Source organism: Gavia stellata, chromosome 17 (genome assembly GCF_030936135.1).
Source record: "Gavia stellata isolate bGavSte3 chromosome 17, bGavSte3.hap2, whole genome shotgun sequence".
Lineage (NCBI taxonomy): Eukaryota > Metazoa > Chordata > Aves > Gaviiformes > Gaviidae > Gavia > Gavia stellata.
The window spans coordinates 11,482,783-11,626,961 of record NC_082610.1 but is presented as its reverse complement, the minus strand read 5'-3'; the positions used below and the strand labels follow the sequence as shown (position 1 = coordinate 11,626,961).

Genomic DNA, 144,179 nt, shown 5'->3' with positions numbered 1-144,179 from the left:
TTCCTAGACCCACTAAAATTAGTAGGAGTTTTGACATTAATACAGTTAGGGCTTAGTGAGGAGTATTTCAGGAAGGAATACAGCATAGCAAAACCTGCAGTACATTCAGTCCTAAAGAAAATATAGTACTCATGTAATGGTCACCCAATTAATGCTTTCTTACTTGTCTTTCTAGAAAGGATTAGTGGCTGAAATAGTGTAATAGTTATTTAAGGATGGTTGAATAACGTAATGGCATCTAACTAATCAGATGCCTATTGCTGATATTTGTAATCAAGGCTTCAGATTCTCCAGCATCCCATCCAGGCTAGGAATTTCTGTCTTAAATCCAGGCTGCAGCACATTCTGGGGTTTTAGGTAGAAGGTGAGAAGGGTTTCTGAGAGGAACTATGCAGCACCTCAGGTGACTGGGATTGGTAAAAGCCCTCATTTCTCTTGTCACACTTTTTAATGCTTATCCTATTATCAACACATACAGAACATACATAGTTTTACACACACACACATGCACGTATATATATTCCTAAGAATAGATAAGATCCTTTCTCTATGAACACATTTATAGATATGTATTACTTTCTTATTCAGCTGGCTTTTTATATGTATGCATGTTTTTTCTTCTCAGCAAAATTTCCCTCAAAATAGTTTACATTACAATCTACAAGTTATTGTTTTAAAATGTAGGTTTGAATACCAGAGTTATGAAACCAGGAGATTAACGTCATTAGCTCAAGACAGGCACTGTGGAGACAGGTGCCGTGCATGTTTCTCCGTGTAGCTCTGCCAGTGCACATTAATCTTGATCTGCAACATTCCTGCTATTCCAGTCCTGGGCCCCTCTTGTGCCAAATTTTAGTTTATTTGTTTATAGGTATAGCAATGTTTCCATTGAAGCAGAAGTTATTATGAATACCTTTTACTCATTTTCAACTTTTGCTTTTTACTCTGCTGGTATGATCTGTCTTGTCCATGGTGTCTGTTAAGAAGGGAAGGGCCCAGACATGGAGCTGATTGGCACTGAAGTAATCCCATGATTTTACATTATCTGAATGTCAAAAGCAAAGAACCCTGAAGTTAATCATTGCTTACTATGACTGACTCAGCCTCTCTAATCCTCTTCCATCCTCAGTCCTTGTCACTGTGCCACTTGACCTGCTTCCTCAGGGCTAGACTATGTACCTCTACCATGCATTGCACAGGAATCCAGTCTGGGAAGGGGAAACTATTCTTGCAAAGCTTTAGGGGCCAACTCTGCTTAGACTAAAAGTTGTTGTGGAGAGGTATGATGCCTTTGAGCTCACTGGACATAAAACTTCATATCTCAGGCAGTTACTCACCTTTCCCTTCCTGTGCTTGCAACACAACTACTTTGTCTTTTAAGTAGAGAGGAGTATCCAGTTTCAGATAAAATGGACGTTTGTACGCAGGAGTTCTGCCTCCAGGACTGGGAGTAGAGATACAATCTCCTGCCACCACCACACCTATTCTGAATCTACAGGAGGTCATTTTTATTTGCTTTCATGCCATTCATCACCCCTGGCAAAGGGATAAGGACAGCAGAACCCTGCCGAGCCATTAATACGTTTGTGCTGCTCTGTATTAAGAAGTAATGTTTTTGCATCACTTAGGTTACACACTTCTAGTATATTCTGTTACCCACAACTTAATCCTTTCAGGATTTTTCTGCCAGCAGATAAAATGGAATGATATGTTTTGTTCCTACTTAACTCACATTGTGTACTCCTCCTAAGGAGTGATGCATGCCAAGTACTTATGACGGTAACAAAGTGCAAGTTTGTCATAGACTCCAACTGCACTGGGATGGGCTTTGCAAAAATAATCCTGTGAGGTGATACCTAGAGTTTTAAAACTTTTTCCCTTTCTTCCCCTTTGTCACTGTTAGCACCCTCTACTAGCTCAGATGCAAGAAACAGCCCTGCAGGAAATGACAACGTGCTACAGCAGTCTGCCCAAGTGAAATGTTCTCAGCACTGGAGCATCTGCCCTGACATACGCTGCTCGACCGCTTGCCCAGAACATACTGCTGGTATGGCTGGAAGTAATGAGACCAAACTCCTTCTGCACTAATGCTTGCATCCACAGGGAAGAGGAGACAGGTGAGACGGACAATCTCTTTTGATGTGGGACCCTGGTATGTATTGTATCCACTGGCATGAGATCTCACCAGGGGCACAAAACATACAGATGGGCATCCTTCGGTATTACCAAGATTTCACTTGACTGCTGCTCAACACAACCCAGAAGGTACTGGGTATTGATATTTACAACTGACACTTTACCAGCAAGACAAAATAGTGTACAGGACCATAAGCCACAAGATCACTTTTCCAGTATTTCCATTTTAAGCAGTAAAAATCTGTATCTTAGTTCCTTAGACCATCCAGCTGGTGGTGCCAAATAGTAAGTGCAAAGGACATTTTTTCTGTATTTTGAATGCTTGGAATATAAATTGTTTGGATAAAGGCATCTTTACAGTTGTTTCTTAGACTCTTTTTTAACAATTGTCCTTCTCTCTTTTCAGTGAACTTGGCAGGTCAGCTTCTAAAAGTCAACTGTTGTGTGTTTATGCCTCACACAAAGGGATATAACCCCCTTCCGCTCTGATTTATTTGAAAACTCACTCTGTGCATGGGTTGTAGAAGATGTATATAGATGTACATGGATGATAAGCAGTGGAGGATCAGGCCCAGGACATTTTGGCCTGGAGTAATATGTTTATTACTTCATAAATCATAGTAAACCTTAAGAACACATACACCTGTTTTCTTGCGTGGTGAGTATCTCTGTACCTGGCATTTATATAACTTACACGATCTGATGTCCTGTCCAGGATCTTTAACACGTTTATTATGGCTGTTGATGAGTCAGCTTGTGACCTTCTTTTTCTGTGAAGTTCAGTAGTTAAAAGTATTTAGCTTGGAAGAAGATACCTGTTTTCAAATTTAAAAAGGGGGGGGCATGGGGGAGGTGGTAAAGGAACACCGTGTTATGTTTCATTGGCCTAACAGTGACCTATAAAATGTGCTGGTGAGAACAGAAAATGTAATGCACCAATGACTGCAGCCACAGTTTGTTTTAATTCTTTTTGATATTTGATTATAAAGGTTAAAGCAAGGGAAAGGGAGTGCTAACCTGAAGGGCTAGCTTTCCTATGGCTCCCTGCCACACAAGTCGGTGCTGATTTGAAAGGGTAAGGTTCTTTGCTGGCAGGCAGGCAGCAATGAGGAATAAACCCCAGGAAAGCCAGTTTTTACAATGGGGTCATAGATATGGTTATTTTAGGAAGTGTTTTGCCCTGTTCAGAAGGGTGCCCTCTGTCCCCATGGGCCTTCTGCTTCCCACAGACTGCTGCTTGCACAAGACATGGGTTTTGCTGAGATAGGCTGAGCAGATGGCAGAGTGCTAGTATGACCAGTCGGGGCAGGGAAAGTATCAGAAAGGTGAGTCAGGCAGAGAGAAGCACGTGGAGAATGGCACGACTAAATCATGCTTCCTTCGCTTGGACTCCAGAACTGGTGGACTCGTGACTAATGCAATTCATCTAGGCAGTGTGACAGTTGTTTTCCAGAGCAAAATATTCATATCTTTGGTCACTAAAAGAAAGCAAGTAAATGTTTTATGCTGAGTGAACACTGAGAAGGACCTGGCTCCAAAGGCACCTGCTTAAGATTTCCACTTTTCCACATTTCCACTTACCAAAATAATTCCTTAATTTGGTTTCAGGGATGAAGGCACTTCAATGTGCATATTTATGGTAAAATCATGATACGAGAAGGAATATTAATTATATTGTCAAGAAAAATGTTATGTATAGTCTCTGGTACAGTAAAATCAATCAGTGTGATTGGTTTGTTCAGTATTTTAAAAATACACTGTGCAGTAGAAGTATTAGAGGGACAGCTCACTCTGTTCTGAGATCTTGTGTCCAACAAGCATGTCTGTGTTGTTTTGCTCTGCTAAAGTATACCTCATGAAATCTCCTGAAGTATTCCCCATGCAACTGCGGAGGCTAATGATTTACTCAGACTCATTAAGAAAATTAAATCCTCTTCAAAGAATTATATCCAAACATTCTGCAAATGTTTTGAAACACAATGGCTGCGCTCTGCCCCCAGTTGCTCTTGTGAAATCCTGCTGTAGTGAATGGAGGCTACGTGTGAAGATGGGGCTGGACTACAGCCTCTTCGTACTGGCTGAGCAGTTACGGCTTACGTTTACAGCATTTCTTCAGGGAAGCAGGGGACACATTTAAAATCCCCACAGTATCAGCTGTTCTTGTCTCCACAGTACCTTGCATCTGTCTTACAAGAATGGCTTGAAATGCAGTGATGGAAGAAATATGGGACAAATACTGCTGTCTTTTACATCCACATAAACAATGAACATGTTTGAACACAGAAAGGTAAAAAAGCAATCACTGGTTAAGCTCTAGTTGCTCATGCCTGGGTTGCGTGACTACAACTAAGAACGGAATGTAGCTGATTGTCCTTATGTGTATGTACAGTCATTTACCATTTGATGAAATCAAGAGGATAAATTGTACCATTGATGGAATTTCTCCAGCTATATAAATGCTGCCTTTTTCTCCTGGGTGTTTAGTTAAATGAAGTTTTCCCCTTCCTGCAGGCAAGCAAATTGTTTTCTTTTTCCTTTTGATCTCTCAGGCCTCTGTTTTTTAGCCTGCCTGTCTTACCTTAATACCTTTTGATAAAAGACCCCTTTTATCATGCAAGCTAAAATTGTTAGACAGGTCTATTTGACATGCCATGACGAAACTAAATAAGGAGCTTTTTAAATGTCATATATCACTTCATTTTTCCATATGTCTTGTCACTAGATTTCACAGTATCATGGGTGTCATGATTTTTGGTGGTTTTTGTTGAGCTACAGCTTCTGGGTTTTTCTGCTTAAAATAAACATGAAAATAGCTTACATATCAAGCTCTTGTGGTTGCAGAAAAGCACTTAATAACCTGCTTGGTTGCATGTGAAAAGCAAATTAAATGCGTATTTATTGTGAAAAAACTTCTGATTGGGAGGCCTGAGCCATGATTTTAGAATGCTTGGGATTGGTGATATTTCATACACATAAGCACCAGAATTTCAGATTAGGAATTTAATGACTATTTAGTCACACTTACTGACTTTGCTGTCTTAGGCACATGGTAGTTTTCAATACGTCTAGAAATGTGACTAATAATTTAGCCAATTACTATAAAATTGAAATCTGTTTTCATGGGCTGGTCAGATGATCTCCTGCTTATGAGTTTTTCTAAACCAGGAATATCTGAGCTACTTAATGGATGTGGCCTTTAGTTCCTGGGAAACCCCTACACTGAACATTGTCTTTTAAGGAATTACTAGAAAAAATAGGATTTGTAAAACTTTTTTACGGTAAAATTTGTTATTAGCTACAGAATTGTTAAAAAACCCCAACTTTCAGGGTTTTGTTTGGATGGGGGTTTTTTCTTACCAGGCTGTTGTGTGGCTTGGAAGCAGCAATCTATTATTGTACCCTGTCACTTTTATTTTAAACAAATAAATTAGCATTCAAATTTCCTGTCCTAATCTAATTAACACACTGTTTTCTGTAGTAAATAATGGTAGCATCTCCTCTGACTCTTCAGACAGTATAGAAAGATAGTTTAATTAGTATGTTGATTTTTTTTTGTCTGAAGTAAATTTTAGAAACTTGTTTAAAATATTGGAAAAAGACTACTATAGGCCTTCAATCTGCAAGGATTGCAGATGGGATCTTGATGAACTCTAACAATGTCATTTAGAATGACAATTCTTTTATTATATTATGACTTATTTTCTACATTTAGCCACTGCTACTGTATTTCTGGCTTACGTAGCTTTTCAAGACCTTAAGATTAAAGCTTTTAATAAACTACTTTCAAGCAAAGTTTTGTTCAAAACCTTGAATTTTGCAGCAGGCATCCTGTAATGATAAAGGGGGACTTTAATTTGTTTATCAGGAGTGAAATCAATATACAAGCACAGAAAACATATTTAGCTGTGAATTTGCTGTGGAAGCTACTCTCTGATAGCAGGGACATGCTGTTGTAAAATAGTTTGCATTTCATAACCTCAGTTTTACAGGCATCATATCACTGCAGCCTATAAAAAAAGAGTTGACCTATTATGCAACTGTTAGAAATGAACTATCTATAAAGGATAATAGGAAGTTACAACTTCCAAAGAAACATTCATACCAAATGTTTCTATTACCAATGAAAGTATTTTTTACGTGTGATTTATAAAATAGATGGATTTATTTTATAAACAAAGGACCGATTTTGCACAAAATTAGGTTCTTGGTAACATGCTAAAGATTGTTCCTTTATACATGTAATACTTGCGCTGTTCACTATTTGAATACTTATACATAGTTTTCAGATAGACAGGAATTTCTGAATTTACCTTTCATACTCTGGTCTTGCCCAGTTTTTCTTCCAATAGTGTCTGAATCTTAACTGTACATTGATCTATAAAACCAGCAGTAATCACTGTTGTTTTCTCCTGGTCTTATTTGCTTTATAATGAAAAAGTAAAAAATATATGCAATAACTGGCATTCATTCTTCACATATAAATTGAGTAAACTAAATGCTAGGTCCAAGTAGTTGTTCTCCTTCTCTTTTATTTCCAGACCACTTTTCATTTTTCTGAGGTGTTTATTCCTAAAACACTATATGATTTTATCTCTGTGAGAGAAGATCTGTAAGCAACAGGGCAGAAGCTTTCTAATCATGAACATCAAACTAAAAACAGCAGGGCTGTAGAAAATCCCCAGGTAGAAACACTCATGGAGAATTAGATAATCTTTTTTAATTATCTGATATCAAACCTAGCAGTGGCCAAGAAAATACTTCTCACCTGACACATCTATAGTCTGCCTGGTGGTTTAGAATATATTTTGTTTGGACACCTCTTTTTCTTCTCAGTTTCTTCTCCCTCCTGCAAAACCATACAAAACTTGTTCAAGAAATGCAACTATTTTCCCTCAAATTAAACTTCCAGTACTTTACACAGAAAGTAAGAAGCCAAATACACAGCCAAAATTTTTGAGGTGGCAAGGGCAGGGTAGCTTAGCTCAGCTGAGGGCTATAAACACTCATTGCTTAGCTTTTAAATTAAAAGAGTAGCTTCTCTCTTTCAACTCTCCTATTTCTGACCTTATCTTGGTGGTTGTTATTACAGGTAAAAGCCTCACAGCATTTGCACACTGAGGTATCCAGGTAGGTACCCTTGTTGATGGTTTGGAGGATGAAGGTTAAAAAAAAAAAAAGGAGGCTTAGAAATGGGAGGGGGGCAACATTAAAATAGGCATTGGGTTACAGTGGAGTGCAGAATATTTGTGGTAGAAAAGAGACTGCTACAGCCCATGTCCCTATCTTTTGCAGGTGTACTTAGCTTTGAATGCTGATTAAAATCCTTTGAAGCTGATAGGACTGAATAGTTGTGAGTGAATTTAAGCTGAATTTAAGTCCTCAAATGCTGCATATTCCTAAGAATGAAGTTCTATCAGAAGCCACCCTAATTTTTTTCTTGTTTCTCTTGTATCCCTGATAGATATAACCAAAGCTGGAATTTGTTGAATGTTCCAGTTCTGACCCTGATCCCATTTAACTACTCACATGATAACATTATTTGTAAATGTTAAATCTTTGCAGGATTATGATCTAAAGGAGTATTAGAGCCTGATCCAACTACTTCAGAGGCCTGCCCTAGATTTTGGTGATCAGTGTATCACAGCCATACTAAAGGGATTAAGATGCTGCCAGTGCTTACTGAAGATACAGTCTTCCCAAAAGCACAGTTCAGTATTCTAGTATTGACACGTCTAGAGCATGTGATATAATAGTGCATGTTATATAGTGAGATACACTATATAACTTAGGCTAGCATAACTCCGATGGTTTACAGTGGCTCCAGAAGCCTTCACTTTATTTATGTTTTCATAATCCAAATGCTTAGCAGTGTAAATATTTCCTCTATGTGACTATACACAGAGAGATGTATTTACTTATATAATGCACAAGGCTATGTCATAGAGAAACATAAAGTTTTTGCTAGTATTTGAGATAAGTGGGTCACCTGCTGCAGTGACATGGAGGTGTTAGGCAGGCTGCCATGGCCCTGTCCCAGTGACTCTGCCATGTGTAGAGCTCTGCAGGAGCCTAAGCCTTTCTGTAGAGAGGGCAGCATTGCAGAAGTACAATTACACTTTATAGCACTTCAGCAGCTTGTATATATTAGGCTTTTGTGAAAAATAAAGGAAGAAAACATTAGAACTCTCTTACCACTGCTGGTACAGAAATATTCTGGAGTCTTTTCTTTTCCTCTATCCATTTGTATCCTTTCATTTTGCTTCTCTGCCTTCCCTGTTTCAGGAGACACTTCCCTTTATTTCACAGGTGTGGCAAGCAAGACTGGGGAAATGATACAGGGAGAGATTTGGCACTTTTTTCTTTCACCAGCTGGCAGGAGATATAGGATGACCTACAACGGGAGGCGGGTGCCCTGAATGTCTGTGGAGTACTGCTGAAATGTGAACTAGGTGATTGAAGACTAGGCAAAAGAAGTAATTTCTGTGGTGAGTCCTTTTTCTGTATGTGAGAAATCTGCTAATGAATCACAAAGGCTGGAGGCCCAGAAAAAGCAGTCAACATGCTAGACTGGAAGACTTTATGTTAAAAAAAAAAAAAAAGGCATTACTTTTTTTCCCCCATGTGGTTTGCAGTTTATCTCAGGACTACAGAAATTATGTTGTCTTGTTTGGTATGAAGATAGTCCTCTTATATGGCTATTCCATCCAAGCAGCTTTGCATCCATCACAAACACGCATTAATTTTGCTTAAGAACGCTAGTGCAAAAAAAAGAAAAAGGTATTATCACTTCTGTTTTGTGGTGAAGAAGGTCGAGGTCTGTGGTGTAGCTATGCCACATGAACATGGAAAATTTGTTGCAGCCAGGATACAAGTTTCCTTACCAGATCTGAGTGTCTAGCTTAAGAATACTTCCTTTCTCATTATGTGACATCACCGTGAACAAACTGATATTAAATGGTATAAAATCATCATTCTTACATAATACCTTTCATCTCAGGATTTCAAAGCACTTTACAATCATTAATCTGTACCTCTTAATGCAGTAATCACATGAGTAAAGTCTTCCTCACACAGAAGAAACATTTCTAAATACTTTCACATCCTGTTGAAGATGAGAGAGAAGCAGCCAAGTTTACGCAGACAGGAACTGAGATTAAAACTCAGTACATCTGCTCTCCATAAGCATCTTTCTTCCTTTCAAATGCATCTACAGATCCAAAAGTCCCAATAAATATTGAGATATAGGTGGTTTTGGTGCATATGTGAAACCTGATGCTGCTCGGTTTAAATTTAGGCTCTCCAGCTGACACAGGTCTGGTCTGTTGCTTCGTAGAGAAAGAATTCTGTCACGTCATGCATGTAATCACAGCTGGTTTTTTTGTTCATTTTACAAATGGCTTTCTTCACAAGCTGGATTTTGTTCAATACGTGTTACCAATTCTGGCATCTTGGTCATCAGTGTTTGGGACAGGAAGAGTACTTACCCAGATGAATACTATTCTCCCGTGTGAATAACTGTAGTGACTTCTAATCCACTCAATCACTCTTTATAGAGAAAGTATAGAAACAAAATCTATCAGTGGGACAAGAACACACTGTAACTTGAAAAAGCTTTCAGAATATTAACTGCAAGTTACTGGAAGATTTAAATTCTTCATGAAAGACAAAATATTGCTGTGACTTTTCGAAGTCAAATGTTATTTGTCATACTTTGTGTTCCAGTTTTGTCCTGATTTTGTTTTAGGGTCATATTTGTTTGTTCTAGGGTGAATGGGCTTAGGGCCAGCATAGACCTGGACTTACTGTCTGAGGGTCAAGGGTGTAAACTCTGTGAATTAAGTTGTTTCTTCCGATTGATCTAGTTCTGCCATAGAAATCCACAATACCAGGTTTTGATCCCTTGCATAGCTACTATGTATGATCCAGTGCAGCATTTCACTGTCTTTTTCTGCTAAGTCTTGGCCATCTTTGTGCTTGTTTCTCATGACCAAAAAGCTGCCTGTTTGATATTATTTATCTTTAGGAGGAGGAGGGTTGGCAACAATTCATTACCAGAAAAAAAGTGGCACTAAGGCCTAAATATAACCACTTACTGAATTTACTGATTTTATTTTTTTCTTTATATGGAATTACTTTTCAGCTACTGTATCCTTTTGGATTCAGGCTGTTGTGTTATTTCTGAGTCTTTCTATTCACGAACAGTATTTCAAGCATTTGAACATTTTCTTTTCACCATTTGTCGAAGAGCGCTAGGCTTTGACCCTGTCACCACCCGAAATGTTTTGAAACTTGCCCACACCTTTATTTACTGCGGACTGGATTACTGTGACTCCTGCCAAACTTCCTGCCCAGACACTGCTATTAAAAGGTTTTGTTAGAGTCAATATATCAAGAGCAGACCTTTTTAAACTTTCAAGTCACGTTATTTTATATTGATGTTTTGCATTGTGTGATGACATGTGTCCCTCTTGATTCCTACTTTTAATTTGTTGTATATACGAAGATATGTTTACAGCTTTGATTGTAGTCCAATAATTCACAGGATATAACTGGGATGGTTAAAGAGTTTTTTTATCAAGTAGCATTTTTACTAAATTGTAAGATATGATTGACTAAAAATAGGTCATGTACCAGTATTTAAACTGGGAAAAGGTATGGATCATGAACTTTAGAGCAGTTAGTCTAAGACTGCTAGAGGCAAAATCAGACAAAATCTGAGATGGGTTGCAATAAGAAAACAAATAACTGATGGTAACATAATTAATACCAGTTAACATAGTTTTATGGGTGATAGAGCTTGACAATGGACATGTAATGTGCATTTGTAAGTGTTGCTAATAAACGTACCTATGTTTATCTAATGTATGATTCAATCATCCTAAGTACATTGGACATTCTGATTTAAAAAAAAAAAAGAGAGAAATGTAATATTAAATAGCTAGTTAACTGATAGGCTGAAAAAGTGGTTATAATAGAAGATTGGTTAGTTTGAATTATTTCTGTTACTCCCAAGAATTTGTTCTTGCTCTGGTGAAATGACATGTTTTTATTAGAGTCAACATGGAAAATACTGATGACTCCAAGTCACTTGTAAAACCTGACCTGAATAATTTGCTAAGGCATGATCACTTGAGTAATATGTGTTAATATAATATTAACAACATTATAAATATAATATTAACAACCAGTGCTTATGGAGCAAGAGTCTAATTTATTTGTTTAATCCAAGATTTAGCATTTATCACAGCCCACAAGTAAAGGAAAGGTGACTGTCAGTTCTATAATCAAGCAGAAGAAACATCCTAAATTTGGAAGCAGAAACTAGATAAATTCAACCCACAAATAACCTGCAGCAGCACGTTTTTTATTCTGAGGCAAGCTCATTCTTGGTGCAATCTTCTTTGGTATGCAGAAGCTTCATTAATACTTAAGCCTTTTTAATAAAGACTAAAATATTTCTAAAATGGGTACTCTAATGCAAGCATAAAGTATATGGTTGAAAATCAACAGCCCATGTTAGATAGGAAATCAAGTTAAATGATGATTAAGTTCCTCAGGTCTTAATCTATGTATATATCTGTCTTTGAATGCTATTTTCCTTCTGATTATTAACAACCTCTGCTATCAAGGGTATATTGAACATGCGTTGAAACAGTAGAAGACATGGCTCCATTCCTGTTATTTTCTATTTCCACATACAACAATTTACAAAGAAGTTTATCAGAACCAGCAGAAGTAGTGATTGGTTTTAAAATAACACAATACTCTGAGTGCTTTAATGTTCAGTTTCAGTAAAAAGCATGACTTAAGATTATCCATTTACTTTGCATGACAATGGCATTATTGTCAGATGAGGTGCTACATCTGGGGGAGTAGTAACTTCTAGCCAACAGGAAGTAACTGAGTTTAGAAATCACTTAACCTATGCTATCTACAGCCTTACCTTTTTGTCATATGTGAGCACTTCCTGAAAAAGCATTGAAGAATATAATTTGTTGTAAGAAATTAAGTTCTTTTCTCATCACCCAGATGCAGATCTGATCCTGCACCACTGGAGTCAGTGGAAGTGGGATGAAGCTAAATTAGTCTTGTGAACTTTTTGTATGTGCAAAAATGTGCTCATGCTGCATCCCTTCAGGTTTGGAGACAGAGTTCCCTCTGGGATTAGCGAGACTTTCAGGGCCAGGTTAGGCAAGGAGCTTTAATCTGACTCATCATTTTGGGATGTCTTCTATCCCTCCTGAGTAAATCAGCAGCCTATGGTGACAAGTTTCCCAATTTACTACCTAAGTAAGAGCCTCTGAGTCTGTGGTGTTGGTGCTTCTTTTGGAACTACTTCTGGTCTGCTTTTGTGACCTCCCTGGAAAGGTACACTGAATTACCTATGGATGGGATGTGACCAAGCTGAACTCTAGCTGGTTTGCTCTTTGCATCCACTTTTGAACTTACCATATCAGAGTAGAGGGGAAGATGGAAAGGAGAAACTAAGCAAGTTACCCTCCACAGAACAGGGTGAAGGAGTTGTTTCAGAACACAATACAAACAGGGGCCTTGGAAGTAATACTGGTGCCTGGTATTAGTTTACTTTTTGTTCTGTACTGTATACATCTCATTTTGCTCCATCTAACCTAAAAAATGTATTTGCATAATGACTTTTTGTTAAATAAAAGGTACACTGTTGAACTGTTTAATTATACTTTGGCTGACTTGCATGTATTTTCAAATCCTTATTCCTAATAACTTTAAAGGAGATGGAGTTTGCCAAGGTCTCTGTTTAATTATTTCACCTATGTTTACTTGAGGAGTTTTCTTTTTAATCCAGTTTCCTCCCTCTTTCCCTCTTCTTTCCCTCTTTCCCCTCTGTTGCAGAACACAGCCCCAGGCATTCAGACTTAGGCAGTTGTCCAAATCTATTTTAAAACAAAATTTTAAATCAAAACTTCTTGCAGCTATAGGGCAAGGGTCACATGTACTTTCCCTGGGTCAGCAGGACAACTTGCAATGACATTGCAGACCCATCTCTCTTTCCTCTCCCAGTGAATATAGGCATAATGTAGAGCCAGAAAATGTTTATTTTGCAGGAGGAGTCGAGGTTACCTTGTCCCATATAGGACGAGCTGAAAGAACTTTGGCACAAGAAAAATAGGGAAGGTAGGCATATCTTACCTAAGAAACTTAATTTTTTTTCCTGATTAACAGCAAAGACTTAGCAAAGCATGTCTAGATTTTGCAGTGTTGACAAGCAGTTTCGTTATTACCATGATAATATCACTTGATATAAGAGGCAGAGAAATGTGGAAGCTGAAATGCTATTTGGAGATAGAAGAAATCATGGTATTTTGCAGATACTGAGATATACAAAGCTTTTGTAAGCGCTAGTTCATTGTTCACTCCTTCTGTCAGTTTTCCATACTGAACCCACAGTAAGCCTGTAGTGACGTAGAAAGGTAGATGCTTTGAACAAAACTTGGAGTAGAAATAGATGTTAACACATTTGAAGCTGCATTTGTTGCTGAAAAGATTCTAGTATTTTGGTTTTTTTCCCTGATGTTTCTATGGTAGTTATCCTTGTATGTTTTTCAGCTGCCTTTGAGTCACTTTGCTGTACTGCTGGTTATGAAAGTGAGAGAACAGCTTCTGCAGATGAAAGGCCAGCAATGATAGCATTGGAATGTGACCTCGGACGTTTATCAGAATGACATTGGCTGTCAGATGATACGGCATTCTTATTTTTCCGACCACTTTTGGCATGGAATCAGGTCAGTTCAGGATGGGGGCATATATTGGCATGCCATGTATATACCCATAAATGGCATACTAAGACTCTCAATATGAAGTTAGCTTAGTTACTATCAAATAAGTTTAATTTCAAAAGGCCTCTCTCATGTGTAGATATTGAACATGCTCCTCTGTCACTTCCAACCTGTTTTAAAAGTCTGCTTGAAAGAAACCACTGGGATTAGAGAAAGACTGGTTATTCCCTCTGAAAAAAAAATTGAAATAAATATCAAATGAGGATAATTTTCTTGCTGTGGATCATGGGTATTCTTCTGCTTAATACACCAAGGAATAATCACATACTGTTTATGAGACCTTCCTGCCTCAGATTTGCAAAGTACCTGAAACAATAAGAAGCTGTTATCGAAAAGATATATTTTGAGTAAATTATGTTACTTGGGTGTAATCGCCATAGCTTCCTTCTCCCTACTTGCCATTGAAAATAATGGAGGTAAGTGTTTGGTGGATAGACTATGAGGGTGAAAGCTGGGACTGTATGTCAATTCTGTTCTCAGCCTGGAGGTTGGCTTGCCCTGTGGGCAAGTTATTTCCTTAAGCCACAAGATCCACAGCTGCAAAACAGGGTGAGACTCGAGTCCTCAAAATAAAAAACTGTCCTTTGTAATGCCAATTCTTTTATTTCTACGGTACTACTTCTAAGGTGTTACAGATCTGAGATTTATTTGTAAATTGTGTCCCTCAGGAGATTCCAAAGGGTCAGGAATACTTAGGGGTTTTGTTGGTGCGTGCAGATTAGGACAACGCATGCAGGTGGGGCTGTCTTTAAGCTAAATGGTTGAAATGCCAGAAATCTGGTGCTTTTACATCTGGACAAAAGGAAATACTTCTGCTCTTCTTTTACTGTGGAGTGTGGAAGAATGGTTGTTTCCATGATGAATCACGCAGATAGTAGTTACGCATCAGTTAATGTTTTAGGATGAAACTCCATCCTTAGTTTTTGATAATGCTTCTGCTCTTGAAAGGAGAATTGAGATTGCTTGTGCTCTGTATTCCAGTTCTGTCTCTTTTTTTTTTTTTTCAGATGAATATGTTGGATGATGTTTATGGATTAATATTTAAACAGCATTAATTTTTGTGCATAGAAAATGTAACAAGATATCTGATATTGTAGAGCTGAAAAATTAGCAGTGAGTTAGTAAACAAGTAAGTTGAAAATGACAATTTTAGCCAGATATGTCTTTGTGTTTCCAAGATATTTTTTTTTTTTATGCAAGCTAAAAAGATCAAGCATTTCTTCATAACAATGCCCACCACAGACCAAAGAAGAGCAGCAGGAGAGTTATACATCTTACAGATCTCAGTCATAAGCCTGTTTGTTTGCTTTTGAAATGTAATATTGTGGTAGAGTAATTACAGAAATAGAAAGCATTTGAGAGTGAATGAATGAGCAAAGTATTCTTATTCTTGCTGAACAAGTGCCTAACTGCTTCCAATGACAAGGTGAACAATTTCTAACATATTCCTGATCTAGAAAAAAGAATCAGTTTAAACAGTATTTTGCCTGGTAAGTCAAGTTTTGAGCATGCTCATAATTTTGTCACTGGTTTTGAATCCTGTGTTTGGGAAATGCCTGGACTGATCGTCTGAGTCATTTTCTGATGATTAAATGGTATGTCTGAACAGGCAACATACTGCAAAAGGCTTAAGGGGGTTTATAAATAGAAAATGTTCCGAGGGTAAATTGTTACTCAGAAAGCAAATTCTATTGATGCATGACTGCGTAGATGTTGTCTGTTGTACAAGACCGGTATTTTTAATGGAAAACTTTATTTCTTCTTTAAAAAACCTTTACTTAATACTATTTCTTTACATCTTTATCTTACTCAGATGAATGTGTAGGGACAGTAATCACTTCTAAACTTCAAAATAAGCTGCCTTGATAGCTGTCCTTTTGTTTTCAAGGCCTATGCTTTTGATTCCAAGAACACATATTTCTTTAAACTTACCCTTGTTAAACTGACAAAATCCTGATGTACTGTGCACTTCCTATGTTCTTTCTTCTGTGATACAGTATGTATATATCGTATGTCGTACATACAGAGGGCGCAAGGAATGGGACGCAGAAGCTAGGAATTCCTGCGTTAATACTGCTTCTGCCATAGTTAAATTAGTGAGTCACCTTACACTATGTTTTCCTATAATTTCCTAGTTTTTCCTAGGACTGTGATTTGTCTTCACTTTGTTCTTCTGGAAAGGTAGGATAACAGCTACTCCCCCATTTCAGAATAGTATTTTACCACATGCTGAATACAAAGCATAATAGGATACTGTACGATTCCCTTGAAGTCAATGACTTTGTCCACAAAACCAGAAAGGGTGTCTTTTTTTCCCCTTTCCAGTTAGCAGTAATCTTAGGATCCCTATCTGGTCATATTACAGTGTAACTTACTGACAAACTGATCATTTGACTGAAAAGAGCATTTCTGTCATTGTTTAAAGAGGAGCTATATTGTTAACATAGAAAAAAAAAATATTGCGGAGAAGTAATGGAACTAGAATCAAACTTTCCTAATTTATAGCCAGATCCAAAGCTAACCAAAGCCAGTGGGAGTCTTTCCACTGACTTCATTAAAATTTGCATATTTGTCCACAGAAGTGCTAGTAATACAGCCCAGCCAGGCCCTGGGAGATGCTCCAACCCCTTGTTCTCAGCTGACTTTTGGCCAGCGTACAGAGCTGCTAGGGTGAAAATGGTACTATGTACAGTACCAAAGGCAGGCCGAACTAAAACCTGAAACAAAAAAAAATGCTGCAGGAAAACCCTCACTAAAAAAGAAAAAGCTGATTATAAATAACAGTAAATGGTAGTAGTATTACGGGGTTTTTTGCCTCCAGGCAAGCACCTACACATTTATAAATAATGACATGCAGACATTACTTTAGTTTAAGATGCATATTGATGCTTTGTAGACTAATGTTTTAAGCAAAACAGAAGGCAAGAGTGGGCAAGTTTCCAACATCTGGGTATACTGTGAAATAAAAAAGTACATATAAGCTTTCGCTCCATGAGTGAACAGTGAAATGTACATGTCAGCTAAAAATCCTACTGCTGTACAAAAAAAAAAAATAAATCCTACTCTATTACTGCCTGGAGTAAATGATAAGAGAAGTGGCAGGGCTCATGAAGGAAACCAGCCATTTAATGCAATTAATTAAAGACAAAAGTCCTCTTGAAATGTAGAACTTTTTTTAATAAGGAAGTTTCACCTGTAAAGTTTGACAGTAAACCATTCTCCAAAACAGTCTGTTAGATAGTGACTGTATTTTATTGAAATTTAATAGGAGCTATCCATGTATATCTAAACTTTTGTTTACTGTCTGATGACAAATATTTGGCTGTGTGGGTGACAGTGAAAGGCCAGACAGTGATGTCTGATGACAGAGAAAACATTTGAATCCTGTGAAGTTATTTCAAATTGACTTTTTTTAATAGAGAAAATAATTTTCAGTCTTTAGCTTATATATTGTTAAACAGTATGTTGGTGAATGGGTGATGCCAGATGAATATCTTGAAAGAGCAGCGTAATTCCTGCTCATTAAGAAATTGCAAAGATGCAATACAGCCAAGAGAAGCACTTCACATGCAGAAAGAAGTGCTTTCAAATCAGGAGGGTTGAATGGCAAAAGAGGACTTTTCAGTTGTACTGAGTTTCACAGGTCAATCTCATGTATGAATTTTAAATAACCTATGATGGGCACTTGAAAGAAATGCCAGTTCTGTGAACATGGGGCAACCATACAACAAGCTGATGGACTAAGTTTCTGCTCAGGATTTCCTCTGGGAATGTGGCAGTTGTTAGATGTCTTTATTTCAGCTGTTGTGAAAACGCACTTGTGCCCAGGCTTTGTTTTCTCCCCAAGTGCTGCTGTTACCATTCCGGAGAGTTCAAAGTGGTTTTGCTCTGTGTGTTCAGGCTCCTCCTTCACCAGCTGAAATCTGGTATTTCAAACTCCGGGTATGCATGAGCAGAAAGGGTGGAAGGATGCCAACTGCCCTGTTGACAAATTTGCAGATGCACAGGACCTTTATTTTTTTTTTTTTTTAATTAAAGGATACCTTTTTTTAATGCTGGCAGTGAGACTGGAAAGCTATTGACAGATGGTGCACCACCCTGGGAGCTGGTGGCAATATATGAGGTGGCACCTCTCTGTCAAGAGCTAAGCCATTTGCCAAGTGGTGGTAGGAATTGTGGTGCTGCAGAGCTTGCCATCTTGGGGGGAGGCAGCAGTAGGGGCTGAATTACCTGCAACATCTTTGAAATCTCCAAAGCTTATGGCAGGGAGGAGAATGGCCACGGCCTTATTCCACATGTGGTCTCAGCATGTCAAATGCTTGCTGTAAAACTTCTTTTGCTCTGCCAGGTGGGCTATAGCACTTGTCTTCCTGCTCATAAGTAGTGTTGAAGAGGGTTGTGTCCTTCTGAGCCTCTTTGAATTTGGCAGATGGGTTTCGGTAGCACTGATGTCTGTGCATGGCCTGCATCCGTACGGCTACGCTGAGCTCCTCTGGGAGCGGAGGCATTATGTAAGGCTGAGCTCTTCCCTATAGGTTTATGGGAAACTGACAATGCTGGAAGGGGGCCAGTTCAACTGGGAAAACTGAAGTTGACTAAACTTGAACACGTAATTATCACGTAATTATCACATAACGTTAAAGAGGTAAATGGCTTTAGGCCCCATTTAAGAAACCAGGGATGAAAGGGTGGAAACAGGAATAAGCTGCTTTTTTTTCTGTGATCAGATAAGAAAGAGAAATCTTCAGTGCTGCTGTAGCTGGATATAAAATAAAAAACCTGAAGTTGCAGTGGGTAGTTAAAAAGCAATTAAACTTTAAAGACCATATTCCTTGAGTAGCAGTTTGAGAATACTGTTGTAATTTTCACCCAGAAAGAAGTCCAATCTTTTGAGGATAATTTTCCTAAGGTTAAGGTAGTGATTAGAGACCTATAACTCACAACTTCATAGCACCAGGTTTAGGAAAAAGTCTCTTTTGTGTCTGTACTGTGGGTAGCCTATCAATGCCATGAATATCTTTAGCTTTAGCAGTTGTGTTGCTGTGCTGCTATTTGGCCTCCAGTGAGGACTGCAGAATCCTTGCTTTTAACAGATGTCTCAGTCTTTGTTTTGTTTTTGCAGTTGAGTGAGGTCAGAAGAAAAGTTGGTTATTGGTTTAAATGAGCATAGGATTGACTCCAGTGAAAGGTAGGAGGCTGGATGAAATTTTCTTTCTTACCAATAAGCATAGTAGTGAAAAATGTCAATATGCAATTTCATTCAGCATAACCACTTACCTCCTGAACCATGACAACTGGGTGTTTCTGAACAAAGTTTACATATGCAAATGTTTGTAATACATATAAATCAGATTGAAATGCAAACCTACAGGTAAACCAAATTTTTATATGCATCAACACTTTTCTTGCGGAACTATATATAACCATAATAAGCACAATTTCTGTGGAACCTATAGGTCCTTAGTTATTCCACTCTTATTGACAATATCCTTTGGAAATCCATATCAACATTATCTTGAAGAAAGACTAAATATGAGACTAAAAATGTCAGTGATATTAACTGACATTTCCTACAGAATCCAGAACAAGGAAAGGAACTTTAGAAGTTGTAATTATACATTGGCCAGAGTCCTAATTATGACATGACAGTAAAATTCACATTTCATCTTCTTTGCCCAGACCATGAGTTTGTATTTTAGTTGCACTGTAATAGTCTCCAAGTGCATCATGGCTACGTTTCATGTTTTTATATAAATGCTGATTGTAAATGGCATTAAACATGCATAACTCTTGTTTCTTAGCAACCTTATTTTTTAAACAAAGGGGGGTTGAATACATATAACTTATTTATTTTATGCTGTCAAGACAGACAATAATGTATAACAGACAAAGCTGCTACCCAGCAGTTGCTGATTGTTTTCTATTATCTCCATAGAGCGAGTTAGAAACATTTGTGTTAGATAATTTTTAAAAAAGACTACATCTTCTTCCTAGCCATTCCTTTCTGGCTAAGCATGGGAAGCAAGGTCATCTCTTCTCTAATACAGCATAACACAGCACAGTAAATGATCGGTCACTAGAATCTCCCGAAGTAAACTCTGGAATTGCCAAAGTACCTTCTTCCCCGAGAATGAAAAACAAGAGATTTAGCATTAAAATTCTAACATGGATTTGCTCATGCATATGGAGTCATATTTATTAAACAATTACAATAGCACCGACTAACTAGAAGTGTTTAGCTTAAAAATGAAGAATAAGAATCTGTGAAACTGGAAGCATGGCAATTAGAAGTGTTGTGGTTTCATCCTTGAGCTAGGCAAGTATGTCTGAGTGTTCAGCAATCTGAGAAACAGTACTTTCCCTAAAATATCACCAGAGACTATCTCTGCACTCAGACTTATCATGATGGTCCTCACTGGTTCAAACTCTGTCATTCTTCCATTAATGACACTCAGGGAAGACTTTGTTCAGTAACACCCACAAAACACAAATAACATTTAATTAAATAAAGTCTCTGCTAAGATTTAATATGCTAACATCAAAGCATCTGGTAAGTGATCTTTGTCTCTGACAGAAGGTTTCCCACAGACAAGAAATAATCTCAGGTTTTTGCTGACAACACATACAGAATGGTTAACTTGTATTAAGCATGTATTTACAGAAGATTCCCTTTATTCACTGAGAGTTGCATTCTAGGAAATATTTTCTTGCAGGTGTGTCCTAAATACACTTCTTCTGTGGTGTTGTTGGGGTTTTTTTGTGGGTTTGGTTTTTTTTGATTTTTATTTACAAAACTTCCCCAACATCTCTATCACAGATCACTTTATTTTTCTCCTGATACAATCTGAAGCAACCTAGTCGGCTATTTTGCAATGTGACATCCTTTAAGCAACTGGCAGTTACCGGCTCATGGAGATGTCTTAGCACCCTAACAAGGCAGATCCTATTTAACAGCTGTATGCAGCCTGGAATCATTTGGCTTGAAAGACTGTGTGTTAAATTTCTTTATTGCTTTAGCTGACATTTAAGTTTCACTTTGCTCTGCAAAGTCTTAATCTGAAATCAAGTATGACCAAACTCAGAGTACATTTTCAGGGAAGGTGTTAGCACAGCAGTGCAGGAAGGAAATCTTATCAGCTTTGTTGAGCTTGGTCGGTTAATTTTACAGAGTCGTTTGTCAGCGGAATCCAAAGCAGCAAAGCTGCAAGTACTAGCTAGGAAAATGAGGCCTGATCCAAAGCCTGTTGGAATCCATGCAAAACAAAGTTTAATTACCTGATCTTTTCTCTCTGAAGTCAGTGAGATGTTGACATTTATTTCAACAGGAGAAGAAGCTCTATGCCTTTGATATTCTCTCATGTATTTCTCAGAGTAGTGACTTCTGCATATCAAAGCAGAATCAAAACTGTATCTGAGCACACAAACCCAAATGTCAGAAATGAAAATACAAAATATCTGTGGAATAAAACCCTTAGGGCACTGAGGACTCAGCATTAATAAAATGAAGACTTTTAGTGATACTCCTTAGGGAAAAAATCCAAATATATCCCTATGGAACACTAAATCTTTTAACAGCTGACTAAAAGACGGGCTACAACAAGGATGGAAAAAGAAGAAAATGCAACTTCTTATAATAATGATTTATTTTACCTTTCATAATGTCCACCTTATTTGATTATTTGTCAAATTGTCTCAAAATTCAAATATCCTTTACAACATGATATGTGCCCCAAGAGAAGTTTCAGACTTCTTAAGGTTCTGGTTGTTGCTTTTCAGAACTCAAAAAATGTTTCCATGATTTGTAATTACAACATCACCAAAGCTGACATTATCCCTTACATGTAATGAAATTACACTGAGATATGGCTCTGTTGTAGGAATAAGTACAGGATTATAATTTTATGCCTTACTAAAATGAGAGTTATCCTAGAGAGTGTGAAGCTTATTTCTTCTGCCTTCAAAGAAGGAATTTTTTGATTCATGAACTGAAGATTTTGAAGAGGCTGGTGCTGGCTAGCTGGTTACTCTCTATATGAGACTGCAGTTATCAAAGTGTCTTAGGAAATGAATCAGTTAATATTGAATGATAGTGGGAGCAAGAGATCATCCTGTGCTCAGATTTGGTATATTATTAGGAATCTTACATCAGTAAAATCCTTTTTAGCTTCAGGGAGATTTAACCAGCAAAGACATGTGATCCAAAGAGTAAAATTTCCTAGATTTGTGTCAGTAACCTGCATCAGACAAGCTCTATCTCCTTTCTCTCAAAATATCAGAGAAAATATTCACATACGGAGGAAAAAAACCAATTAACCCCCACCCCCACCCTCCCCCAACCCCTGAACAACAGAGTATTTGCATTGAAGAGTGGAGGACTAATGTTACCAACCTGGGGATGTGTTAGTGGCCAGGTGTGCTGTAGGATAGTTTGTTAGAGCTTTCCCTCGTAAAGGATAGAGGCAACACAGGGCAAATACAAATCCTGGCAGTTCTGTGCCAATGTGGGAGTGTCCTACAACTGTTACTGCAGCAGCAGCAGCAAGTGTATGAGAAGTTGCTAATATGAGGAAGGTAAGGTGATGAAGGACCCATCCCCAAACTTCCCTAACAAATGAACTTGTAGTCATCTGTGGGAAGAGGGCTACAAAATTAGCTAGGTGTGTTTTGTTGGTACTTCTGTCTCATTTTTTAATTAAGAAACAAGGATCCTGTAAAATAGTTTAAATATTCATTATTTACCATTGAACCAAAGTGTTTTAAACTGTTCCTCAATAGTCACGTATAAATCTGTTAATGTGTTTAGAAACTTGAACAGAAATGTTGCTTAGAAGGTGTCTCAGACTAGAGTAGTTCCATTATATGCTAAGGGTATTATCTGATATATTCAGGACTGGGTAGGAAGGGCTATTTCCTGCCCATGTGGTAAGAAAATACAGCTATTCCAGGCTCCAGAAAATTGTACACTCCCACATAAAGAAATCAGCTTCCTTTCCTTAGATCTATTTTCTTTTCCTCTATCTATAAAGCAGAATTCCTCTAAAAGAACCACTCTAGTGGCTTTATATGTTCATTTAAAACAAAAAGCATTACTGAAGGAAAAGAATATGAAAATGTGTATTTAACTACTGATTCTCTCCAGAGATTAATATGATTACAAACTTCAAACCAAGTGCAGGAAAATACCTATGCTACCCATAATGGCCTTTCATGTGATGTAGTAGAATGTCAACGTTTTACCTTCATATAAGGGTTTCACCCTCAGCGCCGGATTGTTTTTCATGTGAGAGTTTCACCCTCATAAGTCCCCAAAAGGTAAGGAAGTCTTATTACCTTCACCCTATAGATCACGAACTGATACGCACCACGTATGCATGAATTCTCAAAGTCATAAAGGAGATGGGTGGTGGAGGAGGGAGTTCAGCATGGTCTCCTGAGACCCAGGCTGCGACATAACAATCAGACTGTCTCTTTTGTATAAAAAAAGTTCAGTTAACTTTGAAGAAATCCACCATCAATCAGAAAAGATCAGACAGGTTGTTTAAATACCACAAGAAGGGCTTTTATTGTGTTGGATATGTAGATAGTGTTACATTTACAAGGATTTTAATATATAGGCTTGCACACGTCAGGAACAGGAATGCTTTACATAATCAGTCACAGTGAGGGGATGAACATCCTACAGGGAGTTAGCAGGCATGGCTTTATACTAGTTGATAAGGCTGGATTGCTTTTCATAAGGGCTATTCCTTTTTCCTATCCTTTCAATGGGGGAGAACAGGCTAGGACTGAACAGAAAAAAATTACAAAGCAGCTGCACTGTTAAAAATAATGGGTTAAAAACTTGGTCTCACTGGAAGGGGAGGCTGTGCAGCACCCAGGGAAGTTGCTATTTCCCTTTATGGTTGTGTGTCCCACGCTTCACGTAAGGGAGGGTGGGCTAGGGTAGCCAACAGAACCACATGTAATGCCAAATTCATGGTTCTTGATTAGTGTTTATTAATCTAATCTTGACTGAAGTGTGTTCATCTTCGCCCAGAGTGATTAGACTATCTTAGATATGTTTTTCTTTGGAGAGAAGTAGGTGTGACTGTGAATAAAGAATTTCTTAATTCTGGTTAAGTAACATCTAATGAAACATAATTTTAAAAGGTGGTTATGATAATAGTTCAGATTAGTGAGTGTGAACTGTCCATTCATCTTTTGGCCATCTTTTCAAAGCTCAGATATTTAAGGACAGTCAGTAAATATACTAATTATAGTTATTAGAATAGCAAGGTCCCTGGTGGTCTTCATGCAGCCCCTGACATGTTTCCTGAAGGAGCACACAAAAATTTTGGAAGGACTTGGCAGGAGAGGGTTATCTTTTTATGGACTTACTAACTTTTTCTAGGAGGAGTGGAGGGAAAAGGACAGCTGGTAAAGGTGAAGAGATCTATGGGAGGCCAGTGCTGTAAGCATCTTTCCTAAAGAAGGAAGCTTTGGAATATTTCCCAGGAGGGGTTAAATTCTTTTTGACTTTCTATTTTCTGGGTTCTATGTGGAGGAATCTTGCTTTCACATGGCTCTCAGTGTTGGACTGAAACTAGTAAGACTTTGAACAAGTCATATATATATATTTTTTAATATGTATTTATATATATTTTTATATATATTATATATATTTTTACATTATTATATATTATAATATATAATATATTATAATATTTTATATTATTAATATATATATTTTTATAATATATATATAATTTCTTTCATACACACATCTCCCTTTGCTAAGTACAGATCACTTTTGCTGGAAGATTGCCAAGAGTGCTTTCTCATTCCTTGTTCTTGCCTTCCTCAAGGCAAGGCTAAAGAAGATAGTCGTTTAGATAACAGGGAAACGGTATGCACCATTATTTCAATATTCTAGCTTTTATCACTTTGAGGAGAAAGTACATTTAATCTCCCAAAGTTAAATAAGCAGATAAATGTACTGCAATTCAAAAGTTAAAGATTGAGTAAAACTTGGGTTCAGCCAAGCATGATGCAAGAATCTAGAAGACAAATTTCAACCCAAATGAGAGGTATTTTCCACAACAAAATGCTTATCTTGGGGTCAACAAATTATTTTAGAGAGTTGCTTAAATGCTTGGCTCATTAGAGATTGTGTTACGTTCAGCTGTGCGTGGATAAATAGGGCCACATTCACATGTGTTTTGTCTCCATGTTTTCCAAAGCAACTTTAAATTTGGCTCAGAGGAGGCAAGTGTGGAAAAGGTCAGGTAGCTCATGTCGTGGCAGACTAGGGTCCTGCCACAGCCTTCTTCAAGGTCACCTAAGGTATAGTGTCCGTGTGGCACATGTCAAAATATGTAGGAGTGTTTTAAGTTACCTAAATGTAGGCCTGCTGAGGATTTTATCAAACCTTTAGGTTAGTAGATACGAGCTTTAGTTGCGGAACGCTTTACCTTCCCTGTTGGAGCAGTTCAAGTGAATCCTAATTGTTTTTCTTTGTTCTTTCTTTTTTCATAAAACTTCACTTCTGCCGTTGGCAAGGTGGCGGTGGTGTTGATGAGAGTCAAGGAGTTGTAGTGTAAGTGCTGTTAGTTACATTAGCTGTCAATCTTGAACTTTCTTTCCAGTAGTTTTCCATTTGCTTGCTGACCTAAATCTTTCAACATCTCCTGAATATATGACAACCTTTAAGTTTCCTCAAATACAGAGCCTAAACAGACACGAGAAATCATTTCCGAGTTCCCTCTTTCACGCTCTGCCGGATGTGCTGACACACACCCCGCTTCCCCAATTTACAGGTGCCATCTTCTCCACCGCCCCGTCGGTGCCTCCGTGGGCAGCGGCAGCAGCAGCAGCGGGGGACGCCGCTCAGGGCCGGACCCGCGCCAGCAGGTGAGCCCCTGCCTCCCGCCGGGGCTGCGGGCGGAGCGGGGTGCGGGCCCCACGCGGCGCCGGGCACGGCCGGCCACGAAAAGCCACGAGGGGGCGTGGGGAAAAAGCCAACGACGATTAGGGGCGGCGGGGGAAATGCACCTTGCTCCAGGCACAAGGGCGCCCGGCCGCGGCTCGCGTGGGACTGGGGCGGCCGGCCCGCCTCGGCCCGCCCCGGTCCGCCGGCCCCGCCCCGAGCCGCGCCGAGCCGAGCCGCGGGCAGCATGCGGAGCGGCGCCGCCGCCACCGGTAGGTCCGTGGGTTGGGGGGGCGCGTTGCCGCGGGCGGAGCAGGTGCGGTGGGAGCGGGACTCCCCGCGGGCGGCGGCGCCCGGGGCCGGAGCGTCCCTCCGCGGGTGAGGGCACCCAGAGCCGGGCTCTCCCTCCGCGGGTGGCGGCGCTCGGGGCCGCGCCGCCCCTTGGCAGGGCGCGGGCGGCTGGCGCCCGGCTGAGCGCGGAGGGCCGCGCGGCCGGTGCCCGGCGGGGCGTGCGGCGGCTGGCTGCGCCCGGCGGGCTGGGCTCCGCTCTGCGGCTTTGGGTTTTCGCCCGCCGCGGCGCTTTCACAGCTGCGGGCTGAGCTGCCCCTGCGCGCTTGCGGCAGCGCGGGGTAACTTCGTGGGCGCGCTCTCGCGCTGTGTCGGAGGGCGACGCAGGAAAAGCAAAAACAATCTTTAGCTTCGTAAGTACCCTGGGATTAAGGCGGCAAAATGCTTTCCAAATGTGTTACGACACTGAAGTGGGCTATTAGTTTGGACGCGTCTTAATGAGTGTGTTAATCAGCGTAACATCATTCTCTGCTCACCTTTTGGGCTAATTGAATGTGGCATCTGTTGGGTTTTTCTTTGTGCTTTGAAGTATGTCCTAACCTATGATAGTAATTGTCTTGTCATGCTCACTGCGTTTTTAATGTGTAAATTCAGCATGTGACTTGAATTCAGATAGTTGGCTGTGGGTTGGCTTGAGGATTGATGACTGTAGATTTATTTGCCCCTAGGCTTATAGGGTTGAACCAGTATCAAAAAGTTTTAAGTTCTCTCTCAAACTTATCGGAAAAGATCTGGAGGTCTCTGTCGACTTTAAAAACTGTTTACAACTGGCAACCTTGCTGGTATTTTCAGCCAAAATGTGATCTGAGCGTGGAAACCAAACTGCATTCTTGTATCTAAAGATGGTCCCTGCAGGTCAAAACAGAGGCGTGTTGGCATGGCCAGGAAACTTCATTGGAGTGTGGACTTCTTTTCTTCTTTTTTTTTTTTTTTTTTTTTTTTTTTTTTGGCCTCAGATACTCTAAACCTTCTAATAAGGTGGTGCAGTCTTGTGCCGCCAGGCCCGGCTGGGGTGTAGTTGCCCCCTCTCTGACTCTGCTGTTAGTTTTGAGGAAGTTCTTAATCTCTCTGTGACTCAGTGTCCTAATCTTTAAAATGGCTTAATAAGACTTGTCACACTTGCCTCCCAGGGATATTAACATCTAATTGATGTTCATGAAGTGCCTTGATCTGGGAGAAAAGAGGGTATCTTGCTTCCCTCATTTCGCCACTCTATATTGGTTGCTAATTATATTACATGGGTGGAAAACAGATAATCCAACAAACAAACTGGAATTCATGTCTGTTATTGTTTAAACAAGCACTCTAAATAAGTGTATGTCCATGTACATTTAGTTTGAAGTTATCTGGGTATTTATGTAAATACAGTCGGTTTTGTCCTTTCTGTAGGATGCATATGAAAAATGCACTTCTAAAATACTGTAGTGAAGATCAGCAAACTTTTGCTCCTAACTCTAGAGATACTATACAGTTTTTCTCTGTGTATTATGAGGTCAGTAAAGTTTTAAGAATGAAAATTGTGTTGCTCACTTAACATTCAACACATCCTTGATCTTAGTCTTACTCAGACTGAATCTTAAGTTCAGTTTTAGTTTTTGTCATGTTTCACTTCTTTACAAACTTGAAAAATGTACAACAATTTTACAATTCTCTGCTTGAAAAATGCAAGTTTTCTTCAAAATACAAGTGCTGTATTTATCTGTGTAACCATTTTACTTGCTGTCCAAAGCAGTAATTAGCCACTTTACTCCCCTGACTTAAATCTCACCCAGCCTCCTCCTTATCACTGCTGCCTTCTGCCTTGGGCAGATAGCAGAGCTCACAGTGGCAATAGCACAAGACTGGGATGATGGGGGTCACCAGCAAGGTATGCCAGAAGACATCAGTATTCCGAAAATCAGCTAGTATGAATGGACACACCTACTTTCAGCACAGGCATAATGGTCTTTTTCAGCTAAAGCCTTGGGTTGAGAAATTCTCAGTCCTTTTCCAACGTCTTGGATTCTCCATACCGCCAGGCTGTGTGCTGGGAGGCTGCTTTATGATGAGGGTGACTAGCCAGGTACCAGTGCATTCAACTCATGCATTTTATTCAGTTCTCCTTTTCAAGATTGTTGCTGCAAAACATATATTATCCCTCATGTTAAACAGACCTGTCAAGTTGATACCTGACAAATAAAGGTTATAAAATGCTGCTTGATATGGTTTAGTGCTGTTCTCTTCATAGTGCTAGAAAAAGAGATTGGAGATGCAGCTTATACTGTGTGGTGGAGAAATGAAGTTCCAATGGGAAACTGCAGGTTGCTGCATCCAAATTCCTCTTGCCATGTGGCCTGCAGCAAGTGACGTGACTTTTCCTGCTCTATCCGTAAAACTAGGTGAATTCTTAGCAAACCAGCAGAGTATACAGAGGTGAGATGTCGCCTCTGTTTGAAACTCTGAATTTCTTTTTTCTTTTTTTTTTTTTCTTACTTGCCTTAATGCCGCCCTAAAGATGCACAGCAGTAAAATATCCCCGATACCAGGGTGGTGGTTGCACTGCTGTTTGTGAGGAATTCAGGTTTCCTTCAGTTTTGTCTAGAATCTAGAAGTAAGTATGATCTGAAGAGGTTTTGTTTTTCCGAAGATACTCTGAAGCAGAGTTTTCTTCTTTGGTGTCCATGTCCCATTCCTTGTGGAGATGAGAGAGCCTGTTTTTTTGTCTAGAGATGTTCTTTAAGTGTAAAAAACCATAAAACAAGAGAGATGATTGCTATCTGGTTTCTCCGTGAGTATGCTTTAAGCCTTTCACCTCTTTTAGCACGTACCTTGTATCTGCTCCAGCTGTCTCACTGCTCTGGTATTTTATAATTAGTATCTTGAAAACTCAAGGGAAAACTTTCAAATGCTATATATTTCCCATTGGGACTCTTCCACGTGGCTGTAACATTTGTTGTGAGTCCTTGGTAACATGTATCTGTTCCTCAGAAGTCCTTTGTCTCACTCAGTTTGATTCTCTTGGTGTCAGGAGAAAAACTCCGTTTTCTAGTGGAAGAGGCTTTGCTTCTTAGGGGCATGGTCTGTTTTGATTCTCTTAAAATGAAGAGAATTTCAGATGACTGAAATTGAGTTCTGCCTCCCTGTAAGGTCCTTCTGTTTTCTCAGCTTGCTTGCGTGTTGTGTTCAGAGTCAACGAGCTACAGGAAGGCTGAGGGGTTGCTTTCTATGCCTGTACAGGCAGCCCGGCATGCATGTATCTGTATAATACATGTGTACGGGTATAATATACATTTAGCATGTGCATTTTGTGTGTGAGTGAATTTGTTTCTTTGATGCACCTTTTCTTTTCAAGCTCTTTCAGTGTGAGGAGTCTATTAATTTGAAAAACGCAGCCTCTGCTCTGTCTGGCACCCTGACTGCAAAGGGATGGCATGCTGTTTGCTTTGCTCATCATTAGGACCAGTTTTAGAGGTGTTTACGCTGCAGATTGACTCCTTCAGAAGTGGTATTAGTAGTTCAGGGTATTCCAGCACGGTACGTTAGACTGTTCCCAGAAAATATAGATATTCTAAATTCGGGCTATTAAGTGTCCGCTGATTCAGTGACCGTGCAGATACATAGTTAATATTGTATTGTGACACATTCTGGAAATTGCTGGGTTTATTTTTGACATGGAGAAGATGACTAAGAATAACTCTTTCATCTATGCATAGTTACATTTACAAGCAAGTAAAAACTTACACAAAATGATCTTTAGTCATATTTAGACTCTTAGTTCCATGAAAGGAAAAAAATCCAGACTTGTGCTTAAATCTGAGCTGTGTGTGCTATCAGCCCCTCTTCCTGCTCTGGACTGTTGTTCAGTGAGGGGTTTTAGTTTTGAGTTTTTTGTTTTGTTTTATTATCTCCTGTAAATTTTTCTGGGCAATGTACTGCACAGGGAAGGGGGGAAGAGAAGCCCAGTTCCTTGTTGGGAAAGGTAGACCCTACCTCAACAGAAATTATAGTAGACACTACTGCTCTAGCTTATATTAAGTTGGAGTTCGGCTTATTTTTATTTCAGTGTCCCAGTAACACTGATGTAACTAGGAGGAAAGTCTGAACTTGGGTTCATTTCTTCTTGCTTTTTTCCTTCTAGAGCTGTTATGGTAAGACCTAGTGAGGAGGGAAAAATTCTGAAGACAACCCATGGGTTCAGAGATCACCTGCCTGTTTCTGGATACTTTGCTACATTTTGTTAACCGGTCTCCAAAAGCTTTGTATTTGGGGCCTGACTCCTTCAGGCAGATGGTTTATTGAATTGTGTGATGGGAATACGTGGATTAGATTTAAACTTTTGTTCTTGTCACTGGCATCTCTTCTGCATTGGTCTGGACAAATAATGCCAGCAGTTTCTCCACTTGCTGCATTCAGCCAAGTGGGTCTTACCAATTCAGTTTTCAAAGTGACTGTGCCTGGCATTGTAAGTGTGTGTTGTGGAGTTTTGGCTTCTTAAAGAGTAGGTTCTTTGGATCCGTTAGTTCATGACAAATCCTTCTTAGACCTTTTAAGCTTGCAGCTTATTGCCTGTGTAGACTGCAATAATGCCGAAGGGGGTGTTACAGTTTATCCTTCTGTGTAACTGCCATAGCAATGCATCAAAGTAGAATTTCCAAAGCCATGTGAAATTTTTGTTGGGAATACGTGGGGATGTTTTATAATCAACTTCAAATAGTCTTTGGTAATTCAAGTGCTTATCTTAACTCTTCTGCATATTTTATGTTTTGGGGTTTTTTTTTATATAGTGTTACTTTTGAAAGGCTGAGTACATCAAAACACTGCTTGATTCAGATAACATGTTTTGCCATTTTCTTACCTGAATAGGCAACTCCAAAAGCCAATTTGAAGGCTTTTAAATCTTCCAAGACATTTTTTCCTAGTCTGTCATGTGCAAATCATGTATGATCGAGTCCAGCAAAAAATTATAAACAGTTTTTAAAAAAAGGCAAAGCAGAAAGTGGAGCAGAAGATGCATTTTCCCTTCTCCTCCAGAAGACTTGGGTTTTGCAGATAGTGGAATTCTTTTTTGCATGTAATCAGATGAGAGTATATCGCAATAACTATAATCTGTGTTATTGGCTGAGGTGAGTCCCATCTGTTAGTGGTGTTAGGGAGGTGCAGTACCCTTGGCCTCTAAACTTGTGCACGCAGGGAGCATCCGCACAGAAGGATTTAGAGAAACAACTGCAGTCTCTGAAGGCAATTGCTAAAAGCAAGGGAGAAATTCGTAATGCTATACAATGTTCTCTGCTGACACCCTTTCCATCTGAAAAAACCCTCTTGTTAAACATTACCATTGATGAACTTTAGAAGGCAGTGGGTAGTTTTTGGTTTTTGCTTGCTCATGAGATCAGCTGCTTTTCGTACAGGATCATCTGTTGTATATGCTTGCTGTCAGGCTGTTTATTATGGGTTTTCTTTATGCTATGTCACCTCGTGCTGAGCTGGGGAATAATTTTAAGTAGTAATCTGAACTGAATAGGAGAAAATTCTGGGCTTGTATTGCAGGAAGTACTTGGGCTTGACTACATGGTAGTAAGTGTATAGTCAGCGGTGATTTTATTTATTTATTTATTTAATATATTCTTGTCCCCGTCATTCACCCCAGCTGTGGATCTGGCACAGTATGTACCTGTACACTTGAATCTCCATTGCTTTTCTTCTGTTAGAGATCGTAAAGGAGTGAGCATCCTGACAAGAGAACTTACTTCTCCAGGTCTCATTTCCATCCTAGCTGGACTGAAGGAGCTGCTGATGAAATGTGATATTTGGGTTTGGATAATTTATGTGAATGAGTTCTCTTTCAGATCCAAACTCCTAGCCTTCTGCCCAGTGTTTGGTTTTCCCCTTTCACTGAGTGCTAAGGATTCTTGTGGTTGCCACCTGTGCAACCAACTGTTTCTATCAGTTCAGAAAATTGTTTCAGTCATTGCAGAGCTCTAGGGACAGAAGAATATTGAGAGCCATTTTTCAGATTTCAGAGTTTTGCTTCATAAGATGAATGCAGATTGTAGATTCCTTCCATTTCTGTCTATGGATTTTTAAAAGTAACAGCTGACACTCCTCTGTACAGTATTTGTGTTCAGAACATTAGTGTGGTTGAATATCAGAAATGTGCACATGTTTAAGGCTTGGAAACAAGCTCCATAAATATGAACTCTTGGTACATATTCAAAACTGAATTCAATGGATGTAACCAAATTCCTCTTGCTGTAATTACACGCTGAAACGCTGCCCTTGCACCAAGTCAACATTAGGTGTCCTAGCAAATGCATTAGGAAGAGTAAGGCTTGCACAAAGAACTAAATACATCCATCAGGGAACCTGTTAAGATAGAAGAAACGGTCTTTCTCTTGTTCTGATTCGGGGTGTATGCAAGAGGGGAGAAGGATTAGGGTGGTTGACTTTATTTCCTGGAAATGAATAGCATACATTTTTCAGTTCGTAAAACGGATATTACTCAGTTTGTGACCTGCTTCCTAGTAAAAGTGTCTTGAAGTGGGGATTGGTTTAAATCGGTTGCCTGCATTCCTGACATACAGTATTGTGTGATGCTATCTTGTTGCAGAGGCATGCAGCGTGCCATGATGTATAAATAACGCTGTGTGTCAAAGGTAATTTGAGACAATGTGCCAAATACTTAATGAAGCGCTGGGTCTTGTCCTGGGTACCTGGTATATATTTGGGAGTAGGTATCCGAGCTGAAACTGCAGCAGAGGGGTGATGGGTAATGTAATACTCCCCAGGATATACTCCAGAGCTACTCTCTATGGTACAGTAAGACATAACCAGCGCTACAGGTCAGCCGCATCTTATTTGTAACTTTGATGCTTAGATAAGCGGACAGGAAAATGCGTTAGTGTGCTCTAGGCCAACCTGCTTTGTGCATGTTGTGGGGAAAAAATTGCCTTTATTATCCTCAGTGGAGTAATTTTGATGAATACTTCACATATCAATTTTCAAGATAGATAAATATAGAATAGCATACAGCGGGGAATGGCTTGATTCCTTCGGGAGCACCACTTCTCCCCTGGAGGTGGACTCAGCAGGATGCCGACCTCAGGCAGTTCAGCACACTTTATTCCTCGACGCAGAGTTAAGGTGTCCTGGGGCTGATGGCAGCCCTGCGAGGGAGATGGCTTTGGGAGATGTGAAGCAGCAGGTGCTGGCATGGGAAGGAGGAGCTGTGCTGTGCACCGGGACCTTGGCAAGAGCCCTGGGGGGATGCTGGCCCCTTGCTCAGGGAGAAGGTTTCTGTCTGAGTTTCCTTCTGAGCTGGGAATGAAACTCCACAATGGGGGAGTTTTCCTCTGTGTATTTGTGTGGGAAAGGAGATGCACAAGGCCTTTATCTTACACTTGCCTATGCAAAAATGCAAAGGGCAGGGTTACTTTCTTTCTCTCCACTTTCTTTTTTACTGAGGAAGGAGTTGTGATTGTTTCCCAGATGCATGCACGTAGAGGGCTCCAGCAATGTTTCTAACGCTTTTTCATGACAAATGCAGAAGCTTGATAGTATCTTAAGGCCTTCTTTAAGCATGCATCTAAATATATACCACTGAACCTGTATGTAGCTACTACCTGACTTAATAAATGGATTGGTGTTATTAGTAACTTGCATGTAGAAGCACCTTCAAGCTCAGTTACGGAGTCAAAACGTTTGTCTCCCATTTATTTTATGCTTACCATGCATTAATACAGAACAAAAGGAATTACGTAGCTATTTCAGAGCAAGGTGAGACATTTTTGTGTGTTGTTCACAACACATTCCTCTTACAAAGGTAATTCCAAGGTTCAACCTGACATTCCATAAAATACACAAATGACCTAACACTGTGTTTGACAGAGTTTCTTGCCTCAGCTTTTTCTAACAGAGTATTTGTATGTATCCCTTGTGTGGTCAGGGAAAGCAGGTAGTTCTGCAAAGCAATGTCAATATGAAACCTTTTGCCCTTTGAGGTAAAGCTTTGTGGGTTCTTTGACGAGTAGAACATTCAACAGGACATAACTGACCCAGAACTTAATAGGATACATGTTCCTAAGGTGATCTGGCTTGTTTGAAATCTCAAACTAATGTAACTACAAACACTGGCTTCTGGAAAATAGCTGTGTAATTATTTAAGTGTCACTTTTAGTTTACTGATTTCAAAGATAAATAAAGGAATGGCATATATAGTGTAGCAGGTGTGCATTTGCATACAGGATTTAATTTGAAAGTAGTATTGATGTGGATATATCACAGGTTTTTCACTCTAATAGTTGTCGTGTGCAAAGAGACTCTGAACCACTACTTTTCAGTTTTATTTGCTCTACTGACGTAACATACAGACAAGAAAAGAATAGCAAAGCTTTCCTTGTCTGCCTGCCTAATCGGCTGTAGTGTAGCCAATATGCTAATCCGTGTGCAAAGTTTATTGGAAATGTCTGTGTGAGAGAGAATTATTGGTACTTCTACAAAGTAGAAAGCAAACTTATTTCATTAGTTTGTTGATACCTGGTGGGAAAGTCAGACAGACTTTGTAAGGTTGTGAACAGTGCTTCTGGTGAGTTCCTGGAAGCCTTTGTTACATTTATTTTTAATGACTGTTTCTCTAATGAGAAAAATACACCCCTGTCATACTGAGAAGCAGCTCATGTTTTGAATCCAAATTTTCTACTTTCCTTATGGATTTCATCTGCTGTCTAATATTTTGCTGGGATATTATGCCAGATGCAGGGCTGAAATTAATGTGGTTTTTAATTTTGGAGGAGGAAGTGAAGCCAAACAGTGTTTTCTTTTGGCTGATGATTCCATTATGATTTCAATGATTATTCTGCTTTCTTGGGGGAAGATATCCAGAAGAGAGAGAGCTTTTTTCTTTTCTACCAGGTCTGGGGAATTTAAAATAAAAACTAATTGATTGTTGTGGACCCAATCATTAGAAACTAGTATTGACAACATAAGTATTACCCCTCACAATTAGAATTAAGCAGAAAAGGCAATGTTTACATTATTTATTTACCTTACAGGCCTATATTAAAATGAGTAGTCTCTGTCAAGTGTATCTGCAGTCACCGTACTATTTTTAGAAATAGGATTCTAATTTCTAATATTTTTTACCTGATACATTTTAATCTTAAATAGAATATTAACAGTCATTGTCGTGTGCGAATAATTGTTTCATATCTTGTGGTGTGTTGTTTTTTTCTTGTTAAGGCTTCTTAAACTTCATTTGCAATGTTCTATCTTTCCCATATTTACAAATTGGTGGGAGCGGGGAGATAAGAAGAAATTACCTTTATTTTCATATTGGTGGTTGAGTATTGACGTATCCAAATACATGCTTAGTCATGTGCTATGATGCTGATGAGTTTTGCTTGGCACACCCTGGCAGATGCAGTCCCTCCCGTTTTCAGCAGAGCCATCTTCTCTGTGGTGCAATTGTAGATGACTGGATTTGTTTTACAGCAGTGACACAGTGCAATGATAATCTCGCCAATGCTACACGGAGGTGGAAACAGCTGAACCTTTTGCTTGTATAGCATGTTTAAAAATTTCACTCAAGATTTCATGACTTGAAAGTTTTAGTCAGTGTCACTTAAAAAGTAATGAATTTCGTTAAGAAAGTGTCAAAGTGGCAGTGAGACTTGGGCCAAAGGTTCTTTTTCCTTCCACCAAAATCGTATTTTAGTTGCTCATTCAGTTTTTTGCCTTTACCTGGTTTTTCTCTCCTCTAAGCCTATATTATGTTCCTATCACTTTTGATTAAAATTCCAGCAGTAAAATTTTCAGCTTTAAGCTGTGAGATGCACTGGTGTGCAACCTCGTAGGAATCAGAAAAATAGGATGTAGGCAAGAATGTAGAGAAATCCATTTGGGAACTCCTGTGGTAATTGTGTTGGTAACTGTTGCTAATAATCTGGGTTTTCTGTGTGGGAAATATAAGCATGTTGGATTTATTGTGCTTCTTAACACATGAAGGATCTGTGCCTATAAGTTTACAGCAGTCTGTCAGAGCCTGGATGGACGCTTCACTCTGTGAAGGTAGCGCCTGCCAGCACAGTGCGCTTCCCCTGCCTGCTCGGGCATTTTGTAGGTCCAGAGAAGTGGAGTCAGGTTAGCAGTGGCTGTGCTGAACGTCCTTGGTTGAGATCCTTGCCCCTGCCTGTTGGGCATATGCCTTACGCAGATTTGCTAATCCTACCTTTTAACCCACTGATGATTAGTAGACCTCTGCCAGTGCACTATGAGACATGGTTGCTCTGGAGTGGCCCTGCCAGTAAAGGTCTGCCATGAGGTAAAAAGAGTAATCCAGTAAGTGCAGCTGCCCCAGCTGCAAGAAGATGAGCTGTGAGGGGCCTGTGCAAAGCTGTCCGCTGCTGTTTTTAAAAAGGAAGGGTGCTTCCTGCCTGATGTTGCACTGACCCATTTAGGATCTAGTCTGACCTGAAAATACTAAGGTGAACTGTTCACGTGTTGCTGTACACTGCCTGCCAAGATGCCTTGGAGAAGTATGCTCTGTAAAAGTGGATTCATAATTAGTTGCTGCACTGGATATTAGGAATCCAATGAAGTGCTGTCTTCTGCACTTTTTTCTGGTAATCTCAATGAAGTCAAGCTCAGTCTAGCTTTGATAGAAACATGAGGTTTGACAGCCTCTCATCCTGCCTAGCTGCACCAGAAACACCACCAAAGAGACATTGATGTTCAAAGCCTTTGCTATAATAATCTGTGCTACATACAGGGGAGGTTCTGGAGTATTTGAACTTCATGTATTTCATAGCGATCTGCGCTTGGCAGGAATGAAGGCAGGGGTAAAAACTCCCATGTTGTACCTTGAAGAAATGGACTGATTCTGAGACTGTTGCAGTCACTTCCCGGCTCCCTTTCACAAGGATTTCTGATCTAGAAATGCATTATGGAAATCTCTTGACTGGCATACAAGCTTTTTTTGTGCTGCTGTGCTTTTTAATCTTTTTTTCTTTTTTTCCTTTAGCTATTGGTTTGAGAGTTTTCTTTTAAGTAGTATCTGGCTGTACTGTGACTTGCATGCAAAAGGAAGTACTGTTCCTTGAAAATTTTCCTTCCAGAGCTGATATAAACTCCCTTTAAACTTGCTCCATACTTCTTCCTCTCCAGATTATTTCATTTGAGGTTTCGTTTGTATGTTGACTCACTTTTTTCTTTTTTTGAGGGGGGTGAGCTCATAACTATGCAAATTGTATCCATTTGGACCTGGTGTGCCAACTGTCCAAAACTTCTGGTGAATGCCTTTTTTTTTCTTCTTTTCTTCTCTCCATGCAATAACTGCACAATACCTGAAACTCAATTGTGACCACATGCCTGTGGGTGCAGCATGGACTGAAGAACTTTCAGTTTTGAACTGAAGTTAAAAAACAAAGGGGAAATACTGCATCATAGTTCAGCTTTTACTTCAGGAAATATCATTGCTTTTCTTTGCTTTATGCAGTTTATCACTTACTCATTCTCTTTGGCAATCCAAGTAGCAGTTCCAAGCAACTGTGTGGGGGGGGAGAAAAAATAAAAATATTCACGTATCTTTAAAAAAAGTAGTACAAGTCCCAGCTGGGAAGAAACGCTGAGGAGCAAAAAGCATTCAACAGTACCTCCAAAGTTCTTTTTTTCTTTTCTCTCTCCCCCGCTCCCAATGCTTTACAAAGCTGAAAGGTACTACATGATCTTTAGGGGTGTTTCTGCCAATTTGGGTTTTCTTTGCAGCAGAGTGGTGAGTGATGCTGCGTGGGGGTCCTTCAGCTGGTCGTCCCTAACCAGCATCTATCACTGTGCTGCAATAGAGGCAGTGTCAGAATTTGGTCTGGTCCAAACACAGATCTGCCCTCCTCTGCCTGTCCAACACCAGCCACCTCTGTGCTGATGCCTAGGCCAAAAGTCAGGCTCAGTATGGCAATGGCAGAGCGAGATGCCAAATGCAGGTTGCTACAGTCTGTAATTAAATGGCTAGGAAAGTGCAATGCAAGTAAAGGCTAGTTCTGTGCTGTTTTCGTGGGTTTATGAACACTCGGAGCCCTGTGTAGTGAGCTCCAAGGATGTCTTACTTTTGAAAGATGCTGCAACAAAGCCTATGCTGTTTTGTGTTTACAGCTCTTGGGGCACTGGTTGTGTTAGTACTTAATCACAATAGTAATACATCCACTGTATTTGGGCATTAGCTAACTCTCTATTCCTGGTAAACTAAAGCTTGATAACGGGAGTGTAGATAAAGATCTGGTTGCACATTTCAGTGAAATAAAAGTATTGCTTTTTACCTGTATGCAGAAGAGAGGGAGAAGTCTGTGCTTATGTAAAACTGTAGAGAAGTCTGAGCCAATGTAAGGTCTTGGGCTCAGTAATGAAACTTTTTTTTAAATCATATTTGTAAAGTGTAGAACTTAACAATATTTCCTTTGTGAATAGCTTACATCCAGAAATTTTTCTCTCCATCCTTTTTCTGATGGTCAATTCTCTGTTTTCCTTCGTGGTTTCTGTAAGCTGGGGGATATTAAAATTGTTTGAACTGTGTATGAAGGAACTGTAATAACGAAATACATCTTCATGTGTTCAGTTGGTTTGCTTTAGGTAAGCACATTTGATGAATGGAATTTGGGTTTTCTTCTGATTGGAAGTTGAGTAAAAACTTTCAGTATTCTGACAGTTCCCGTTCCCCAGCTCCCGCTCTTCCCAGAGCAGGCACAGTGAGGGAGGAGCACGGCGCTCGGGGGGCTCAGGCTGTGCGGACTCAAGCCTCGGGGACCACGCAGGGGCGTGGGCAGCCCACGGCAACTGGGGCAAGGGAACAGCCGCCCCACGCCCTCCCTAGTGTGGCCCTGGTGGGCCGACAGCACTGAGGCACAGGCCAGCAGGCATCCAGCTGGCTGGCAGAGGCTGGGCTGCTGTAAAGCAAAACCAAATTGACCCGAGATGTTTCTGTAAACCGCTTTCCTTCCTAAACTGTTGTTTTCTCTAACAAAGTCAGCTCTAATCAGGACCTTGCATACCAGGCGCTCTGCAAACCCAGAACCAGTTAATCCCTTCTCTCTCTAAAAATTACAAACGGAGAGTTGGGGCACCAAAGCAGCTTTAGCTCTGTTCCTGTAGCTGTAGGAAGGGAAAGAAATGTGATGCCTTTAATCTACTCTGGTACTGCAAACATTCTCAAATAAGCAACACGTAATCACCACATGGCATCATTTCAGGATCCCCAACCACCTGTAGCTGTTACATGTAACCTCATGTTAATATATGGGAATGGAACAGTAACGCTGTCTTAAAACTTCCTGGCTATGTCTAACACACCTGCAATGGTTTTGTACTTGCACATGCTCAGTTCTTTTAAAAACACTATTAATGTTGACTTTCAGATATGTATGTGTTGATGTTGGCCATAGCTTCTTACAGATGTGTTCTTTTATTAAGAAATTTTGGATCTTCTATACAGTAAAGTGAATGTTAGGACTAGATGACAGTGAGCAAAGTAACTTTTTAGAAAAAATTGACATTGTTCTTTGGCTTGGCACCTTAGAAGTGCCTGTGTTCCTACAGTGTCTGCCCACTTACATGCAGTAAAGTACAGGTATATGGAAAAATAAATTTTCCAAATGAAAGAATGACTAATGAAGAGCCTGATGATAACATCTTTTATGTATTTAAGTGTAGGTCATTCTGCTTGGTAGGTGATCAGAAGCAAATGGCCAGTGTTGCATAAAGACTTTAATATGAGAAGGTGCATCTACCTCTGACCTTCAGTATTGACAGGACTGACACAGAGGATTGAAACTTCAGGCTTTTGGAACCAGGCTCTGTGAGGAACAATTACTATTAAGAAGTGCTTTTTTGGTGTTTCACATTTTCTAGTAAACTTTTCTGTGTTGGAGAAGATGAATCATAATTTAATTCTGACTATATCTCAGCTTGCCTTGTGAAAACAGTGATGCATTTGTCATGTCTCCTATTTCTGGTTAATGATGTTCTGCACTCAGAGGTTGTTTTTTTTAAAGGGGCTGCTTCCTAACATTTTATTCCCACTGTTATTTTCTTTCTGATGGGTTTCCCAAAAATAATGTTTCAAGATGTATTTTGTTGTTTGACTGAGAGGATTTTTCTGCAGCAGAAATGGATGATGTTTTTGTAACTCTCTTGGAATCTTTATTTGGGTATTTTATACTTTGTTTTTCTTCATTTTTTTTGGAAGTCAAGGCTGAGAGAGAGGGTAGAAATTGTCTTGCACATTTTCTTCCAAAAATACTGTTTCTACTTTCAGAAGCAATGTCTCTTCTGGTAACTATGGGTCCAGTTTACAAGGACAAAAAAAGAAAACAGATATAAAGCAATCCCGGTAGCTTGCTTTCTTTCTTGTCTTCTCATGTAAATGTTCCGTGGAGCAGAGTTTAACCTAAATTCTCTGGTTTTCCACCACCATCTGGCTGACTTGTCTGGGTGCGGCTTCACAGTTCTCCGCAGTCGTTCAGTGGCTGATATTCAGTGGTGACTTGACATTACTCTAACCAAGGAACCTATCATGCACAACTCAAAACTGCTTTTGGGGTTTTTTGATTCTTTTTCTCTTTCTTTAACTTATTTGTGGTTCTCGTGGATTTTAGTGTGACTGATAACATTAATACACCAATAAGGCGCAGGAAGTATTGTGTGCTAGCTTGCATTAAAAAAACTATAACAATGGAATGTGTTGATTCCTAAAAGCATGTGTGTATACATGTGAAAATATTGCCCAGAATGTTTTACTTCTTTGATGATTGGCAGTGCAATACTGTCTGTGTTTTCAGTGGATTGATCCTAGTTACTGATCTGGAAGTCTGATGTCTACAGATGAGGGCAACTCTGCCAAATGAATTATCATGGCCTGGAGCCCTCGGGGACTTGCAGCCCTCGTGCTGACTGTTTCTTCTTGCTGTTCAGCTCTTGGGTGATTGCTGCAGCCCCAGTAATGAGAGGGAAACGTACTGGAGAGAAGACATAACCAGAGATCCGCATTTGGAAGGACAATCTGAAATACACTCCAGAGAGATTTTGGCATGTATTCTGTGAAAGCTAACATTGGTGCTGATCTTTTTCTTCACCCAAGACATATCCTGGGCAATTTGCTTCAGCCTAGCCACCATTTCATATTTTTGCTTAAAAAAGCCCACATAAACATTCATTTGCTTTCTCACAGAAATCCTGAGGGGAAACAAAAGACAGTCTTATTTTAGTATCCACTGTTCTCTGGTCCCTCACTGCAAGGCACTTTGTGGTGTCTCCAGCTGTCTTTGGGCAGTTCTCAGTTTGAATAGCAGCAGTGCTGGTCACCTTTCTCTGCTCTGTAGCCCCTCTGGGTCAAGAGTGGCCACAGTAAGGGGACAGGCTGTATCTGGGCATAGGGTGGCTCCCAGCTGGAGAGAGCAGGAGGGCACCCAGACTGATGGCCTCCTTTGCCCTGTGCTCCCTGCTGGGGACTGCCAGCTGCCTAAGAAATGTGGTGGCACCTCCTCGGGCACTGCCAGAGGCTGTGGCAGTCTCAGGTTGCTGTGTCAGTTCATAGCCTATCTCACTGCCCCATCCTTCTGGATTATCCCTATTCTCAAAGTGTCACGAACCAACATGATTTCCATGATTGCTGACTAAGAGAGTCTGCTTTTTCCTGGTTCATGCATTTGTTCTTTTTTCATGGTGTATTTACCTCCGTAATTATGTCGCCATGCATACAAAAGGAAAGCTCTACTAGGGGAACTGCTGCTGCCAAATGTGGCTCAGTTTTGTTGGTATAGCTGCATGTGTACCAGGGGTTTTGCTGATATAGCTTTGTCAGCTAGTGGGTATGCATTTTTTCGTGCTCCTCACAGACACAGTTGTGCTATCTAAGTTTTCCCTGTGACCTGGGCCTGAGGAGCAGAGAGGAGGACACAGGGCTGTGAGAGGGAGTGGGATCTCAAAGCTCCCATGAGCAGCTGGGCAGAGGTGGTGCTGAAGCTCCTTCTCCATCATCACCTCACGTCATCCACCCCTCCTCGATGCGCCTGGCCCTGCTGCCTCCCTGCTGGATGTGATTTTGGTAATGGTAAATAGGATATTGCTTGCTCTCTGAATTAGTCTGGCCCAATGTCGTAACATCCTATTGAAAATAGAAATCTTGTGCTGATGAAAAAGCAACCAACCCACTGCCTGTTCTGTGAATAACATTTATATCTCAGCTGTTCCAGTTTGTAAGCTTGAAATTAGAAGTGTAACTATAGGAAAAGAAAGACAGGATTTTCAAAGAGCTTAAAGTTTGTCCTTTTAATTGTTTTCACTGACAGTATTTTCACAACGTTTTTCTAATTTAATTAACAACATCTTTCTAATTTAATTAACAGCTACCTTTTCTTAAGAGGTATGCTTACTTGCTGGCTGATGTTATCCTTATGGTATACTTTTTTTCCTTTGCTCTTGTGATCCTAGCCTAGGAAAACATCAGCATAAACTTTCTACTGTTGTTTATATTGTGTTTCTAATCTACTACAACAGAGCTGAAAAATGTTCTTTCTTGTAACCAGTCTAAACAAGAGTCAGGTTTTAAAATCTTGTTTATGCAGAACATTAATCCCTAATGACTGTGGCTTAATCATCTATACTTAGTTTTGAAGATGTAGACTATATGGATACTTGGGACCTTGTAATAAAGCTTTTAGCACCCCTCTTAGAAATAAAAGTTTTTAAATACTCACTGTAACCTGCACGGAATAGTAATTGGGCTAGAGACATTTTTCCTCAAAACCATTGGACTTAAAAGTTTAGAGTTAAAATTTCCAGTGATATAGGTACCACACCATTACATTAAAAAAAGAAAAAATTTTTATTTTAGAACTCACTGTTCATAAATGCATCAGTATTTCTGATGAGTAGTTGAAGTATATGCTGCATACAGATGCCTGGAAAACTATGTATTGTCATTCATTTGAAATACTTGTGCCTGTGCTTTGCAAAATGAGCATCTGGGGGGTTTAGTGATGCTCACAGCACAGTACTACTTGTGCAGGCGGCAGAATGGAGTGAACCCTGTGATTGCTAGCTTTCTATTCTGTCTTATCCGAAATCTGAGTTGCAGGAGTGGCTGTATGGCAAAGCTAGTGCAGTGTGGCTTGGGCCCCACCAGCAACTGTGGCAGGGGCAGCTGTTTAGCCTTCTTCTCTGGGATTATGCATGTGGACCCTTGGGCAGCAGGCCATGCCAACACGGTATGTTTGCATGAACGGAGACATATGCAAGCTGCTGGCTTGTGTGGTTGATCTCATTTTACTTGTCAGTGTCTTAGTGTATTCCCACAGTAAAACTGGAAAGCTTACACCAGTAACATCAAGAAACAAACTGGACTATTTTTAAAGCTTTCAACTTTAAAATGTGTGGAATGTGACTTAGTCTGTGTGGCAGATAAAATCCTACAGATAGGTCATTTTATTTTATGCTTCCTGTGAACATATCTAAAATACTCTCTGCAAAGTGTTAGTGTACTTGTGCAGATGCTGCCAGCTATATTTTATTGTGGGATGATTCCAGATGTAGCAGGTTAAATCGGCACAGCAGCACTTGTTGGAAGGCTTATGTTTGAAATGTCTCATATAACGTTGGCGAAACAAGCTGATAGCATGTACGGTAACCTTGTAAGTTCATAGGCACAGAGTGTCTCAGTAGGAGCTGTTTTGAATTCCATACTTGGCCTGAAAAGTTATTTTGCAGGAGTTCTGTGGAAGTCAGCTTTTTATAAAAATACAGAAAAGTAATCTGGTTGTTTATAAAAAGAGACTGTTTGCAAGGCTTTGTTCAGAAGCAATTTCTGTTCATTGATGTTTCTGTTAGGATTGTGCATCTTAAGAAATGTGTTTTTTATTTGTCACCAATAGAAAACAAGTATTTTAGGCAATTGGACTTTTGTGTTTTTTAACTAGTTTTATAAGCAAAGCAAGGGAGAGCTTCAGTTGTTACCAGAATCACATTAAACAGTTTTTTTTTCTTTTTATGTCAGTTCTAGGAAGACATGCAAAGAAACCAAACCACCAAGAAGCTGTGTTTCCTCCAGATAGAAATATTTATATTTAAAATGGTCACCATGAAAACAAAGTGCCTAATGTGAGAAGAAACTAAGTTGAAAAGCCTAGAAGGTCCTGCAAAACAGTCAGTCTTGCTTGCATATTTCCCTTATTGTAATGGTATTGAGGCAGTTATGTCAGGGAAGAGACAGCAGCAGTACTTCAGTTTTTACTGATGATGAGGAAGGGCCAAAGTAAATTATTACTACAGATGCTGCAGAAACCAGTCCTTCATTTCTGTTGATGTTTCTGACTTTAAGCAAACAATAAATGTATTGTATCCTGCATGCCAAACTCAAGTCTTAATAAAATAATTTATTCTTGGTAAACATGGCAGAATTAGGGCTGCATTGAAAATGGAATCGGGATTAGTGGTATTGAAATGTGAGGAATTTAATTCTTTTCCAATCTCCCTGAGGAACATGTTCTCAAATATTAGAAACAGAGCATTAAAGGACTAAGAAAGGACTTAAGTGCTGCAAGTTTGAATTAAAATTAGGGGTTTTTCTCTCCAGTAGGGCAACTAAGCCAAAAAAAGTTTTTAATTTTTGAGTATACTACCTCAAAACACTGCTGACAAGCAATAAACATGGCACTGCTGTCAAAAAAAAAAAAGTTATTTTAATTTAAGGACTCCTATATGTCAACTTTATTGGTTGCTGTATTATGCTGAAAGGCTTCATGTGCAGACATGAACCAGCTCCATATATCCATTTAACTAGTGATAATTAGTGGAATTACCCTGACAGTGGAGGCATTTTTTCACTATTCTCAAAATCACCTGTAGTGACAGAGCTTGTTTCACTGACAGGAAATATCAGCCAGGACTGCAGGCATTTGCTTTCATATGTATACATCTGTACATGCACAATCACAATTGCTTTGATTTCTACTTTCTCTCTGCCCTGTTTGTACTGCTTTAAGTTGTAATAAGATCTTCACTTTCTCCTTGGGTAGCCACCAGGCATGAACAGTACTTTTCAGATTTTCTCATCTGATGTTCCTGTTTGCCCCCGACTGGAAGCAGAAAGGAGGTTGGGCTAACTTATTATAGTAGAAGGGATCAACTCTTCTTCTTCCCAGTGTTTGCACTTTGTGTCTGGGAGCCCTCCAGAGACTCCTGTAACACCACGGGAAGCCACATGGAAATCCAAATTCTTGTATGTGCTTAATACATCATGTGTGGGACCTAAAATGACAGTTCCTGTTATCTGTGAATCTAACCCATAGATGCTTCAGTTCTGACTGAAAAGAACTGTTTGCCCAGACTATTTCCTGCTCTGTAATTCTCTTGCTCTCTGTGGCCCAAATTTTTATTGGGCTCTGTAGCACTTCAGTAAAGTTTCAAATAAACTTAACGCTATTTTTGGATTATGCTCAACTCAAGTATTTCCCCAAACACTGGGTTTTTTCCACTACAGGTAAGTAGTATATGCATTGCCTTGTAAGTCTTTGAGACAGTCATAGAACAGGAAACTTTAATTATAGTTAAGAATTACTCCATTCAACTTCTTGTCCTTATTGCATTGTTTCTAGTGACTTATGTACAATACTGCAGTGAAATACTGGTGACTCTTCAGAAAAAAACGTATACTTTTCCATGAACTGCATATGCTTAGAGCCCCATCATCTTCTCTGTCATCTGTCAACACAGTGTTCATGCCAAAAAAAAAAAAAAAAAAAGATAAAAAAGTGATGTTTCCAGCAAGCCAGAAACCCCAGTAACCAGAGTCTCCTGTCTCGTCCTGTCTTTCTGACCACAAAATGTGGCTTTTTTGGAGAACATGACCTCTGACACAGCAAGAAGAAATGCTTCGCTGGTGAGCAAATGTCTCTGCTGAGATGCTACTCCACAGCTTTTCATTGTGGACAGGAGTGATTTGGAAGTTCATGAGGAGAAAATTTTGTGCCTCAGAAGAATAGCCTCAGTCCTGTCTTTGCGGTAATGGAGGAGGGAAGTTTTAAGGCTGGGGAAGGTGTCCTGGCGGCTGTCCTTCGCAGCTGCCCTCTTCCCCAGGGGAAAGGCAGAGGAAGCCCAAGCCTGCTGTGTGTGTGCATGTGTGTGCAACACCTACTTGCACTGTTTTGCATCATGCTAAAAATGTTTTCCTCCCCTTCCCTTTGCCTGCAGTGGCTCCTGCTGACCATCTCTTCTGTCTTTTCCTTACCGTTATCAGCCCTGGCACATGCTGCTTCTCTTCTTTGGTTGGTTCAGATATGGCTCTACTCTTTCAGCTTTTCTTCCCCCCCCTTCCTTGCTGGATGGAAACAGCTGAGGCTATAAAAATCCCCTCTCTGTGAGCAGAAAAGATACTAAATTAAGGAGCTTGTGATCAGACTCACTTATCAATTATGCCAGAGTTAACTTTTAAAGATATTTGTGTTACACAAATATGATAACAGTCTTGTGGTGAGCTAATGAAAACAATGGAAAGAAAGTATTGTTTTATAGCTGTTAAGTCAGTCAAAGTCTTTGGTAGCCCTGAGACAGTAGTGATGTGAGTTTATAGCAATTAAGAAAACCTAATCTGGCTGCCACTCCCTTAGCTGAAATGTCCAAAGTGGAATGTTTCACTGACACTTCCCCACTCCTCAGAAGCTAGTCATAATTATTTTGAGAGAAAAGAAAAATACTTTGGCTTTTCTATTATAAAAAGTATCTCAGGCAGGTATGGAAGTCGGGTAAAGTGACTGCTTATCCTTGATTTTAATTCTTTTTTTCAATGGGTCTTGAATCCTGGGGTGCCTGTATATCAAGCTGTTTAAGCCGAGTTGCAGCATCTTACACTGTGCTGTTGCTATCTTTTAGTTGCCCTGCGTTGCTTTCCCCTTGTGATAGCACTCGTGTGTAAAGCTTAAGCCCAGACATACATCAGCCTTTCTGCATGGCAGTCCCCTACCTTTCCCCTTCCCCTCGGAACTTCTGGATCTATTGGCTGGTTTTGGACCGATGCAAAAACTGCTGTGTAGCTCTGCATTCCCAAAGCTGGGGCTGGTGAGGGTCATGCTGGGCCCCCCTCGCACCCGTACCGGGGCAGCCAAGGTGGCTGGGCTCCCTCCTGCCGGCATGCAATTGTTGGAGAGGTTTGCTCATTAATCATTGAGGACTTGAAACTGGAAAGGTGCTGGATGTCCTCAACCCCTTTTGAGTCAATGGGAGTTCACGGCACTCAGATTCTTGAAAAATTAGACCTTCTGGAAGTCAGGGCATATAAAATGTTTGTGCTTTTACCTCACAAAGCCACAAAGCTCTTCAGAAAAGGGCATGGAGCATACTATAAATGAAGTATTCAGAGGGGAAAACAAAAATTTCCTGACTTATTCTTGGCACCAAATATTTAATCATGACATTTGGTCTAAGAAAATGTACATACTCTCAACATTGCCAATTTATTTTACCCACAAACCAACAACAGACTGATGATGTGCACACAAAGGTTATTTATTTTGAGTGCAGCCAGGGAATGTGAGTATTCCAAATGCTTCCTTATATCTCCCCATGGGATCTCTTTAATAAGTTGCGTAATATTTTTCTGTATTAGAGGATGGTAAGATAGACATGGTAGGTCTCTTTACTTAAATACACTGGTCATGTTTTCTCTTTTCTACTTTGAAGGAAATGCAAGCGGAGAATGAATAGTTTGTGAACAGTGTTAAATTAAAAAGCATAACTTCAAAGGCCTTTCTAACAATTTATTCTAAAATTATCAGCCAACAGATGATGTTCCAAGCAAAATAACTAATTATGTAGGAGGTTAGGCAAGCATTGATTTAGTTTTTGATTTCTTGGACTGGTAGATAATTCTTTAATAGCAAGAAAAAGAAGACATGACTTAAATCTCTGTACTTAAGTCCAGGTATACCCTCTTCCGAGGACAAGTATATACATAACCTGTAACAATTTTCTTGGGAAATGTGAAAGCCACTTGGATATTTTCTATGGACTTTGGCTGACTCTAAGACACTCCTCATAAGAGATTGAGAGCAAGGTTAAAGAAGGATAAGGGAGTGCTGCAATGAAAGTATTTTAGTTCTTGCAAACTTATGTTAATTTAGAATAGCATTGCTCTTGCAGAATGTGAGGGTATTTATCTGGAATATCAGGCACAGTTTGACAGTGATCATGTTACTAGGAAAAGCCAATGGGGCTTAGTGTGCCAAACATCATTACTTTATATCATCAGCACGTGACAAGGTAAGACTCCAAACACATAACTTCAGCATTTAACATGTGGAGACGTGGAGATAAAATTCCTTTCTAAGCACTAGAGCGCTGAACCCTTCGTCATTTTGGCAAGAGAGTTAGAAAAAGGGGAGCTCTCTGTGGTTACTTGTTTTCTGTTTCTTCAGTTCTGGTGTAACTTGTGATAATGTTTCTGCTTAGCCTGCTTTGTACATTTGCTCGTGGCAAGTGATTGTGCCAATTCTAAATTGCTCTGGCTGAGCTGCGCTCTTGGCCCTAGCTTGTGCAACGGGAGAAAATTCCCTCAAATAGTGTTGACTTTTGGCTGCAGGTTTCTAAGAATTCTTAAGACCAAAACGTTACCAGGGATGTACTTGCTGTGGCATAAATTCTGCTTGGGAAAAGCATCTGGACATTTGGTTTTTCTTCATCTGTTATCTAGCACTTACCGCTGAACAAAAATTAAAGAAATCCTCAGGCTCTCAGTGAAGCTGGTTGGTTTTGAAGCAGTAGACTTGAATTTGTAGGATTTTTTTAACAGTCTTTGTGAAGTACATGTCATGACAGCACAGGTATGTTACGTTTGTTTGTAACACTTATCTTGGATGCCACTACTAGCTTTTTGTATCTGGCTGTCCAGTCACCATACTCTGTGTTTTTATGTTCATATTGGATATGTAGTTTGTGGGTTTAATTTTGTTAGGCAGAACCTGTTTTAACATAACCTGTGTTTGTCTTTTGTAGGAATAACATGCTTGGAAGTACTTGGTAGTGTTGATTACTTGTACCCCTGCATGAAAGCTCCAGCTTAATCCTTTTCAAACACTTCTCTCGGACCATGGGGGAAACCGATGATGAAAAATACAGTCAAGCTGGCCAGATATTTGAAAACTTTGTACAAGCGACGACGTGCAAAGGTACCATTCAGGCCTTTAATATTCTCACTCGCCAACTTGAATTAGATCCTTTGGACAATAGAAACTTTTACACCAAACTGAAGTCAAGAGTGACCACGTGGAAGGCCAAAGCTTTGTGGAACAAGCTTGATAAAAGAGCAAGTCACAAAGAGTATAAACGTGGAAAATCTTGCATGAACACTAAGGTAAGTGGAGTCCACTTTTTGATTTCATAGCTCAGACTCTTTTAAACTTGTTTTTCTGCAGAAGCAAGGTTTCTACTATCATGTGCAATGAATCCATTCATGTAACCCTCCTTTTAATATACTTCTTGAAACTATGGCTTATATCACCTGATTTTGACAAATTTTCAGGTATTTTTGTTCTGCAAGTTTTGTGGAAACATACAGCATGTGAGAGTGAACCTAAAAGCACCCTGCTTTACAGTCTGCCTCAGTCATGGCAGAAAAGTTTTCTGCCCTCTTTAGATATCAGCATCAATCAGGCATAAGATGTAAACTCATGAGGCAGTAGGCTTCATTAATTCCAGGCTCACAAGAAGTACTTGCTTTATTAAACAGGGTTTTGCAAGGTGCAAATCACAGCATAGTCAGCAGACTCCTCAGTTTGCTGCTTGGTGCATGCTGTAAGAGACCAGGGCTGGCCAAACGTGTTTCAATAGCAGTTCCTGAACTGTTCTCTGCAAAGTGCTTCTTGGAGGTCTGGGCGTCTGTCTTTGTCACCTAGCATTGGCTCTAGTTGCTAAACAACAGCAAAAGAAAATCCTGCACTATTTATGGATTTCAATACTTCCCTGTAACTGCTTTTTCACAAGCAGAATGTGGATAATTGCTATGTGGTAGTTCCTGAAGGAGACGGTCTGCTTGGTTGTGGAAAGGACAGGAAATGATCTTGTCTTCAGCAGAGCATGCAATACCATATTTGGATGGAGAGAACCACTGAACGTTGGTATAAATCTTGTCAAAACTGTACAAAATACTCTAGTTCATGCCACTTGTTTCATCTAGCTATCACAGAATATTTTTAATAGCTTTGTCTTAGACCAATTTGCTTATTTACTGCCAAGTGATGGCTGAAAGTTGCCTCAAGAAGGGTAAGTTTTAAGAAGCTACTTGACTGTATAGAGGTAGAGCAGAGAGGAAGGACACACTGGGGGGTAACTAGACACCAAACTGTGGAGGAGTTTTTAATTAAAACTATCACTGAAGTGTGTTATTTTATGGACTCAGTAGACAGGCAGTGTTGAAATAGTCTTGTTTGCATCATTGCACTGAAACGTCTCAAAAGGACCAAGGAGAAGGACACCATGTTACCTTCAGTACATATAGAGGCCTTTGTTTTTATTTATTCATTTTTAATAAGCTCCCAATGATTATTAACTTTTTCTAAGGTAATAAATGTCCTTACTACACTTTTCTTTAGAAAGTAAAGAGTGCCATTGGTAATCTGCACTGTTTTCCTGATAGCCTCTGTTTTTCTCCTTTCCTTTTTCCCTTCGTTTCCCTTTGTGACCTGTGCTTCCTTCCTCCCTTTTGTTCTTTTGAAAAGGCCTTGAACATATGTCACTGAGCATCTTTGTGATGAAAACAGACAGGAAAGGGAAGGAATGAGAAAGTGTCTGATGATTAACAAATTATAGGAGATATTCCACATACACCTCACCTACACATACAGCTCCAGGTCCAAATTTCCATGGTTAGTTTGAGGAAGTATTTGCAACACAAAAAACCAGTTTTTAAGACCCATGTGAAATGTAAAAATGAAGTCCTTCTCTCTCAAGTGTGACATTACAAAGCTAAGGCCTGGTTCTGCAAAGTTCTTAAGCAAAGTGATTAATTTTTATATATTATGAGAAGACTCACAGAAATTGGTTAGTACATAAAATACAGCCTGTGTAATGCTCTACAAGGTTGCCAAGCAGGAGGCTCATCAGCACCTTATGCAGTGTTGAAAGTATGGTATTACTGCTCTTTGAGAGTAAAGATTTATTTTTAGTGGCATGGTGTAAGTATTTACAGAAATTAATGGACATATCTATGATGCACGTATGATCAAATTGCAAATGAATATAGAATGTCTGTATATGAGCAGTGTGTGCATAGATATTCTGTGAAATACTTGTAGATGTTCATTATGAACCTGGACCGTGCCCAGACCTGCACTTCACTGTGTCATCACTGATTTAACCAGAGAAACATGACTCTTCAGATTGCTGCAAATGAAAGCAGTGACCACAGTCTGTGGGCTCTGTGGGGATATCTACCAAACATTCCTCACACGTGAATCACAGCCTGCTGTGAAAGCCTATCTGTGCAACATGCATGAGAGGAGACACGTTGCGAGAGGACTGCGGACTCCCTGATCATTGTGGTGGTATACTCTGACAGCCCCGCTTACAGATAAGGAATTCTCAGAAACGCTGGCAGTCCAACAAAAATGCCAGAGCAGAGAGATTAGGCTACAGTATACATACCACGATTTTCCTTCAGTGCAACTAGTAATTTTAAGTTTCTGTCTTTCTTGCATGTTATGCCAGCTACCATTTTTAGTAGTGAAGCAGGCAAACAGGAGTTAACAGGCTAAATCCTGACAGCAGTGCCCAGCGCTCACCTCTGCGGAGTTGCCTGGGGACTATTTGAAGTATATCAGCCCGGAGTAAAAATCTTACTTGTTAAAGCAGGATCACAAAATGAGCTAAGTGGATTTTTGCAATTGCACTTCTGTAAACAGAGCCAAGGTTGCTAGTAGGCATCATTTAAAAAAAAAAAATATATGACTTGAAGGCTTTATATGAGGTTGTGGCCATGAGCTCTGTAGCTGAGTCTGCAGCTCTCAGTTCTTCTCAGATACGGCTTTGCAATCTGTCTGGCTTCTTGCAATCTTCCCAGTCTTTGAAGGTGATAAAACACAATTGGGATCTAAACTACTCGTGGTCTCTCTCTTTTTTTTTTTTAACAATTTTTTTTTTAACAAATCAAGAACCTGCTGCCTCACCCTAAAACTGTTCATTTTTTGCACAGTATTTAACAGCTGAAAGCGTACTTGTTGATTTTTTTTTTGTGCTTACAAACTCTTCAGCCACACTTAAGTTGCTCATTACAATATACACAACTTTTATACACACAGAATGTTCCATTCCAACTAAATAACAATAATCCTGTGTCTTAACTGCTCTTGAAGAACATTGCCAAATATGGTTTTTAAAGTTTCTACAATGGTACGATTTTAAGCTGGATGAATAAAACCAGTTGAACAATTTTCAAAAAGTTCAAACCCACTGCTATTTCAGAATTGCATTACTGTGGACTTTATTTTCCCTTTAATTCTTTGTAGAAGATTAAAAACCCAAAAAGTGCTGCAGAAAGACATGTACAAAATTGGGGCAGAAACAAAGTTTTTTTTGAAACTGTAGGTGTCCATCTGTGTGTATGTTAAATCTGTATCAGACATACACTTCCTTCCATCACAAAGTTGTAAAATGGGAATGAGTACTGTTCAGAATACTATTTCTGGAGCTGGCATTTGCACAGTTTACCAGTATTAGAGAGAAACAGAAGTCTGTCCTAAGTAGCCAAAACTCTAGAAATCATACTGTGATTTTTGCAAGTATGTCTACAAAAAGAGCACAACTTTATTATCCTGGCAAAGTTTCTCTCTCATTTTCATCTTTTACTTATCAATGCAGAGTAGCCTGCTTGGAATCTGTAATAATTATTTGTTTCTTCATGGAATGAAACATAGCTAGATGATTAAAGAAGATTAAACGTTTAACATATGTTGTTCACCATGCTAGCAGCTTGACTATCTCTCTAAATTTTTGAACATGCAAAAAATAGTATGATGATGGACAAGAATTTATCCAGCTAGTTGCAGAGTGTATTCAATAGTCTTTTTAAGACACATGTGAGTGTTTAAACATTTATTTGAACCTCTCTGTATGGAGTAGATTCTTTATTTGATTTACTGGCAATTTACTGTGTAAATGATACAGATATGTGCATGCACATGTAAATGAGGCTCCCACTGGTGTTTGAGATATGTATGCATATGTATCAGAGGGCAGGCCCTGGCTCATGCTGTGCACCTGAAATTCTGGCTGTCCCATGACTGTAGATTCATGCTTCCGGAGAGCAGAGATCACTGCCCATGAAAACATTCCAGACTTAGTCTGAAGAGAGGTGTTGATTCTCTAAAGCATGCAAATGTGGTGTTGTCTTCCCCCTCAAACATGTATGCTGTTTTTTCAAAACACATGCTTACACTTGAGGAGAACTAAGGAAACTTTGTTTAAAGTGCTAATGCCTTGGTAGACTCCAGCATTTCTCTCTGGATATACCCAGTTTTGGAGGATGGTGGTGTACATTGTGAGGAGGGCACTGGCAAATTCCTATGCATGGCTTTGGTCTTCTGAGCATTGTCTCTGTTGTAGACCCTACCTTGGGCACAGTTCCTGGGCAGAGGACTTGCACAGTCTGAGCAGTGGTTTCAAGGCCTAACTGGACAACATTAGCATAAAGCAAGTATATAAAATTGAGTTAAAAAGTCTTGAGTGCTATGTATATAAATACATACATATGTGCATTTGTAGGTATATGTGTATATGTATCTCATATAGATTCCTGAGAAACAAATGAAATGATCTTGAACTCAGTCACTGTTGGCTTCTCTTGTTTTCCTTGTTCCTGGACTTGGCCTTTCAAAGCTTGTTTTATAGTAGATTAGGTTCCCTTCCAAAAACTCCTGTTGGGAGACTTATTGCAAGAGAATGACTCTAAAATTATTTATGACGACATTTCCAGGGCTTGCATAAAAACGTAGTGGCTCTTTTCAGTAGCGTCACATGCTGTCAGTCCTACCTGGACTCGGTGGCATTGGTGTCTCTGCTGTAGGGAGGGCTCCATGGGCTCCTCTGGTGGGGTGCTGCTTTAGCTGAGGCAATATTACAGAGAGCATGTGGCTTGAGGGGGGACGGGAGCCAAGGGACGTTGGGGGCCAGGGTGTGAGTCAGCTGAAGAGGAGCCCTGGTCAGAAATGGGGATGGAGGTTTTGCGACTGACTCAGCACTGGCTCTGAGCCTCGTCTCCCTGTGCTAACCACACTGGTGTACCCGTAAATGATAAAACGGGATGGTCTTTATCTGCCAAACCTTTCCGCTGCTTTTCATATTGTCTCTATTTCCAAAGACTGTCAAATGAATGCTTTGGGAGTTAATAAAACTTACTTCGTCTGGTGCTCTCCTTCCCACAGAGTTGAGAAAGGGAGAGGTGCTGCCACGTTACGTAGCCGTAGGGTAATCAGCAGGATGAGGAGTGGATACCAGGTCTCTCTCCTTGTTATTAGGTAGAAATTGGCTTCCTACCAGTCCTCAGTTGTTTACAAACATCTGAATCTGCAGTCTTGCCCCTCATAGTGAATGAGGCAGGTTGGCTTCTAGATGTCTTCCTCTCCCCTCTCTCCACCTTCCTCTGTAGTGCTAAACAAATAGTTGTCTCTTAATTAAGCAAATCATCCAGCATGTATAAACCTGCTGGTATTGCGGCTAAATTTCCTCCTGAAGCGCTGGCATTTGTTGATCTTTCAAAGGCAACTCAAGTTTTCAGCCAGGTTTCTCCTGTGCTGTATATACTGGTACAGAAGCCAGTGAGCTTGTGTGTTCAAGCATTGTGGATTGATTGTGTCCCTCGAGACAAATATTTGGTTTTTTAAGAGGGTAATTGAATTGTAAGATGAAAGAAGGGAATGCCAGTTGTGCTCCAACTCAAAAATATCCTTACTATAATGAAAACTTTAACCTGTTTATTCTACAAAGAGCGACTATCCAGATGGCACATCCTTTTTGCTGGACATACTAATCTCTTCAAAATAATAATTGAAATGGGGAGATTTCCAAACCTGATAATCTAGGTTTATAACAAACACACCAAACTTACCTTAGATGTATTAGATAGTATTGCTAATTCTTTTATTATAATAAAAATGCATTCCTGTGAAGGTCATAAAGCTTGAAACTAGAAGTTGAGTACCATATTTAGAGGAAGTTTAGTGAATGAAAGGTTCTGACTTTTCACAAGAAGACATTCAGCTGCGCTTTTTTTTTTTTTAAATCTAGACACACAGTGCTTGGATAGCAGAATCCAGAACCTATTGAGGTGTTGGGGGTATTAAGGGCCACATATTCTACTGAACTTTTTGGTGGCATCTAGGTGTGTTTGGTACCCTTGAAAGACAAGCTGTTTATTTTGATATCTATGCTTCTTTGCTTTTGCCTTTTAGGACAGGGCACCTAAAGCCTTGCACTGGATTTCCATTGTAAACTTATTTTTAAGAATTTTAATAAGTAACTTTTACAGAGTTACTTCAAAGTAGTAGACGATATGGGAGTAATAGGAATGAGTGATAAGGAAGATTTGTTTGAGACGAGGGGAGAAGCAGCAAATCACCTATGAACATGCAGTGAAACCACAGTTGTTGAACATTGTCTCTGCATTCATTTCTCTAAGGATTTTTAGAGAGGGTACGGGGAGAAGCTCAGGTGATGACAGGACACACAGCAGACAGGGTTCTTTGAAAACAAAACAAAGCATTTGACTCTTTGAGCTGTGTTTTAAACTGATATTGGGCCAAATTACATCAGCAAAAGCAAATGTTTGGCATGTGATTTGGTAATGAAATCACTTTATTTTTATTATCCTACAGACGTTTCCACAAACACACCATTTTTCAGCTTTATCAGTCATGAAAAGCAATAAAGCCCAGCCAAGGTAACATAATCAGACAGCCTAAATAAGACTTCTTCAGGCATTTGGGAATTGTAAAATTTTTGGCTTGCAAGATAACGGTAGCTTTACATTAGTACTTCAACAGCACTGTGCTGTTTCTCTGTCCCTTGCTTAATGGCTTTGCAAGTAATCGACAGAAGGGAACTGTCCCACCCTGACCTGGTTTCCTAGATATTTCATAAAGATTCCCACAGGGAGTGACACCCAGTTACTTTCACACAAAGCACTACTATTGTCACCACAAGTGGCTTAATTAAGTTTGAGTGAAACAAAAGGTTACGACAGGGCGTGTTCCCGTAACTGTGGCTTTGTAGTGCTTTTGGGTTTGACTGTGAAGCAGCAGGGCTGTGTGTCCGTCCGCTGGGTCGGGTGGGGTGTGTGCGTGGGGCGAGGGGGCTCCTGCGTGGCCCCCGGCGCGCAGCCCCTGCTGCCGCTGTGCGCGGGTCAGGCCTGTCTCCTGGCTTCGGAGAGGCCCCCACAGTGCCAGATGTGGTTGTTACGGGTTTGTTGTTAGCTACGTTTCCAGCTTCGCTTTGGTGATATTTGTGTACTGATAAGTGAGGAAATACATAAGTTTTGCTACCAAGAAGTGATTAAACACTTGGCTGCTAAAACCCAGATTTCAGACAATAAGGCAATTTCCTGTCTCTTACAGTTCAGGTCCTTCCTGAGGTTCTTATGTCTGTCCTGAGAACTCGAGTTTTGGAGATGTGGTTGCTCTCTTTTCTCTTCTGCTGACAAATCTAATTCTACATTATTTGCTGTTTTAGGCATTTGTGCAGATTGCTTTTATTACACTTTTGGTGGAATGTAAAATACCACAGTTCTAAGAGATGATGTATAAGAAGTGAAAATGGAAAACATTTTAGTAGAAGCTGATTGTCTTAAGCAAATAACAGAATTTCTATTTATATTTTCTCTCTAAAAAGCCTTAACAGTGATGGAGTTGTGGTCAAAAAAAGTTTAACTGGGATCTGTTGTCATGACAAAGTAGAAATTCCCCTTTAATGCCCTTGAAATTGGGTTAATTTGCCTTACTTTCTCTGCTACAGTGTTTCAAGGTGGATTATTTTGTGTCAGTCAGTTCTCAAAATTCCCACATTCCCTAATATGTCTACATTTATGCACAAAATCTGTTTGTGTATGCAAGCAGCCAGGTTTCTGCAAACTAACATAGACACCTGTTTGCAGTTTCAGGTCTCTAGGATATTTGTGTCTGTCTTAACCTCTGTATCTGATGAAAACTGCTTCTTGAAAAATAACCCGAGTTTATACCATCATATGACATTATTATCATTTTCTAATTCTTCAGTCTTTTAACCTTTTCCTCATGCCGGGAATGTTTGGGTGACTTTAAGCTGTATTTTGAAACAAACCTGGCGGGGGGAGAACCATGTGTTTTCATGGTGAAAAAGCCTTTGCAACTGAGAGCTGTTGTCCTGGCAGCTGGCCATGTTTTGCTTCAAATCTTCCTGACCTGTGAGAGTCTTGGCAGGTACCCAAATGGGCCTTGGTTTCGTTCTGGGTCCTGGGTGATGGCAAAGAGAAGAACAAGCATTATATCATTTCAGCTAACATAAGAGCTTTACTTCATATCCACAGAAGTTTTAAATTAGAAATACATATGAGCTATGGGTCTGTTATACAGTATACTGGGAGATGAGGCTTGAGGGACGAAGAGGGTAATGATGACATCTTGCATTGATTGCGAACGCTCCAGCCGGATATAGGTATCTTCCTCCTTTATAATGAAGTTGGCCCAGCATGTCTGACGGAAGCAGAAGTTGCAATTCTGACTTGACCCTCATAGAGCCCTTGCTTTAACAAGCAAACTTGTGAATATGTTTTACATTAAATTATGTCAGACGGGCAGCTAAAGAACTGTACTTACAGTGGTGCTAGCAATAGTTTGCTGCCAGATTGGGGAAATGCATTAGGTGGGACTTCAGTGATTCCTGTTGGAGGCTGGTACTTGTCATACTTATTAAAAATTTGGGTGCTGGATTGAGGAGGTGCAGATGTAACCAAACTGAAATGAGCTGCAAGTGCTTTGAAATGCAGGATTAGAATTTTTTAAATCTTGAAAGGTTTAAAAAATTAGTCTGAGATCAAGAGGATAAAATTTCTAAAAGCTACTGGAAAATTTGACCCTTTTAATGAAGGAGTGCAACACCCAGAGAAAACTGGGAATATGCTGCAGAAAATGATCTGGTCCTTGCAATGGACCACACACCGAGCCTGCATCCATAGGGTGTAATGCTAACCCAAGCGGAGCTGATTCTGGGAGCCTGTCCGAGGAGGCCTGTGGTGTGTCAGGGACTGGGGTGGTTTCCTTCCCATCTAGTTGGTGCAGGTGAAACCCCGGCTAAAATATTTTGCCTAGTTAGGAGCACGTGTTACAGGCAAGTGGCAGTTAAACTAGAGCAAGTCCAGAGCAGAGCAGCAAGAATGGTCAGAGCTTTAGAGAATGTGACCTGTAGGATAGGCTTAAATACCTTCACCTAACCTATGTTAGGGAAGACCCAAAGAGGAACGCTACATAATTATCTGGAGCACAATCAGAACTGTTACTCATTTCACCTTCTCCCTAATAGTCTGTTTAACACTGCTAGATCAAATTCTGATTAGTTTTTCAAAAGTCTGCATTTTGCCTTGGACATTTGCTGCTTCTAATTCAGCCCTGAAAAACAGCTTGTGTTTCCCAAGGTCCTGCCTGTTTCTGCTTAAGAAACCAACCTAGAGATACTGCCTCGCTTGTCTTGCATCACTCTCTGGATTTGTTCATTTGACTAAGATGCTAACTTAGAAAGAACCATGTGGTTATGCCACACTTTGAATTAGTCTTGTGTTGCTTACTTCCACTGCCCCTTTGAATGAGTTACAAGAGCAGCTTTAAAAGGACCTGTGCAACAGCAAATACTCCTTTCTGATTGGTGTCCGCCTCCCCATCCTGCCTGTACTCTCTGCCATCCTTGCTGGATTTACAATTCAGATAAAACAACTGCCTCAGGGTAAATTGCAACTCAGATTAGACAACATTGCAAGAGATGGTAGTGAGCTTCCTGCCAAGGACTACACACCCAGATCATTAATAACAAGTTAGGCTGATCAGCAAGTGCTTGGTGGAAAGCAAAGGCATTTATTTCAGATTTTTTTATTTTCCTTTTTCGCATGTTTGTTTGTTTTTTTAGCGAGGTAGGAAATAATTGCATATGGTAGGAAGCCTTTCCTGGCAGGTGAGAGCTGTTATGACCGGTGGGGTTGCCACTGGGGCTGCTCGCTGCCTGCCTGGCCGGTGGCGGGGCTGCAAGGGCTGGGCTGGCCTGCTTGGCTGTAGGCATCTGGGGTAGGAAGTTCACTGCTTGTCAGCCCAGATGCAGCCCTGATAGTGGCAGAACGAGCGCAGCCGGTGTTGTTGAGGCAGGTGCCTCTGTCTGAATTTCACCCTGGCTGGAATGTGAAAACAGAGTCATTAATACGTGGCAGTGTAAATAAACACTGATCTTCTATGTATGTTTATTTCCCTTCTCTTGTGTTGGATGTTGGTGTAAAAGAGACTATTATACCTCCTGATGTGCAATTTGCTGCCCAATTTTGTCTTCAACTCTCTGCCCCTCTCTTTGAAGCATGTTCCTTTTCACATTTTTTCACCATTTTTATATTTACTTTTATTTTTCAAGACTCTTCCCTTCAGTAATAAGGTCTGTTATGTACCTTCTTTGTTTTCAGCCAAAAAGGTTTTGGAAATAAGAACTAGAGGTGCTGAAATCTAATTTCCGTTGTGTGATATGCTGCCAGCAGCCTGGCTTGTGAGTTCTGTATGGGTGCTGTTAACTTTCCCTGCTATCAGAAATCTTCCTAAAAATGTTACACTAAAGATACGTTTTGTAGTTGTTTGAATTGTTCAAGTACATCTTGCTTGCTGACACTGTTGGATGCCATATTGCTAAGAGGTGCTGGTTGGTCAGTTCCTAGTGTTTTTGAATTGTGAATAAAAATGTGAAAAGTAAAAGCATTGCCTACCTATGGTAAACTTGTATGTGCAAGTGACCAGTTAAATAAACTGGAAAAAAATGAGGTTATAGCTCTTTGGAGCTGTATTTGGCTTTACTAGTTAAGTGGTTGTGAATGCTAGCACTGGAAAATGCAGTGGCTTTGAAGACAGCGTGAGGAGCTGGAAGAAAATAGACCCCAAAAGCCCAGAATTGCTGCTGCCTTGTACAGCATTGCGTTTTCAGCTCAGCTATAGCTGCTGTACTCTACTGTACAGTCATTCTGCTTAGGAAAGTTAGCATTGATGGGATTAAATGATTCCGCTCTTTAAAAATAAATAAATAATAATTTAAAAATTGGGATTCTGACTCAGACTTGATGGCTAGTTCTGTATGAGCTCATTTACCCAGTACTGGCTTCTAAAAGCCGTGTCTTAATTGGGTGTTGGTTAATAATTCACCTAATATAAAAATGTATTTTAGAACATATTTTAAAATAATATTCTGTGAAATGACCTTGAAATAACTTGACTTACCACTTACTTTAAAAAGCCAGTTTCTAAGGGGAGGCTTAGCTGATTTATTATATTGTTGTAATTATTGTTGTTTAGTTAAAAATTTTAGGTTCAGTGTAGTATTTCATCTCCATAGGCAGACCAAGCTGTAGCAATAGTGCTATTTTTATTTTGTTTTTAAAGCATATTACCAAATTCTTCCTGTAGCAAAGCCATGGTTGTTGACCAACTTGCCTGCATGCTTTGGATGCCATAAAGCATGACAAATCCCTTCCTCTGGGTCTGTAGACAAGTCTTCTACTGGCTGGTCAGCCCTTGCCCCTGAAACCGTATGGACAATTAATTATTTTCTTGCAATTGCAATCTTATGAGTGTCACTACTCACAAGGCTTCCAAGACTTGAGGCTTGGTCTCTGCTTAGTCCCTGCTGTGCTCAGAGGTGAGGCTCTTGGTGCCTTTGTTTCTTCATCTCTGTTTACCAGTTCTCTACTTGTGGATATATTGTTTTGTTTTGGGTTTTTTTTTGCCAAGTTTTTAAGGATAGCCTTAAAGCATTATCTCAGTATGACAGGCATAAGCCTACAAAAAAAAAGGCAAGGTACTTAAATGCTGCCAACCATATTAATGACTGGGATAGTCGGGCAACATTCTTTCTGCAAGGTTTATCTTGTTTTCACTTTGATTGTTTAAGCAGCTGGCCAAAAGAAAGACAATCTCTTCTGGTTTTTGGGTGTGTTGTGTTTTTTGCCCCCCCCCCCCCCCCCCCCCGGTTTTGATTACAATGAAAGACAGGTAAGAAAACAGCAAATATGCTCTTAATTCCAAAGGATGGCAACAGGTTTATTTTGTGCTTTATTTGAGGAGATTTTTGGATTAAACCACTTGCCTGATTTCTGGTGGATAATCTATTAAAAATAGTGTAATATTTCTTGTCAGATGATGTGCAGGTTTTCTTCAGATAACTAGCTGTGGTGCAGGGCAACTGAAAGTTTCTAGAGATACTTTTCTGTATTATGTCTACCAATTGCAATTTTTTAAGATTTATTTTTGTAAATTGTTATAAAAGCTCTGAGATCAAGTCAACACATTTAAATATGACCAATGCTGCCTAAGAGAGCTCTTCAGAAAAGCTCCAAATAACAAAGTCCTGACAGCTTTGGTGTACCCACAAAGGAACCCTTGAACTTCTAGCACACAGAGTGCATACAGCCTTTCTTTAATGTGTTGCATAGCAGACTGTTTCAGATGTCTTTCATACCATTGTTTTAATTTCAAACCATGAAAAGGTTTTTATATGCAAATCTAATATTAGTACATATATCTGAGAGACAGAGAGGATGGATGGACAAGTGTGTCCAAATTCATCCAGGAAAAATGAAGGCACGTGGTTTTTTCCATGCAGAAGCTTATCTTCCAAAAAAGAGAAAAATAATCCTAGTAAAGATGAGCCAAACGAATGCAATAAATGTACTAATGTTTCACTTCTGGCATTTTGACCAAATAAAACAGGAGGGCAATAAAGATAGATCCTCTGATCCCTGGATTGTGCCGCATCCAGCTGCGTGTGCAGCAACTGCAGGGCACAAATGCCGGGGAAGGAGCTCTGTCCAAAATCAGCCTAGATTAGGTAGTAGGTGTGGTTTAACCCTAGCTGGCAATTAAGCATCACGCAGCCACTCACCCCAGTGGGTTGAGGGAGAGAATTGGAGAAAAAGTAAAACTCGTGGGTTGAGATAAAAACAGTTTAATGGGACAGAAAAGGAAGAAAATAATAATGATGAAAGACCGTACAGAACAAGTGACGCACAGTGCAATTGCTCACCACTTGCTAACAGATGCCCAGCCTATTCCCAAGCAGCGGCCGTGCCCCCCACTTTTGTTCAGCATGATGTCATATGGTATGGAATATCCCTTTGGCCAGTTTGGGTCAGCTGTCCTGGTCGTGTCCCCTCCCAGCTTCTTGTGCACCTGGTAGGGCAGCGTGAGAAGGTGAAAAGTCCTTGACTTAGTGTAAGCACTGCTCACCAACAACTGAAACATCAGTGTATTATCAACATTATTCTCATCCTAAATCCAAAGCATGGTACTATACCAGCTACTAGGAAGAAAATTAACTCCATCCCAGCTGAAACCAGGACAGTAGCCTCAAATCCGCGTTAGTCTTTCAGGAAGAAAAATAACCATGTCTCCATTTTTGCCAATTGCTGATATGGTTGCTTTTGGCAGGACATGACAAAACTGCATATTTCTGAGGTGCTCAGCTGGGGGTACAAAGGGTAAAATACTGAGTGGGATCAAAAGCAGAAATGGACTCGTCATGTTGCACTTCCTGCACCGGGACAGGGTTTTGTTGCTGCGGTCGGTGGCAATTAGGGGTGTGTGAGCCTCACTGTTCCCAGCTGCCTTTGAACTTCCCCAACAGTAGTTTTTATGTGGTGTTCACTCTCTAAAATGTCTGTTCAGCAAGATCCAGCTAGTCTTAATAATATTTTAAGGTAGACTTTGGAACTATCTGTAGTGCATTTAAGTAGTGTTCACATAACCCTTTGGAGAGTTAGGACCTGTCATTAAAATACATTTAACTGAATATTATTTTTGTTAAATGAAACATTTTTAACCTTACTAATTTTATAAGGAGCTCATAAAAGATAGTATAATAGAGGAAAACATGCTTTTAAAGATTACTTAATTTTTGTAGGGTGAGTTTAATTAACTCCTATACCTTTTCTTCCCTCTTCCTTTGATGGAAGAATTATTTTTTTTTTTCTTTCAGTATTTGTGTGTAGTATAGATCTGTTAACCACAGAAATTTTGCGTGTATGTTTCGGTATCTGGCCTCTTTCTAAAAATAAAGAAAAGAATTCTTGTTTTAGGTTGGCATTGTCCCTTTTCTATATATGTATGTAGTCGAATGGACACCTTCCAAATCACTGCCATATTTTAGCTACAGTTATCATCACCATTCTTGACAGGGTCATGTTCTGTTACCTTTTGGTAAAACCAGTTGTATAGGTACGGCAGCATTCAACAAGTCAGGCAACAGGCAATGACTACAAGCATCTCATTCTATGCAAGGCGTGTTACTGGCAAGAGAGCGCTATGTAGCTCTAATGTATGTGGTAACCGAGCTATTTTGTAGCAACCCATTAGGTGTTCAGGGAATGTGTGGATGTGGCATTGCGGGAAATGGTTTAGTGGGCATGGTGGTGTTGGACTTGATGATCTTACAGATCTTTTCCAACCTTAGTGATTCTGTGATTCTTCGTTGGCGCCAGTGGCTGGGCTGGTTTGTAGAAAAGGAGATGACAAGTGCTTTGTACAGGGGTCTTTGTCTAGAGAAACAGCGAGTACCTGAATAGGGTTGTTGAGTTTAGGGGAGCAACCATATATCAAAGTGCTTTGGTAGACCAGGGCTGTAGCAAGATTAGACTCCCATCTTAAATTGACAAAATGCATCATGCCTATTGGGAGCTTAACCTTTTTTTCTTTTTTGTATTTTTTTTTAATAAAGCTTTAGCTCTTGATATTTTTAATGTTGTCTGAAGTGGCATATAGAATTTTATTTTTCAGTGACTTAAATGATAATGTTTCAAACTTCAAAAACTATATTGACTATTTAGTGGATTCAGGGTACATTTGACTGCACTGTTGTATCCAGTGGCTGTCAATGAATTTATGTGATAAAATCTGAGACTACAAATGTGAGATGAACTGTAAGTCAGTAAGTCAGGAATGTCCTACTGAGCAGTCCTATTTTTGCCAGAAGCATTTTCATGTCTAGTAAAGGGGATGAAGTGAAAAGCGCTGTGGTGGAGAGAGCTTCCCGCTGCAGCTTCTGGTAGCCGTCTGCCTTAGCTGCTTATGCAGCTGTTTCTCTTTGGAGCCTTTCCAGGGAAACAGTCATTGCTGATCCAGAAAATGTGTTGTTTCATTACATTTCGTGCCTATCTCATGTTGTCTCATATTCAGCTCTATCACGAATAAACACTTGCCCAAATCCATGTAGGACGTAATCCTGTGGAGTCAGTCAAATTAATCCTTGGTGCATCCCCATTGCTTTGGACGTTGCATGAAGGCCAGGGCTGGTGTGAAATCCAGATCTGGTGACTGTGGAAATGGATGCACCTGAGGCCCAGAGCAAATGATGGAAGAGAGTTTGCCATGGAAAGGCAGAGCATTCTGTCCCTCTGTGTCCTGCAGGCTGTCTGGGCACAGGCAGAGCCTCCTATCACTGTGTGGGGAGGCCCGCAGCCGCTGGGGGCACCTGCAGCACCAGACAGCGGCTTCGAGGCGTGGGGGGAAAGCCACCCCTTGGTGCTCGTTTCTAGCAGCATGATCCATTCTTACAGGTTTTGATTTCCAGTTGGTGATTTGGGTAAATATTACGTATAAGCTAAAGGAAGTTAAATAACTTAGGCAGATGGTTTTCACTATTTTTTTTCATAAGTGTGTGGGGGGGCATTTCCACCAAAGAGTAGAAGTGGTGCTTCTGACTTAGTGTGCCTTAGGACGATGAAGGGTGTCTGTGTCTATCCATTTGCTGTTGATATAGAGTCTAAAATTAATCTCCTCTTTTTCACCTCCAAAACAACTGAAAGGCAGAAATGAGAAAATCTTGAATTCCTGGAGTGATTGTAGCTTTTGTCTTCATCCCAAGAGCATATGGAGAGTGGATCATAATTGAACACACTTTTATTTTCCAGGACTAATTTAATGGTTGGGTACCTTGGGCAGAAGAGGAGTGAAGGATTTAAAGTTGGACAATAACAGTGTAATGCATTGAGCTACAATGGGATTTGTCTATTCTTAACTGTGCAAAGAGGTGCTGTTTGGTTGCATCGCCCACCCACATGCTGCTACCAACTGGTAGATTCCTTGACTATGAGCATGTAAATGCCGAGAGCTAATTTTTTTTTTACATTTTTCCAAGTCAGTGAGTAGATTCTGCCTTTCAATTATTAAAGTGGATGAGATTTTTGTGACTAGGTCATTGTGGAGTATTACTTTGGTTTTTGTGAAACATGGTGCTAGTATTCTTGCTCTCTCCCTCCTTTCTCTCAAAACCTCAGTTGTTTCTGTAAGCTTACTTTACTGTGTGAAAACCAATGGAGGCGTTCTGCAAATTCTCAGCTGTTAAACTGCATATGGTTTTTCCAGAATGGGATATAGGTGTCTGGATTTACAGGCTGCCGATTTAATAGTGGGGGACAGGAGGGGTTGCAAGAGGCCTCTACTTCACATCCCTCTATTTGTACATTATATACAGGAGATCATATCGAAAACCTGCGCCTGGCACAAAAGTCATGCCATTTAGCTCAGCGCTAAGTGCTCTTATTAGTGTAGAAATGTTTTCTGGAGATTTTCAAGGCACTGCCATTCTTAAACATACTAATAGAGGGAAAGTAGCATCTCTTACAGTCAGATTGACCTTTGAGTAGAATTGAGCTTATGAGACTTACCAAATGCTGTGTATGTTTATATAATTACAAGTGAAACTTTCTGATATCTTTTAATTGTACCGGGAAAAAAAACCCATGAAGTTTCTGCTCTATTTCAGTCTGAAGATAAATAATGCAATGAGTGGTGTGCTTGGTTATAGTGTGGGACAAGATTTTTACAGAAACAAATAATTATCTTTTAGGGAAAAGTACAGTACTTTTTAACACTACTGTAGAAACATAGCATTTACACAGCAGCTTAAGTAGACAACTTTTGTAAAGTGTTCATGGGATTATTAGTGTTTTATTTTGAAGTACAAAAATTTCCATGCTTTACTTCATATTTATAATTTTAAACTGAAATAGTCCTAAGTTTGTCACTAGGCAAGTATTACTGGCCTGTAAACTTGCATTAGTCCTCTTCAATGGGAATTTTGTAACTGGTATTCTAAAAATGCTCTTGCAGAAGTTTAACTCAAACCAGCATGTCCATTTACTTATGATAATTTATATCGTAAGTGTAAAATTTTCATTGTTGCATTTATCGTAATTAGTATCATTCATATCCAGGAATGATTGCAAGAAGAGTAGATTAATTTAGCTCACATAAAGTTCTCATGAAAAATACTTATAGTGACTGCTGCTTGTAGGAGTTAGTGTTTATGGGCAGCCGCCTCAGTACTACTGTGTAGCTGGAGTTTGGTGCTGGAAATTTGATGTACGTAACCTTACATGGTCCTGTTGCTGATGAGGTGATGGAGTGTAGGTGTGCCCGTGTGGGGCAAGCCACTGTCTGGGTGCGTGCAGGGCGTTCGCGGCACCCGGCTTTTCTCCCCTTGGCTGGGGAACTCGTGGGTGCAGTGCTGGTCTGTCGTGAGGGTCAGGGCCAGGGAATGGCCTGGTCGGAGTCCTTGTCACGGCTCCTTTTCTCAGTGTGTGCATTTCCTCTTCTAGAGGATGTCTGCTCAATATTTTAAGCATTTATAAGATCTTTGGATGAAATATGTGCAAAGATAAATTATTTTCATAAAGGAGGAAACGTGGTGTTTTAAAAATCACGTGCTTTAATCTGCCATATGAATACATAACTGTGTTGTTTTCTTCATCCTCATTTATTCTTTCTGTACTTTTGCCTGCTCCTGTCTTGTAATGTAGTTGCTGTTCTTGGGGAGTGTATTAAATTTAATGAAGCTTCTCATTTGACAGGAAGTATTTACATACATTTGCAGGCAGAAGATCAGCCCTTTATACTATGAGGATTTTACTCAGAAAAATGCCTTCTGTCAGTATTGCTGTCCTGCACTAACATGGTGTACTCTCGGTAGTAAAATAGGATGTGACATCCAATGTGATACTGATTCTTCAGGCAGGTCACAGAAGTCTAGTTGTGATCTTATTTTTGGATAGGCTGCCCTGTACTCCATATAAGTCTTTCTCCCTTCATTTCCAGCCTGAACAAGAAATACACAAAAGCTCCTTGTCAGTCCTCTTCAGCAACCGTTACTTTGAATAACTTGCGGAAGATGCTTTGAAAAGTCAAGTTACCCTTTACCTTTTTAGGACATGATCTGGCACCATTAAAAGGCAGTTGAGCCGTGAATGATGATGTGGATGTCAAGAAATGGTTGGCATTTCTCCAACCCCGTTTGTTACATTTCAGGTTTGATAGTTCGAGGTTTCCTTATGCGATGTCAGTTGTCACGATCTGAGTTAAATTGCAGGAAATTCATTTCAAAAGCAGTCCCTGATGAGCCAGGAGACTGGGGTAACAGGAGGTGAAAATAGGAAGCCATTCAAGGTTTGTTCTAGGCTGACTACAAGAAGGTTTCTCCTGTGACTTCGTTTGCAAGCAGAGAGCTAGGAAGGGAGGGCAGGGACAGGACAGTGGTACGGTCCCTTTCCATACTTAATAAAGGTAAGAACATAAACACAGTAAGCATTATCTTTGCAAGGGTTTTGTGCTGGTTTTGACCCCAGAAGTTTCAAAAAAAAAATGATAAAGTGCCAAGAGTAAGCTCTATACCAGCAGGAAGCATCCTTAATAAATCAAAGAACAAATAGTTCTGAGACATAAATAAATATGTTTATGGAAGGTAACCATGGATGATGGCAAATATACAACCATTTTTCACAGTGTCTCTAGGCAATTAGGAAGATATTTTGTCAGTCGTGATAGGAGGAGGGGAGAGAGCAGAATCCTCCTTAAAATTTTAACATACTATATTGCAGAGCACCAGGAGGAACTAACAGCGTTTTCTGTGTGGGTTTTATTACTTGGCAGGATCCACTATGACTAAATCTCAAAAGACTGCTTTTTTTAAAAAAGTTGCATTTATTTATTTATAATACAGTTTGTTAGCCAAAAATACAACCCCACCTTATAAAACCATGTGTAGTCTTTGTTTGTAAAATGTTTCTAACTGCTTGCTAAACATTACTGGAAAACTGTGTAGCTGTGAAGGCAGTCACTTGTCAGAGCTCAGAGTTCCCATGTTAATCACAAGAAGCATGTGCAGAAAAGAGCTGACCCAGACTCCGTCAGTGATCCTCTTCTGTCAGGATAACATCTGCACTCTATTTTCTTCCTTTATACAATTACATCTGTTGAAGTTTTCTTAATATTTAGCATGCAGTGAGGAGTGTTCTTCTGAAATTATGAATTAAATATGTTCTTTTAAGAGGAAAAAAACCAAGTGGCTAATGCAACAACCTAACTGTAACTTATTTAATATCTCTAGTTAAGAAAACACGTGGCTAAAGCAAAGCAAAAGCACCTCACAGGAGCTCTTCTTTCAGTGGGAATTTATTCAAATTATTTATTCAATTTAAAAAAATTTTTTGCACTTTTACGATTGGGTTGGGCAAAAGTCATGGACAAAAGTCAGCACCAGATAATTTTTGCTTAAGTTGTTAAATCTGAAAACAAATTATGAACAAACCAAAATAAATAAATGACTCTATTTTATGAAACTGAAATGTAATGGGAACCAGACTGGTATCCAATAAGCCTCCAGATACAGTCCGTGCTTCCTTTGAAACCGTAATCACTGTCTGGCTATGTGTGCGGGACGCACAGGAGCATGTCTGGTGTGTGAGATAATGGTTTTGGATTTGCAACACAGCACAGCTTGGCCTCGCAGCCAGAGCTCTCCCCTCTGCTCAGTCCCACCTCCTCTCTCCCTGCCCGAGCCTGGTGCTTGAACTGATGGCATAGGTTTTGTGAAGTCTGTGTGTGTTTTGGGGGAGTTGGGGGGGGCGGTGGTTTGGGGGGAGGTGTGGAACAGCAATGTTGTCCAGCTATAAGACTGTTTCTAATCAGTTTTTAGTAATCATTCAGGAAAATGTAAGTATTAGATATGCTTGGGTTTTAATTAGTTTGCTTTCTGGAAATCCTTTGCTTGTTAGTCTGTGAAAACTTGCAGCTGTCAACTAAAATTTGGGCGAGAATTCTCTGTAATCATTTCTGAAGCAGTTCTTCTGAGGATGCCGAAACTTAGCTTTAAGCTCCTAAAATGTGATTGTCCTGAAGGTAAGGATGGTGACCGCTGGGTGAAATGGCGTAGGACAGGCTGAGTTCCCCGGCTCTGGTGAAGCAGGACAAGTTGTGTGACTTCTCTCGACATGCCCTGCTTTACAGCAGTAGGTGAACTAGGCTGTTATATTCAGGATATGCCCTCGCTTGAAAGAGAGAGTAAGTAATACTGTAAAACTACTGGCTTATCATAGATTTGTCTAACAAGTCTAGCAAATGTACACCAATTTCCTCTTTAAAACAAAAAAAGCCTACACCAAGACCACTTATTTGCTTTCCCCTTCCTTTTATGTAGCTGTAATCCTGTTTACTGCAAGCACTTTTGAAACACTAAATGTGAGTTAGAAATGTACAAGCAGATGCTCAAAAGTATTTGGCTTTTTGCTGTTTCTTCTGTTACATCTTTTTATCAGATGTTTTTATGTCTGCATGAAGCACAATTTATCCTCTTGTATAAATTGACTGAACACTACATGCGAACAAAATTTGAATGTTTTTTTATTTAAATAGATGACTTGAATACACTCTCAGTAGCATAAGTCTGGTTGAATATCAAGTTGTACCAATAGAATAACTTAGAAACTGTGTGGAAGTCAATGCAAAACCCTGTGTAAGACTCCTTCTTTTCTCTGCTAGTGTTTAATTATTGGAGGTGGCCCCTGTGGCTTGCGGACTGCCATAGAACTTGCTTTCCTGGGAGCCAAAGTTGTTATTGTGGAGAAGCGGGACACTTTTTCAAGAAACAATGTGTTGCATCTCTGGCCATTTACAATCCACGATCTCCGGGGACTGGGAGCAAAAAAATTTTATGGAAAATTCTGTGCAGGATCTATTGATCACATCAGTAAGTATCTGAGGGCATGGACACTATTCAGATAAGAGGTGTATACCAAGGTCAAAAGATTAATGGAGACTTTCTTGATTTGACAGAAAGCTCATCTGCCTTAAACATGTGCGAGTGTGTGCGCACACACACACAGAGAAAAAAAAAGGTCTCAGTTAAGCAAAATGGCAGTTGAACAAATGACAGTCTTATGGAGCAGCTTTTTTGTTAGTCTGGATTTGTTAAACAATAGGTTTTTATTATGAAGTATGAAGAATATTGATATTCATTCTAATATGACGAAGGTAGACACAACCCTTACTCTAATGAGAAAATATGCAAAAGTGGGATATTTTACAGGGAAATATGCTGTAAAATTTTCTACCCTAAAATGGGCAACATATTGGTTAGCAGATCCTTTAAATATCGTTAAGAAGGAAAGCTCTAAAAAAGTATTCTAAGAAACTCACTGAAATGAGTTTTATTACTTATGAGATTGTGCTGCAGGAGGAAAATGAGACGGAAGAGAACAACATCCTGTGGTGGTTGCTACATTTGCATTCGTCACAGTATGGGAAATAATGCTGCGTGCTTGTGTTAACAATGAATATCAGTTGGGTGGCATGCTGATAGCAGCTGTGATTACTTACGTATTTAATATATGTTTGTTACTTGCTGTCTACAGGTATTCGACAACTTCAACTTATCCTCTTCAAAGTTGCGCTTATACTAGGAGTTGAAATCCATGTGAATATAGAATTCGTGAAAGTCCTGGAACCTCCTGAAGATCAAGAAAACCAAAGTATTGTTTATCATAATGTAGTTCTGTTCACAGTAACTTCTTTTTATGTCAGGCATTATGTGAAATCATTCAAGATAGTTGAACTCTGTTTAAAAAAAATGGGAGTGTTTTGCCCTTCTTATTCATCTAGGTTTGGTATACGCAGTCATAGGCATGATAAGTATCATTGTGACAGAGCACTGATAATTCTTAAAATACGACCTGGTCTGAGAAGTTGAGGTTCTGCACTATGCCTTCTGGCATGCGTTTGAGGCTTTGTAGGGACTTTGGTGTGGCTTTTTGGTATCTTCTTGCAAAAACAATTTTTGATTGATAATATAAATATTGAGGATGGATTAAGCTCCCTGGGCCTCATTTTGCTTTCACATTTGATACAACGCCCACTGGCATGCAGAGTCTTATCAGCCATCTTATGCAAGATTTTTAAACAAAATAGAAAAAGATTTCTCCATTCTTTTTTTTCTATTTTTTTAAGATTAGTATTTAGGGTGTAGTAGCAATGGGATATTTTAAAATTTTACTTAAAATACTATGCTATCTCTCTTTAAATGGTTGTATAGTGACAGAATAAATATATTGTTTTAAGTAGTTAAAGCATATATAAATTTTAAATATGAATAATACAAACATTTTCACATAATCAGCTTTGTGTTAATGCAAAGATTAAATTTAGCTTTGTGAGTATGCTTCCATTTAATTTCTATTTAGAAGACTTGACAGTGGAATGCTATGATTCTTCTTTTTATACCCAGCCCTTCCTTGCTGTAACTGTGCATGTGTACTGTTCTGATAAGGTCACTGTGGGGCTGTTTCTGTGACAATGAAGTGCATAAGCGTATTCTTGTGATATGGGTCTGAGAGCAAGTGTAGTGTATTAGGTGATCCAGATGAAGGCTTCCATTTTTTTTTATTGTCAGTTTACGAGCTTGACACCTTGCTAATACAGCCTGAACGTAGCTTTTCCTGCAGCAGAACTTCCCTCCATCAGACTACGGCAGAGTTCAGCTCCGTTTGAATGAGTAATGGACGATTTGTCTTAGTGACCTTTCTTCAGACTCTGAAATCACTTCTCCATTCTATTACTGAAGAATGACTAAATTTTATTCTTTGTGGTTTTAGAGATAGGGTGGAGGGCTGAATTTCTCCCCGTGGATCACCCTTTGTCAGAGTATGAATTTGATGTTATTATTGGTGCAGATGGCCGCAGGAACACATTACAAGGTGGGTAAATGTGTGCTTTTAGCCTTGTTAATGGCCTTTTAGGGTATTTTGGAAGGACTGAAAGTCAGAAGAGAACACAAAGCAACAGGCTACCTTTCAATCCACTGAAGTCTGTGTGGAAACTATTTTTATGTGATATCTTCTGCTTTTGTTGTTAAGTTGTAGATCAAAACAAAGACATTTAATGTCATTACTGAATCTCAGCACTTTATCTGCATTGCCTACAAACTGCATCATGACGCCATTGGGCTTGCTTCAAGGTTAAGTAATTGTATTGTGATTTAAGTTTAAGGAGGCTGACAATTGCATAGTCTTTGCTGTTGTGCTGTGAATTTGCACTATATGTTTGAACTAATGACTAAATTGTGACTGCCAGGTATTTAATGAAGGCATCAGAGGTGTTGCTCTTTTATAGAGGTGATTTAACTTCAGAAGCATACAAGACTGTTTAAATAGTCAGGTATCAGCAAAATGAAATTATTCTTACCTCAGCTGCAGACTCTGTTGAGAAGTTAATGGTTATTGTGGTATCAGGATCTAAGGGAATATTTGGTGCACTGAAGATTGTTTACATACAGAAGCTGGTATTGTCATATTACATCTATTCTGATGAAATAATGAGAGCATATCAAGAAGCACAGAGACACAAATTCATAGCTGATTTATTTATTCTTAGAAAATACATGTATTCACTGAAAAGTCATCTGCAGTTGGCTAAAAATACTAAGGACCCTCTGTCCTACTTCAGAATTTACTTATGCATAAGGGGAATACATGGACGGAAAAATTTGAATGTGTGATTGCAAGATTGTGGCTTAGTGGGCTTTTTTCGTGAAAAGAGGAAGCTAGGATGAAGTGAGAGAGCAAATAACTTCGCAGTCAGTCTCACTGTGGAAATATAACAGTTAAGCCACTGAATATTTTCCAACTCCTGTATCTTTGAAAAACCTCATAGCTGGTAGTGTGTGCACCTAAGCACGGTTATAGAGGTTTCTGTTTTTCAGATCTTTCTCTGCTGCTTTTGACTGCTGATCTCTTTCATGTTTTTTTTTATAAGCTGTTTACCACCTATATAATGAAAATCTTACTTGCTATTTAGCGTGTTAAAAATGTTTCCCTGTGTTAAATTTGATCTGCTTTATTTCCAATCTGTTCTTCTTTAGTCATTGTTTGTCCCTAACTTCTTCACATGTTCAACTTCTTCCCATAGTTCCTCTCCAGAGTTATTTTTTTTTTTTCTTTTAATGAGACTTTATCTTGAATGTAGTACAGCTCCAGTTTTGCAGCTGGAAGCGGGGAGAAAAGACTCTTTGCATTCAAGGGAATTTTTGGGAATGATGGAATCTGCTGATGGTGTGTTGTTTGATGATGTGTAGGACTAGACATAGGAAAGAGACTGAGCTGCCTTGAGCTGACCCTCCCTGAAAGTCCAATGTGAAGTTTCCAGTGTTTTTTAATTCTTTTCTCTGCTTACCAGGTTTCAGGAGGAAGGAGTTTCGTGGAAAGCTGGCTATAGCTATCACTGCCAATTTTATAAACAGAAATACAACTGCAGAAGCCAAGGTAGAAGAAATTAGTGGTGTTGCTTTCATCTTCAATCAGAAGTTCTTCCAGGACCTTAAAGAGGAAACGGGTGGGTGCATCCTCATTTTTTCCACAACCAAATACAAGAAGCAGTAGAGGAACTATATGTGCCAAGCCACCCTCCTATTCCGATTAACATCCATTTAAATGTGTTATATATAAAAAAAAAACACACTAGTGATAAAATGCTGTTGATGTCAGAATCTTGCAGATGGAGGTGTCCATTTATGGTACACTGGGATATTTTTTTTAGCTTGGGCGTTGCCACATCATAGCTTGTTTTAATGTTTAAATTTTTCTCAGCTGTAAAAATGTCTGCTATGTTGAACAAATTTAGAAGAGCATTTTCTGTGCCCAGAGATTTCCCTTAAGACATGGTTTGTTTTGTTTGTATCTGTTCACATACTGAACAGCTTAAACCCTGTGAAAAAGGCTCTGCCCTTCTGGGAGGAGTTTATTCTTGCTTTTTGATTTGTAGATATGATAAACTGAAAAGAACTAGACAGGAATCTGCCATAAATACTTAAACTATAAACTGTGAAATACATCTTTATGAAAAGGGGTTTTAGAATAGTTGCATCCACTGTCAGTACAAGCAATTCCATTCTTGATTTACAGCTGATTTTTTTTTTTTAATTATTATAATAGAAACCAAAACTCCTGGTTAGACGCAATGCTAGAGCCCTAGCAACCTAAAAAGCACTTTGTTCCCTTGGCTCCCCTTTTCTACCTCAGAACATTGCTAAGGCTGTAGTTAACTGGCTGTTCCGTAAAAGGATGCTAAATAACTTCAAATTATGCTGAGACAAACTCTTGTGGGGTAAGACTGATCTCCTCTCGTTTTGTTTTATAGCATCTCATCCACTAATGCTTCATCCCAGCTGGGAAAGTGAATGTATCCCAAGAAGGATACGCACCTTTGGGGATCAATCACATGTTAGTAAATGACGCAGACAACGCACTGTACTCGATAACAACTGTATTATCTCTTTTCAGGAATTGACCTGGAGAATATTGTTTACTATAAAGATAGCACTCATTATTTTGTGATGACAGCAAAAAAGCAGAGTCTTCTGGACAAAGGAGTGATTATTAATGTATGTAAATATGCTGGCTAAAACCCTATTTTATGGCACAGAATAAGTGTGAACATCTGCATAAACGTTGTTGCATGCTATAGAGCGTGTTTATAGACATACTAGATCACTTCATTACAGCTCAGATCACTTAGAGCTTACTCTGACTTTTTTGGTTTTCCCTCCAGTCAGCACAAAGTTTCTATAGAGAACTGAAAACAATACTTCCTAAATTTGTCATTTCTGAAACTGGCTGAAATGGGATCTTGACTCACCTTGGAAATATGTGGTGTGGTCATCACACCAGAAAATAAAAACCTTATTTATTTAAAGGTGAATTTAGCACAGCTATGCCCAGTTTTATCAGGCAAATAAGGAAGCTTTAAAACCCACCCCAGGCTAAACTGCAAATTCTCTAAAGTGGGTGAAACATGATAGAAGGAGCTATAAACACGATGGCCTGAACTTTCAAAGGTACTGGGGACTTTGAGGCCTTTTTTTTTCCTTTTCTTTTTCCTCCTTCTGTAAGATGTAGAGGTTTTATTTTCTTTTGTTTCTAGAAAGCGTTTTGGCACCATTTAGATTTCTCTTCCTGGAAACCCAAGAGAGGTCAATTTTTCTTGCAAAGTAAGACAGTGCCAAAACAGTCAAGTATAATTTCCCAAAGGAAGTACTTGTGGGGAGCTATCAGAAGGCTTCTTCACTTTCTGGTGGGACCACTTAGCTCAGTGGCACGATTCCCTGCCCTTTTGGAGGACAGGGGCTCCCAGGGCAGAGCAGCTGGCCTTGCCTAGGAGGGGCAGGAGAGGGGAAGGGGGGCAGCCCCCAGCAGTATGTGGGGGGAACAGGAGGTGGGCCCTGGAGTTGAGGGGCTGGTGTTTGTAGGTAGGGGCAGTCCCAGGAGATCTGTGGGGAGTTTGGAGAAGAGGAGCAGCAGCTGTGGCCTGTCAGGACCACAAGAGCTGTGGACCTACTCAGGTCTGAGTGGAAAAAAAAACCAAAACAGTCTGTCTAAAACAACTGGGCTAATAGTGGTTCTGTGGTATCATCCCTGCGATTAGGGGTCTCATCCATGATTAAGCTCTAAATAGAAACTGCCTTATTAATAATCACTGGCTTTAAGTAGGATGACCTGTAAAGGCAGGGTCCTTCACCACACTGGCCAAAAAAAAAAAAACCCCAGCCCAAACCAGAACAACAGAAAAGCTTCTACAATCCAAGTTTGAATGTGTTGTTACTGAGATGTTAAGTCAAACCTTCAGGCTGAGACCCGTGTGTTACTGCTATTTGGTATTTCTGCTCTAGTGTGTTTTCAGATACGGGGTGGGTGCACACATGCAAACAAGCATTGTAGTGATGAAGATAACATCTTTTAATGGGAGGGAAGTCATGTTATGAAAATAACACATAATCGAGGAACTGGGAGGTACTATCATATTCTATTGCAAATAAAGCTGCTTATTCAGTGTTGGCATACAGAGTTCCTGTTCGGGGTAGTACAGTAACCTATGTTTGTGTATTAACTTTTTGGAGGAGATAACAAATAGATGTGTGGTTGCCACTCTTGCTATGAGACTGCAACATTCCAATCCAGAGAGGATAGTTGGAGTATTTAATCCTACATGCTTGTCTCCTTGCAGGACTATATTGATACTGAGTTGCTCCTCTGCGGGGAAAATGTGAACCAGAGCAATTTGCTGTCCTACGCCAGAGAAGCTGCTGACTTTGCAACCAGTTACCAGCTGCCTTCCTTGGATTTTGCAATTAATCACTATGGGCAACCAGATGTAGCTATGTTTGATTTTACTTCCATGTATGCATCTGAAAATGCTGCACTAGTGAGAGAGAGGCACAGACATCAGCTCCTGGTGGCACTTGTTGGAGATAGTTTGCTTGAGGTATGTCTTAGACTGTCTTCCAGGTAGTCTTTTTTTTTCCTTAATCCAGCCATTCAATCTATCCTCCAAAACAAACCATCCTCTCTTACATGTCCTGAAACAATGGTACCTTCTTTGGAATAGGGTTTGGTTTGGTTTTTTTCCTTTTTCTTTTTTCATGCCATAGTTTGTCGTAACTAATGCTTGGCTGGCAGTCTCTAGCTGAGATCCTGTTTTGCTTTATGAAGTTATATTTCTGTCTGAAAACTGTGAGCTGTGTGTCCTCAGCTTGGATGCATGGTATAATTTTCCTGACTTCCATCACAGAGGAAAACTTGGTCCAAATTTTTATTGCAGTCTCTCTGCCTTAGTATGTTCTCTTTTTCTGAAGTGAAAAGTGTATGTTGCAACTAATATTTTTTTAAACTCATGCTGACAGCCTGAAGTGTTTGAAAAGATCAGTTCAAAGCCAAATTAGGAGAAGAGAAGGCATCTTTTTTTCCTTGACTGATTCTTGAGTATTCAGTGTTACTTTTTTTCTCAGCCTTTACCTTTTGAAGTTAAGAAATCTGTTTTTAAATATAGAAGTTAAGAAAAGAAAAAGTGAAAGCAGTCTTTTTCATTACTTAAGACTTGGAGGAGAGAAACATCTAAAAACTGCAGGACTTGGCTATGTTGTATTTTAACTCTTTCTGGGCTACTTTTCTACGTATGAAACCCTAGACTCCAAATTCACATTGCAAGTTACTTTTGTAATAAGACCTTAGGAAATACAAGGATCTAAAATTAAATGTTTCTTACAGCCCTTCTGGCCAATGGGTACTGGCTGTGCAAGAGGCTTCTTAGCTGCTTTTGATACTGCATGGATGGTGCGGAGCTGGGCTCAAGGAAAACCCCCGTTAGAAATCCTTGCTGAACGGTGAGTTGCTTTTGTCTTCTCCATTGTTTCCAGTGTTTAAAAGTATTGGTACAAGGCAGTGGAATTCAGAATGCCAACAGGAGAAATATTCTTCGCTGCAGTGGCATTGGGTTGAAATTATCCATTCCTGCAGGTTACTAAACAATTTACAATAACAGTAGGCTGTTGCTCTGTAAGCTTCTGCACACTAATACAGAGATCCAGCAATGTGCATGACATGGGTTTAAATCGATAATTTAAGTCACTAATAACTAGAATTAAGTGTGATCCTGAAGGAAATAAACCAAAGATACCTTGTGTCAAAAGACTAACCCTCCAACCTTGTCAGCACCTGGGGTTTTTAAATGAAAAAAAAAAAAAAAAACCTGAAACAAGTCTAAATAAATACTTTAATACTAACAGCTTTCATAGTTGGTACCTGTGATTATAACTCTGCATTTTAGCTTAGTAGCCCTGATGCCCCCTTTATTTAGACTGATAAATGTGCTGCAAAGGAGGATTGCTATGATGCTGCATCGTAAGCTGCTTTATGTAATGTCTTTTTGACCAGAGCAAAAAAATCTGTTGTTAAGTACACCAGCAATCCTGTTGTCACAGTGGTCTGATTGTTGAAGTTGCTGACTTTGGTCCTGAAGGCAACTGCCCTGGTCCACTATAGCTGCCCAGGCTGTTTCGGGGCAGATACATAATAGAAATAGTCATGGTTGTGGTAATACAAGTAGAAGCATTACTAAGTACAGTGCTTTGAGAAGTTTTAGATAGAAGCTTGTGGGATGACTCAAACACGGCATAGTCCCAAATGGAAAATTGAACAGCATAATAAAAAAGGCTGTGGTGGTTACAGGAATTGCAGAATGACGGGTTTTAGTGCTGTTATGTGGTAAAGAAGTTACTCCTTGGGTGGACGTTAAAGCAAAACCAGATGACTGAATGATGTAACCTCCTTTTTTTTTTTTTTTTTTCTTCTTGCTCGCTTCCTGCCTCAGGAAAATATGGGCATAAGTTCTAAGAGTCTGTCTTTTTATTGTCCTTTTTCTGTCTGGCATCCTTCTGCTGAGCAGGGATAAGAAATGGGATGGATGCATTATGCATTTAGTGCATAACACTTGTCCTGGCAGAATCAAAATAAGGTGCAGGTAGCTGCAAAAAATAAAATACACTTTATATAACAAGTATTTATTTTAATCAATATCTCTTGCATCTTTTTTCTCTATAAGAGAGAGCATTTATCGACTCTTGCCTCAGACTACCCCTGAAAATATTAACAAGAACTTTGACCAGTATACCATTGACCCAGGAACAAGATACCCGAACTTGAACTCAAGCTGTGTTCGACCTCACCAGGTCAGTACTTAAAAGGCTTGCTTGTGAAATTGCAGTTCATTTTTTGTCCAGGAGAAATAGGGCCGCAAGCAGTGCGTAAACAAAGTCTTCAGGAAACTCCTTAACTTAGAACCAGCTGTTGATAAAGTTAACCTAGAAAGAAAACTCTTGTTTTTCTCTCCAAGCAATTCTAACATTATGCTGCTAATTGCTTTTACTTGTAGGTGAGACAGTTATACACTACCAGTGAGTTACAACAATGTCCTCTTGAAAGAGTAAGCTCCATTAGAAGATCAGTGAATCTCTCAAGACATGGTATGTGACATCTCATGTTTGCTGTGGCTTAATATTTGGAGCCCTCTGAGCATACAAAAACCGATCGAAATGTTTGCTCTCCACTGTAACTGCAGAGTCAGATATTCGACCTAACAAGCTTTTGACGTGGTGTCAGAAACAGACAGAAGGGTACCGTAACGTTAACGTCGTAGACCTGACTACCTCCTGGAAAAGTGGCCTTGCGTTGTGTGCAATTATCCATCGCTTCAGACCTGACCTCATGTAAGTGACATTTGTAGATCTTGTTGAGTGTAGGATATATTAACCATTTACCAAATTATAGTGTAAGACCAACCAGAACAACACTGATACTCCACAGTCCCCTTCTATTGCTGGTTTTTGCAAGGAGGTGCACACCATTGCCAGGTTTGAGAGATGGAGAGGGTGGGGTTGTTTTTGCTTTGTTTTTTCTGTATGTCCTTGCATGCCATTTAAAATGAAATATATATGCTTTCAAAGAGCTAGGAAGGCTTTGAACCTTATGACTTATGATCATGTTTGTGGGAGTCACATGGCTATTTAAAACAAAAATTGCAGTGCTTGGAGAATGTTAGAGTTGTATTCTCAGGTCCCTGGAGACAGATTTTTAGTGCATGTTTAAAACCACAGCCATAACGGCAGTGTCACGAGTTACAGGAATACCTGGATGAGCCTTAAAATGAGCCACCCTCAGTGTGTTGTAGCGGTTGCTATGACAGTCATGCAGGCAAACGTTGGGCCATGGAGGTACACAGGAGATGGTGGTTTTGCACAATTCTTTGTCCAGAAGAGCGCAGTGCCCTTGCTAGGGCACTAGCAAGGGCTATGCAACAAGTGCTGGCCCTTGAAAAATAACTGCTTTAGTTATGTAAGCCAGCATTCCCCTTTTGACAGTGTTTCTGGGGTCCTAACCCTACAAGACCTGATGAATTATGTATGAATATTTTGTAAGGTTCCTTGGTTAGATACAAGAGGGTCAGTGTGTAACAGGTGTCAGGAAATGGCAACAGCTGGCACTGGGTTACCTGGCCTGCTTGATGCAGTCTGTGGTGGGGTGACTCTTCTGTCCTCTCTCTAATCTCCAAAATGCAGCGGATGCATTCTCTTGGCTTCCTACACAGACTTAGGAGTCACAAATGAATTATTGTCAGCATCCCTTTAATGCGGATAAATGAAAGAAATGATTGAGCTCTTTTATGAGGTGTGATCAGTTGGAAAAAAATAGGAGTGATACCCAGGGTGCTTGTTTGTACAGCTTTGCCAGAGGAAGAGCTAACATTGTAAGAATAAGATTTTTTTTTTTTGCCTTGGGTTAGTTTAAAAAAAAAAAATGGGACTTACAGATGGTTTTGTGGATATAAGGAGGGGAGAGAAAGCATAGAAAGCAAAGTATTCTTTGCTGTCTGTGGAAAGCATGTCTCTTAAACACTGCTCTCTCTAGAAAGTTGATAAATTTCTCTTCCTGAGCTAACAGGCCTCCTGCTGTTTAATTAACATTGTGTTCAGATCTTGTTGGCTTTTTGTATTAAATGGGACTGCTGAAGGACTTGGCCAGGTGAAAGCTGGGCAGGCAAGAGAGGCGGCTGCATGAGAGCTGCAGGCAGGTCTTGGGGGGAGGTCTGCCTGCAGCCCCCTGGCTCCAGAAATAGGCAGAGTGTGTGGGTGGGGGGGAGAGAAAGAAATTCTTTGGGAGTTCAAAAACTCACGTTCCTTATGAGGAGAAAGAAACTACCCTGCCTGGAGCTTTGTAATTTATTCACATGTTTATTTTAATCATGAACTTTGGAAGCTGTTCAAGAGATCAGAGTCTCAGAATAGGTCCCATAGAAAATGGATTAGAGAATGGATAACGCAGTTCCAGATGTGTGATGTACTTAGTGTACTGCTAAATTCAGTTATGACATGGACAGGAGGTCCTTGTTCAAACTGTGTGTGTAACACCTTAAAAAGAAAGGTAGTGCTTGTGCATGTGTGTGCACACACATAGAACATGTTTGTTTCATAAAATGCTAGCCTAAATTTACTCCTCCTGGCTTTGATGATTTATAGAACTAATTGAAACTAAAAAGTCAATTGCTAACAGGTGAAATCTGTAGTAGTACAGCTGTATTTGGAGAGGAAAAAGGTTTCTTAGCACTTCTGAGGAGGAATTGCATTTCTTCATAAATAAGAGAATCCTGTTTCATGGGACTACATCAAAATCCATTTCAGTGAAATAGCTTTTAAATTGTATTTCTGGCAAAGCCAGGATTTGTGATAAAGGGATTTGTATGAGACTTTTACCTTTGGCATTGTGTAGACTCTGTAGCTTTGACCCAGTGAAATGCCTGTGCCCTCATTCATGGTGCTGTTCTGCACCCCTCCAATGGGCAAGGGAGCACCGTGTGTTTCTGAGGGGAGCAGAGAGCAAACCGCCACTGACGCCTCTGTTTTCCCCACAGTGACTTTGAGGCTCTGAACGAAGAGGACGTTGTCAAAAACAACCAGCTGGCGTTTGACGTTGCTGAGCAGGAGTTTGGGATCCCCCCTGTGACCACGGGAAAGGAGGTGGGGTCGGCCGGGGAGCCCGACAAGCTCAGCATGGTCATGTACCTCTCCAAGTTTTACGAACTGTTCAGGGGCACACCTCTGCAGGCAGTAGGTAAGCTGAACCTAGGCTGCTCCTGATTCTTGCATGCAGGTTTGGGGAGTGGAAGCACTTCATCCAGGCTGCTTACGAGCACTGCTTTTGAGCCAAGTCCTCTTCCCGCTGAGCCATTCTGGCATGCAAGCATGCCTGCTTCTGTCTGCGGTAGTTACCTTGGGCTTAAAAAAGGAAAGGGGGAAGAACTTGATTGAAGACCAAGGTTTTGTGGGTCCTTGGTGGTTTCAGAGAACAGGAGCAGCTGGGTAACTGCTGCTTGACATCATGAAGTTCATGTATCAGGTTGTTAGAGTGATTCTCTGGTAAGGAAGACTGCATATAGCATGTCCATTCCTGGGTGTTTCTCTTCCTTTTTCAGAAAGTCACCCTACATTGTATGTATTTACTTTTATTTGCCTGAATTTCTTAGATATAATTGCTTCCAGCACTCAACTGGAAAGTTCTGACTTAGTCAAAGTATTTTAAAAAGAAATCTGAATAAATATCCTAACCAGTTGTTTTTTGAACAGATGCTGGCGACAAGCAAAATGGAGAAAATAATGATCTTTGTTCAGCAAAATCATCAAACTTCATCTTTAATAATTATATCAATTTAACTTTACCAAGAAAACGAGTACCAAAGGTAAGTTGTGAAGGAAGACTTGCCCTATAAATCGTTCTCTTTTAAAAAGATGGAAATAAACTGTCAGGCTCAGAAATAAGGGGTTTATATATATCCTACTATTAAAAGACCTCTCGAAGGAGATTTTTGAGCATATTAAAAAAGTAAAATAATATTTCACAGTAAAAAATGCTAACACACACATGCACACTCAATCATTATGATGTTTGTAAGGGTAAAACTGAAGCATTGTCAGTGTCAAATTGCTGAAGCATTAATAATAGTCCCAGTTAAGCTTTCTCTGTAAATGCAACATTTTGAATCACAGTGAGAATTTGGGTGTACTTGAGGAGAATTTGTATCCATTGTCCATGTCACTCTTCTTCAGTGTAGGTAAAAGTGAGAGGAGAAGGTTGTTTTATTTGGTGTGTTTATAAGTTGCCGTTTTCAACTTGTAATATTTGAGATCTTGGCTCCATTATGTGTATTGTCTTTTATGTTTTATTTTTGGAAATTTTTCAAAAGGTGTTTTTAGGAGGTTTTGTGCAATGCTAGATGCTAAGTTGTTTTTATTTTGGGGGGCTTTGGGTTTGGTTTTTTTGAGTCTGGAATTTTTCTGGGCTATTTCTACCTTTAAGAAAAATAGTACTGAAGTTCTGTATTCCTAGAGTTAAATATACAGCCACAATATTATATATCAGTTCAAATAATCACTGGTATGCTAGAATGCTCGTTGATTAGGAGGGAGTGCTGTTTTTTAACGAAAGCAGCGGTTTGAACAGTTTGTGGATGCTGTCAAGGTTCTGGAGGGAAGCTTTCAAACTCTTATAGATGTATAAAACCTGCAATGGTGACAAACAGTGGGCAGGTTGACTAGCATGACTCTGAGATAATGATATCTTAGTCATACCCATATACTTTTCTCTCTTGGTCACTTATTAATGAAAACTTATTGACATGCCCTTTTTATGTCCCTGTATAAAACACATCCATGCCCATACATGTTGCGATTAAAGACTCCAGGGCCTTGAAGCGTTATAGAGACCTGAGTTAATACTGTCTGGCATAGGACTGTGTGCAGTGAGAGTATTATCTACGTGTTTCTGAATGGATTATAACTTAAAAAGTTTTATATGATTTAATTTAAAAGTTATTCTAATGAAATTACTCAGTAATAAACTGTTTCACCTTCTGCCTATTCATTAACTTCGTCCTCTTCTGAAAGGAGACCTTGAGGAGGGGCTTTGCTTTCACAGCCAAGCCTACCTTCATTTTAACTTCAATTTAAATGGGGAGTGTCTGCACAACCTGGCTCAGAGGCAGCAGTGTCTCAAGTCCAACTGTTGCAGATTAACCAGCACGAGTTAGACAGCAGCATGTACTCCTCCACCAAAATGAATTTAACTTCTGCATTTTCTGAAACACAGCTTAATGCAAAACTCTTCCAGGTTTTCAGTTTCCTGGGCTAGCCAGAAACTGTGTATAGACTACGATGATTCTCAAGTTCTTTTTTTTTCCTTTTCTTTTTTTTTTTTTTTAAAGACGTCCTTAATGCTTAACTATATTGCTTCATTTGCACCTATGCAGAGACTCTTAAGTTTTATCTGCAAAAGTACAGATTTCCTACTACTTCTGGAATTCAGTGTTCTTAAAAGTTCAGATGTACATATATGTACTGCATTTCTCATTATTTTAATATATTGCTTTTTAAATTCGTTGCTATCTTATCTTCTCAGTTTTGGTAGAAATGTGATTTTATTTTTTTTTTCCACCTGAAGAATTACTCCAGAATTTCCAGGTATTTCCTAGACTGACTTATGTCTTGAATATTTTCCATCCACAAACACATTTTCAAAACCTGTGGACAGTCAATTGCCCAGTAACCTCGTATATCCTTGTTAGGAAATAACTTTCCCCTGCCATCCACATACACACAAAACCAAGTGAGATGTTTCCCAGCTAACCAAGCAGTGAGAAACAAAATAGGCAAAATAAACATTGCTTTTTTGTGGGGGTGACTTCTTTAGAAGGAAAACCTTTTTCATGACCACAATGCTGTTGTTTTTCCATGAGTTATTTGCAGAAATAAATAGACTTTTAGTAGTGGGGAGAGCTTTCCATTACTAAGCCGTACAGCCCTCTGACTAACCTCCCGTCATGAAATAAGCCTTCTGTTATAACAGGAGGTATAGTTCTTGGCACTACATGAAAGCATGAGGTGCTTTCCTTGACGGGCCCCTTTGGTTTCAAACTACAGGGGTTTGTTTGAAATGAGAAGTGGAAGCGGTATTTTCCAAATCAGCTTGGGGAGCGGGACTGTCAAGACCTTACTTTGTGTGAGGCTGTGCAGCCCTGTCACGGATGGGGTGTGAAACTAAGCAAGAAACACAGTATTTGGGTTAGGACAGAGACTTGCAAGTGCCATAACCATCTGAAACTAGCTGGGAAATGAAGCTGCTGGGAAAGCAACTGCTTGAGTTAAGAGTTTGGCTGTGGCTTCAGTTTTATGGTTCTTTCCCCTGCAAAAAGTGGTGCTGAGCATTATCCAGCTATGACTGTAGGAGAGCACTCGCATATCACAGAGTCAAAAACCAGCCGGGGTGACAGAGTGTCGCTTACTAAACTTTGCATACCATCTAGTTTGTCGTTTTACTTGGCTGGAAGAGGGATCTGTATCTGGGCACAGGTTGTGAGAGACCAGGAAGCGGGGGCCTGGAGCTGGTGTGGCGGTGGCTGTTCTGGCAGCGTGTGCTGGGCTGGATAATGTTTTCCGTTCTCTGAGTGTCAGCTGGGCTGGAGAGGAACTGAGATTTCCTGTGCTCCAGACTAATAAATGAATGGAGGTGTTTACACAATAAAGGGCACAGTCCTTTTTCTTGGAGTTTTGCTAGGCAATTACATTGCTTTGTCTTTCACTTCTTTGTAAATATGTTAATGCAAGTCCTTTTTGTAAGATTTTTAAAAGGTAGCATCTTGTTTGCTCCGTTCACTTAGGCACATTCTGCTTTTATGTGGTACAGATTATTCTGCATAAATAGATTGTGCTGTTCTGTTGTTCACTCCTCCTTGGTAGACTAATGACTATAGGTAGTGTAAAGCTAGGTTACTGAGAGCTGGTGCTTGAAAGACAATGTACCAAAGCATACAAAGTAATCAAAATATTGTCATCTGATTATTCTGGTGTTTGCCCAGAAATTGTTTGGGATTACTTCTATTCACTGCATAATGATTTATTACAAACAGTGTATATGTAAAAAGGAAGTCTATATTCTTTGATCTTTCTCTCTTTATTCTTTTTTTTAAGTTGGCTGAGCAATCACTAAGTTGCAGCGTGGGCAAATACAAATAAGTGGAATGTAGTTTATTGTTCATAAAGTATAACCTAACATGACATTTATCAGACAAAAAAAATCTTCCTGTTGTACCAAATCTTCAGGACTGAATTTAATAAGAACTGATACAAATTTTTAAGCATTGACTATTTTGCAAGTTTGTGTGGACTGAGTATGAAGTATTATTTGTGTAATCTCTAGTTCAGTAAAATAATTAAATATGTGCATAGCTTGAGCACAAAACAGGCAACTTGGTTGCTTAAGTACTGTAATGTAAAGCCATAGTCAGGGAGGTGAACCTTACAAGGGAAACAGATGTTTAAGGCAGAAATAATTGCTCCAAAAAAGGAGGTATGTTTGCACTATGAACACATGATCTGCATGCAGATAGATAGGTTAAGAGAGATGTGGAAGCTATAGTGGAAGAGTGAGGGGTTTCTGGATTTTGTTACTTATCTGGAAACCAGTGTAGTCTAGATAAAAATTTACAGAATAACTGATGCTGTAATACCTTTTTCTTCAAGGATGTGCTAGTGCTTTATGAATTATAAACTCTTCAGTAGTGAAGGAGGAAAAGGTAAACACCAACATTGTAGGGCCTGTGTTCAACAAAGTGTATGAGCATGTATTTTCACCCATCGGAGTCCAGTGAGAGCTCCCAGTCAGGGGTTACAGGGCAGCTTTTACGCACATGGTAACTGCCATGAGGGCCACCAGGCTCCTCGCACGAGGAGCTATCCTCCTGAGCTGGGGGGGCCTAACGAGGCGCAGCAGTGCAATGAGGACCCCTGCACACTGGCACTGCTCACCTGTGTTTGCTTTGTTTAACACAGGCCAGACCACACTTGCCTGGTTATGAAAGTTAATATCCTGGGAGGAACTGCTTGGGTAAATCTGGTAATTGCTGCAGTAATCCATAGAACTTGTTTTGGCTTTGCCATTTCAGGTTGAAGGGAAAACGGAAGAAAATGAGACTAACAAAAGACGTCGAAAAGGTCTTTTTGGTGTCTTTGAGGAGGTTGGTGTTCGGTGGTGTCGACACATATCCAGCTCCTTGATGAGTACCAGAGCTGAGGAAGCAGCGGGAGTCGGGGGAGGCAGTGCTTGGCCTCTTGTGCTTGGCGGGAACAAAAAGCCTCTCCCCTTAAAACCTTGAATTTACTGTGGTGTGCACTAAAGAGGAGCTATATTTATTTAAATAATTTGGTAGGGAGGAGAGCATTACTAAATTGCACTAGTTTTCTTTCTGACCCAAGAATATTTAAGGTATTGGTTTTTTGGTTTTTTTTCTTTTCCCAACTCAGTTACTTAAACAAATTTTTGTTTGAAGAGTTTGCATTGCAGCTTGGTTCCTAGCCCCTCTCTAATTAGTTACCTTTGTGGGTCTGCTTTATCATCACCAGCACCAATTAATGTTCCCTTTTTACTGTACTCTGGGACCAAAGAAAATATTTTTTTGGTGACTTTTGCATGCTAAACAGTGTCACTTTTAATATACTGTAGACTGTATTTATTCTCACCCTTTGCTGATAAGGATGTTATCTCTCTTTCTCTCCCTTCCTGAGTGTCATAAGTAAACTCGAGAAAAACATAGTTTGTTGTTTCCTTGCAGGCTTCAGGCTTTTCAAACCAAGGGACAAATGCTGGGAAAGAACAGAGTGATGGCAGAGAAGGAATGAACCAGAATAAAGTTAAATCAATGGCAACTCAACTGTTGGCAAAGTTTGAAGAGAATGCTCCAAATACAATTTTTCGGAGGCAGGTGGGTAATAGATGAACATAAAAGTAATCTCTGAAATGAAACTGTAGTCCCTCCTTGTGAACACGATGCAGATCTCCAAGGGAAAAAATAGATCTGTTATGTGTTGGAAGTAGGTTGTCTTTTTTTATATACTTTATGCAAATTAAAGGTATTCCTCTCAATACTTAGCAAACAAATATGACTAATATAGATTGACTAATGCATATTAATATAATGTATTAATATCTCTTACATTAATAAAGTGTAGTGGAATTGCAATGTCTAGAAATCTCTTGTAAGCCAGTCTGTAGAATTTTTGCTTTGTGTGGAAGTCTAAGCTGGCTGCATATGGTATTGCAGAAAGACGTTTTTCTATATTCTATGAATAAAGGACACTACATATCCAGTGGAATCTTTCTTTGTGGAGAATTCAGAAAGCATAGGAAGGGAACCTAATCTTTTGCAAGATGTATCCGGCTGCCATTTCCATTCCTGAAGTAGGCATAATGAAATATACTTGTACATTCCACAGCATTTTCATGGATTGTGGTTAGTGTGACTAGTGTTATTTTAAAAATAATTCCGTGCTGTCAAGGTAGGGATGATAAGCTCAAAATCACACTTCAGGTAGTGAGATGGTTTGTCAGCTGAGTTCAGATCTGTCACCTAAAAGATCTGAAGGAAGGATGAGCAAGGTGTCAAGGTTATGTCAAGGGTGGTGGCTTTCTTAATTCTTGTATCCATTTGTTTATTTACATATTTAAGTCCTCCAGAAGTGTAGGCTTTATAGATGTCAAGTGACTTTGTCAGTCCGTGAACAGCTGTTGTTTGCACTCTACCTGGCTACTTGTCAATGCCCTGAGCTTTCTGCATGCAATACGTGTGCAGAGGTCTGCTTGGCCATGTTGAAGGAAGCCTCGATGCATTACCTTTTGATCATAACCTCTCTTAAAGAATACTGAATGTGCTGAATTTTAAGTATATCTTTGATGGTAGAAAGAGTTAATAAAATGGGTACATGACAAAAATCTGCAAAACGTGTTGTTAAGCTCCATAGTAATGTGTCTTTAAAAGCAGCTTTTATTTCTTTCTGCCTCAAAAGATCTTTGAATCCTATTTATTGTCTTCCTTTTTTTTCCCACTCTGTCTTTATAATTTAAAAAATGCTTTACAAGGAGCTAATAGATAGACCAGCCCTGCTCTCTTCTGACTCTCCTGTTAATCCTCGCTTTGCTAAACCTAAGGATCCAAGTCTTCTTCCACCTCAACCAAAAAGGCAGGTAGGAACTCATATTGGTAACACCTGACAAGCACACCATTTCTCTTGCCACTGGGAACTCAATGTTACTGTGTAACTACAGAATAGATAAAACAATATTTGGATATAATCTGCAGATATATTTAGCTGAGAATTGTGAAAATGACATTAAATTTAAGGCTATTTTACACCTGCTTGACCTGATGAGAAAACTATTTGAAAGAATTGGTAACTGGAAAAAACCGTAAAAACATAGGTGTTGATTTCTGTGTTATCACATCTAGACTCCAAATTGTATAAATATAATTGCATAGCTACATGTAACATGCGAGAAAACTACAGCAGTACCTGAAAATAAGTCTGTGCATGTACTTGATGCTTTGCGCTGTTGTAATGATAAGGCAAAGGGAGTTTACCACCCCAAGAAACCTGGCAAAAGATAAAAGATAAAAGCTTGGGCATTGAAAAGCTCATATTGATGTCTAGGGTTTTTTTTATTTCTTTAAGTAGAACTTGTGATTAAAAATTTCTGCTGAAAGCTCTTTTGCAGCATCATGTACATAGGGCAAAATTTTTTAATACATTGTCTAAATTTTTCTCTTAGTACTTCCAATGAAAGCAGTCTCCTATCAAATAATATTGACATTCACTTTACATTAGAGTTTTAAATGGAAGTAAATATCCTGTAGTGGCATTTCAAGAGTAGTCTGCAGTGAAATGAGATCTGCATTGCATGTGGAAATCTGCAGATCAGCTTGATGAAAAATGCGGATTCATAAACCAGTTGAGAATTGTTGTTTTAAAGGCAGTTGTGGTATCCTGAAACATCAGGAGCACACTGCAAGTTGATTGGCATTAGGTGTTTTAATTTTAATTCTGAGAAATTTGGAAAGTTTGTGTATTTACTTCAATTGGACAGATAGGATGATGTAGAAAACTGTCATGAAAAGGCCAACTGGAAAGTCATTTTTAAGACTGAATTTGATAAAGCTGACCTGGTTCAAATGTTTCATTTACTTCAAAAGCTATTTTATATGAAGATTCAAATTCAGAGACCTATTCTGAACGCCTCAGAAAATGTTTTAAATCTGAAAAACGTTATAGCTTGACTTGGGTCAGACTAGGTCTAGCATTATGCCAAGAACTACTGTTGATATTCTTACAATTTGATTGTAAGCTTAGTTTCAGGCAGATGTGATGCTAAAAAAAAACAAACACAAACCTTTGCTAAAAACCCTAGAAGGAGATGTAGTGTCATGTTCTTCTGCACTGATGCTATCTGAGGTTATTCATAAAAACTGACACAAACCTAGAGAAGGATGTCAAGACGTGCATAAGTTATGCAGGACTGATTTACTTCAGTGCATGGACACAAACATCAGAGGTGCAGTAGATAGTGTGCAAAGAGTGATGTGAGAACATTTTATTTCTAGTTATGTGCATGACTGCTGCGCTTTTGGAAGCATCCTTAAAAGCTACATATACTGCATGGTAGTGCAGAAAGCAGATTTTTTTCACTTCAAGTGTTTCCCAGTTTCAGGTGGTAGCTAGGAGTGAACACGAGGTCAGGGAACCCAAACAGTCTTTAAATGGTTCTGATCATATGGCCAGGAGAGCAAAGACTGTACAAAAAACAGATTCCCAGCCCAGTCTGTCAGAAACCTCTGAAAATCTCGCATCTGCCTGTTCTGCTGCATTTGTACTTTCTGGAGTGCTAGAGCGTCTTCAGCACCTGGAGGAAAAAATGAAACAGGTGACAAGCAATTTCTTTTCCTTTCTGTCTCTTACTGCATGTGTTAATCTGTATATTGTATTTGCCCTGGCTATGCTGGCTTTTTCCTCTGTTGAGTATGGATTATATTAAGACAATAAAAAGCCTTTCTACAAACTTGCTGTATTCTGATGATATATGTGACATTAACTAAAATCTCTCTCTCTTTTCTTGGCTTTCCTTCCCTGGCTCTTATTGCAGAAAAGAGCTCAGACCATAGCAAATAGGGAATTCCATAAAAAGAACATTAAAGAGAAAGCAGCACATCTTGCCTCAATGTTTGGATACATGGAGTTTCCAAAGGTGAATATTAGGTTTTGCACCTGAAGAAGTGCTGAGTTAAAAGATGTCTAAGAATTCATAGGGGGAAAAGATTGCAGTGGTTTTGGTTTTAACTTCCCTTTCATCCTGGGTGGATCTGAAAAGTAATGCAGATTCCACTGAAACTGGTAAAAAGCTTTGTTTAAATATTATTGCATAATTTAATTGGGATAAAACACAATCTAAATCATAAAGCTAGTCAGAGTACTTCAGCATGAGAGAAAATTGTTAGAATAAACCACACCTTGTGCTTAAGTATACACTGGTAGCTCACAGTTTCTAATGAATTGGTGAGCAGTAGCTCTTAGTGCAATCTGGCATTTCTTATGTTTTGTTATGCTTTCTCCCAGCACTATCTTACCTTAGTGCCCACTGTAAATATTTTTTATAAGAAAACTGAGTACAATAATACCGTTAGCCATGAAGGTTTTGCTGTGATGATTTCCATGGCTCTTCACTGTGCAAAAATAGAGAAAAGAGCAGAACTGTAGTTAGTATCTTCCTATTTTTTTGGTGCATGACTGTGAAATTATTCTCTTAACCTGTGCTAATGTCACTGTCTCTTGGATAACTCTCCTGTTTCTGCTTTACACAGAATAAGCTACCTACTAAAGGCTTATCCCATTCTCAGCCCCCAACTCTCTCTTGCCCTCCACCTCATGATTCAGCTGCTGCCTCTTCTCCATCATCTGTCGGTTCAGCTTCCCCTGCTGTTCCTTCTAGACAGGTACTCTATTAACAGATTTTTCCTGTAAAATCCAAACTTGTGCTAAAGCTGCTTGAGAAATGGCTTGGATGGAAGGCGCTGCCAGCAGATCTGTTGTATAGGTTGTATTTCACATTTGAATCAAACTTTACTTTGTTCACTGTTGTTAATTTTGCATGTTTGTAAGAGGAAAGTCGTCGTTAAAAATAGTTCAGATATAAAATTGAAGAACAAAGCAAATAGTTAACAAAATTTTTGCTTCAGTTCTGAAAATTTTGCATTGCTGCTTATTTTAAATGTTCCGTTGTTGGATAATACCGCAGACATGCCTAGTAGCAGAGAAAGAGCTTGTATAGCTAACGGGATGTTATGGGATCAGTTAGTTGTTCTTGGGTGGCGTTTGTGTTTCTTTTCATAAGAATATCCATCTGGACTGCAGGGAAGAATCTGCGCAATAATGGTTATTTTAACTAGAGGACATGTCTTAGAATTGTATGAGCACTTGTTGAAACAGACAGATTTTATTGTTGCTTTGTTTACTTATTTGTACTTTAAACTTGCTTCTGCACATTAGTTGCTAGAATATAGTTCTTTGTAACAGCAAACTTTACAGAGAGGAAACATGCATACTTTGAATGAAAGTGATTAGATAACACTTGAATTGGAGATATTCAGCTCTTACTGCTTATGCTGATGTTACAATGGGCTGTGCTTTTGTCTGTGGAAGTTAAGATGACATTGGCTTCTAAATCCCCTTGTTTTAGAAGGATTTTAATTGAAGAAGGTTTGATACTTTTCAGTTTTTCAGGGCAGGTAAAGGCCCAGGTTCCCTGTCTTTCACCCACAGATTGTGTAGTAGCAGTCTGGGAACACTGCAGTATTGAGTAGGGTTGGTGTGGAAATAAAGGTGTAAACATAAGGTTTGTGGAAGTATTGCAGGTGACTGCTGTGACCCAATGCAGGTGCTGCTGGAGCCGGCAGCTCTGCTGCCTGACACATGAAAGAAGTGCTATTTGGCAAAACTGGATACTGTCTCCATTTACTGTGAGGAGGAGCAAAGCATTCTGCCTGCTTTTGTTGTATTTAAATAACGTTAGTTTTATGAAATACTCATGAATATTGCCCAACTTCAGGTAAGACATGGCTGAAGGTAGCTTCCCATCTGGTGGGCGTTCAGCAGGATCATTTAGTGGAATTGGTCTAGATCTTTTTAGGTTATTTTGCACCATATTGTTAATGCTGGTTGGAAATCGGGCTCACAGCCTCAGCAGTAACTGAGCAGATAAATACTGAGCTGACTTGCAGTTTGTAAAGGCATGTTCCTCGGTTGAGATAGAGCTGTGTTGAAAAGACTCCTGTCCTCTCATTCCCTAGGAAAATACAGGCTACACAGCCCTTCAAGGACACCGCAAGCCCAGCAGGTGCCTTACTGTGGTAATCCCCTAATTCCCTTCAGCTTCAGAATAATTCCTTTGCCTGGATTTACCTCTTACTTTTTATGACCTAGGATGTATAGCATGTGATGGGTTTTAAGCTAAGTAATGGTTTCCAAAATATCGGGGCCTGTTGCTCATTTGATTTAGAGAGCTATTGTGACACTGCAAAGAGAATAAAAAGAACACCAAACTATGTGAACAACCATTAGAATATGAGAACTAGGCTCTTAATCATATGGAAACTGTGAGTGATAATTCTACTGGGATTTTAAAATTTTACTGGGATTTTAAAATTTGTAAATATACATTCATCTTATTTGGTAAATATTTGGCTGGTTAGATAGGACTACATGTATTCTTTGGCAGATCTACGTGCATTAACATCTTGATGGCTAGTATACTGCTCCATAGGGTTGTACAGGCTCAGGTCCTCTTGTACACTGTATGCATTACGTATGTCTAAATATGGTGCATTTGGCATGACATATTTGAGAATTTTTAAATAGCAAGTCTGATAATGAACAGGCAAACTTTTGCTTTTCTCCCCTTTGAGGCAGATGCGGTAATAGAAAGCTAATCCAAATGAACCCCAAGTGATGATGGATTACTGTAGATATTTCAATGGGAAAGGTAGTAAGCAGATTTAAAAAAAAGGGGGGGGGGGGCAAAAAAACCCTTGGGGTTTCCTTTCCAGATTGCCAGTGAGTGCAAGTGACATTGTTCGTGCTGTCCTTGCTACAGGGGTGACGAAGAGGGAGTGGAGGAGTTCGACAGGGTCAGGCAGCCATGGTGTCTGCGCAAGGCTGTTGTGGAGAAGGGGAGGGTACCTGTCCTCCATGCCCACTATTGGCACAGTAAGGGGTAATGGACAGTCACCGTGGAAACGGAGATTCAGGTCAGGCTTGGTGGGGATAGGGGACCCCTGAATATTAAGGAGCAGGTTGCTAGGGGAGGCCTGTAGTCTGCAGCACAGACACCTTTTGGAGCAGGTTATGCCAATGTGCACTTACTTGACACAAGAGGTGGGTGTTGGTCTCTTCTCCCAAGTGACAAGTGATAGGACAAGAGGAAATGGCCTCAAGTTGCACCAGAGGAGGTTTAGACTAGATATTGGGAAGAACTTCTTCACTGAAAGGGTTGTCAAACATTGGAACAGGCTGCCCAGGATGGTGGTTGAGTCACCATCCCTGGAGGTATTTAAAAGACCATGTGGATGAGGCGCTCAGCTGCATGGTTTAGTGGTGGACTTGGCAGTGTTAGGTCAACGGTTGGACTTGAGGATCTTAAAGGTCTTTTCTAACCTAAATGATTCTATGATTCTAAGTAAAGTGGATCCTGCCCTGGGGACAGGGGATGGACTCAGTGGCCTTTCAGACCTATGGCCAGGATGGTTATCTGTGTTGGGGATGTGCTGGTGAGGTGTTAATGAACGTGCAAGACTTTTGTTCTCCATACTATTCATGTGCTGTGAGGTCGATTCAGTCTTGTGACACCCCTGTTACTTTAGCTTAACCTCTCTTTGGCAACTTAAGTTCTGTTTGTCTTCAAGTTACACAGGCCATGTTTTGGCTTAGCTTTTGCTATTTCTCAAGTAAAATTTTTCTAGAAGCAGATTTCTTACTGCTGTTTTTACTCTAAGAGTATTAAATCTTCAGGGAACACCTGCTGCAGCCTTGATTTCATAACAAGCAATCTGTCTGTGCCCTTCCATGGTTAAATTGTTGTCCCCGTGTTTTATCTTTTAAGATTGCATACTTTTCAGGACATGAAAATGTTATCATACTCTATAAAACACCGGCTAAATGTGCAGCAGTATATAAACAAAATATTACAAAATTTCAGGTGTGCAGTGTGCGTTTTCAAGTACTGTGCATGATAATTTAACAATATGTTTGGACCTCTCTGCTGTGAATATGTACCAGTAATTGCCTGTATTTGTGTTATCTTGAGAGTGGGGTTATGAGACTCAGAATGTCTATTTCTGGTCTCTGTTCTGAGAGATATCACTAGGTAAGTCTAGACTTCAGTATGAAAAAGGGCTTCAGGATTGGTAAGCCAACAGAAAGAGCTCTCTCATGTCGCTCTCAGTGTTTCTGCTTTTTCCCAACAGAAGAACAGAAGATAATAGAAGTCTCTTAAATTTTGTAAGACTTCATGAGATATGACCTATAAATATCAGCACCCTCCCATCCTTTAAATAGTACTGTCGTTTTAATTTCAAGTGAGTACTGAGATTGTTATCAGACATGACGATCCTTTACATCTGTTGAATTTTCATTGGAACAATATCAGTTGTGGTGGCATGTTTACTGAAAATGGTGGCTAAGAAATCATACTGTCTTATTACAGAAACCTGTTATTAAGCCTCAGTCCTGAAAGGAGCACTTGAAAGGAAGGCTGTGGAAGCATATTGTTTCTTTTAAAGACATACAGTCATTACAACTTATTAAGAATTATCTTCTATATGACACTATATGCAAGTTGCCAGTAATAATCAAAACTACCTTCTGGCTTTTATCTGCTGTCAAAATTCACATTGGTAGAATTATTAACAAATATTGTATTACAGGCTGGGCTTTCGTTATTCCTGTTTTCTGTTTAAAGTTGGACTGACCTTCAGAAAACTGTTCATCTGAGCTTTTTCATGAGTGAATCCACACAACACATCATAAGAACTATGAACATGTTGCAATCAGTAGACTTTGCCTGCAGAGTTTGGACCAACTACTTCCCTTCAGTGATGTGACTCTAATTACCATCAGTAAGCAGGACTTGGGTGTTTCCTACACACAGTAACTTATTACTCAAATGTTGTTTATCTCAGAGGCAAAATATATGTAGCAGGTGGTACCAAAAGTAAATAAATCGCCCTCAAAGCAAAATAAGACCAGGAAGATCATTAAGGATACGAAACAACAAAGGGAAAGCATTGTATGCTTTTGGAAGCAGAGAGGGTATTTCTTTTTTGTTTTATGAAAATACTGCTGAGGCTTACTTGTTGGTTGGCTGTGGTGTTATAAATAATAGTACAGGGAAATACAGAAGGCAGCTTTCTCTTCCCACATTAATAACCACCCTGATAAACCTGCTTGAAAAGCTTTGGCAACATGTCATTGATAGGTGAATAGTCTTAGTAAATCACAAACTCCTGAGGGCTTTTTAAGTGCTTTCTTGGTTGTTTCCTGAAATTCACCATGTAAGGTAACTCTTTAATATTCCCTTCCAACAAAGGATTTAAAGCTACTGGTATAAACCTGCCTGCATTGTGAGCAGTAGCCTGTTACATATTGATAGTGGCCCCAGCACTACAAAATTGCATGTGTGTGTGTGTGACTTCACGTACACCAGTAGCCTCAAGGGGTAGTAAGTGCATGAGCAAAAATATAAAACCTATTATGTGTATACTGAGTTTCTAGGGTACGTGAGTAGCATCAGGCAGGCAGAGATCTGTGTGCTGTTGACCTAAGCTAAGCTGTGTTAGAGCTGACAGGTTCTCTAAAGGAATGTGCGTAGATTTGGGGTCAGACCCTCTCTCCTGCAACTGGAGTTTATTACACTTACACAATTAAATGAGTAAGGACGTTATTGAAGTCCTTGTCCATAAGCAGGGTGAGGTTTAGAGAAGACACGGGAGGTTGCTTGGTGGTTGTGCTGTTGTCATATGAGGGCAGAAGTCACGAGCCTTGCAGGGCAGCACTGCTCTTGCACGCCCCGTCCCTCCCATTCTCTGCGGGTTTCTGATGGTGGCAGGTGCTCATGGCGCTGCCCCAGTGGATTCTTGTCCTGCCCTGATACTTCTGTTCTGTGATTGAATGGTATTTGAATAGAATAGAATATTTCAGTTGGAAGGGACCTACAATGATCATCTAGCCCAACTGCCTGACCACTTCAGGGCTGACCAAAAGTTCAAGCATGGTATTAAGGGCATTGTCCAAATGCCTTTCAAACACTGACAGGCTTGGGGGCATCGACCATCTCTCTAGGAAGCCTGTTCCAGTGTTTGACCACCCTCTTGGTAAAGAAATGCTTCCTAATGTCCAGTCTGAACCTCCCCTGGCACAGCTTTGAACCATTCCCACGCGTCCTATCACTGGACACAGGGAGAAGAGCTCAGCACCTGCCTCTCCACTTGCCCTCCTCAGGAAGCTGTAGAGAGCGATGTGGTCGCCCCTCAGCCTCCTTTTCTCCAAACTAGGCAAACCCAAAGTCCTTACCCACGCCTCACAGGACGTGCCTTCCAGCCCTTTCACCAGCTTTGTGGCCCTCCTCTGGATGCATTCAGGGACCTTCACATCCTTCTTAGATGGTGGGGCCCAGAACTGCACACAGTACTCAAGGTGAGGCTGCACCAGCGCTGAATACAGCAGGATAATCTCCTCTTTTGTCCGGCTGGTTACCCTGTGTTTGATGCACCCCAGGATGGGGTTTGCCCTCTTGGCTGCCAGGGCACACTGCTGACTCCTACTGAGCCGGCTGTCAACCAGCACCCCCAGACCTCTTTCTGCAGGGCTGCTCTCCAGCCACTCCTCTCCCAGTTTATATTTGTGCCCAGCATTACTCCATCCTAGGTGCAGGATCCAGCATTTGGACTTGTTAAATTTCATCCCATTAATCATAGCCCAATGCTCCAATCTATCTAGATCCCTCTGCAAGGCATCTGAAAGGTGCGATACCAAGGCTGTAGCAAATTGATCTCCTCTTCATTACCCACATATCCGATTCAATAAGGAGAACCAGTAGAGATCTTTCCCCAGTAATATGTCCTTATTAAACAGTTTTCCTAAAATGAGATCTAATCACTCAAGTCCACTTGCTTCCTGCCGTTCCCACAACAATGATAGTGTTGGTGGTTGTTGATGAGGAGACAAGAGCAGTCAGCAATCTTTTGGTTGCTAGATTAAACTGAAATCCCATTTGCTTTTACATGAATGTGAATTCACATTCATTACAAGAACATTTCCTTTTAATAATATTTTTGAAAATATGTATAAACATGCAGTTTTCTTGTTTTGACTGCTTTAATGTTGACACAGATTGCTCCAATGGGTGGAGAACAGAAATCAACCAACCTGATGAATTGCAAGGTGTAGTTCAGGCTCAAGGATACTTTTCCTGAAATTCAAGTACTTTAAGCGTAGCCGTATTGTTTAACTGATTGCTCCAGCGTTTAACTAGTTCAAGGTAAACTTTCTGCTTCAGCTGATTTTGAATGCTTTCTTTTATCTAGGAGCTTGTTTGTAATAAGTTCTATGTGGCCTAAAAGTTGCCCAGCATATTCAGAGGTGCAGAATTTGGGGAGGAAAGTTTTGTCTTCTGTGATCTTAAACAATATAGAGGAATGTAGTTTTCCTGTAGCAGCAAGTAATCTCACTTCTAGTATTTGTTTATAATTCAGTGTACCACTTAGGACAGCATTGCGGTATGTAATTAACAGTTTACTTTGCTGTTGTTACCCCACAAGTTGTGCAGATACTGAGTAATATTTAAAACTCTTTTTATATTAAACAAAACCAAGCAGTACAGAAATTTGACCCTTGAATGTCCTTTGTCATCTTAACATACGTATTTTGTATCTGCCTGGATATTAAGTTAATTATGGGATAGGTCTCAAAAGTTAAGGGGAGCTGGACATGTTCCCAAGTTCCTGAACATGATTTTTTTTTATTAGCAAGAATATTTTTATCCATCATGATTTTTTGAAAACACACCCACAATGCATTATAGTTGCTTTTAAGCTTGATAGAAGATGCTTTAAAATTATTTTAAAGTTTCATGAGTACCATTGCTTTTCTTTTTTTTTTTTTTTCTCCTTTCTTCATGGTGACTTTCTGATATTTTAAAACCTTTCCACTAGCAAGACTTGGTGTGGTGGCAGTAGAAAAATAATTTCACTGAGAAGTAAAGACTTAAAATTTGGGCTCTGTGGGAGGCAAATGGAGTGTAAGATATGAGATCATGGATCCTCTAGGAAAAAAAAAAAAGATGTCCTGGCTTCAGAAACAGAGTATCAGATCCCTGGCCATACCAGGATGGCGCTTGCTGCTTTGGCCACCATAGAGGTTGTGGGACCTTATATTGACTATAAGATCAAAAACGCTACAGGAAATTAGGTTTAGGGTAGAAAGTCTTCACAGACTTTTTTCCAGGAACAGAGAACTAGAGTACCTATCTACCTCCCTGCCACTCACACACATATGCACACGCATACACACCTTTCTTCTTTTCCAGTCTCCAGGCATGTGTGTTTTGGGAAGGAAGCCTGGACTGTGCAGTCAGTGGTCTAGCTGTGGTGCTTTTGGAGCCACAGCCTAAGGAACTGCAGCATCTTTGCCGGCCTGCCTATTTGATAAATTTGGTTAGAAACAGCCTAATATTCATGGCTGCAATATTGTGATAAAGCAGATTAAAGGAGATGTCTTCCTTTCATGAGCACAGTTTCTCCAGTTTTCCCTGACGTTAAGATGAGTCACTGGGGAGAGGGAGAAGGGTGGCTCTGTGAGCATCAACAAAACATTTCCATGTGGGACTTGTAGTACGTTTTCATAGAACGTGTCCTGAAGTGCCACGGTCTGTGGTCCATTAATATGAAGTTTAATCCCCACCCCTGTTCTGAAATGTAACAGCAAAGTCCTAAGAAGTCAAAGTGAGTAACAGGGGTTGTTTTAACCTATTAGAACGGTCCAACCCTGATAGCCAGGCAGTAGCTCCCAGCTCATCCTCTTCACAGACACGGCGGGAGGCCTTGTGCTGTGGGAGCAGTGTTTGCTCCCAGCAGCTATTTCTCCGTTGTCCGCAGGGAAGAGTGTGTGGGCTGCATGGAAGCCTTCTGTGGCCACCAGCTGGACCATGCTGATCACGCATGAACATGCTTGTGCTCTGTGAGACTTTGCCTCTGCTCTTTCTCCTAGCCTCTCTTTATCATTGTTTGCATGTTTTCAAATAATTCTTGTCCTTTTCTCATTAAATTAATTTTTAAGAAATAACTAAAGCTCTTCCTTCTGTTCTTCATTTTCTCCCCTTTTCTGGTTAGATGACTGTAGGGAAAGTCTCACGTGCAATTGGAGCTGTGGCTGAAGTTCTTGTCAATCTCTATGTGAATGATCACAGACCCAAGCCACAGCTTCCCCCCCTTGAACTGGTAAGACTAAACCAACAAAGAAACAATAACTTAGAAGTGGTGTTTCCAGAATGTCATCATGACTTAAGACCCTGGTTGTGCAGCACTTTAAGCGTTATGAAAGGTCTTAGTCTTAACACTTACTAAGGAATCACCTGCATATTGGCAAAATAAGCTGATGTGTGGAAATGCTGCAAATGTTGTTCACCATGTTTTCTATTTATGTTTTTATTACTTGTCTGTATGAATTAAAACTTCAGGAGGCTTTTATTAAATGTAATTACTGGTACAATTAGTAACAGAAGACATTTGGTAATCAGGGTGGCTTCTAAAGAAAGTTTTGTACAGTACATATTTATGCAGTTATTTTTAACGCTCAAATGCTGAATCACCGTGCCTCATTTTGGAGAGCTGTTTTTAAACTCTGACACTGTTCTGTGTTGAATTCAGAAGCGGTCTCTGGACAGAGCTACAGGTTCTTGCCCCATTCCTCATTCTCCATCTCCTGCCTCCACTGCTCAGAGCTGTCAGGTATTGGGAAGCAAAGTAAGGTGTTATGTTGTGGTGAAGAGACTTACTTACTAGCCAGCACTAAACTCAATTGCTTCCACTTCATTGTAACCATCTGTTCGATTAACTTTGTATTTTTAACAATGCATTTCTATATTTTTCCATTTGCATGGTTGTTCATTTGGAAAGTTTCACACTCTGAAATGATCCATCACAGCAAAATGGATTGCTAATGGCAGATTTGGAATAGGATTCTCAACTTTTAAGCACAAGACAATGCGACAATGACAATTGTGACTTGCACTTAACAGTAAAAAATTGTTCCAAGGCCACCTTTTGCTAGCAAAGTAAAGACGAGTTGTGTGGACTGCGTGCTGCTGTCTGAATGTGACTCTGCTAAGCCTGCGTCTCCTCTGTCCCATGCACGGTACCTCTCCTGTGGCAGTGGGGATGGTGGAAGGGGGAGGGAGATGGTGATGACTGTGGTAGAGACAGGATGCTCATCTGTACTGACCTATAACTAAGCATAAAACAATAATGCAAAGTAACATCCTTATACCTGCCTCTAAAAAGAAAAGGGAAGCCCAGTGGCATCTAGTCCATTTATAATTTATTTTTCTGTACCGTTTGCATGTATATCCAGAGAGGATGAGTTTTGTGGCAATTAAAGAATGTTAATTGCCAGCCCAAGTTCAACAAAAACTTCCAAAATAGTTTCAAGTTGTTAATATGGATCATATTTTCAAGTCCAATGAGTTTAAAATATTATGAATGTCTGTGGTAGGAATTGAATTGTTTTTTAAAACAAACCAAGCCCCAGCTTGGACTGTAGTGTCAGGAGGAATGTGAGTGAGAGGGGAAGCACGTCTGCGGTGATGTAAATGGTAGTTCAGACACCAGCATTGAAGATTGTCAGTTTTTCTTCCTGGACCTTAAAGCACGAGCCTACATTTTCCTCTGGTGCGTGTATGAACTGAGTCTTCAGGGTGTCTCTTTTCTTAGCTCCAAATGCATGTCTGTTGTTCGAAGCTGACACGGTCTGCCTTTGCCCTCTTCTGAGAAACGGATGCCCGCAGCCATGAGACACAAGTGCCTGAGCCAGCGCGGTGCAGGGTGATTAATGAGCATTTGCGGCTGATGCTGCTCTTGTACCTGAGTAAACACAAAATGTCGGTGAGCTCCCAGAGGGAAGCTGGATGCAAGTCCAGCTGAAAAGTCACCCCTTAAAGTCCTTGTGATGTCTGATTTATGAATTGCTGCATAAACCTACAGAATTCAAGCAAAAAAATCTGACTGCTTATTTTAATTGTGTGTGGAGGATGCTGTGTAAAACTTGAAGCAGCTAAAGCAGCTGCCCGCTTAATAAGAATTTACATCTGGGTGTTTTGCAACAGCTTTATCTGCATTTTTGTTTTTATTTTTTAACAGGGATCTCTGCGAAAAGAATTTCCCCAGTCCATCGGGGGGAGTGACATTTGTTATTTCTGCAAAAAACGGGTATATGTTATGGAGCGCCTGAGTGCAGAAGGCCACTTCTTTCATAGGGAGTGCTTCAAGTGTGAAATATGTTCTACAACACTCCGTTTAGGAATTTATGCCTTTGATGTTGAAGAAGGTAATATAGGAGCTATTTAAGAATATTTTAAAATGTCTGAGTATTGATGCTTTTAATGGAACTAGGGAACAAGACCTGGCTGAGTAGCTCGGTCAGGAGGAGGTCTGCCAAGCGTGTTGTTTGTGTCCATGCTTATCTTTGAATCTTTGTACTTGCAGTTCTAGTCTTTCAAAAGAATCCAGTTATGACAGACCTGAGCTTAAATGAAGAAGTCCTCAGTGAAAAATAAGTTGAGTGATCAAAATGTAGTTTGTCCAATCACAGGTCAGAGTGGGGAGGGAAAGGTGATTTTTCTCCAACAGTACATAATCATTCTCATCTCTCATTTGTAACTGGCCATTAAACAACATGATCTATAAGGATAAGCCATGATAGTGGCAGATTTACACAGACAGGTGGAATATAGGCTATTTCTTTCAGGATGCTATGGCTCAGGAGTTGAAAGCAGTAGTACTGGCCAAGCAGCAGTGTAATTTATTCCAGTCTGCTGTAGAATGGGAGGTTCAGATCTTGGGCGCTCAATCCCACCTACAGCCTGGTTTTGGAGATGGGGAATTATTTTTGACCTTTTTTTTTTTAGTCTAGAGGGAAATCATTAAACTGAATTGAAATTCCCTTGCCACTTCCAAATGATTTGAGTAGGTTGGAATATTAACCTGATCTCCTCCTATGAAAGGATTACTCAAGGCCAAAGGTGGTTCTTTTGCAGTCCAGAGAATCTTCTGCAAAGACTTTTTTGAACTGATTGTTTGACTTTTTGCTGCTGATGACTTGTGTTGGTTTGTGACTTGATATTTATAGAGTCTTGTTTTTCTGCTGTTTATCAGTCTTAAACCTGTGTTTAAGATAAATGACCTTGCCTTATTTAACAAATATGCAAATCTGTGTACTGTAAAAGAAACCCATTCAGAGCTGTGAGCTATTCAGTCTGTGGGCAAGTTTCCCATTCCTTTGGCTGCCCAACCATTAATTATCCTGATTTCATCTTTTTGTAGATGCAACAGTGGGGTTTCAGTCCATAGTCACATAGGTAAAATATCATATAATTTTTTTTTCTCTTGCAGGCAAATTTTACTGTAAACCTCATTTTACGCACTGCAAAATCAGTACTAAACACAGAAAGAGAAGAGCGACATTACAGCTCCAGGGAAAGGTATGTATTGGTTATATTACTAATGCAGGAAATGTTGAAGCAGCTTTATCAGGAACAGGGTGCAGTACTTGTTCATGTATGTGTGTGTCTGTGTGAGGTGTTTTCTACCTGATGTCCAGAAGTAGTAAGATCAATACTAAAATATAACCTCCTGGTTCTGTGAACTTGGCGTACTTGTAGTCTGGTTCTCAATGGAAATTAACTTCTCCTATACAAAGTAAAGTTGAACTTAAAAGCAATTGGAAATGCAAATATATTATAAAAACTTGAAAACAGTAACAGAAACTGGACTTTCCATTTTTAGAAGTATATTTAACATTTTTTTAATGCTTTATACAAGGAGGCAACAGAAGCATGGAAGAAAGAGGAACCCAAACCTGCAGAGACCACCACAGAAAGCACTTTGTCTACTGCTAGCAGTCCAGAGGACAGGTCCCCAGGTATCCTGACTTCCTTCTTTAGGGGCACGCTAAGCTGGCCCCTTCGGGTGACAAGGGATCTGCTTGACATTCCCAGACGCCTGTCTAACTGGATGCATGGTTTTCTGCACGCTACCAATCTTCATTTCAGGGACAATGCATATAACTATACCTACTTGTATGAACTCTTGAGCCTTGGTGTGCCATTCCTCTGTGCTCTTCTAGAGGTACTTACTCATATGTACCGGGAAGCAGAGCTATCACTTGAAAATGTGCTTGAATGGGTGAAAAAATTCTATAGGGTTTAAAGTCTTCTACATATCTTGCTCAGTTGTGCCTTTCAGATTTTCAAAATTAACAGCCTCACTGTTTTCTTGAGGTTTTTTGTTTGGTTGGGTTTTTTACTTTTCATGCAATTTCATGTGTGACTTAAATGAACGGTGGATTCCTTCTGATATAAACGAGGTGCAATCAACATTTTCAATATAATATGTACTGTATGTTAGAGCATGAAGGGCAATGTCCAGACACATTTCCAGAACACGGAGACAGATGAAGGATATTTTGTAGATTCCCCCTCACCCCCCAGTTTTGTCCTGTGATCAGACCATTGGGGGGATGGTACATTTTAAAACCATTCTTCTCCCTGTGTCATTCCCCGCCCCCCCCACCTTTTTTTTGTTAGTCCAAGAAAGAATGTATGTTCTTTCAGACGTTTGGGAAATATTTATGACAAATGACTGGGTTTTGAAACCTGAATGTGGCGCATACCTTTTTTTGTCTTGCTTTCATCTTTGCTCTGGGTTATGAGGTTTATAACTTGCATGACTATGTTTAAAAAAAAAATAATCATGTACTTAATTCACATTGCTCCTAGTCGTGCCTTTTACATTTCTTACATGTGGTAGATACCCTTTGTTGATAGTGGGTATAATATGTACTACTAATTTATTTAAAGTTTTGAAATAAATTTGAAGAGCAAATCTTAGTTGGGTGAAGGCTTGATTGAAACTGTAAGTCAAAGGAACTGGTAGTGTTAATTAGACCTGACTTATTTCTCAGGTCGAGGCTTCCTCATTAGGTGGCTGATTCGAGGAATAACAATTTATGGAGCACTCATCTGTAACTGAAATCACTGCTGTTGTGCCTCTGGGTAGGCACTGCTCCTATTGTCTTTTGGAATTTTTAAAAAATAGAAGTTCAGAACAAACAACAAAGACCTACAAATGTATTCTAAGGAGATTACTTCTTGGGTATTTCATTCATTTTGATGTATAAAGCTGATGGCAGAAAGGTGAAATTTTATTATCTGGAGCAGCTGTTAGGTAAAATTCTTTCAGATGTCTCTCAACAAGGTCTACCTTAATCAGAAGGTATTGGGACAGGCTAAATAAGCTATTTAATGGCAAGGAGACACCAACATCCCAAATTCTGATTTACTTTCAGCCTAGTTAGTCAGTGAGGTAAGTGTGCTCCCTGCCTCTCAAATACTTAAATGTTTAAATTCAGAAGTTAACCATGAAATAGGTAAATACATAACATGGTAATATGTATAGTCTAAAATTAAAAGCATCTGTAGCATTTATTTCTAGCCAAAAGAATGTGGCTTAAATAATAGGAAATAATGTCGCATTCAGTTAGTACCAAAGTTGAGGATCACCTTCCAGTGGTCTTAAATGACTGCGCTGCTTATGGGCTGGCAGGTTTTTGATTTTTTTTTTAATTTTTTTTTAACATAATGTGGGAAGAGATTATTTGAATTGTTTTGTTACTTAGGTATTAAAAGGAAATGTGTCTCTGTTTAAAATAAATGACAAACTGGATTTTTCTTCTAGATAGTTTGACTTTTTTTAAACTACGACGATAAAGCTTTTCACATTTTAGAGTGCTTATGTATTTGGGGAAGAAATTGTTAAGTATATGCACAGAACTTGAAAAAGTGCTTGAAGAAAATAGGTATAAGGTGGCATTCATTTGAAATAAATTGCCATTACTGCTCAAACATATATTCAGCAAAACTTTGCTAGAATATTGACTGGACACAGCGACAGTTACAGTAACATGGGGGACATCTGTATATGTGTAAAGAAATGTATCTGTACCTCTTTCATAGCATTTAAAAAAAACTACTTTGGAACACTGTATACTTTTTAATTATTTGCTAATTACAGTAATTGTTTCAGCCTAAAAAGGAAAAAATCTGCAGTGCAATTTACCATGTTACTCCTGCAACACAGCAAACTGCTGAGTGGTAAAGTTTTAAAATCTGTCTTGCCATCAATTTTTATTTCAGTTTGTCAACAGCACAATCTTTAGAAACATTTTTTCCTGAAATATTCTCCTGTTGTTTACTATAGGAAATCTTCTGCTTTACAGCAAAGTGAGCATAATGGTAAACTTACAGAAAATGGTGATATAGTAAGAAACTTGGAGATCTTTGATATCTAATGAATTTAAAGCAAATGAATCTTACTAGTAGGAAGCTTAAAAATAAAATAAAAAAACTTATAAATATGGTATTGGCTTTATATAGATTTATGTAATGGGGAATAAAATCCCTGTGTTCCCACAACAGAATTCAGGAACTTGCCTGATGAAAACATTTTCCTGAGGAATCTTAATTGGACTGCATATTCCACTGGGACTTTGCAGGTGATTCTGTTGGGAAGGTTTTTTATTGGTATTAATCTAATTGGTAGATTGTTTTTTAATCTCTTCATCTTAATATTCTGCTCGTAAGATTCATACTTATTTGTCCACATTCATGATTTAATGAAAAAAGGCAGTTTAATTTTGGCCAATTCTTCTTTGTGCCTACGTAATCTTTCTGATGCTTTCCTATATAACCAAGTTAAGTTCTGTGTTTTTTTTCCTGCTGTCTTCTCTGTCAATCTCCCTTGTTGCTTTTAGTCCAATTCATCATTCCGGTGCTGCACCCACTCACTGGCTGAAGCCTTTCTGCTCTCAGGTGATTCTTTCCGCTTGCCAGTTCCAAAATTGTGTGACTAACACTGTTGTTTCACAGCATTTCATTGCACGTATTTTTTTAAGACTTTTGGAGCAAACTGTGTGTGTCTGGTATATTGATGGATGTGAGCTTGGGCATGATCATTTAACCTGTTGCTGAGTTCACGGTTCTAGAAAAGGTAACGTCTGCACTCTCTGTAGAGAATGTTTTTCTCTCTGTGTCTGTGCATGTACACTTCCTTGTGCCTTTAAGGTAAGTTAGGCAAGTACATTGTTTCTTGAAAGAAGTACTTAAAGCCTTGTTTCCTCCAAAGTATTGAACGAAAGATTTAAATTAAGGTCAGGTCAAGATTAGCCAGCTGATTCTCCTGGTTAGTGTGAGCACCTATTTCTGGTGAACTCAAATATGCAATGAGCAAGCAATGTTTGAGCACTGTGGCGCTTTCTAAGCACTTCTTTGCTTTCATACTGGAAAAGTATGATATAAAAGGATTCTGTTGAAAAAGTAGCCAAAGCGATGCAAATTCCAGGCTTCCACCCCAAGTGGCAGGCCTAACAGCAATAGGCGTGCATGCTATTTTTAGTCTGTAATATCAAAATGCCAAGTTTATATAACCAGAGTGTTTTGGTTTGAGTTGTTTTGTTAACTAATTAACTAGGCCCCATTTGCCACTCTGATGAATGGATTTGTCTTGATGCATGAGACATTGCCCCTAGCCTCCATGACAAATTTGTGTGATTATTTTGTATGTATTTTTGTCTATAAGTTCTATTTGTAATCACATGTTGATAATCTGGAAGAGGAAATTAATCCAAACAAGAACCGAGGGCTCAGCCTGACAAGCAAGTGTGCTAAGGTTTTGGTTGATACGGTCATGACCCAGCCTTCCGTGCTGAGGATCCCTTTCAAAGGGAAGGGCCTTCGGGGACTGATCTAAGTAGCAATTTTCAGGAGGGGCCAAACATCCTCTGCCGCTTGCCCCATTTCACACACCTCAGCCAGGAATGCAGAAGGGCTGCAGGGTCAGAGCCCCACACCTTATCTGACTGACCTGTATGTTTGCGTGACTAAAGCAATAGTATTTATTGTGTGGGTATCTTAAAACGTCTTGATGGCTTTGAAAGTCTCCAGGCTGTGCCCACACAGAAACCTCTCCGTAGTTTAAGCATCGCTTCCTGCACAAATGGTTAGGACATGACTTCCTAGGTATTTCAGGGCCACGGCGTTTTGTTACAAAGCTCAGCATGCTTTGAGATGAAGGTCGTGACTTAAAGGTCTGCCATTTCAAACCACTTCCCATTGCTGTGTTTTTTACCCTCTCTTGCAGAGTCTTCCTAGCTCTTCCTGGCCAATGAGGATTCTGTCCTTCTCCTAAATCTTCTGTCTTCATTTTACTTTATAATCTTAACTGAATATTTTTATTAAACAGTTTTTAACGCTGTATTTAAAATTTCACATGGAAATTCTGTATTTTGCACACAGTGAAAATTGTTTTAGCTTTATTTATTATATCTGCTGTAAACAAAAATAAATGTAGTTCTTTATAAGTCTCCCTGTTTCATCTTTTCCTTTTAAAAATAATTCTGAGGACAGAGACTTAATAGTGACTTCACATTCATTTCACAAATTCCCCTTCTGGTGGATGCTGTTGTGTTATCTTTGTTGTGGCCTGGCCCGAAGACCAGAGAGTTTCACTGTGGTGGTATAATTGCATGCCTGTCCCTTTTGAAAGGTATATACGTTGGGGTCCTTGACAAGTTATCCCATCCACTTCAGATCAGGAGGTGCCTGGTGTTGGGATTTATCCTTCCTGGGAATGATAAATGGCTGTTGGTGAGCATGGGGGTTGCTTGTATTGCATACACAAATGGTACTTGCCCTCTTCTCTTTGACTTCTGTTACCTTTCTTATGTTTTTATTTTACATATTAACAAATGTCCGAAGGGTCATGCTAAGTTAATGTGTTTGGGATCTTACATTGTGTACAGGAAAAGCAGGTAATAACTGTGGGTAAAGCCTTACCTTTGCTACTGGCTCCGAGTGCTATTTGCAAGCTCCCTGTATCTTCTGTGGAAGCTGCAGCTAAGGGTGACCTATTATCTGTTAACAGTGGCCTTGATTAATGTATTTATTTATTTATTTAGCTTTCCTTTGCTCTGTCATTGCCTTTTCTAGGTTTTTTTTTTTTTTTTTTTTTAAACTTGGTGTTGTGGTTCTTTTTAAACAGCAGGTTCTCCAAAAGAGCTTTCCTAAGTGTTCTTCCCTTTGACCTTCTTTCTTTTGCTTGTTCTGCAATTCTTAAGCTATAATCTCTTCCTTTGTATTTCGAGGAAAAAAAACAAATCCCAGAAAGACTAGTCACAATTATTTAATGGAAACATTGTGCGATTGTATATTTTTTAAAGTTAATTCAAACTGAGCCTTACGAGAATTGTTTGAATGACAGAAATTATTTTTTTAAGTGTTGCTGAAGACAGCATTGCTAAAGAACAACAAATGTTATTCTCAATGAACTATTCTGTCTTCCCTGCCAAAGAAAAAGCCACCGTGTACAGCAGAAAGTTTGCTGTCTGAGGGCAAGATGATTTGTGTAATGAAAACATAGGGCAACAAATACCATTTAAGACAATACTTGTCACTTCCTTAATTGCAATGGACAAAGCAATTTGGGTAAAACTAAATTTACTCTTTGCATAATTTACAGTTTCGGAGCAGGCTCATTTCTGCCATCTTTACTTGATCATTTTAGGCAGAGGCAGTGGCATGGAAACATCAGAAGAGGTTTATGTGTCTGCCAAGGGTGATGATTTGTTTGGCACTGAAGCTTTGAGAGGCATCAGATGTTCATGCTGTTCTCATAAAGTTTCAGTAATTCCTGCTAAAATATCAGTACAATAGCTTGGAATTGGGGTAATGTTACAGTCTAGATTTGTTGTAATTGTGTTTCTTGTGGTGGTGCAGAAGGCCCAAAAAGTCAAATCACCAGCAAATCCAATCACTAGAGGGATATGCCTAGTAGTAAACAGTCTGTGCCCTGGCATGCTAGTGGACAAGACAGGACACAGTGTATGGAAAAGAAAGAAAACAGACAAAATGAGCAATGTGAGGGGAGCAAGTTTGTTAGTTCCCTCACTCTCAGTCAAAATCATTACACAATAAAACTAAATATTCTTTGTTTTGCTCCCAGTAATGCTGCTAGAGGAAGAGACTAGCGGGTTAAGTTCTGTGCCAGTTTAACAAGCCTAATTTGGGACTCCTGTCCTACTCTGGCCACGCGAGCAGACCTCCCTGTGAGTAGGAGGCATGAATCCTACTGCTCTTGCGTTGAGCGCTCTCCAAAAGCTCCAGTGCTCTCAGTCTCCAGCAAGCACTCGCTGTTATAAATGCTCCCCAAAGCAGTAATGCTTTGTCCCTTCGCATAGCTGGAATTGGCAGCAGTGCTTGTTTGAAAGGCAAACAGGCTGCTACTCTGGTCTCGAGCTGCCGCTGAACTGGGCGCCTTCCAAAAATCATGGTTTCGGAGCAGATGATACTAATGCCTCTTTACATAGTTGATGATTTCTAAGATTTGAAAGCTACTTGATGTTACAGATGCCCTTATAGCACTAGAAGTGCCAAGGTGATTGACGTTTGCTGTCTCAGGCAGGCTCAGGAGTTGCTCTGCCTTTCCTCCTCTTTATACTGGTTCAAATGGGTTCTGAACTGTCTGTTGCCATTAGGCCATTTGGATTGGAAATGTGTACACAGACGTGGTTTTTTTGGAAAGCCAGCCTAATCTTTCATTCTCAATGCAAGGCAGCATTACCTGCCTAGATGTCTGTTAATGAAAAGCAAACATCAGGATTCCGTAAAGGTAACCTTCCTTTATTATAAATTATGCTAATGCTTTATAACAAAAAAGATCTTGCAGTCTTAAAGCATACTTGATTTGAAAAAAAAAAAATACAGACAAAACTTCTTAGAATTGCTCAAATTCAAACATCAGTCTTTCATTAACTCTGCTAAGAAGGGCAATTTCTATTCCTCTTGGTTTCTTCTAGACTGCTACAGCTATAAAATCACAGTGAAAGTTGCTTCCGTATGTATTCCAACCTCAAGCAAGGGCTATGCTCTGCGTTTTCCCACAACATTATGGCAATTAGTTGCTATAATTGGCTTTAATTCATTTCTGGCTCACTCATTCCTCACATTCCAATCAAAACAATGAGTTCTGAAATGCACTGAGTTCTGCATTAATATTTATGTTTTTGAAGACATGACATGCTTGCAGATTACTTGATTTTTTTGCATGAAAGATCATGTCACTGAAGATCAGAAGACATCATGTATTAATGCTTCATCCAAGTATACATATTAGTCATGTAAATGTTTCCCCAACTCTCTTTCCTTTTCTTCATGAACTGTGTTAACATAACAAGAAGGGATGCTTTGATCTCATCTCATCAGGTGGTGGGCTCCAAACTTGTTTGAAATGGATGGAATTTCTGATAGGTTGTTTTGAAATGTGAAATTACAAAGGAATTTGCATGTTGCTATAGTCTTGAATTTGCTCTTTCGGCATTTATTCTGCAGATATTCATTCCCATCTTTGTTTTAAGGTTTTTGGTGCTTTAAGTCTGTGTGCAAGAAATACTCTTTTGACAGACACTGATCACTCTAGAGACTGAAACTGTTGTCGCTGCACTCTGAATTTGCAATTACTACGTGCATTAATATACCAGACTAACACAGATTGCTTTGATAAATAAGTATTTACTCTAAAATTATAGAAATAGTGTGTTATCATAGCAGTTTTTGTTTGAGAAGCGGTTTTCCATAAAAATACATGGAAATGGTATGTCTAGTAGGTTTTCAGTGAGTTGCTTTTTCCTTTACCTGTTTTAATTTTTGCTTAGTTTGTATTAGAGTATTAATGTGCACTGTCCTGGATGCATTCAAGTTGTGTGCTTTGGGCTCAGTCTTGCTTTGCCAACTTCAAATTCCCTGGTTATATTTTGTGCCTGAATTCAGAAGTGTCTGTTTATCAAGTAAGTAATGGATACTTTGACCAAGTGTTTTGCTGCTGAAGAACTTGTGTAGGTGCTGGCACGGGCCCGGGGGGAGTGGGAGAAGACGGGCTCCTGGCGTGGGGGCAGCAGGAGGGGGCCGTGGAGGAGCCCATCGCTGGGCTGTGGCGGGAGCAGGGGCAGCAGGGAAGCGATTGTAGGCGCTGGTGGTTGGGAGCCAGGCCCACGGCCTGGCCCCACTGCCATGGGGAGCAGTGTGCCACCCCAAGGCAATGGGAGAGCTGGTTGCCTTTATTCTTTGCTGTTTGTTAGCCACCATAACGTGGAAATTACTTCTGTAGACGTATGAAGCAAGCATGAGGAAAAAGGAGAAATGTGGCAAGAACTGAAACCTGTGGAATGTCAGACGTCGTATCTTTTACAGGAGTCCTTTTTCAAGGACAGAAATCTGCCTGGCAGTTTCTCAGGTGTGATGAAAACTCAAAGTTGGGACAGCACAACAGTCTGGGAATGCTGCTAGAAGCCCTATAGCCTCTTAAGGAAGATCTGGGAAATACCTTAATGGGATGTCTTCAGTTTCAAACTCTAACGCAGGCGACAGGGAGTTTTTGAAGGTCGGGCTGGAGGGCACAGCTGAAGGTGTAACAGGTTTGAGCTCAAGTTTCACTCTGGTGTGGGCTGGTAACCAGTGTGTTGCAGCATGACCAAGGTCTAACCAAGCTGGAGGTCTCGTAGTTCCCCGTCCCCTCTCACAGTCCCACGTGGGCTGTGCTTCCCTGGCGAGCGCTTTCTGCTCTCTACCTCATCCCTGTGCTGGCTGGGTTCACTTCAGCTCTGCTTCCACAGTGCTGGTGTAAAGATGCCTTCCTTCTGCCCCACAGCTTTCTTAAAGCACTTCTGTATTATAAGCAGGACTCATAAATTTATTTTTTTTTAGTTTATTATACAGTAAGAAGTCAGAGAGGCAGTAAAGTGTGCTGGGTATGTTACAAATCAATTTGTGGTCTGCTGACTGAATTTCTTAATGTCAGTTTTTGATGCCAACTGGTGTTTGCTTTCACCATCAGAGCTGCCTACGTTTATGAGTAACTCCACTTTAAAATTGTTCACTCCTGTCGTTGTCTTAGTCAGCAGCTCCATACAAGGCCAGGCAGAGTCCACTCATCCTGTGAACGAATTATGGGGTGACACAGTTTAATGGCAGGCTAGGAGCCTCAGGGTTGCCAGCCAGAAAAGCAGGATGCAAGTTAGGCTGGGGTCTCTATGGGGGGGCACTGTGTTGCATTGGGCCAGCTGCACAGCGGGGAAGGTGAGCCGTGTGCCAGCCCTGGGTGCCCGGGCACCCACCTCCCGCCGGTAAGAGCAGCCCCTGGGATTTCAGTGGTGCTTTGCACCTGAGGACCTGAAAGCCCTTTGCCAGCCCTGAATGACTGGGGCAGCTGTGGGTAAGTACTGCTCCTCCTTCACAGTCGTCAGGGAGTCACAAAAACCTGATGTGTCAGAGGTGCCAAAATATCACATCCCAAATGCAGGTTGTGACAGTTAGTTCCAGTAGGTTTCCTTCTTCCTTCCCCACCCCAAGTAAGGCCCACACGCAGATATGCAACGTGGGCAGCGCTGTAAGAAGTCGGTCATTCTTTGTCTGCTTTTCCTGAGCCGCAGGGAGGGTGCGAGCTGCTGGCCCTCAGGGCAGGGCAGTTGTGGCAGGGTCCCCTTTCGCTGCCAGCAGCAGGTATGAACAACTTACCCCCTCCGAGGGCCCAGCCGGGGGGGTCTCCCCCGGGTCAGCCACCAGACCTTGTGTAGGTGTGGGGGACCCTCAAGCCGGGCGCACCAGAGCGCTCTCGGGGACGTTCTCTGGACCAGCCTCCCAGCAGAAACTTTCTTCCTGACCACCCGTGTGCTGGGTGTGTTGTGGCCCAAAGTAAAAAGGTTGATATAATTTTAAAATCTGTTGTTTCCTGGCTCTGTTTCTGTTTTTCATCTGCCTTCAGGGATGTTCTCTGGATTTGCATTAGCTTGAGTTTTCATGCACTGGTTAGCTCGGCAAGGCTCACTCCCCCTTTCTGCTTGCGTGGGGCTCCCGTTTGGTCTGCCTCGCCTTGGCCAAGAAATACTGTGTGAGCTCTCGCTGTACTTTGCTTAAAAATTTAATTCCCCTCTCATGACTTAAAACCAGGTAAAGAGGAGGAGGCAGGATAAATGTGAACACTTCTGGCTGCTTATGGCATGGCGGTGTTGACTTGACGGGGAGGCTGCTGCAGCTGGCTTGGTTGAGGATTTTTCAGTGGAGCATCTTTGACCATTTTTGTCCAAGACGGGCAGAAGCATGCACAGAGCAGCCGCTCCCGAGCAAAGCTGATAAAACACAGCTGCCCTGAGCCAGCTGGTGTCCGAGGCGCTTGGCCCAGCGCTCCCGATGGGGAGGGGGACGCTGTTTGGCAGAGTTCAGGCTTTGTGCTGCTGTGGGCAGCGTGTGCTCTGCCTGTCCCAGGCGAGGCGGGGGGGAACGGCCGACCTGGTCCAGCTGCCCCCAGCATGGGCTTGGCTCTGCCCAAATTTGGCTGGTTCCCGAGCCCCTGTCATCTCCTTGTCAGGTCACAGTAATGTGATTTGCCTGACGCTGGTTTGGCAGATGACTCAGGAGCAGCAGCCCGTACAGAAAGTCAGGCTGCCTTGTCAAATGGGGCTCACCAGTATGAATAACATCTCCTGCTTACGTCTGTTTGTTGGCCCTGGCTTTATCGGTGGGGGCACTCAGATTCTGGAGCGATCAGCACCTTAAAAATGGTAATCATAGAAGGTGCTGAGAGCCATCTGCGAAGCCCCGGGTGGGTGGATGCTAAGCCCCTTTGGAAAGGGCCTCCCCTTTGCCACGTGAGCGGTGGCACGCTGCTCCCGCGCAAGTTTCTGAAGGGGGCCCATGCCAGGGACCATCACGGGACCATGGTGTTTTCATCAGCTAAGCAAAAGCCATTGCAATTGCACCTCTAGCATGGCGTAACAGGGAAATGGGTTTCAGGGCTTCTCTGTGCAGCGCTGAATTGGCACAGTGTGCGTGAGACAGCAGCGTGTAACATAGCACCTTTCCCTCATTAAATCATGCTGATCTGTTGGCAAAGCTTCTGGGTGCAGGAGGAGGGATGTGATGATGCATTTATCTGTTTTGCGGTAGCAGAGGGAGCTTGCCTGCTGGTAGACTCCATTTAGCAGTTTGTTAGTCACGGAGGGGCAGTAAACAGCTCTGAGATTTGAGCTTTTTGGCGGAGCGGTCCGGTAAGAGCAGGCATGGCCCGGCCACGCTGGGCAGTGCGTGGTGGTGCTGAGTCTGCGAGAGAGCATCAGTCCCGGATTTGGGTCTGTGCAGCTCAGTGCCCCGTGCAAACCCTCCCTGGGTCCCCGCGGAGACTGGCAGTGATGCCTTGCGACGCCGGGAGGGGTTTGCTCTCTTCCAGCACGAGGCCGACAGGCTCGTGCAGCCGTGCTGCTCCTGTTTAGCTTGAGCAAAACCAGCACAGGCGCCTGGTAGCTGTGGGGGAGACCTGCCCTGTATTTTCCATGGGTATAAACTGCCTTAAAATCACTCCAGGAGAAAATGACTAACAAAACTAATTGCAAGCTTTCGGGGCTTTAAGGATATTCATGTAGCTCGTGTCTGTAATACACAGCATATTACAGACAAGGAAGACCTCTCCGCTGCTGTGCTTGGCTCTCAGCTTTGCCCTCGTACCTGAGGGAGAAAGGCAAACTGAGGTATTCACAAAAGCTCCTGAGATCCCCAAGTCCCTGATCCCACATACTGAGAGATTTCTCCATCCTCGTTTCTGGGCTTTGGGGTGACTTGCAGGGCTCTCCCCGCTGCGGAGCTGGGGCTCAGCACTGCGCACGTGGGCTCACCGCCATGCTCCCTCCTTGGCCATTCCTGCCAGGCACAGAGCCTTTGCCGGAGAACGGTGCTGCTCAAAGGTGTTATTAGATGCTGAAATGCATCCAGACCACCGAGGATGCTGTCATAAGAAGTAATTAAAAAAAAAAAAGGCAAAAATGCTTCTTAGGTTATGGTGGATCATCACCGGCTGTTGTTTTGTAAGCATGTGGATTTTACAAGCCTGTCATTGAGAGAATCACAGTTGCAGTGATCTATCAGTGAGCAGAAGAACCACACTGAATTTGCTCAAGGGGAGCTGCCCTGAGCCTGTGTGCTTTCTGCAGGGCTCGGCCAGGGAGAGTGTCTCCGGAGAGATGAAGGGAAAGGTCTCCAGAACTCCTGCAGGAGGGCTGCTGCTGGACTTGTATATACAGGGACCTCCAAAAACCATCATTATATTCCTAATTAGAGGCTGCTACTTTGCTGAGCCATAAACAAATTACAGTTTGTTTCTCAGGTTTGACAATCGGCTCGAAAGAGGCCGCTGCCAAGGTACCAGCCCTGCCCGGCTTCTGCTCAGCGGCAGAGCTGAGATGGGAGCGTCTTCCTACAGCCCGGCCTCCCCCTACAGCGGGACGAAGGGCTCTGAAGGGCTGGGCTCTGGGTGCAGGCTGGCAGGCCGGAGCAGGACCTTGGCATGTCATCCCAAAGGCTTGGTCACTGCTTTGCCTTCTCTGCTCCTTGGCACAGACTTCCCTGAGGGGTCCAGTCGGCTCAGCCGCCGTCTCTGCTGGGTGAATTCCTGCGAGTCCACCCAGAAGCCACTAACTGGCTGAAGATGGTCTTGCTGCCCAAATGTTCTCGCTAATTTACCTTCAGTGAGTAAGTGATCATGGTGTTTGGATTTTTGGTGCTGTGGGGAAAAACTGAGGATTTGTACTCCTTAACCATACACCTCCCAAGTTTTGTAAACCCTCCCAGCATTGCGGAGGTCTTGTAACAGCTTCGCCCCTCACAGGCTGCATCTCTGATTCATTTAAGACACTGATGACGTAAAAATTGCTGTCTCTCAAATGCCAGGGTGAGCTAGCACTCTTGGTGAGTGGAAGAATATTGAATTGAGAAAACTTGGCATGACACTTAATAGAGACTAAAAGTGTGTTTTCCTGGAAAGAGGTTTGCGGTGGGGTCTGCAGGGGCTGTTTGGCCAAGCCAGTACGTTGGAGCGAGTTTTGAACAGCTCTGACCTTTGGGTGAGCGCCGACCCCGATGCGAGCCCGGCAGATGAAGCTTTAGGGACACTTCTCAGTTACCGCGCGGTTTAGCTATAAATCCTTTCCCTGTAAGGAAAACAGTTGTTTCTCTCCCCGTGCAAGGAGGATGAGGTGGGTTTTGAAATACAAAGGAGAAATTGTTTATCCAAATTTTTCATCATGTTTGAGTGGGAGGGCCAGATGAATACAGGATTGTTCTGTTGAAACCACTGACTGTGTTGCTGCTGTTTAAATAACTGAAGGCAGCTAAGCTCCATTGCTTGCATAAAAAAACCCAAACCCAAAAAAACGTAAAGCCATGTTATTTGCTCTCAGCACAAGTCAGTCAATGACTCTGATCAGGAGTGCTCAGGCTGAGGAGAGACACTTGCACCGAAGAGGCGGACGGTAGAGCTTGTGTGCGGAAATGCTGCTGCCCCAGGACACCAAGCCACCAAGACCAGCCGTCCCTGCCCCGGGGTTGTTCTCTGAACAGAACTGAGGCTGCTGCTGTGAATGCACCAGTATTTTGAGTGTTGCTCCGCATTATAAAGATGCATTGCAAATTTTTTTCCATATTAAAGGGCCTTAGATCTATGCATTGTTTTTTCTAGCTGTAACTCTGCGTAAGGGAGGCTTCCGAAAACCTTGAGTTGCCCTTTGTGCCAGCAACCTTGGCGAAGCAGGGACAGGAGGATGCATTAGCATTGCTGCTGTGAACATGGACAGCAGAGGATAGAGAGGTTAAAACAGAGGTTTTCCCAAATTCAGTAGGATTTGGGTTTCTGCATCCTTTGGAAAATTCCTTTAAAGTAACTTGTTTATTTTGTTCAGGAAAGTATGTTACTGAGGAACCGAACCCAAACCACCTGAGCAAAAACTCATATTTTTGTTGAAGTAGAGGAAAAAAGCCACAACCTTTTTGCCCTGCTGGGCTGCAGTCTGGTACTACAGCAAATAAACTCACTGTGGCTGGGCAGGCAGCGCGTTCTCCTCAGGCCGGTCGCCCACACCACGGCGCAGCGTGCCCTTTGTCGTGTGCTCAGTGCCCTTGGGCTGGCGAGGGTGAGAACGGCCTCACCCCCTCCCGCCCGCCCTGTGCCCGGCAGTGCAGTGCAGCCACCGGCCGGTGTGCTTCAACCGAGCCAGGCTCCGCTCTCGATTTGGGACCTATGGTTTTGTCACGCGGTTTTGGAAGAGGAAGCGTGAGGCTGGTTTTGTGGTGCTACAGAGCTGTTCTCATTGCTTAGACAAGCAGAGCCCCTCCAAGCCCTCGCCTCGGGCCAGGTCCGCCTGCTGTGGAGCCAGCAAGGTGTCCCTGGCCCCAGAAACTGCCCGGCTCCATACCAGAGCCAGCCTGTAGCTGGGTGAGGCTGCCAAGGTTTGGAGCTGGAAGAGGAAGGAAAGGAGCACCCGGGAGCCTGCTGGAACACCACCCTGAGAGGGGCTGCTGGGGAAAGGCAAGGGGGAGGTAGGGGATAAATCAGGCAAGGCACAGCGTGCTTGGCAGGGGAGAGGAGACTCGGGAGATTAATGAAAAGGGCAATGGTGTGGCCAAAACAAAGCGCTGGGGCAGCGTGATGGATGAGGAAGAAAGATCATCAGAAACCTCCTCCAACATAAGGAGGAGGTTAACAACAGCTTAAGGAATGGAAAACTTATTCTCTTAATCTCACCAGACCTTCAGATAGCAAGTTACAGTTGTGTAAATGCAGTCTATAAAGCAGACCGCATAAACACGGGGTTGTGCAGGCTGCAGGGGACCTGCTGCTCCTTGCTGAGCAGAGCCGGGAGGGCTGCCCTGCCCGCCCGCTTCCCTTCGGACGTGCGCAGGAAAGCACCAAAGGACATGGAGCATTGGGAAATTACTACGTTAGCTCCCTGGCTTACTCATACTGACTAGCTTAGGAAACTTTAGCACCTAAAATGCAAGTCAGTTGTTGTCAGGACGTTTCCACTTTAACTGGCCAGCAGCGCGCTGCGAGATACTTCTGGTGCGTGCTGCCTGTCCCTGCAGTCCTGCTTGCATGACAGATCTGGTCGGCTGACTGCGACCTAAAATTAATGCCTTCCCACTGCACGGCTTGTCCATGCCCCCCCAGTAAATTACTTGAACATTTTGGCAAACGATTAGTAGGGACTCCAGTCCGAACTGTGACTACAGAGTAGGCATACTCACTGCTGGAGGTCTTTAGCATGCTGAGACATAGATAGTAGGGAACCTGAAGTGAGCAGGACGGAAATGAAGTCAGGTCTTACGTGAATGCTATTTTGAGTGACTGTTTCCTGACGACTGGGTTGTCCTCTGATAACGGAGATCAGTGGCACAGCACCAGTTTGCATCGGCAGGAAACGGGGCTGTGCCCTTTTCTGTCCCGCAGGCCGGATGCCTCTCCAGCTTTTACATTGTATGTGCTTATCTTATAAAATTCAATTCCTCTGATTCAGTCTCTTAGCTTCTAATAGAAAATCTCCTGTCCTGGGGAGGAAACCTGGTGCGGAGCGAGAGCACCAGCTGGGCACGGAGGTGCCTGCAGCATCACGGGCTGCCTGGGTAGTCCCAGGTGAGTGGCTTGGTCCACCTGCATGCCCCTTCCCCTTTGGGGCTGGCAATAAGGCCGTTGTTGTGTCCTCTAGTGAAGAAGTAGGATAACGTGGTAAGTACAGGCAGGCACAGGCTTATGAAAGGACTTAAGTACTAGCAAAATTAGGTATCTCAGGGCTTACGTGGGAATCACTGCCTTGGATTTAGGAGCTGAACGTCCACCTCAATCCTTCTGCAAGAGCTTGAGTTTCCCCAGAGAGCGGGGAGAGCTACTGCATGTGTCCAGAAGTGTGGAACAGCTCGGGCTTATCCCCTGCCTGAGCACAGCTCAGCCTCCAACCAGGCTCCGTCTGCCCCTTCCAAAAGGGCCAGTTTATCAGCCAGCTCGGTGTGTGACCAGAGTTAATTGCACTGGTCACCAGAGGTGCCAGTCCGAGGTGCTTAACTCTCGACGTACAGTGTGACAGGCATCGGGGCACTGAGACTTAGAGTCTGGTTTCCACCCTGGAGCCAGATGTCCAAAAAATCACTGTCCTCCCGCTCAGCATCACTGTGCCGATGTCTCACTGAGGACCTGGCCGCTGGTGCTGCGAGGGTGGGCGGCCCTCCAGGATGCACAGAGAGGTGCAAGGCTCCCAGCTGGCATGGAGGGGTATGAGGGCTGCTTGTTACTTAGCCTTGCATCTGTTCAAGAGCATAAATGTATGCCTCACCTTTGTGTAAGTACTCAGCCTTTGGGCTGCTTCAGGAGAAATCAGTTCAGACAGCCCTTCTTATCTTTTTGTGCAAAATAAGAGCTTTAAAGAAGTGCCAGCTTTCTTTTTAAATTCCTTGTTTATATCAGATCATTTTTATATTTCTCATTTTTGATACTCCTTTAAAATTAACGGCAGTGACGGCCAGCGGTGAGGTGGGGTCTTGCAGCTGATGGCCGATGGGATTTGTTTGCCCTGCTGTGGAGGGGCAGGTAATAATTGCCAGGCGGACTCCATGCCTGCGGAGCCTCCAGGCTTCTGTTTGACTTGGCTGTGCTCTTCCTCCACGGTGTTTACATGAATCCAGCAACAGCTTGTCTCTGCTCTCTATATTTGGTCCACACCCTTCTTGTTCTTGGGGATCAAAATCTCTCTCTTGCGGGAGCCCGCAGTGCTTCGCCGGGCTGCGTTTCACCACGCCGCACAGTGCCTGTGCACTGCCAGTGCTGCTTTTTAGGAGAGACCCGTTAAATTGCATAACGTCATCGGAGCCTACAAAAAACCTCTGACACTTGGGCGTCCAGGGCATCTTTGCCTTTTGCTCCAGCCTGTCACCCAAGGTGCAGCCCTGTGATGAGAAACAGCGGTACTAACTTTAATCTTTTCAAATGTCCTGCAGAACTCGTAACCCAGTGTTTGAGTTAATGCGTGCACGTGGGTGTCCCACGCACTGAAACACCAAGGCGGTCCAGTTTCTTTCTGCTTTTAGGGAGTTGAGTGCAACGTGGTTTATTCAATTTTATATCAGACAATACAAATACTGATTAAACAAATTTTGCTTCCTAATCACAGAGTGGTTTGAGTTGGAAGGGACTTTTAAGGGACCCTTAAAGATCATCTAGTCCAACCCCCTGGCCATGGGCAGGGACGCCTTTCACTAGGTCAGGGTGGATGGTAATACTGATCTTAAGCCTGATTACTATTGCTGTGAATGCAAACTTATCTTGCTCAGGAAGGACTCGTCTGTCTAACAGATTCCTAAGACAGTCCACTTCTAGGTGCAGAATTCAGGAAGGAAAGATACCATGATAAGAAAAAATTAAAAAAGGAAAAAAGAAAAGCAAGCACAGAAGTGTAACTCTTCAGAGAGGTGACAGTGCCATCCATCACCGTCATCCGGTGGCCTGGATGACATCCTGACATCCTTCACCAGCTCTGATATTATGTCTATAATGACTTAAAAACTGGCTGTGTAATGGGCTATTGCAGAGAGATTTGTTGACTTGAAATCTGTTCACATTCAGGAACCATGCTGGGAATCGTTTTAGGTAGTCTGTCTGTCTGGCTGTGGGTTTCGATGCTCTCCAGCTGTGTGTCTGTTAGTCATAAACATGTTTTCTCCTCTTTCCTGTTAGCGTGGCGGGGAAAGCATTAATGTGCGGGATGGGGAGGGAATACGTACCGAGCATGCAAGCAAATGGCAAAACCGACTTTCTTCAACAGCTGCTTGCAGTGACCTCAGGCAGTGCTTATTGCCAGCATGGGCACCAAGTTTATAGACTGAGCTATAAACTTTGTTTGGTTTTGCTTGCTCTGATTTTCATATAAAATGCAGCATCTTTTAAGGAGGAAGTCGAATTGAAGGACTTGGGTTTTGCAAATTGGCTTACGATACTGCTTTCCACTTTGCTTTAGGAGAGTAGAAATGGCACGTTGTGGTCCAGCCCAGGTCTGGGGGAGAGGGGGCCATTCCCATGAGGGTTTCGTGCCCTGTGCGAGGAACGGTAGCCCTGCCCCGCTGCGGGCAGCCGTGCCTGTGGACTCCCACGCTGCTGCCGGGCTTGCTCTGCACTGCCCGCGAGCGGCTTTGGGGTGGGTGGCCTGGCTGGGCCAAAGTGGAAGTCAGACATAAAAATCAGAGAGGGATGAATTTCCTCCGTCTCCCAAAAGAAATGAAATCTCTGTGGTCAAGGAACACGTGGCTGCTGCAGTGCTAGGGAGCTGCATGTAGAGCCTGAGCACGTGTTTTCACATGGGAGCACCTTGCTCTGGAGAAGCAGCGAGCCACTCCTCTGTCCTCCTTGGCTTCTTGTACATAGAAGTAGAAGAATTTAAAAAGAAAAACACACAAAACTCTTGTGAGCAGTGAAGTCTTGAGGAGTTTCCAAGCCAGGAAAATACATTGACTTTTATGAGGGGTGAATGACCAGAGTTCACCACAGCCCCTTGAAAAGTGCAATGCTCTGTGCCGCTTGGGAAAAGCGTAATCGGTAAAACTGCTGGAAAAAAAAAAGACTGCAAAACTGTGTTACTCAGTCTGTGAGAGCAAGCAAGAGAGCTTTACCTGGCCAGCACCAGAGTTGTACCTGTAGAGCAGTGGTCCCTGCCACCAGCAGCTGGGCGCTCCGCGGCGGTGGTCGCTTTCAGACACAGAAAGGGGGTGAGCACAGACGGTAACTGGGAGAGGTGCAGAAGCTCAGAACACCAGTTTTCTTTTTCTGGGGGAGACTGGGAGCTACCTGAATCATGCAAAATAAAGGCGTAGCTCTGCTGTCACAGCTTGTTTTGAGGACCTTGTTTCACAGCTCCACAGAAATTGTAACAGGGGGAGGGGACAGCGATGGATGGACCAAGCGATCTGAGACGGTGTTAGAGCTCAGCATGGTGCGGGTCGTGCACCTGCAATACCTGCCGTGCCGGCTCCCGGGAGCAGTGGTGCCCGGCGGCCGCTGCCTCTCGGGTGCGAGTGAACAGCCGTGTGCGATGGCCCGGGGACAGACGCAGGGACTGCAGGCGGGGAATTGCTGCTCCGGAGGGTCCCGTGGGCCAGCGCTCGGGCTCTGCAGTGTATATATAATCATCCTGATGCATCTGGGATTTGCTTGTAGCACTCTTGCTCCTGGTGGGTTTGTTTGCTGTGTTCAACCTGTGCAAGTGCCTGGCATTCGAGTTAAAAACCCTTGCAAGGTGGAGGACAGGGGTGAGTGCACTCCTGCAATAAATGGAGGAGCTGCAAGTTAAAGAGGAGTTTAATTGATGTTTACTAGATAGTTTGCTCTAATAGATGAGAAAATAAGCCATGTCCCAGGTCTGATTTTTTCCACTTATACAGGTGTAAATTAGAAGCAACAGTGTTGAATTAAATGTGGCGAAAGCAGCACACGTGGGAGGTGAACCAAGCAAAGCCACTCTCCCGGAGCTTGTCGTTTGTCCCTTCTGCACCAAGGCCCAGGGGAACTTGTGCCACTGATACATTTGTATTTGCTTGTGCAGGGGGTTGTGAAGAAATGAAGTTGCTCAGAAATTACAGATTTCATAGGGAGAGATGATCTCCTGCCTTTGGCTCCACCTGCATCACCTGGGATGAGTGAGGGGAAACGTGGCTTTTTTCTTTATTCCCACCTGAATGCGAAGTTCAGGGATCATGCTGTTTAACTGCTCTGGTTCTTCTGCTTTTCCCAAATCAGTGTCTGTATTTGCTGTGCACACTCAGAAATAACCTTCTGAAGAACCTGTGTTTATTTTGCTCACTCCCACTGTCCTAAATTGACCTAAACTTGCAATAAAAGGCTGAAGTTTTAGCCGTCCAAGCAAGGTTTGTCCATCTACCTCCTGCCACATGCGTATGTACATCAGGGGCCTGAAAAGAGAGCATAAATCCCTATTTGCGTGGCTGGCACATGTCTTTGTCACCACCGCCACCGGGCACCAGCCTGATGGCCGTCCCACCGGGCAGAGCGAGGACCTGCAGCTGCCAAAGCTGAGGCTGCCCCCGGAGTTTCCTTCTCTTTGCACCCCAGCTGACGAGCCCCGGCAGGGCTGTACCGGGCAAAGGGATGCTCTTGCTGTGCTGGGCTGTAAGTGTGTGCAGCTCACCTGCACCCACGGGGACAGCACGGGGCCCCACATGGAAACTGCCGGCGGTGGCCAAGGACCACCTGAACATGGGGGTGAGGTCCCCCCCGCAGACCCCCTCCTCCCCTAACACCCCGCTGTCACCTTTGTGCTTTCCCAGACCGCTGCCTGCCCGTGGCTGACGAGCCCACCTCCCCGAAGAAGGCAAAGAGCATCCCCGACCGCCGTGACTTGGAGAGCTGCTTCTCGCCCCCTTCGCCCGAGTGGGCCACCGTGAGGGTCATCCCCGAGGAGGAGATGACCGAGCACAACCTTCTCGCTGTCCGAGTCATGGTCACCAGTGATGCAAGCAGGTATTTTAAAATACAAGTAAGCCTATAAAAAACTCATAAGGGCAGCTTGGTTTTCTCTGGATTGCTAAGGAAAAACATAACAAATATAGTACTGAATGTACATATGGGGGGGGGGGGGGGGGATAAAAAGAAAAACCGCTCAGAATAACAATTATTCTTTACCGCAGCCATAAATCCCCCAGACACATGACTCACTTTGCAGGAAATCTTCAAACATTTGCATCCCACACGGGGGCCGGAATCAGAGAGAAAAACATTGCTCTGATCAGCCCGGGTTCAGCTGTTCGTGTACCAAAAAAGGTCAGTTCAGGGATTAGGCAGTGGGTGTGCTGTGGCAAAAGGTGCATCCTGTGACGTGGTCGCCTCCCACCTTGGGCATCATCACGCCGCTCTGCACCCCGGGCCCCTCTCGAGGCCTTTGAGGGCCTGCCCACTCCTAAGAAATCTGAAATGTGATGATCCTTGGGGAGCTGTCAGAGCAAGCCTGATTTCTGCATACAAATTAGAATATATAGGCTTTCTGGGCAGGATTCTGTGGGAGTTCATTCTGTCTAAAGATTAGATTGGTATCTCCTGAGTAAAGCAGTTTTCCTTACTCAGAAATAACAAAGAAAAGGGGGAGGGAAAAAAAGAAAAAAAAAAAAAAGGTAAGCCTAAAGCCAGCTGTTGCAAACTCCGAGCTATTGCTCTGTAAGGAAGCTCAGTCAAATTCTTGATGTCCTTTAAGCACCTCTTCATGGTGTTGCGTATAGCTTGTGGAGAAATGCAACTTTCTGCTGTTCCCTGCAGTGGTTTTAAGTGGCGTTTGTGCTCTGCCGCGTGGGTCTGGGTGTTCCTGTGGGGAAGGATGGACCTCTCCCGGGTTCCTGCCCCATGGGGGACGCAGAGCTCGGGGAAGGGTTTCCTACCTGTTCGACAGACCCCCGCTGCGGAGCATGTGCTTGTATCCCTCGCTAATACCCGCCGGCTCGTGGTGCCCCCCCGGCATGTGGGCAGCGCTGAGAGTCGGCTAATCCCTCTGATCCTGAGGGATCAGCTCCCTTCCCGCGGCTGGATGGCAAGGCCCCTGGTTCCCCGCCAGCGGGACGCTGCGCGAGGGGCGACGCCACATCCGTCACCGGCGCGGCTGGTGCCAGTGGCTCCGAGGCCAGCCTCCCGCTGCTGCGGCAGCTTGGGCACCGTTCGCCTCGCACCACTCCGGCAGGGCAGCCCCTGCCTAAAAAGGGGGGACGAGAGAAATAGCAAGTGACAAATGGCACTGCTGAGCTGGCTGTGGGGCACTCGGTGGGATGGGGAAAACAACCAGCTCGGTGACACGGCTTTTGAGTTCAAACTTTAGGTAATTGTGAATAATGACCACCTATCAAGCAGAGATTAGACGAGAAGCCTTGTACTATAGCACTTACCTCCTTGTCAGCCAAGGAAAATAAACGTTTTGCTCTTTAAAACAGAAATATATCGATCAATGTTAATGGCAGGTCTTTTTCTTTTTGTGTGGCACTCTGCCCATTCTCAGTGTGGTATCTCTCCATCCACACAGCATCTCAACTATCAAAGACTTCATATATTTATATTTTTATATAGATATATGTATGTTTGACGCAGCTTGAAAGACACCTAAAAAGAGTGTGTGAGTGGTGAAATTTAAGGCTTACCGCCAGAGCACCACACCTGCAGCTGTGTTCCCACCCTCGCTGCCTCGCTGGCCCCGGCCCCCAGCACTGCTGCTCTAATCTGGGTGAAGCAGGGGTGCAGGACTGCTGGGCGCTACCCATATGGCATTTAGGCTGGCTCTATACTGTCTGCAGCCTTTCCTTTAACTCTTCTTCCTCCTGCCTCCTGGGCTGTGCCTTGGGCTGTTATAATAAATCTTTACTTTCTACAAGGCCGTGCTATATAAACACGAAATAGCTTTCTCCTGCCGCGCCAACAGGACTGCTCATGGCGTAAGTTCCTCTTTTTTTAGGGTAGAGTTATTAATCATCACAATAAATCTATGAATTAGGTTAGCAGTATTGTTTGCATTAAAAAGAGGCTGAGTGGGATGATGGCACACTTATTTATGGCAGTGGGAAGGGAGTCACATCAGCAGGCCTGAAAGTGCCTGTTCCCTCCAGTCTGGCCTTTAGAGATGAAAGAAATCCCATTATTATTGGAAAGGGACTAATTACCACCTAAAACAGTCATTCTCCTGCCCAGCAGCAAGGTCACAAGGTGTGTGCCACTTACACGTGCTTGCGTGGCATATTTTTAATTACATTTAAGGAAGGGGATCCCAAAATCTGCCGCTCTGATCCACTCAGGTGCCTCACTGCGCTCGCTGTTACGTGGGCTGTCCCGGTGGCTCCCGGGAATGAGGAGAGTTTGTTTCCTTGTTCCCTGTGAGCACCTCTTGCATGTTTGAAGGCTGCTCGTGTAACTTCACTCAGTCTTCTCCTCTGAGACCAATGTGTACAGTTCCCCCCGCCTGCGGAAGCCCTGTTTGCCGGGCCCGTGGCCGCCCTCACCCCTCTGCCCTGCGCTCCCTTCTCCGGTACTGCAGCACCCGGGAGTGCAGTCAGGACTTTGGCTGAGGAGGGTCAGGACCAAGCGCAGCCTCTCGCTGCGGTCCAAAGCCCTCCCCGTGGCTCCGTGAGGTGTCCGGTGCACGATAAGAAATGACGTTGGTGCAATAACAAAATGCCTGAGTTTTACAGAGGTCTCACCCAGGCCACGGATGCCAGCACAGCGTCATCTGTCACCTTGGGGTTGAAGCGGCGGGTGCTGCGTGATTTCCAGCATGGGTTCCCCAAACTGCTGAAGGCAAGGAGGGCCTCCCGCTCCCTCGGCATTTCTTCACCCACCTTGGCTTTATTTTCTGCCTGCAGTGCCCGTGCAGAGGCATCTGCATTGCGGTGAAGCCCACTTTCCAGTCGGAGCGGGCTGCCCTGGACTTGGTCTCCTGCGAGTTCCCTATGGCGTGCCTCTTATTTCCAAAAATCTGTGGGGAAAAAGGTTGAAAAGTCTAGAGTTTTGACCCTCATGCCTTGCTTCTAGGCTGGTTACAGCATTGCAAATGCTGCTGTTTCCCTTTCTCCATCCTGGTACAGCCTTGAGGGCAGGAGGGTCCGTCCCTGCTAACTGCGCAGTGTGGTGTTTCACCCCAGGTCTCTCTCGCTGCCAGTTTGATTCCAGGTGCCGAACGCAGCGGTCATGGCTGTGAATCCAGGCAGCAGAAGTCTGATGGGAATAGGGATATCTCAGCTGTGTAGCACCGACTGCAAATTGCAGTCCTGTAATAACGACAACGAAAAAAGCAAAATAAGGACGTCAGCTCTGGCTGCAAAACATCTATTTCCCTGCCGCTCACATGGCTGTCAGAGCTGACACTGGTGCATGTTGCGCTGAAGGCGAACACATACCTCCATGCCGTGCGTCTTCTGCCATGTCCCACTTTCTTTCCGTCTCGCCCTTTTTTCCCCATAGCTCTGAGCTGGAGTCTGATTTTAACGGTGACTTGTCGAACTCAGAGATGAGCGAAGGACGGACCCCGCTGCTGGAGCCCCCCACCTGCCCGAGCCCCGTCCGGCGGTGGGCATCGCTCGCCAGGAGCCCTGTGGCACCAGAGGAAAGCCCCAAAACATCCAAAGTTGCCGATGGTAAGCAGCGTCCCAACCCAGGGATGCTCCCGCAGCCTCTCCTGAGGACTGAAGTCTGGGCTGGGAGGAGAGGTTTCAAAGTGGAGGCTGTTGCCTGCGATGTGGCCAGGTTGTACCTGTTAACGGTGTCTTTTGGGGGAGATTTCTGCCTTTTGGGTGCAGTAACTGAAACAGCATTTCCATGATGCAAGGTAAACTAGCACAACTAAGCCTTGTGCTTTGCTTGCAGGGGTGGGATGAATGTTTTCCCACCGGTAAAATGTTTGGACGTTATTAGCAGCCGATGCAATAGTTGCAGCGTTGCCTAAGCAAGGGTGGTGTTGGGAAGCACTAGAGAGCTCTCCTTGATTCAAGTTGTATTTCTATCAGTAGCTGCTTACAATTTTTGTCTCTAGTGAAAGCACAAGGAGGAAGGGCTATAGCTAGCAGGGAGGTGGGGAGAGGTTTAGGAACAGCCTGCCTCCAACTGGAAACTCCTTTCTGGAGCTGGAGAAGGTCAGAACTAAAAGATGTACTAAAACCAGCCAAAGAGTTGGTTTTGCAGAAAATAAAAGGCCATCAGCATTCATTCTTTCCTGCCCCCCCCCCCACCCCCACATCCATATATGCATTTTTAATCCAAACAGAAAAGAGGGGGTTTCATACAACTATTTAAATTGACTCTTGAATAACGAAGCCCTTGTTTAGGGCGAAAAAAGAACCAAGCAGGCCCCAGAGGGTGCCCAGCAGCGTGTGACCTCGTGCAGTCACTGGAGGATTTTGTCCTTTTCCCTCCCCAGTTCCGCGCTCTCCCCAGGCCTGGCTGCCCGTGTCGCCGTCCCCCGCCCCGCGCCGGCCTGACCCCCCGCAGCCTCTCCCTTAGCTCTGCACCCCCCCAGCTGCCTTGCAGCATCCCTAAGTTTTCACCCTTCAGTCTGTCCCCTCGCCCGTCTGTCTGCCTGCCTGCCCGTCTGCTCGTGCCGACTTCACCGGGCGAAGGGCCGGTGCCGGTCCGGCGGTCAGCGAGCGGCACTGGATGAGCCGTTTCCCTCCGAGCTCCCCCCCCCCCTCGGCAGCGGGGGCGGGCGGCGGGTGCGCGCTGCCCCCTGCCGGCCGCCGCCGCGGGGAGGGCCCGGGCCGCGGGGAGCACGGTTGGGCAGCTCACCCCCCGCGCGGTTTCTGCCTTCTCTGCCTTCGCGCTCTGCCCTGCGCCACGCTGGCTGACCAGGTGTCTTTCCCGTTTCTCTTCAGCGCTGCAGAGAGCCAACAGTTTTCACTTCGCGGCATTAAACAAGTATCAGCACTGGAGAAGAAAGCTCCAAATGAGTGAGTAAAGCCTGAGAAGCGATTTTTGCTCTCTTCCGTTTTCCCGACTCTTAAATATTTTTTTTCTCCTCCCTTCCTTTAAAAGTTTTGTATTTGTGGGTCACTAGATGACAGAAAACAGATCTAAAATGCAACAAATATTTCTCTTCCATTTTCTTGTCCTGAAAAGGTCAAATCCCTTTTTTGTACAACTGTTCCCTACATTATTTCACCCACCAGCAAGTGGTGTCCGCTCTAATTCTCCAGCCGAGAAAATGCACCCCTATCCCAGAGCCACGTATTGTCTCTAGCCCTGCATGTGCCAATTGCTTTTGCTCAGGTGCAATGATGGGTCTAACATTTTGAGTATCACTTATCAGAAATGCTCCTGGAGGTGCTTATTTACACCCATCTACAGGTACCCTATTGCCTCTTTTTTTGTTGGAAAAAGCAAGTGATGTTTCTGGGTTAGTAACAGCCATCCCAAGAGGTAAGCTGGTGAAAATGAGCATTATCAGTTCTTGTCCTCCAGCGGTTTCACTTGGTTTGGGCTGACCCCTCTCTGCACGTGGGAATCGCACAAGAATGCAGTGATTTCAACAGCAATCAGGTCTGTGCTCAATTCACTTCTGAAACACAGCGCGGTCACTCTGTGAAGCCGGGGCTGCATCTGAGTAATCCTCCTGGGCTATGGTCCCAAAACAAGGCAGCCATCCCCGGTCACGCCTCTGCTGCTTGTAACAGGGTCTCCAGGCAGCCTCGGCACAGCCCCTCTGCAAGTGCACATGGTGCCTGCCCAGTCCCCGCTAAGGGCTCGCAGGTATCTGCTGGGATCGATCATACTGTATGGGAGCTGGGTGAGCTTACCAGCACCCCAAACCCTCTCAAAACTCGGTTAGAAATGCAGTCGTATCTGTTAGGCTGGGGGGTTGATAGCCTGAAGTATAAAACATGAATGTACGGCAGCAGAAAGAGGGATTTGTGCATGTGACAGTGTGCTACCGTTTCTGGGCATGGAGACAGCAAGTTTTGGGGAATGGTGGTGACAACTGCTCTTTAACCCTGCCCTCAGCTGCCCTCTGCAATGGGGGAGATTGCTGTTGCTGCTCAGAGTCCCAGTTGCCTTCAGAGTAGTTAAGGGCTCTGCTCCTGAAACAAGTAGGCTCCCCATGTCTGTTATGGGACCGGCATTCAAGCAGAGGTGCCTTGGCTTGCTTGGTTTGGTTGCACAAACAAGCTTCAAGATGATCGGCAAGTATCCGCTGTGGGATGAGTTTTTGTATCTCAGAAGAGGAGATAAGCTGCATCTCTCCTTCCTGGCACAGGGCTTGCATCCCCGTCAGGTGCCTGCAGGTACACGTGAGCACTGCCACTACCGACCCCGCGGTCCCTTGGAGGCCCCGGTGCCACACGCCTGGGACGCCTCAGTAAATCTCAGCAGAGGATGCACAGGGCTGTTTCGCAGTCCTGAGAGGATGCTCCCACCAAGCTCAACTTCAGCAAACCATCTCCCGTGACCATGTCCCCAGAGAGGCAGCTGTGGCAGACGGACAGGCAGACGGGCCGTGATGGGACTGCGTTCCCTGGGATTAACTGCACCTCCGAGGTGCGGAGGGCTTGCTCTGCTCTGCAAGGCCTCGCTGGGGCAGCCGCATGGGATGTCCCACCCGCAGGAAGGCTGTCCCCTGCCCGGGACAGGGAGGCAGAGCAGGGTGCCCTCAGAGTCTCGTGGCATCTGTGCCATCCTCAGGGCTGTCTCTGAGCACTGTACAGTATTTGGGAATTGGCTTATAATCAAGCGTTGGCTTCACCAAAGGCTTGGATTTAGAATCTTGCCTTAATTGACCTCAGTTTTTAAAAGATCAAACAAAAATTCTGCTTATTCCAGGTCTGAGGGGGAAAAAAGAAAGACTGAGAGAGGAAAGAAGAGAAGACCGGAGGTCACTCTTAATTTCCACTCGTTTACAGCTTGTTACCAGCAAGTGCATTACTCAATCGTTCGCCAGTTAACTTTCCCATCATTTTATTAAAATCTTGGTGTGGCTCCGAAGGGCTCTAGAGGGAGCTAAAAGCCTTTGAGAGGAGAGCAACACGCTGCACGCATTTGTCCGAACCTCAAGAATGCTGTTCAAACGAGGCGTAAAACACATTCAGCGTATACTGGGAACAGAATAAAGGCACTTCTTACTCTCTGGAGGAACCCTGTAAATCTTAGTTTCTATATTTAATCCACTTAATACTTGGTTACAAGAATTCGTATGATCAACAGTCACATGAAAGAAAAGTCTGCCTCCTTTTCAGGCTTATTTCGCAAAACACATATGTTTCATAAACAGCACAAGGTACACGGCCAAGGGAAGGAAATCAGTGTCACGGTTACATAGGCTGAAAGGCTCGGAGCAGGATATTACCTTTCAAAATCTTTAATCCCCGTCGCACATCCACAGGGAACACCGGGCTCTTAATTTATCGTGGTCAATTCGAGTAGTTTTTGGGCCAAGGAGATCATGATAGTGCCCCAGGGAACTTTTTTTCATAAATCCTGTTTTGAATGTGAAGCTGTAGATACGAGTTCAGCGTCTTGGTGGGCATACATCCATTATCTCTGTGACAGCAAGCTGCGGCTTTGCGTGAAGCAATGTTCTCGCGTGTGCAGGCCCGGTCCTTGTAAGCTAACACATGCCCACGAGAGTTGTAGTGGGAAGTAGTTCTTCCCGCGGGCATGTGCCGTTACCCTGCGGACCCCCGGGCTGGGGGTTTTAAGCCCTCATCAGTGTTATGGCTGTCGCTGCTGCAGTGGTTGCGTTTCCCCTCGGTGTGCTGAGCCGTGACGTTTGCCCATGTCAGGAGGTGAAGGGCTTTAGTGGATCAGGCTAAACCCTCCTGGCTCACTTATACAGGTAACAGTGGGTTTTCATCCTCATTCTGGATTCTTATCTTTTCCCACGGTCAATTCACTATACAGAATATAAAGGTCGACGTGTGTGGGTAGGAAAGGAGGAGCATTCGTACTGGGGACGGAGAATCGGTGTAGGGTGGGGATAGGCTGTGAAAATGAAGATGGAGTAGCTCAGGTTTGATGCTGCTTTCTGAGAGGACCATCACTGGACTTTCTCCATGTGTCTGAATTATTTGAAGGGTAGTTTTTCTCTTTCTTTTTCCCTCCCCTAAAAACTCATTGCAAAAAGATACAGAAAGCAAGACCAGCAGCAGACCAGAGTTATGGTGTCCCTTTAACCAGGTGACAAAAGCTGGGTTTACCCCAGTTCAGCCCCTCGTTGCTGGTCCTTATGGGAGTTCCTTAATGAACTCCAGCCCATCGTTTCCCTCCGTTCTTGACTGAATGTAACAAATTGCATCAAGATTGGGAACGCACAGGTGGGACACTGAGAGGGAAGGAAAGTTGGCCTCTCTCCCTGGCTTGCCTTTTCTGAAGCCCGCATGCAGGAACTGTCTTCTCTCTCTGGTGTGTTGCTTTTGTCCTTATGCAGCTTTTAATCCCTACGTGAAGAACCAAAGTTTGCTTTGGGAACCTTTGTGGGTTTCAGAACTAATAATTGGGTTTGGGAGTTAATAATCCAGCTATAAATATACTTATGTTAAAGCTTGACATGGTAATATGTTGGCTCTGGGATACTTTTCTTCTGTCCAAAGATTATTAATTATGTAAAATTCCCACAGGTACGAATATTAGAGAGCTCTTCTGTCTCCCTTCAGGTGCAAGTTACCTCCCTACTTTTCTTTCCAGCAGGACTAAGTCTGTCCGTGCTAGTTTTGGTTCAAGACCTTTAGCAACTCGATACCTTGCTTGATCCTAGGAGAAACCCCAGCGTGCTGCCCGTTGGCTTGGCTTGGGAGACCGCAGGATTGTTTCTGTCCTTACCACCTGCAGCTGGTTGTGTTTCCCATTTCTTTCCCATTCTGATGGACAGCCCTCTTAGATGTCATCCAATTTCTTCATTTCTTGGAACTACCCAAAGCTTCAGAAGTTGCTGGTTGTTTCGACAGCCTCTGCTTTTAAGGCCTGAAAACCCTCTAAAAAGTGCTGGTTTCCAGAAAGTTTCCTGGAACTCAAAAGCTGCTTCACTGCGTCCAGCCAAAAAGTGGAAGCAGTTCAGGTCCACCACTGAAAATGTCAACAAGTGTTTGGCTCAGTGCACACACACGTGTGAGCGAGGCCGTAAACGTCATTACTGTAGGTCAGATCTTCAGGTACAACTGTATCCAGATGACTTTTTAACTTTCTACTCTCATTCTTGCAAACTTTATTTAAGACAAAAGCAATACAAATATGGTGGTAAAATTTGTGTCTCTGGCAGGTTTTCCTCTACTGTCCAGCAAGAAACCTGGGCTACACTGGAAGGACAGCTCAGCCAGCTGTCAGAGTGGTCCTGGAGAGGATCACTCCCAAACACAGGTACAAAGGAGAACTGTGCAGAGCAAAACAAGTGTAACTACCGTTGGGGTATGTCTGCTCTTGGCAGGCTGTCTGAGCATCCTCTGCTCTGTCAAATAGTTTTGGTTCTCACAGAAACCAGCAAAAGTTGGAGTTATGCCCGTGCTGTACATAGGGAAGAGACTTGGATGCTCTGATTGATATAACCATTCCCAAATCACACGGCTAGGTGGCATTTGCTTTCTGTGGGACTCAGACCTCAATCGCACTGAGACTTAGGCACTAACCTGTTGCATCAGCCAACGTGTAGGCATCACCACCCTGCCCTTCCCTCACAGCACGGGCTTTAGCTGCCGCTGGGATTTCCTCTGTGCCACAGTTTCTGCCCAAAGGAGAGGAAACCCCCCAAATCTCTGCCTCCGGTGCTCCTGAGCTGGCTGTTGGTCTGCCCACATGGTTGTAGGGCTGGATGGAAACGTGTGGCATGTCGGGCAAGGCCAGGTACCAGCAGCGGTGGGGTGAGAGGGTATCACATCCGAGTGGCTTAAATGCCACTTGATCACTGTGCATCACTGGGCAAAAGGCAAGTGCCAGCACCGGCCTTGGACAGCAAATCTGGGAGCCGAGGTAGGGGCTCACATAGTGCCAGCCAGAGGAAACCTGGCGTAGGAGACTGGGGATTTCAGGCTGTTACAGCCCTTAGACTTAGGTGTACCTGTGTCTAACATTTAGCCCTTGCATCCAGTGGGCGGAAGACTTCTTCTCTTAATTTGCAGCAGGCCCTTGGCTCCACACCTCCCACAGCTCAGGAGCATCTTCGCCTTCCTTCGGAATGTAGGATTTCCAGTGTACTTTCTACCTTTTTTTTTTTTTTTTTAAGGCTAAGGAAGGGTGGGCCTGCCCTAAGTGCACCGGTGCAGCAGGAGTTGTAACCGACCATCCCGAGCAAAGGGCAGGACGTTCCCCAGACTCGGAGCCGGGTGGAGTGGGGACCAGCCCACGTCCTCCGCGTCCTAGCCCGTTGTCCTCACCCCCGGGTTAAACATGATTAAAATTGCTTGACCTCAGGTCTGCGTTAGAAAAAAATCCAAGTCCTCCACGTCCACAGTGGTAGTTGAAATCCGGTGCAGGACAATAGGGCCAGGAAGGGAACGTCCCAGGGGAGCAGAGCTGCACAACGCTGCCTGGCTGTGCTGCGCTCGAGGAGAGGTGACTCCATGCTGCAGCTCCCACTCTATAAGCAGTGCATAGCAGCTGTTTTCTTACTCTAAATAGAGAGGATTAAGAGGGTGTTTATTTGTTTATCGATGTTTCTCATTTTTTTAATCTGAGATCCTGGACTATTAATTTTAGTCATCAAATACAACTGTGAAGCAGTGAGTAATCATTATTGTCTTCCTTCTGATGCTTCTGGGAAACGAGAAATCAGACCGATTACAGGCTTCACCCATGTGAATTTGGGAATCTGGAACATAAGTGGAAACCGGAATTGATTCTCCCCACCATCCATTATCACATAGCACTGAGGATAAAATGCCTCCTTTTTAAGAAGGAAGAAGACCCTCCAGTTTTCGTCTGCTGGCTAGATGATGTGGACATTTATCCTTGTTACTATCTCCAGCAGAAAAGTTTGCTGGCTAGAGTAATGAATTTAAATCTTCACCAAAGGGAAAATAATCATAAGGGAGAATGAATTGGATTTTTTAAAACTATTGTCTTGCATTTTACAAACTCTTCTGGGTCAATTCATTCATTCCTACCTGTGCTATGTAAGCATGCGATATTACAAAAGCAGGTGGAGAGGATGGATTGTGGTCCCTTGCGCTTGCTGGGAGCTCGAAGCTGATGCAACTGGAATGCACATGGGAGAATAGAGCAGATTTGCTTTTGTTTATTTTCCTGTAGATAGGACTGTTTCTTTCTGAGGAAAATATTAAAGGTAATTCATAAATATATGACAGATTCTTAGCACGAATAACATTATGTTTAGACTATTAAAATTTCCAGCATATTGGATCTCCACTCCTAGAGAAATATTAGCCCTTTAGGGAGAAAAACTTTTCTTCTTATTGTATTATCACCTACATATATATGTGTGTATATATGTGCATATAAAGTAAAAATTATTTTTATTAGTATTATGTGAAGATTGAAATTGATTAAAATATTACATTGAAATAAAAGATACATTAAACAATATTTTTAACCACTAAAATAATCTTTTTTCATGCACTTCACAGTTGGCTTCTCACAAGAAACCACCAGAAGTTACAAGAGGACATTTCAAACCCTACAGCCCCATATTTCAAAGAAAAGAAAAAGCCAGAGAGATGCCTGAAGACGTCCGCCTCTATGTGCCCCACTGTCCTTTTCAGAGCAGCACTAGAGGTTCTCCATGGACTCCTCCCAGGAAGGGGACACTGGCTGCTGATTTTTCTGAGCCTGAAGATATAGATGGTGACATTGGGACGTACACAGCCCAGGGCTGGAAGGAAAAAAACCTGAAATATACCTCTGAACCAGAAGATTTTAGCAGGAAGACAAAAGTGCTGTCATCTCTGGATTTGAAAGAGAAAGATGGCAAAAATACAAGGCACCCAGAAGAAAATCTTGAGCAAGAATTAAAGGAGGCAAAACAGAGGCTGGTGCTTTGTACTCAACAGCGATCCTTGTCGTATGATTCAAACAGGATGGACTCAGGTGGAACCAGTCCAGGGTCTAGAAACAAAGGAGCGCTGGGGGCTTCAGAGGAGAAGGATACTGACTGGAGAAAAGATGTGTTCAAACTATCTGGTTGTCCTGTGCCTCTCTCATTTGGAGACGATGCTCCACCAGCTTTGCCAGTTGACACAAAAGATGCTCTGAGGAGCCCAGATGCAGTTGCCAGGGAGCACGCAGGTGGCCGGCCAAAATCTCCACTGAGGCTCATAGCCAATGTGATCAAAAGGTCCATTTTGGAGCCTCTAACCTCATCTCCAGAAGGACTAAAGCAGGACTCAGACAGCAAAGTCAAAGCCTCTTCAGAACAAGCTTTCTTCAGCTTCCCCAGTACTCCTAGCTATTCCCTAAGCCAAAGGAACAGTAACAATAATAGAGCAAATAACACTCAGCCACAGAAGCTTAACGTAGGGGAGTGGGCAGGAGAATATTTAGGAAATGGGAGCCCTCTCTCAAGTCCATCTTATTTTTCTGTCAGCTCGGACGAGAGATCTCCAAGGGATTACAGAGAGGAGGTATCCTTCCCAGTCTACAGTCCTCACATTAGACGTTCCAAGATGACCAGTGTACCTCAGAAATCATATTGCACTAGGATGGAGGATGTCCCAGGACTCCTAGAAAAGTTTACCTTTAAAGAGACTCCTCCAGGGGCTCCCATGGATGACATATTTATCTGTAATGAAAAATACCTCCTTCTTTCATCTCCAGAGCCCAAGAACACCTCCAAGGACACTCTGGATGACTCTGCACAGAAGGGTAGCCTTGGGTCACTCTTTGATAGACTAAGTAGTAAAGCTCGTGACAGAGAAGGGAATTTGTTCATGTCATCTCTGCCTTTCATGAAGGACCGTTCTCCAGAAGACAAGCTACGTTATCCTTCCACAGGTGAGGGCATGAGTGGAATTATTTATTTCTGGTAATATCACTTAACATTTAAAAGACCTATGTGTGATTACGCAAACACATATCTGCTATATTGTACGTTTAATTTATAGTTACTTTCTACATAGGAAGACTTAATAAATATATTTTTTGGTTAAGGTTTAGGAGTTGCTTCTAGTTTAAAGGAGCAGAGTGGATTTGCAAGCAGAGCGCACCACGTTTGATCGGCTGCTCGCTGGTGTTCACACGTGTTTGGGTTAGGAAAATGTACTTGCCGAGGTGGAAGGAGCGGTGAGGCAGAGCGGGATGCTGTGCAGAGCAGCTGCTGTTGTGACACCGAGTGTGTTGTGGAAGGGGAGGTGCAGTGGGCAAGCAGAAGGACGAGCACAGAAAACTCCAGTGCAGTGTAGACTACATTTGCTACCCTTTCCATGAGGAGCTCAGAGACTGAAGCAATACGGTTGCAATAGCAAGAAGCTTTGCTCTGTGTGTGAGCTTTCTCAGCAGGTGTCTCTTCAGCTCTGCCCGCTCTCGTAGTGACCAAACTGTAGACACACTTTTAGGAGCTTTGCGGTGTCATTAACGTCCCCTTGTTCTTTTATTTGAGAGGAGATGGCACCTTATTGACCTACTCTGACCTATTTGTGCGTCTATTTGGGCAGTGATTAAAAGGCATCAATTTTCATGTTTGCTTGCAAGAACAAGGTTAGTATTAAAATTGCAGATGAGTCTAAGAAATATTGATGTCAAAGAGCAACCTGAGTAATCTGAACATAGGCTCAGAAAGAATTAAGTGCAGCACAGTTTCAGGTATGAAATACGAGGTACGAGAGCTGTACCCAGCTGTCTTTCTCCGTGATCCATCTTTCCACCAGCCCACTGCAGAAATTCACAGTAATTTAACTAAATAATCCATTGAATTTTATTGACATACCTGTTTGTTTTGTTATTAAATTGCAACCCAAACTGTACCCCCAAAATTGCTGCTGTACTGCAGCATTAAAATAACAATCTGTATGTAAAATGTGAAGTCACTGAAATGTTCCCAGTGAACTGCCAGATCCTTTTTGCATCCTTTCTGCTTCAGAACTACTGCATACTGTGAGGAAGATACACAGTATATGAGAGACTTCATCTGAAGCTCATTAAAATCAATAGAATAACTCCTACTCTCATTCCTGAATTTTTGGATTGGATTATTGGAGCATCCTTCATCTAACAACTTGCAAAACCAGGCATCCCCATTGAGCCAGGGGATGCTAAGGACTGCACTTGAAACCACAGAGAGTTGCTAGTGTTCACACTTGTCACGCTGTGATCTTAAATGGGAGGCTTTTTCTGCGTCTACACCTAGTCATCACCCATCAACTAAGCCAAGCTGACTTGCTCTTAACTAAATGTATTACAATAATTGGTATGTTGTGCTCCTACCAAAATGGGAAAAGACCTTGTTAGGTTTGAATAATGCTATACTTTATTTATGTTTTAAATATTTTGGAAAAACATGCTGGTTTAATGTGTGTTGCATTCCTCTGCTGTGCAAGCCAAAAGAAGAAATTATTAAATTATTATAATTATTGAATATAGGCATTGCAAAGTCTGTTCAGAAGAAAAAAATGCAGCTTTGATCTAGCCATTTGACCAGTAAACTGTCGTCTTCAACGTTTCGACATTGCAGATCCCTGAACTTTTTCAAACACTCGTATTTGAGAAAATCAAACTGGTGAAGAGCCAAGCCCTGCTTGGCTCTCTAAAATGGCATTTCTGTCGCATATTGGCACTTGTCTGAGGCCCAGGCTTGGCAAACTTCAGTCATGAACTGATGACGAGCTTTAGCCCACGTTACACATCATTATTTTTCTCTCTTGAAATTTACTGTGAATATCAGAATTTTTTTTTTTCTTTAAAGAAAAAACCAATACTCCCAGCACCTTGCAGAAACCAATTTAATGAGGCTCTTTCTCATACTCCCCTCGGCTCTTTGCAGTAGCGTTTTTCTATCCTGTCTGAGGCCAGAGAGACTTGTTCTGAGCAAGTACAGTTGGTCGTACATTACACTGGTGTTTTCTCCCTCAATGGACTGTTGGCTTGTGGAGCCAAAGAATGAGCTGGGTGATAAAAGTCTATGGGCTTGAGATGAGCCTGGGCAAGCTCACTGAAGAGAGATCCACTGAGGATTAACCAAATGCTTAGAAACCACTTCCAGTTTAGAAAGCTCCTGAACTGAAAAATGCTTGGAGGCTGGGCAAGTGTTAAGGGGAGGAATCACATATGACTGCCCGGTGCCTATAGCATTCCTTTAGGCATCCACTGCTGGAGACAGACTGGAAGGACCTTCAGTCTCACCCTATAGATCTACTGCTATGTTATGTTGCTCATCTTTCCCTACACCTTATCTTAGTTACTTCATCTGCAAATACATGTCCAGATGTCTTTCCTATGCTGATGACTTCTGCATTTCAGACCCAGGTGTCTGTCCAAATTAATACTATATTCTGTCCTTCTGTCATCTCCTGTCAAGTGTTCAGCCACCAGCTGAAGCTCAGCATGAGGAAGCAGAGATCTTAATTACTCAGCAGCAGATTGCCTGTCGCTCAAACTTATGCCTGCAGTTACGCCTTCCATATGGGTCATTCCAGTTTCTGATATCCAGACCTGGTCTAAAGGCTTTCTAGCTAACACTTTATTTCTGTTTCGTAAGAGCTGTTCCTCAGAGCCACTTGGAAATTTTGGGCTGCGCAGAGATCCGGCTGGACAGACTACCTCTGTGGGTTCTAGACAAATCTTGCTGAAGTAATGGGGGTTCATGCACTGTTTTCAGTAAGAGATTGGTTTTCAAAAAAATAAAATCCTACCTAACTTTGCCTGTAGAATATACAAATATCCCCAAATAGCCACACCAGAGTTTCTAGGTGCAATTCCAGATTTTTGATTTACAGCACAAATATCTTTGAGGATTTTGTCCTTTGGTTCCTCCTTTGTGTCCCAACCTGCAGTTAAAAAACCCCCAAAACTTGATCAATATAATTGATCAATCAGATGGTTAACTGTTCTCTCCTAAACCTACTTGTCCTTTTAAATTAAAAAAATGCCAAAGTGCCATGTTAGTTATAGGTACTAAAAATAATTAACACCACAGAAAAACAAGAGTAAAAAGAGAGCTAAGCCAGGTTGTATGAGAGTTGCAGTCAGCAGTGCTTGTAATGAGATGCAGCAGTGGATCCAGGGTTTAGGCTACATTTGACTTACAGACAGACCTTCTGAAGACCAGCCCATGAAGGTGGTTGGTTATTGGCAGATGTTTGTGAGCTCTGGGTTTGCTTCTTGATAACAATGGAGATGTGGGAGGAATACTTCTGTCCCTGACGGAGTAGGGATCATGTGAAAATGTTCCTAGAATCATCCCTTAGATGAGATGAGAGTTGTGATAACTCACTTTGTGACTGTGTGTTGGTTACATGGCTCACTTCATTATGCAGGACAACCAATTCAGCTGATGAGAACATTAGACGTGTTAGGAACTCACTTTGCTGGTTTTGTGCACTTATAGATTGAAAAGGGATTGCTTGCAAATATTTCAGGTTCATACATGGTTCCCATTACTGCATCTTTGTACCACTGGAAGTCTGTGTGTTTGCAATGTTGTTGTCAGCTAGAACAGTTATGTCAGTGGTTTCATATTTTAGAAGGGGAACTGAGGCACTGCAAGATTAAATTACATGCCTAAAACACCTGAGAAATCTGTGGAGAAGCAGCAATGTGAAGACAAATAACCAAGCCCACTCTTGATTTCTACTGGCCTTTCTTTTCATCTCCTGCCTCATGCAAATTCCCATCTGGTTTGGGCCACCAGTGCCCCAAGAGTTATGTGTAGCTTTGCCTCTCTCTTTTGTAAAGCTCTCAAATACTTAAAGTGGTCATGATTAACTCCAGTGACTTTATAAAAATATGCAATCTTGGACACTTACAGAGGAAGCCAAGAGATTAATATAACATTATGTTATAAAAACAGTTCCTGCTCCAAGACTTGCTGTGTATTTAGACTACAGTCATTACTGTGGCACAAAAACACCCCAGGAAAGGGAGGTGAGCTGTGACATGCAGAGTGACAGCAGTGGTGATTGTCCCTATAAATCTCCAGGACAATCAGCAGTGCTCCCACATCTAAGAGAAGGTATCACCTTCTTAACCTCTTCATATGACACCTCCTTCTTTGTTCAGAGGACCTCAAATTTCCTAGGAAAACCAGTACCTTGGATTTTTACGTGAACAGAGGGGTTCTCAAAAGCACTGGACTTTGGTCCTGTTGATCCCTCTGAATACAGCGAGGGTTTTACTGCCGATGGCATTCGATGGCAGTGCGCTTAGGCCAAAGCAAAGTGTCTTTGAGACCCACCCTTAGATGACCAAGCTGTAAGGCTTTGTAAGGCTGCAGAAGGAATTTTAATTTTATGGATGTAATTTTTCTTACCTCTTACAACATACACATATGAGGATACCAAGTCCCAGTATCAAGAATTGGAGGTTTCCTCCAACTTTGTACTTTGAAGCATATTCTGTGACGCTGTCAGATTCAATAACAATTAATAACAGTAATAATTAATACTCTGTTTCCTGTGATTTGACAGCTGTAAATCAGGTTTGCTGGAAAGGTCTCTCGACCAAACTGCTAGTAGCTATTGTGAGGTAGAAATCAAGAATAGATTACTAAATATTTCAGAAATATTTGTTCTTTTTCCCTCTATAATTAAGAACTAAAACTATGTCTAACCATTCCCAATAATCCAAAGTCATGTTAACTGGGGAGGAAAAGCTCTAGTATAACATATGTTAATTTGGAAGTTAGGGAGACGCTAAAGTACTTAAGAAATAAGTGATGAATAACTCCCATTTTTGAAGGAATGAGATGGCTGGAAAGAGAAACCCCAAGTCTAGAAGAGTTGAGTTAATATTTGGAAAAAAAATATATTTTTGGATCTTTTCTGTAGCTATTGAGCTTTAAGGCTTGACATATTTCGAGTAGACAAATTATTATTATCTAACTTTACTATTGCAGTTCTAAGTTCCAGATTCAAATGACCCAGTAAGTGTAAAAGTCCTTAAGTTGAACATTTTTATGTGTGAACTCCTTGTCCAAATCCTTACAGCTGGCGGCTAAATTCTGCCTATCCCACCCCTTTGGAGATGGGAAAGATCAATGCTCAATCATCTATAATAGAACATATAGATGCTGTAATATGGAAGAGTGGTTTTGTTTGGTGGGTTTTTTTTTTCAAAAATATAATAAACTTGTGGTATTTTTCTCTAGCTCTGCATAAAGCAAGTTCATTCAGTGAGGTAATTTCTTACTATGCTTGTTATAGTTGACTTGAAGTTGAAATTTGCATCTGGGGTACATTCTAGAGCATATTTCTGATCTCTCCCACCAGGAAATAGCCAAAGAAAAATAGTTGAGCAGAGCACTGAGTGGCTGCCCTTTTAATGTTGAAAGAAAAGCACTGGCCCACTGTTTCTATCTCCCTGAAATGTGGCAGGACCATACATCTGGGAGCCAAAAAACTGTATTCTTATCCCAATTCTGTCACTCTTTGCTGTGTGTTTCCGGGTACCTCCTTGGAGCAGCCCATGCTTCAATTATCCACATTGTATTAGCAGAGAACATCAGTGCTGTGAAATGTATATGCAATAAATGTGACAGAGACCATAACTGTCAATGCACACAGGTAGATCCATCAGATGCCTCATCACCGAGTGGTTTCACATGGTCCTTCGTCCTGTAGGCTTCTTGGGTGGAGACGATGAAGGACATTGTTGATCGCAGCCGGGTGGCTGTTGTCTCCCAGGGCTGTGGGTACCACGTCCCTTGAAAGGCTGAGCTATTTCAGAGCAATCTAAACGGCTTTTCTCTGCAGAGCAAGGTGCAAATACCTGGCTCCATAGCAGATAAGCGTTGGGAGGACTGCGGATGTTATGAATCTATTCCGTGCACAGACATCAGCTTCCTCATGCTCATGAGATGGCCCTTGGAAGTCCTTGGGGAAGCCATTGACCCTCTCTCTGTCCCAGAAAGGCAAACAGCTCCCCAGTCACACCCCTGAGGAGGAGGCAGGTGCCCTTGTGTTACAGCGGCTGCTTTTCCTCTAGACCTTGCAACGCTTTTTAAATTATTGATATCATTCAAAGAGGAGGACACGGGGAAGCAGTCACTTATTCCCACAGCTGAGAGAAGAAAGGGAGCGCGTAATTACTTGTGTTTCCAGCCCTGCCAGGCTGTAAGGTTTGCTGCTTGCATATTATGGAATTTGATTTCACCAGCTGCCTGACCACAGGGTAATTACTGCGAACTTTGGGTTGCACAGTGAAAAGCAAGGTAGGTGAGTTTACTCCTCAAAAGAAATAGTAGCTGTGGTACCCCCCATGCCTTCCTCCCTCTCGTGCGCTGGGAAGGGCTTAACAGCTGTCCGTCCCTGCCAGGGGCAGAGGTGGGGCCCACCTGAATTTGCATTCCTGCCCGCAGAGCGT

At 41.8% G+C, this 144,179-nt stretch overlaps 1 protein-coding gene across 9 annotated transcripts; it reads left to right on the top strand.

Moving 5' to 3' along the window:
* The first annotated feature begins 26,102 nt into the window (after positions 1–26,102).
* MICAL2 (microtubule associated monooxygenase, calponin and LIM domain containing 2) lies at positions 26,103–108,706 on the top strand. 9 transcript variants are annotated; one of them, XM_059825837.1, is made up of 27 exons: positions 26,103–26,126; positions 49,204–49,561; positions 70,269–70,476; positions 71,141–71,257; positions 72,377–72,478; positions 73,956–74,111; positions 75,059–75,159; positions 76,779–77,036; positions 77,819–77,934; positions 79,152–79,278; positions 79,482–79,572; positions 79,668–79,815; positions 82,014–82,213; positions 82,726–82,838; positions 87,096–87,167; positions 87,762–87,911; positions 89,066–89,170; positions 90,683–90,901; positions 91,121–91,222; positions 91,836–91,967; positions 100,413–100,520; positions 100,950–101,045; positions 102,438–102,624; positions 103,689–103,777; positions 104,118–104,217; positions 107,107–107,164; positions 108,492–108,706. In XM_059825837.1, the coding sequence occupies exons 2-26, from the start codon at positions 49,298–49,300 to the stop codon at positions 107,145–107,147; spliced, it is 3,402 nt and encodes a 1,133-aa protein (XP_059681820.1). In that variant the 5' UTR covers positions 26,103–26,126; positions 49,204–49,297; the 3' UTR covers positions 107,148–107,164; positions 108,492–108,706. The 9 variants fall into 9 exon arrangements, with proteins under 9 accessions (XP_059681820.1, XP_059681821.1, XP_059681819.1 ...); XM_059825838.1 differs by having other exon boundaries at positions 100,950–101,030; positions 107,107–108,706; XM_059825836.1 differs by having other exon boundaries at positions 107,107–108,706.
* The last annotated feature ends 35,473 nt before the right edge of the window (positions 108,707–144,179 follow it).

What these genes read in the sequence shown, in the direction of transcription:
- MICAL2 (XM_059825834.1), top strand. Translation starts at nt 49,298, where the DNA reads ATGGGGGAAACCGATGATGAAAAATACAGTCAAGCTGGCCAGATATTT. An exon ending in CTGCTGTTCCTTCTAGACAG is followed by an intron (nt 91,968 to 102,437) that starts GTACTCTATTAA and finishes ATTTTTTAACAG; the next exon opens with GGATCTCTGCGAAAAGAATT. An exon ending in TGCCTTTGATGTTGAAGAAG is followed by an intron (nt 102,625 to 103,688) that starts GTAATATAGGAG and finishes TTTCTCTTGCAG; the next exon opens with GCAAATTTTACTGTAAACCT.